This window comes from Schistocerca nitens, chromosome 4 (genome assembly GCF_023898315.1).
Source record: "Schistocerca nitens isolate TAMUIC-IGC-003100 chromosome 4, iqSchNite1.1, whole genome shotgun sequence".
In the NCBI taxonomy this organism is placed as follows: Eukaryota; Metazoa; Arthropoda; class Insecta; order Orthoptera; family Acrididae; genus Schistocerca; species Schistocerca nitens.
This window is the reverse complement of record NC_064617.1, coordinates 43,457,016-43,601,194: the sequence shown is the minus strand read 5'-3', so window position 1 is coordinate 43,601,194 and position 144,179 is coordinate 43,457,016. Positions and strand designations below refer to the sequence as shown.

The following is a 144,179-nucleotide window of genomic DNA, read 5'->3' as shown; positions in this document are numbered from 1 at the left end:
CGTACTGATCTACAATTTGTACTAAGTGCTGATATGATGGATCTGACTGTTTCAAACTCTGTTCTCTAAGCCTGATATTAGTTACATTGTACATGATCGCATCACGCAGCATTTCATCTCAATATAAAGCACGACAACCACATCTGAATTTGCATTTCTTCGTCATACCGTGCAAATCTGTTACCCACTAGTGATAAGATTGTTCTGACCTTTTCTTGCAATTAAAGAATTGGTACCTAGCTGCCACCACTTCATTTAGCGCATCTTCAACCTGATCATAGGAAAGTTCACTCGGAGTGGCGTTAGGGAACAAATTCTGAATGAGACGAAGGACTGCACTTCCTACCGTGGACAAAATGTAATGTAGCTTCACAGTACCTGGTACGTTATGAACTATAGCTACCACTCGAGCCAGTACTCGAATTTTTTGTTAAACTGGTGTAAAGGTGGTGTGACCGTCGGCGTTACAGTTGTTGCCTGTTGCACTGTATTGGTGGCTTGATTGGTGAGCAGCTGCTGTACCATTTTAGCAGCGTGACGATCTGCTGGGTCTGCATTGTATCTATGATGTTGCAGCAGTGGCACCTGAGCAGGGGGTGGGAGGGGTGGATTGTTCATACTGGAACAGACAAATGCAATAAATGAACAATGCAAGCAAGGAAAAGAAGCACACAAGCAAAGAAAATTTCCGCAACGCCCACCTGAAAACACTGATTAGCAAAAACACTAAGATACTCTTAAAACGTGTAAACACACTACTGCAAAGAAAAGACAAGGTAGAATTAAGGCGCCAGCAAAACACAGAAGTCCACAACAAAAGAAAATTCATGGCAGCCAGGCTCTGGGTTCTTCTTAGACCTCGTCGCCAAATGTTAAATCCAGCTTAGTCGTCAAATCGACAGATCACCGATGGTTGGTTGGTTTAAAGAGAGAAGAGATCAAACTACGAGATCATTGGTCCCTTGTTCCTAATGAAATATTGCCACAAGGGTGAGAATAAAACGGAAAGAAAGGAAAAGCCACAAGAACGAAGGGAAGGCGACGAATACTAAAAGGAACTAAAGAGGACAAGAAAACAAGAGAGAGATGATAGAAACGGAAAGGAGTAAAAGATGAAAGCAGATTACAGTGGCTGGCCAACCACGAGAATAAAAAGGGAAATCGAGCCATTCTGCGACACATCAAAACCTCCACCCTAAAAGCACAAGGGTGGAGGACACGGAGGGACAAAGGATATGCGCTAAAACCTACACAGAACTATAAAACCAACTCTTACGGATAAAACGTAAAACTAAAGCTGCTGTGGAGGCATTGTCGCCCAACACCGAAGGCAAGTAAAAAGTCTGCCGCAGAGCGGCTAGAAGTGGGCAGTCCAGCAAGAGGTGGACGACTGTCATTTGGGAGCCACAGTGACACTGAGGTGGGTCCTCGCAACGGAGTGGGTAACCATGCATTAGCCACTTATGGCCAATGCGGAGCCGGCAGAGGACAACTGATTCCCTGCGAGAGGCCTCCTTAATGAGACACAGTTTGTTGAGCGTGCTGTTATGCCATTCCCTCTCCCAAAGGCGGAAAACATTTTGGTGTAAGAAAGAACGCAGGTCAGCATCGGAGATGCCTATCTCCAGAAGCGGTTTCTGCGTCGCCTGTTTGGCCAGCCTGCAAGTTCGTTGCCCGGGATTCCGACGTGTCCTGGGGTCCACACAAACACCGCAGAATGGTGGGACTGCTCCAGGGCATAGATGGACTCATGAATGGACGCTACCAGAGGGTGGCGAGGGTAGCACTGGTCGATAGCTTGTAGGCTGCTCAATGAGTCAGTACACAGGAGAAATTACTCTCCAGGGCATGAGCGGGTGTACTCAAGAACACGAGATATGGCCGCCAGCTCTGCAGTGAAAACACGGCAGCCAACTGGCAAGGAGTGCTGCTCAACATGTCCTCCATGAACATATGCGAAGCCTACGTGACCGTCAGCCATTGAGCCGTCGGTGTAAATCACTTTAGAGCCCCTGAACACGTCAAGAATCGAGAGGAAGTGACAGCAGAGAGTGGCGGGGTCAACGGAGTCCTTAGGGCCATGCATAAGGTCAATACAAAGCTGCGGCAGAGGGGTACTCCATGGAGGCGTACGTGAACGGACCGCAAGTAGAGGTGGTACAGGGAAGGACTCCAGTTCGGAGAGGAGGGTCCGCACATGAACCGCAATCGTTAGCCCCAACCTCGGCCGCCGATGTGGGAGATGGACTGCTGCGGGCAGGAGAAGAAGACGGTAAGTCTGATGCTCAGGGGAACTTTGAATGTGTGCTGCGTAACTGGCGAGCAGTTGCGCACGTCTGATCTGCACTGAAGGGTCACCAGCCTCCACCAGTACGCTGGTTACTGGACTCGTCCTAAAAGCTCCTCTCTCCAATCGAACCCCGCAGTAGTACACAGGGTCGAGTAAATGCAATGATGAAGGCGCTGCCGAATCATAAACCACACTCCCATGGTTAATTCGGGATTGGACCAGGCCTCTGTAGAGCTGCAGCAGCGTACAGCAATTTGAACCCCAATTGGTGTTGCTCAAGCAACGGAGGGCATTGAGGTGCTGCCAGCACTTCGGCTTAAGCTGACGAAGATGAGGGAGCCAACTCAGTTGAGCGTCGAAAACCAGTCCTAGGAATTGATACAGTGAGTGGATCGTCATTAAGATAAAGTGTGGGTTCCGGATGAACAGTACGACACCGACAGAAGTGCATGACACACGACTTTGCGGCTGAAAACTGGAAGCCGTGGGCTAGAGCCAATGGCTGCGCCTTGTGGATGTCTCCCTGGAGGCGCCGCTCAGCAACAACAGTAATCGAGCAACAGTATGAAATGCAGAAGTCGTCTGCATACAGAGAAGGCGAGATGGAGGGCCCTACAGCCGCTTCTAGACCGTTAGTGGCCACTAAAAATAGAGAGACACTCAATATAGAGCCCTGCAGGACTCCATTCTCCTGGATATGGATGTAGCTATGGGAGTCACCAACTTGGACATGGAAAGTATGGAGCGACAAGAAGTTTTGGATAAAAATCGGAAGTGGTCCCCGGAGACCCCGCTCATAGAATGTGGCAAGGATATGACGCAACCAAGTCGTGTTGTATGCTTTACGTAAGTCAAAAAAGACAGCAATAAGGTGTTGCCATCTGGAAAAGGCTGTTCGGATGGCAGACTCGATGGACACAAGATTATCAGTGGTAGAGCGACCCTGGCGGAAGCCGCCCTGACGTGGAGACAGCAAGGCACGTGACTCAAGGACCCAACCCAACAACTGACATACCATACATTCAAGCAACTTACAAAGAACGTTGGTGAGGCTGATGGGCGATAGCTATCCACATCAAGGGGGTTTTACTGGGTTTGAGCACCGGAATGATGGTGATCTCCCGCCATTGGGATGGAAATACGCCATCGCACCAGATCCGGTTGAAGATGACGAGAAAGTGTCGCTTGTAGTCAGATGAGAAATGTTTAATCATCTGGCTCTGGAAGCGATCAGGCCCAGGAGCTGTCGGGGAAATGTGCAAGAGAACTGAGGAGCTCCCACTCTGTAAATGGGGCGTTACAGGATCCATTGTGACGTGTAGTGATTGAGACAGGGACAGCTGCTGGGGCCTGGTATCCGAAAAGACGTTTGATCTTTGCCCAGAATTGGGAATGTGATGTATGGCACCCAATGGTGGAGACGTATCTCTCCCAACACTCCTCCTTCCGTTGTTTGACAAGGTAGCGAACACGGGTACGGAGCCGTCTAACAGCTTTGAGGTACTCACGGGAAGGGTACCGCTTATGCCACTGTAGAGCTTGCAGACACTCCATAATTGCTTCAGCGACTTCCGGCGATCACCAAGGGACTACCATACGCCTCGGTCACCCTAAAGATAGCGTTTTATGTCGCAGAAACAATTGTGATAGTCACCTGCTCAACTATCACATCGATAATACCGTGTGGGGGAAGTTCAGCGGTGACAGCAAAGGTGAAGTTCCCCAGTCCGCCTTGTTCAAAGCCCATCTGGGCAGGCGTCCATGTGCCTGTCGCTGCGGCACTGACAGGAAGATGGGGAAGTGGTCACTGCTACACAGGTCGTCATGTGCTCTCCAGTGGATAGATGAGGGAAGTCCTGGGCTGCAAATTGATAAATTAATGGCCGAGTAACTACCATGAGCCACACTGAAATGTGTGGTGGCCCCAATATTTAAGAGGCAGAGGTCGAATTGCGTTAGTAAAGTTTCGACATCTCTGCCTCGGCCAGTAAACATGGTACCACCCCACAAGGGGTTATGGGCATTACAATCTCCCAGAAGTAGGAAAGGTTTAGGGCGTTGATCAGTCAGTGCAGCTAAAACATTCAGTGGTACTGCACCACCTGGAGGAAGATATACATTGCAGACAGTGATTTCCTGCATCGACCTTATTCTGATAGCCACAGCTTCAAGAGGGGTTTGAAAGGGCACATGCTCACTACAGACCGAGTTTAGGACATAAACGCAAACTCCACCTGACACTCGATTCTAGTCTCTGTGGTTCCTGTAATATCCCTTATATCTGTGGAGGGCAGGGGTCCGCATTGCTGGGAACCAGGTTTCCTGGAGGGCAATGCAGATAGCAGGTGTAAAGCTTAACAGTTGCCATAGCTCAGCCAGGCGGTGGAAAAAACTGCCGCAATTCCACTGGAGGATGACATCGTGACACTGGGAAGGCATGGAACATTCAATGAAGCGGTTTACGCCTCAGAGTCACCTGTTGCCACCGATTTATTGCCTGAGCAGTCTATATCCACTGTGTCTGAGGTTCTGGAGAGATCTAGGTCCTCAGCAGATGCCAAAATCTCCACCCCATCCTCAGCCGCAGAACTTGTAGGTAGCGGTGGTGTGGGTGCCACCGCAATTTCCTTGGTCTTAGGGGTTTTCTTCTTGGATTTCTCTCGCTGCTCCTTGGGTTTCCCTGGTTGGGAGGACTTCACTGGCTCAGTCTCCAGGACTGAGCATCAGTGTGAAGCCCTACGACCAGCTGCTTTTGGACTCTTCAGCCACTGGCGTGTGTCGTCTTTCCCACTAGAAGAAACCTGGGAAGGGAGCGACCCAAGGGACTCCTTCCTAGCGAGAGAAGCCAAAGAAGACTTACTCTTCTCTGGCTTATAAGTGGACGTCCCCAATGGTTGGGGGGGGGGGGGGTGCTGCTCCCGAAATAGTAACAGGGAGGGAATTCCCCCCCCCCCCCCGCCATCAAGGGGGCAGGTGTACTCTTCCAGCTCTGAGAGGTGACCTGGGTTGGCGCAGCTGATGGTGCCAGAACGTTGCAGCGGTGGCGTAAGATGATCTCATACAGACAGGATGCAGGCGTTCAAATTTCCTCTTAGCCTCAGTGTAGGTCAGTCTCTCCAGGGTCTTGTACTCCATGATTTTCCTTTCTTTCTAGAGAATCCTGCTGTCAGGCGACTAAGGTGAATGGTGCTCTAAACAGTTTACACAGATGGGAATCAAGACACATGGAGTATTGGGATGTGATGGGCGTCCACAATCTTGGCATGTGACATTGGAAGTACAGTGGGAAGACATATGGCCGAACTTCCAACACTTAAAGCACCGCATCGTTGGAGGGATATACAGTTTTACATCACACCAGTACAACATCACCTTGACCTTCTTGGGCACTGTATCACCCTCAAAGGCCAAGATGAAGGCACCGGTGGCAGCCTGATTACCTTTCAGACCCCAGTGGACACGCCGGACGACATGTACACCTCGCCACTCTAAATTGACATGCAGCCCATCGTCGGACTTCAAAAGAAGGTCTCTGTGAAACACAATACCCTGGACTATATTTAAACTCTTTCACCACCAGCAAGAGATGATGGACTATGCTTCATTGCGTGTCATCTGCCCTGATGCCACCCATTCTGACCAGGGGCCCTCCCCACAGGCGCCACCCAGCCACAGCAAAGGCCACCTGGCAGGACGGCCATTGCCGAGAGTCCTGATGACCCAAGGGGATGGGCATCTATCCCTTGGCATACACGGGGATTTAATGGCGTAGGCAACAGGGTTCATGGTGGCGCCACCACAATGGACTGGCCACCGTGCTGGATATCAGGTGCAAAGAAGTCCATGGTCATCGTCGATACAGAAATCGGCACTGCATTGTGCATGGTGGAAAACGCACACAGGAAGGTGTCCTCGCCCAAGAGATGGAGAATGGGCAGGACTGCAATTCGACGACGAGAAAGTGGGCTAAAGATCTCAATGAACGATGGACGCAATGCACCTTGTAAGGTGCCCTTCCCCAATTGGCTTTCTCTTCGGGAAAATTTTGAAGAATGGAGGTCAGACCCTACAGGGGACCGTCACATAAAGGCTGAAACGTGTGAAACTCCTTTTAGTCGCCTCGTACGGCAGGCAGGAGTACCTCTGGCCTAGTCTAACCACTGGACCCGCAGGGGGGGACAGATCACCGAAGTTAAGAGCTGTCAGGTTGGGCTAACTCTTGGATGGTTGACAGAGCGAGTGGGATGCACTCAGCCCTTGTGAGGCAAACTGAGGAGCAGTACTTGATTGAGACGTACCTGCTCTGGTCTCGTCAACTGACATACGGCCGGGAGGAAGGTGTACTGACCACATGCCCCTCCATATCTGCATCCAGCGGCGCCTGTGGGCTGAGGGTGACACGGGGCCCGGTCGATAACGTTGGGCCTTCGTGGCCTGTTTGGGCTGAGTTTAGCTCTTTTTAGTCGTCAAATATGGTGTGTCTAGGAAACCTGCTTTCTCGGATCTCCAGATAATTTCAAACAAATCATATTAATCAGTTTTATTACAAAAAGAAAAGATTACCATACAAACTTTGTCAATTGCACAGATGTGTCGCAAGCGGATGGCGACGTGCAAAATAAGAAATGTTCTTCAGTATAAACAATTCCCAAGTCCGTGTTATATTGGTCGTACAAACAAAGTAACTAGTGTTGATGCAGCAATAGAACTCGCTAATCTCGAAGCTACTCTTCAACTGGGCCGCGACCTGTCGCATTGTCGTCCTGTACAGGGGTCGGTCAGCGTGCAATTAGCTGACCTCTTCTCACAGCTATCTCTTCTCTGTCGTTCCAGACTGGCTTGCCGGCGCTTAACTTTACGCCGTAACAGAAGAGATCTCCTCCGACTCGTACTCATACTGATTTATGGATAGCCCTACAGGATTCATTGTACCAGTTTCCTCTGGTAATACTCCAGACATTAGTCGAGTCCATGCCACGTCGTGTTGCGGCATTTCTGCGAGCCCGTTGGGGCCCTACACGATATTAGGCAGCTGAATAAGTTTCTTTGGCTCATGTTTTTCTTGTACCAATTTGACAAACACTATATCACCATGAGACGGCACTTGCATAGATAAATTTCTTATCCTAATATTAGTGGCATGGCTTTCAACTCCTAACCATTAATAGAATTCTTAATTATGTTCATACGTTTCGTAACGTTACCTTGCCGTGCCTTAAGTGGCGCGAGCGACTACAGAATAAGTGTCTCAGTACATCAAGTTGGAGATCTCCGTTGCCATTTTACACATTGCGGTAGTCATCGAGGCATGGAATCGCTTGTGTGCAACAGCGTCCCCCGAGAAACGATTCACGTGACCTGAATACCTGTGAGGTCTTACAACAGTTGCTCACTGTCTATGCAATGTTAGCTTTGCTTCTGTCCAGCGTTCCTTGTATGCATTTAACCGTGATCTTCCTTTGTGGTCACTATCCCCCAGTGCAACAGTATTCAGTTATGGGTTTTCTCTCTGGGATAGCTTTTGTAACAAAAAATACACGAATATAGCTGTGGATAACCACACTTCCATCGTCGCACCCGTAGGTACTACATCAACACCTGCATCTACATATACTCCGTAACCCAACATACAGAGCGTGGCGGGAGATATCTTGTACCACTACTACTCATTTCCTTTCCTGTTCTACTAGCAGACAGAGCGAGCGAAAAATGATAGTCTACATGTCTCTGTACGATCAGTCATTTCTCTTACCTTCGTGGTCCTTAAGCAAAATGTATGTTGCCGGCAGAAGAATCGTTCTAGAGTCAGCTTCAAATGTCGCTTCCCTAAACTTTCTCGATACTGTTCCTTGAAAGAAAAGAACGCCATCTTCCCTCCAGCGATTCCCATTTGAGTCCACAAATCATTCTCGTAATACACTATGTGATCTAAAGTAACCGGACACATGGCTGAAAATGACTTACAAGTTCGTGGTGCCCTCCATTGGTCATGCTGGAATTCAATATGGTGTTGGCCCACTCTTAGCCTTGATGTGAGCTTCCACTCTCGCTGGCATACGTTCAATTAGGTGCTGGAAGGTTTCTTGGGGAATGGCAGCCCATTTTTGACGGAGTGCTGCACTGAGGAGAGGTATCAATCTTGGTCGGTGAGGCACGGCACAAAGTAGGCGTTCCAAAACATCCCAAAGGGGTTCTCTAGGATTCAGGTCAGGACTCTGTGCAGGCCAGTCCATTATGGGGATGGTTCAAATGGCTCTGAGCACTATGGGACTTAATATCTGAGGTCATTAGTCCCCCTAGAACTTAGAACTACTTAAACCTAACTAACCTAAGGGCATCACACACATCCATACCCCAGGCAGGATTCGAATCTGCAACCGTAGCGGTCGAGCGGTTCCACATTGTGGCGCCTACAACCGTTCGGCCACAGCAGCTGGCTACAGGGATGTTACTGTCGTGTAACCACTCCGCCACATGCCGTGCATAATGAATAGGTGCTCCATCGTTTTGAAAGATGCAATCCCAATACCCGAATTGCTCTTCAACAGTGGGAAGCAAGAAGGTGCAAAAGGTCTATATCTCACGAAATAAGCGACAAACGAAAAAACTACAAAGAACGGAACTTTTCTAACTTGAAGGGGGGAACCAGATGGCGCTATGGTTGGCCCCCTAGATGGCGCTGCCATAGGTCAAACGGATAGGAACTGCGTTTTTTTTTAAAAATAGGAACCCCATTATTATTATTACGTATTCGTGTAGTACGTAAAGAAATATGAATGTTTTAGTTGGACCACTTTTTTCCCTTTGTGATAGATGGCGCTGTAATAGTCACAAACATATAGCTCACAATTATAGATAAACAGTTGGTAACAGGTAGGTTGTTTAAATTAAAATACAGAACGTAGGTACGTTTGAACATTTTATTTCTGTTGATCCAATGTGATACACGTACCTTTGTGAACCTATGAATTCTGAGAACGCATGTTGTTACAGCGTGATTACCTGTAAACACCACATTAATGCAATAAATGCTCAAAATTATGTCCGTGAACCTCAATGCATTTGGCAATACGTGTAACGACATTCCTCTCGACAGCGAGTACTTCGCCTTCCGTAATGTTCGCACATGCATTGACAATGCGCTGACGCATGTTGTCAGGCGTTGTCGGTGGATCACGATAGCAAATATCCTTCAACTTTCCCCACAGAAAGAAATCCGGGGATGTCAGATCCCGTGAACGTGTTGCTTCGACGACCAATTCACCTGTCAGGAAATATGCTATTCAATACCGTTTCAATCGCAGGCGGGCTATGTGCCGGACGTCCATCATGTTGGAAGTACATCGGCATTCTGTCATGCAGTGAAACATCTTGTACTAACATCGGTAGAACATTACGTAGGAAATCAGTATACATTTGCACCATTTAGAATGCCATCGATATAGTGTTAGCCAATTATCCTTCCTCCCATAATGCCGCACCGTACATTAACATGCCAAGGTCGCTGATGTTCCACTTGTCGTAGCTATCGTAGATTTTCCGTTGCCCAATAGTGCATATTATGCCGGTTTACGTTACCGCTGTTGGTGAATGACGCTTCGTCGCTAAATAGTACGCGTGCTAAAAATCTGTCTTCGTCCCGTAATTTCTCTTGTGCCTAGTGACAGAGCTGAACACGACGTTCAAAGTCGTCGCCATGCAATTCCTGGTGCACAGTAATATGGTACGGGTGCAACTGATGTTGATGTAGCATTTTTAAAACCGACGTTTTTGAGATTCCCGATTCTCGCGCAGTTTGTCTGCTACTGATGTGCAGATTAGCCGCGACAACAGCTAAAACACCTATTTGGGCATCAACATTTGTTGCAGGTCGTGGTTGACGTTTCACATGTGGCTGAACACATATTTCCTTAAATAACGTAACTATCCGGCGAATGGTCCGGACACTTGGATGATGTCGTCCAGGATACCGAGCAGTATACATAGCACACGCCCGTTGGGCATTTTGATCACAATAGCCATACATCAACCCGATATAGACCTTTTCCGCAATTGGTGAACGGTCCATTTTAACACGGGTAACGTATCACGAAGCAAATACCGTCCGCACTGGCTGAATATTACGTGATACCACGCACTTACACGTTTGTGGCTATTACAGTGCCATGTATCACAAAGCGAAAAAGTGGTCCAACTAAAACATTCATATTTCTTTTCGTATTACACGAATATGTAATAAAAATGGGGGTTCCTATTTTAAAAAGCGCAGTTGATATCCGTTTGACCTATGGCAGCGCTATCTAGCGGGCCAACCATAGCGCCATCTGTTTTTCTCCTTCAAGCTAGACTAGTTTCGTTCTTCTTAGTTTTTTTCGTTTGACGCTTATTTCGTGAAATATTTGGCCCAGTCACGATCAATGGACACCCTCTATTTGCAGTCGTCACAACGTAGATGCTTCTCTTTGACTATGTGTATAGAAAGTTACTATTGGTAAACTAAAGGTTTGTTTTCGGATGCAGATGCAAGTTCCGGTCACCTAATTGGTAATTGGAATTCATATGATAAACTTTTAAGTCCGTTTTCTACTTTGCAGCACTTCTTGGTAGCTCGTCACACAGTTAAAAAACTTTGTTGCTTTAATTTGTGTGACATGCTTACTAAATATTTGACGGTATATATATAGTGTATTGCATTATTCTTAAAGTGTGACAGACGTTTAATGGCATAAAGTGGGAGCTGAGATACTGTATGTCTACTCGTATATCGACCAGCGATGTAATTAGGAAGGCGACTGTGCGTCAGACTACGTATTCAACGCGACAACAAATGTCTGGCAATCTTTTGGGCTGTTGATGATAGGTGGAGTTTTCATTGCAGGAATTATATTAAGAAGTGAATGACAATATCAGTTACAAATACGGTATTCAGTCGTAGATTATTAGTACGAGGAAGAAAAGACGAATCGAGTACAGCGAAGAAAGCTGCACAGCGGTACAATTTTTTATTTTTACCACAGAACACTATTGTTACTAACACATTGCGCAGACAAAACGATTTATTTCAACTTCAGCAAAAATGTGAAGTCGAACAACGGCATAGACCATTTAAATTCTAAGTGTACTACGAGAGGTGACAAGATGCCAATAACATTCTGTCACTGGTCAAAACTGCGTATTTAGTAGTATCGCAAATTGCTCTTTATCCTTTTCAAGTTGCCACATTGCCATTAGCCGTTTTCCCTGGTCGATGACATACGAATAATCCCTGTGACCATTCTTGCATCGCGATACTGCCGTTTTCTGACATCTGTGAAGTGGTAGCCATTCCAGCAGTTACACGACTGTGGCGTTACAATAAGGCTCTGCTTTCGGTAACAGATGCAGCTCACGTTGTAGACTTCATTGCGTACCAGCTAAAACTATTCGGTCACTTCCAAATAACATGGAGTCTATAGATGTGTAATAGATTTTAAAGTGTGTTGACAAGAAATACGTGCAGTTTCTTCGTGCCACATAAATTAAACGTGGTTGCTGGTATGGAGTATCGTCATCTAAATCTCTGTATTATTTCAATTTCCATCAACCCCGAATAATTTTGATACAATCGTGTTGTGTCGTGCATTGCATAACTCTTACGAATCTCTCTGAAAGATCTTTACCCAGTAACACTTGGAGTGATTTCTTTTGGGTTTCCTTGGAAGATGCTGTTCCATTGCCAATTAAGTCAATTTTAATGTTATTCTTTAGCTTATCACGCATACTTTTTCGTATATCACCGTATCCTGATGCTTTTTTTTCTTAATGTTGATCAGGTTCAATGAGTTCATATGTTGTTATGAGCTCTATTTTATCCACTCCGAAGGATTGTCGTAGTTATTTACATCAGGCATTAGCGCAGAATATTACTACCCAAACACAACGATAACGTGTTTGTACAGAGGACAACTAGGAAAGGCAGTCTTCACAGATTTATATTGTGTAACTATTGTTCTGCCTGTGACCCAGAAATTGAGATTTGAAAGGACAATCGCTTGTTGCAGTATGTAGACGCCTTGTATATAAATGCAGAATTTCATTCTTAGAATTCGGTATGCAATGATGAAATCTCTAATGAGCAGGATAAAACAATGAGTCAGGCTGAATGAAACCTTACTATCATGAAATAAATCACTGATGCTCACCTAGTAAAAATGCTCACCTAAAAAAGTCACGTGGGCGTGATTACCACCATATCAAGGGATCTATTACACAACAGCTGGTGAAAGTAAATTTACTATTAATTTACTCCTGTGCAACTGCGTTCTGAAATTAGTATTAGCTGGTGACTGCAACTTATCTCGGAGATTGAAATGATTAATGAGTGTAGTAGGGATAGGAAATGTTGTAAAATTGTTCTACATGCCTTATCCGCGAGGAAAAACCGGACCGCTTTATCTTTCCGTGGGAGCTGTTCAAGAGGGGAATGACCGAGAGTAAATGTGAACGTGGTTCAATGAACCCTCTGCCAGGCACTTAAGTGTGACTTGCAGAGTAGCCATGCAGATGAAGTGATCACACTGCCTGTATCTGCTTCTTCGCATGGAACATAATTTGACATCAGAAGTGGCTCTGAGTTTCTTTCCACGAATTACATTCCACCATCGACATACTTGCCCTTCATTTTAATTAACTAATTAATGAAATTGATGCCCGCCCCGTTGGCCTTGCGGTATAACGCACGGCTTTCCGGGCGGGAAGGAGCGCCTGGTCCCCGGTACCAATCCGCCCGGCGGATTTGTGTCGAGGTCCGGTGAACCGGCCAGTCCGTGGATGGTTTTTAGGCGGTTTTCCATCTGCCTCGGCGAATGCGGGCTGGTCCCCCTTATTCCGCCTCAGCTGCACTATGTCGGCGATTGCTGTGCAATCAAGTTCTCCACGTACGCGTACACCACCATTACTCTACCACGCAAACATAGGGGTTACACTCGTCTGGTGTGAGACGTTCCCTGGGGCGTCCACGGGGGACCGAACCGCACAATAACCCTGGGTTCGGTGTGGGGCGGCGGAGGGGTGAAGTGGACTGCCGTAGTCGTCGTGGGGTTGTGGACCACTGCGGCTGCGGCGGGGACGGAGCCTCTCCGTCGTTTCTAGGTCCCCGGTTAACATACAGTACAATTAAATTGATTGAAAAATTGGCGATAAATAATTCAGTTGAGTCGCCGACCGTGGTGGCCGTGCGGTTCGAGGCGCTGCAGTCTGGAACCGCGGGACTGTTACGGTCGCAGGTTCGAATCCTGCCTCGGGCATGGATGTGTGTGATGTCCTTAGGTTAGTTAGGTTTAAGTAGTTCTAAGTTCTAGGGGACTGATAACCTAAGATGTTAAGTCCCATAGTGCTCAGAGCCATTTGAACCATTCAGTTGAGTCACTTTCGGTATTCACAAACTGCTTCAGGTTATTCAAATAGCTTCCCATACCACTGAACCAATTTGATTGACTAATTAATTACTTAAATCGATATCCTTCAATTTTCCTTGCCTCCGTCCTCCTCCTGTAAATATTGATGGATCTATTGCAATGTATGAAATATTGTGTAAGCAATTTAGACAGCATGTGGAATATTGTTTATTTAAAGAAATTTACGGGGTACAAGGTGGTGTATGAGTACAGTTTGTCAGGAAATCGATTGCAGTGTGTGTAGAATATTTAAACTCACGCCGGAGGTTCGAGGCCTCCCTCGGGCATGTGTGTGCTTGTGTTGTTCTTCGCGTAAGTTAGTTTGATCAGTGTGTAAGTCTAGGGGCCGATGTCCTGAGCAGTTCGGTCCCTTAGGAATTCACACACATTTGAACATTTTAATATTTAAATAATTCCGTCGCTTTTTGCATTCCGATCGCGTAAGGGAACGCGTAATTACACCGTCACAGATCGCTGAAACACATCTGAAGAAGTTTCTCGCAACTCGCGACCTCCGCACACTGCCCCAGCAGCTCACCCCGGGGCCCGCGTCGCGTCGGCTGCCTGGCCGCTCAACACTGGCGACAGCCTGAGAAGCGGCGGCGGCGGCGGCGTGCAGTGGTTCTGAGCGCACCTCCTGTCGGCGTCCACAGCCACCTCACGTGGTCTGCACGCGTGAAGCAGTCTGCCAGTACCTGCGCACGCCCTTCCAGGGCGAATGACAGGGAATCTATACAGAAATCTGCTCAAGTTAATAAACAATCAAAGCTCGATCACATGATCGTGATGCAGGGGATACAAGGCAGATGCGGTATCTGCTATCACACACACAAATTGACGATCTCACAAAGCTAGTAGCAGGCTGACTCGAAATAGAGTTTAAAAAAATATCGGTGCACACAAAGAGAGAGACAGAGTTTCAGTTTTTCTTTGCAGATGACATAGGAACTAGGATGTGATATTTCATTCCTCTGTGGGATCTAAGCTGCCTCGGCCTTCCTGGCGCATTTTCACGAACTGTTTCAGGAGTTATTAAATCTAGTGCAGAATATCTCATGTTGAACATGTCACAAATGTTGCTTCAGAAGACGTGCCACAGGAAATGTTAATTAAATTGTTAGTATAGGTGTTTGAACAGTTTGCTCCACACAGTTTAAAACAACTTGAAATAAAAAAAAATCGACAAAGCTCAGTAGTTTGCGTGCATAAACATCTGTGTTGTGTTTTTGACGGGAAATTTCGTTAAATATTCCATACCTATTATTATTTGACGTCACAATTGGAAGCGGTGATGTATGAAATGATAGTTGGAATGTCAAATTTCGACGTGAATTTATACCGTCACGGTTATGAAGTTTCGGAAATTGACAGCGAATACATAAAATTAGAGACAAATTCCGTGAAAAGAATACTGTGGAAAATCAATAAGAATGCGTGTTCTGTAGGAGGAGATCAAATTGATGCTACATATACACATCTTAATAGTGAAGAGAGGCGGCATTCTAGAGACGTGACGTCAAGGCCATCTAGAGACGTGACGTCAAGGCCAAACGGCAATATTACCCCGCAAATGAGCAATACAACCTAACATCTGACCATGAAGTCTGTGTGCAAGAGGAAGCTTACCAGTGGCGGTGGTAACTGTGGTAAGGCACTTACATCTCCTCTGACTACGGACGCTAGTGTTTATTACCTCGTAGGTTGCCGCTGTCTGTCGGCTGTGGAGGATCATTTTTCGAACCGTAACCGAACGTAAACTTCGTAAACAGTACGTGTCATACACCTCTCGACACATGTGTAGGGTTTGTGTTACAAAGAATCGGTGTTTTCTTTGGTGTGCAAGGTAGTCGTTTTATCCCTTTACAGATTGTTGCCATAGTTTATTGTAGAGAAAACTGCATGGAGAATGTATCCCATGCACTGGGGATATACTTCTTACATTGCAATATTAAGAGCGTTGCATTCTGCTCGACTAATAGGTCGGAAGCTGTACCGCCCTAGCGTTGTAGCGTGTTTTAAGTGCAGAACCGTGTAGCCTTAGGGATGCATGTGTTTATGTTCCACAATAATTTCCCTCTTACCAGTCTCGTCTTGGTACTGAGCTCAGACACTAGAAGAATATTTCTGAATGTATAGCGCAGTTGATTTACGTGTAATGCTTCAAAGTACGTTCGTCTGGAGTCCGATCTTGCATAAACCTCACGTTTCTTATTGATAACCATCTGTTATATCACCACAACACCCTCACATCTACTGTTCACCGGTAGGGAGCGGTAATCTACTAGAAATGCGATGATCTGGAGTGATCTTGTGCACATGAATGGGTGCCACGAGCAAATTTTATTCGGAATAGTGTTCGCTGAACATCATTATGGACTCTGTTCCTTCACGAGACGTGAAACGTAGCGGTCTACTTCTGGTCAGCTGGAAATTAAAACAGCGGCAGTGTTGCAGCGAGACTTGCTCAAAGACAATACGAGGGGGTCTTTCAATCTCTAACTTCTTCCTAGGAATTCAAGAGTGCTCTGTACTCCCATCTGCCTGGGGAAAGAGGGGCAATCGTAATCGTGAGTTATGCCCTATGCTCGAAGTGCTAGAAATATGTAAATGGCTGAATGGCATACTTTAGTGTGTACATTAGAGAATTAACAGTTAATGGACGTACTGCACAGTCATCTATCTACATTCGCAGTGCTAAGCACAAAGTAGTGGAGGGGCGGTTTAGCGATGATACAGAAACTGGAAAGCATGCTGCTGTGTCGTTGGTCGGCGTTAAAATTACGGAAAAAAAACTAGTAAAATGGAATAAACTGATCACACTTTCAACTGTGACGCTTATTACAGTACATCGACGGTGTCTTTTGCATCCCATCCGTCCACTGGTACACTGTCGATTACCACATAATGATTGACTGACAACACTTGTTTGAGATGAGGAAAGAGTCTCGGTGAAGGGGCAACACCTCCCGGGGAAGGCCAGCACAGAAGTAGTGGTTGTGTACATGAGCACAATATGAGTAAGCAGTCGAAATGGAGCACTGAGTCATCTGCTACCCCGTCACTGTGAAACATGAGTTTAAATGCAGAGGTCATCATTCACATTCAGGCTGGTGTTTGGAAACGCTCCACAGTGCCACAAAACTCTTCCAGTTTCCTAATGTTGTGACTGCCTTTCATTTCAGTCATCCAGTGTGTGCGTTGTTTTTTTTTTTTTTTTTTGTGGTTTTAGGGCGCACAACGTCAACGGTCATTAGCGCCCAGACTACTTTAGGAATGCACCGCGAGTCACAAGTTTAAAACAGCAACGAAACGGAAAACACGATGAAAGACATACTGACAGGCATAGGATTAAAAAAGAAAACAGCATAATCAAATGTCCTTTGAGAGGGTTGTCAAATTGATAAAATGAAGAACGCGAGCAGCTGCTCGTGGGTCATCCGCTAAAATGGCTTCTACAGTACATGGCAGGCCAATATCGAGACGTAGGGTGTTAAAATTCGGACACGACGTTAAAATGTGGCGGACCGTCAGCAATTGCCCACATGGGCAGAACGGCACCGGCGCAGCCGTCAGCAGATGGCGATGGCTGAACCGGCAGTGGCCAATTCGCAACCGGGTCAAAACTACCTCCTCCCGCCGAGAATTTTTTTTTTTTTTTGTGGTTTTCGGGCGCACAACTTCAATGGTCATTAGCGCCCTGACTACTCTAAGAATGCACCGCGAGGCACAAGTTGACAACAACAACTAAAAGGGAAAACACAATAAAAGACAGACTGACAGGCATAGGATTAAAAAACATCATCAAATGTCCTTAGCGAGGTTTGTCAAATCGATAAAACAAAGAACACGAGCAGCTGCTCGTGGGTCATCCGCTAAAATGGCATCTAAAGTAGTAGGCAGGTTAAGATCGAGGCGCAGTGTTTTAAGATCGGGACAGGACATTAAAATGTGACGAACTGTCAGCAAGTGCCCACATGGGCAGAACGGCGCCGGCGCAGCCGTCAGCAGATGGCGATGGCTGAACCGGCAGTGTCCAATTCTTAACCTTGCTAAAATGACCTCCTCCCGCCGAGAAGGGCGTGAGGAGGACGTCCAAGCCACGGGAAGAGGTTTTAAGGCCCGAAGCTTGTTGTCGGTAAGTGCAGCCCAATCGGCATGCCACAGCGACACAACGCGCCGACAAATGACCCTGCTAAAATCGGACGAAGGGACACAACAAGAAGCTGTCCGAGGCTGGAGGACCGCAGCCTTGGCCGCGGCATCTGCAGCTTCGTTCCCAGGGATACCGACATGGCCAGGAACCCACATAAAGCTAACCGGCGTACCGACGTCCACCAGCTGCTGAAGAGAGCGTTGGATCCGGTGTACGAAAGGGTGAACCGGGTACGGATCACTGAGGCTCTGGATGGCGCTCAGGGAATCTGAGCAGATGACATAAGCAGAATGTCGGTGGCGGCAGATGTACAGAACAGCCTGGTAGAGGGCAAAGAGCTCAGCTGTGAAGACCGAACAATGGCCATGGAGCCGGTATTGGAAACTTTGTGCCCCGACAATAAAGGAACACCCGACCCCGTCATTGGTCTTAGAGCCATCTGTATAAATGAAAGTCATGTTGTTGAACTTCGAACGAAGTTCCAAAAAACGGGAGTGGTAGACCGAACCGGGGGTGACCTCTTTTGGGAGCGAGCTGAGGTCGAGGTGAACGCGGACCTGAGCCTGGAGCCAAGGTGGCGTGCGGCTCTCGCCCACTCGAAAGGTTGCAGGGAGTGAAAAATGAAGGTGTTGAAGGAGGCGACGAAAGCGAACTCCAGGGGGTAGCAAGGCAGAGACATACAACCCGTATTGAAGGTCAAGAGAGTCGTCAAAAAAGGAACGATAAGAAGGATGGTCGGGCATTGACAGTAGCCGACAGGCATACCGACAAAGCAGTATATCGCGCCGGTAGGTGAGTGGCAATTCGCCAGCGTCAGCATGAAGACACTCTACGGGACTGGTATAAAATGCTCCGATCGCAAGTCGTAAACCCCGATGTTGTATGGAGTTGAGGCGGCGTAAGATGGATGGCCGTGCAGAGGAGTATACGAAGCTCCCATAATCCAGCTTGGAGCGGACGATCGACCGATATAGACGAAGTAGGACGGTTCGATCCGCTCCCCACGACATACCACTGAGAACACGGAGGACATTTAAAGAACGGGTACAACGGGCGGCCAAATATGACACATGTGGAGACCAGCTAAGTTTCCTGTCAAAGGTAAGGCCTAAAAATTTGATTGTCTCCACGAGTGGGAGAGCAACGGGACCGAGTCGTAAGGACGGTGGGAGAAACTCTTTGTAGCGCCAGAAGTTAATACAGACCGTCTTCTCGGCAGAAAAACGGAAGCCATTGGCGACACTCCAGGAGTAAAGACGGTCAAGAGAACGCTGAAGACAGCGCTCCAAGACACGTGGACACTGCGCGCTGCAATAGATGGTAAAATCGTCCACGAAAAGGGAGCCTGATACATCAGCTGGGAGGCAATCCATTATTGGATTGATCGCTATGGCGAAGAGAGCGACGCTCAAAACTGAGCCCTGTGGCACCCCATTCTCCTGGCGAAAGGTGTCTGACAGGACAGAACCCACACGTACCCTGAACTGTCGATCCATTAAAAAGGAACGAATAAAAAGAGGGAGGCGACCGCGAAGGCCCCATGTATGCATGGTGCGGAGAATGCCCGCCCTCCAACAGGTGTCGTAAGCCTTCTCCAAATCAAAGAACACAGCCGCGGTCGGGCGCTTCCGCAAGAAGTTATTCATAATGAAGGTCGACAAGGTAACCAGATGGTCAACAGCATACCGGCGCCTACGAAATCCACATTGTACATTGGTAAGGAGGCGTCGAGACTCGAGCAGCCAAACCAATCGAGAGTTAACCATTCGCTCCATCACTTTACAGACACAGCTGGTAAGCGAGATGGGTCGATAACTGGAAGGCAAGTGCTTGTCCTTCCCCGGCTTAGGAATCGGGACAACAATAGACTCGCGCCAGCATGCGGGAACATGTCCCTCAATCCAGATGCGATTGTAAGTACGAAGAAGAAAACCTTTACCCGCAGGAGAAAGGTTCTTCAGCATCTGAATATGAATAGAATCAGGCCCTGGAGCGGAGGACCGTGATCGGCCAAGTGCGTTTTCGAGTTCCCGCATGGTGAATGGGGCATTATAACTTTCACGATTCGAGGAGCGGAAGTTAGGTGGCCTAGCCTCCTCTGCCTGTTTGCGGGGGAGGAAGGCAGGGTGGTAATGAGTGGAGCTCGAAACCTCGGCGAAAAAGCGGCCGAAAGCATTGGAGACAGCCTCAGGGGCCACAAGGACTTCATTCGCGACCTTCAAGCCAGAAATTGGGGAGTGGACCTTAGTGCCAGATAGCCGGCGCAGGCTACCCCAGACAACAGAAGAAGGAGTAAAACTGTTGAAGATGCTTGTGAAAGCAGCCCAGCTGGCTTTCTTGCTTTCTTTAATAATACGACGACACTGTGCACGTAGTTGTTTATAATTGATACAATTCGCCACTGTAGGGTGGCGTTTAAAGGCGCGTAAAGCACGTCGACGAGCATGTAAAGCGTCTCTACATGCTGCGGTCCACCGGGGGACCGGTACGCGACGTGGAGAAGAAGTAGGGTGAGGGATGGAATATTCAGCAGCAGAGAGAATGACTTCCGTGAGGTGTGCGACCTGACTATCGCAGCTTGGGAATATTTGATCCTGAAAGGTCGCCCTGGAAGAGAAGAGCCCCCAGTCTGCTTTGGAGATGTTCCAACTAGATGAGCACGGAGAGGGGGTATGCTGCAGGAGATGGATAACACACGGGAAGTGGTCGCTCGAATATGTATCAGAAAGTGCTTACCACTCGAACCGGCGTGCAAGTTGGGGAGTACATATAGAGAGATCTAAATGGGAATAGGTGTGAGATGTGTCCGAAAGAAAAGTAGGGGCGCCAGTATTGAGGCAGACGAGATTGAGCTGGTTGAAAAGGTCTGCTAACAGGGAGCCCCTCGGGCAGGATGCTGGAGAGCCCCAAAGGGGATGGTGGGCATTGAAGTCTCCAGTTAACAAAAATGGTGCAGGTAGCTGAGCAATAAGTTGCATCATGTCTGCCCTGGTAACGGCAGACGACGATGGAGTGTAAACGGTACAAATGGAAAATGTAAAAGTGGGGAGAGTAATGCGGATGGCAACTGCCTGCAGGCCGGTGTGCAACGTGATGGGATCGTAGTAAATATCATCCCGGACCAGCAACATAACCCCTCCATGAGCTGGGATACCTACCACAGGGGGTAGGTCAAAACGCACAGAGGTGTAGTGTGCCAAGGCAATTTGATCGCATGGGCGTAGCTTCGTTTCCTGGAGGGCTACGACGAGCGGACGGTGCAAGCGGAGCAGCAACTTCAAGTCCTCTCGGTTGGAGCGAATGCTGCGAATATTCCAGTGAATAAGTGCCATCGTAAGAAAAAAAGGAAGATGAAAGAAGGGGTCACCTCGAAGGCCGCTGAGGGCCTGGCTTCGAGCGAGCACTGCCGCCGCTATCAGTAGGCGGACAGTCATCGTCCATTGGGTCTATAGGTTCATCGGCCATCTTGGGAAGATGGCCGGGAGGGGGAGCTTCCTCCGCCGGTGAACGGCCAGATGTTCGGCTACCAGTGGTGCGGCCAGGCGAAAGGGATGACGGCCTGGGGCGGCAACCGCTGGGTGGCGCAGGAGAAGAAATGCGCCGTGGCGGAGAAGGAGAACTGTGCTTCCTATTAGCCTTCTTGGAAGGTCGTTTGGTGGAAGTACCGGACGAAGGCTGGGAGGTCGAGGTACGTAGGAAGTCTGCACGGGACGGTTCCTTCTTGAAGGCCCGTGCATCTGACTTCTGGGTCTTCGTCTTAGCAGAAGCTGATGAAGGGGCTGGTGTCTGTGGGGTGATGGGACGAAGAGGAGACGTCGACCGCGCGATCTTAGCACTGGCCGAACGGACGACCGTGGTGCTGAAGGTCAGATCGCAGGTCTGGGTTGCCACCTCCCTGGTAGTCCGAGGAGAGGCGAGGACAGTACTGTATTTCCCCGCTGGGAGCAGCGTGGGCTTCCTACTAGCCAATAGCTTGCGAGCAGCCGAGGTGGACACTTTCTCTTTGACCCGAATTTCTTGGATACAGCGTTCTTCCTTATAGACAGGACAGTCGCGGGGGGATGCGGCATGGTCACCCTGACAGTTCACACAACGAGGAGACGGAGGTGGACAGTCACCCTCATGGGCATCCCTGCCACAAGTGACACATTTAGCCGCATTGGAACAAGATTGGCGAGTGTGACTGAAACGCTGACACTGGTAGCAGCGCGTAGGTGTCGGGACATAGGGGCGAACAGAAATAACCTCGTAGCCCGCTTTGATGCGCGATGGCAGCTGAACACTATCGAAGGTCAAGAAAGGTGTCCGGGTCGGTACAAGGTCATTGTTGACCTTTTTCATGACCCTATGGACAGCCGTCACGCCCTGCTCAGCGAGGAAAGATTGAATCTCCTCGTCAGTCAAACCGTCGAGGGATCTAGTATAGACCACACCACAAGACGAATTCAAAGTTCGGTGAGCCTCCACCCGGACAGGGAATGTGTACAGGAGTGTGGCCCGAAGCAGTTTTTGTGCCTGAAAGGCGCTCTCAGTTTCGAGTAATAAGGTACCGTTACGCAACCTGGTACAGGATTTGACAGATCCGGCTATGGCATCGACGCCCTTCTGGATAACGAAAGGGTTGACAGAGGAAAAATCCTTTCCACCCTCAGATCGAGAAACGACGAGGAACTGTGGGGCAGGCGGTAGTACTTTTGTCACTGGTAGCTGGTCACGTTTCCGTTTTTGGGCAGAAGTCGAGAGAGATGGAGTGAAATCCATTGCGGAGGAATCCTCCATGATTGCCAGCGTCTCCGATGGCGCGCTCCTTCCTTGTGGGGACCCTCTCAGAGGGCACTCCCGCCTTAGGTGAATGTTTACACCTCAGGTCACACCTCCCGAGAAACAGACGGAGGGACCAATCGGCATGGTCAGAAGGTATCAGCTCAGGCAATCACCCCTCCCCGGGCCTGGCCTTTACCAGGGGGTTTGCGCGTGCCTTACATGTCTACCCAGGGCGGGGAATTACGCGTTACCCCGTCACCGGCTACGCGTGCGAACGCGTGGGTCGGCCTTCAGGCGCGCACAGGGAGGAAGGAAGAAGAGGAAAAAGGAGAGAGAGAGAGAGAGAGAGAGAGAGAGGACAGTGTCTCAAACGCTGAGGCGGAGACCAGAGAAGGCAAGAAGAAGAAGGCAATGAGAAGGCAAGGAGAAGAAGGCAATGAGAAGGCAAGGAGAAGAAGGCAAGGTGAAGAAGGCAATGAGAAGGCAAGGAGATTATGCAGGGGAAAGAGTAAGGAAGTCAGTGAGGTGGAGAAGAGCAAAGAAAGGAACCAACCAAAGAAAGTAAGAAACGAGAAGTGAAAAAGCAAAATGACCGCAAATAGAGGTCGTGGAACCGTCCGTCTCCGGACGCAGGCGCTAACTACCCCCTTGAGGGGGAGGGACTCCTTGTAGTCGCCTCTTACGACAGGCAGGAATACCTCGGGCCTATTCTTACCCCGGACCCGCAGGGGGGGTGTGTGTGTGAGCGTTGTGGACGCAGCAGCACGTGATTTACACCGTATGCTGCCCAGTTTTCTGTGAGAGCCACTGGATCGAAACACGTTAATGTCAGTTTAGAACCTGACACACACCTCAGAGTAATGGTGGAAAAAACAAAATGTATGGCGGTGTACAAAGCTGTAGTTGGAACCTGGTAGTCAGGGGAAGGGCCGGCCGCGGTGGTCTCGCGGTTCTAGGCACGCAGTCCGGAACCGTGCGACTGCTACGGTCGCAGGTTCGAATCCTGCCTCGGGCATGGATGTGTGTGATGTCCTTAGGTTAGTTAGGTTTAAGTAGTTCTAAGTTCTAGGGGACTGATAACCACAGCAGTTGAGTCCCATAGTGCTCAGAGCCATTTGAACCATTTTTTTGGGGGAGGCAGGATTCGGTCACGATTGTGGACGGAGTCGTGATCAGTCACTACTGGTTGCCTTTCAAAGTTATACACAATTTATTTTAAACCGGTAATTCCAGACTCAACAATAAATAATAATACCACACGTTACTAATGAACGAATAAACAACTATGTAAATAATACTGTTTTCAGTCAGTTACAATTTAGCAAATCACCATCAAATACAGATACAGCAAGTAATGTTTTAAAAGCAAGCCACTATGATCTGGGCAGAAAGCCTTACACGCCAGAAATGGCAATAATTTGAGAATTGTTTAAAACTCGCTGCAACTTATGAATTACAGGTATTGAAATATTAAAGGAAAGTCGTCACAAACACAGACGCCAGGAATGGCAGTGAATATGGTTTTAAAGGCTTATTGCGTAAATACAAATTACCAAATTAGAATTTTAACGCAAGTGATCACAATCACGGCTGAAGGCCTTACACGCCAGGAACGGCAATAATATAAAAAATTTAAAAACCTGTTGTAAAACAGCAAAAAAAAAAAATGGCTCAGAGCACTATGGGACTTAACATCTGTGGTCATCAGTCCCCTAGAACTTAGAACTACTTAAACCTAACTAACGTAAGGACAACACACACATCCATGCCCGAGGCAGGATTCGAACCTGCGACCGTAGCAGTCGCGCGGTTCTGGACTAAGCGCCTACAACCGCTAGACCACCGCGGCCGGCGTAAAACAGCAAACACAATAGCAAAGGTTAATTAAAAAAAACAAGTAACTAATCACCAAATGGGTGAAATAAGATGATGGTAAACTTTGTAACACAACCCTTAACATCCACTGAACACTACACTGCTAGATTTATTCCAGAAGGCGATCGAAACTATTGGACACATAAAACCTTTAATGTAGGCATTACCAGGTATTGTAATAAATAATACAATAATAAAACACAAGGACCACTACATAAGTTCCTTAAAGAGCCTGAGGCAGATTATACCTGCAGAAGGCGTGGACTGAAGGAGCGTTACACTGAACTACTGGTCATCAGACATATTGTTTTTTGCACTACGACTTCAGAGTCTGTGTCACGTTCCAAACCTACATTATCAGTTTCTGATCCATTGCCTCTCACAGAAAACTAGATATCACACGGTGTAAACACACTCCTAAGGCATCATGGTTCTGCACATAAAACAGGCTATAATGTTTGGTTGCTGCAGTTTCCGACTTATTAGTCGCATGGAAGGTAACGCTGTTAATATTCCAATGCAAGAAATCTATTTCCTGCCCATGACATACATGCTTCGTAAGACACTGCAAAATGAAAAACCTACTTCCTTAAAATATCGATTCAGTGTGATACATGCACAACGTAGCTTTCCAGAGATGTATAGCGTCCATTGTTCACATCCGATCCCAGTTCAGAAATTATACTGTGCTCGTATCAGTCCTTTACGAAATGATGGTTAGTAACGGAGAATAGCTCTTACAAGGAAACATAAACGCATAACAGCGGCGTCTGACATTTTAAATTACACGTCATGCTGACACTAACTCTGGAAACAGCACATCCGTCAAGCACATGTATACGGAAAGATTGCAGAACCTCACGAATACCTGTCTCTAACTTAGTGTCACTACAGTTACTAAGCCGAAGTCTCGATTTTATACCCACGATGCGACAGGGGAATGGAGTACGTCAGGTAAAATCGTCGTTTGTGTAGAGGAATGTGTCGAAACGGGATGATCACGTTTCATCCCACATGAGATGGAAGTGCTGTGATGACCGAGAGGTTTGCTGTTAACGATTGCAAGTAGACAGTGCTGTAAGTCACACACAGAACACGTGGTTGCATATGAGTCGAACGCACGCTGAATCACACGACTGATGCATCCTGTTAGAAAAACGAAAAAATGGTCACATGACCTGCGGCACCATCTACCTCCATCTCTAGAATGCATCATCAGTCGGCCATTAAATCGTACCTCGTTACAGCTCCATCTCTTCCGATCACTCCATCCAGTCTCTCTCATCTTTTAATGCAGATGCATGTAAGTTCAGAGACAGATGGTTCTCTGTTTTCCTGAAAAGCTTGAAATATAGTAGTCAACTCGCATGTATCACTGTTACCTATTTAGACATACAGTCGAATGCTGACTCGACGGAAAAAGTGACTATTTCCCTGGTTCCTTGCGCTTCCATGTCAACGTTTTCTCGGTTTGCTCTTGCTGTTGCATACTCGTTCCCACATACAAGAACTGTTCTGCGCCAACCGGAATACACGAAAGTTCTTCCTCAATTTCCCCGCATTTCGGTGTATTTCCCCTCAATTTATACGTATTTTCCGTCTTTTACGTAATTCTATCGATTTTATGTCACTTCTACCCATGCTATCACGACTCATTTCCAGTTCCGTGTTCTAAAATTGATTGTATATGTAATACAGCTGCCTACACTTAGCACAAATGCACTATTTTCGTGATAAGGTGGAATAGTATAGCATTGTAGTCGATTGCGTCCGGTCACCTCCATCCACAATTTCTGCAGTTCGTTTCCTCTGTTATCTGTATGCCTGTGTATGTGCACGTGTTCTATGTGTGACTTAGAGCACTGTCTACTTGCAATCGTTAACAGCAAACCTCTCGGTCATCACAGCACTTCCATCTCATGTGGGATGAAACGTGATCATCCCGTTTCGACACATTCCTCTACACAAACGACGATTTTACCTGACCTACTCCATTCCCCTGACGCATCGTGGGTATAAAATCGAGACTTCGGCTTCGTAATTACTGTGACACTAAGTTAGAGACAGGTATTTGTGAGGTTCTGCAACCTTTGTGTATACATCTGCTTGACAGATATCCTGTTTCCGGAGTTAGTGGCTGCATGATGTGTAATTTTAAATGTCAGACGCCGCTGCTATGCGTTTATGTTTCCTTGTAAGAGGAATTCTCCGTTACTAACGATCATTTCATAAATGAATGATACGAGCATAGTATACTTTCTGAACTGGGATCGGATGTGAACAATGGACGCTATACATCTCTGGAAAGCTACATTGTGCATGTATCACACGGAATCGCTATTTTAAGGAAGTTGGTTTTTTATTTTACAGTTTCTTACGATAGTTATCGTAGATTAACCTGCAAGAAGCATGTATGTCATGGGCTGGAAATAGGTTTCTTTCATTGGAATATTAACAGCGTTACATTCCATGCGACTAATAGGTCGGAAACTGCAGCAACCAAACATTATAGCCTGTTTTAAGTGCAGAACCGTGATGCCTTAGGAGTGCGTTTGTTCGTGTTCTCTCTTACCAGTACCTTCCCGGTATTGATTCGAGACATTAGAACAATAGAATTGATAACGTAATTGAGTTATATAAAAACTCTTTGAACTACATCCGTCTGGAGATCCTTCGTGCATACAAGCCACCTTCTTCTCGTTCTTCTTAACAGTCTGCTATTACATCAGAACACTTTCAAATCTACTACTCTACACCGACAAGGAGTGCTAACGTCCGCGACATGCAAGCATCTGCAGAAATCTTGTGCACTTGGACGAGTGCGGAACACCAGTTACGGACCCGGCAAGCTCCACACATTCACAAGACGCAGAACGCAACAGCCTACTTCTGCTCAGCTGCAGATTAAATCGGTGACGGTGCTGCAGGGCGGGTTGGTCAAAGACGGTGCGAGGCGGTTTTTCAGTCTCTATCCCAAGAATGCGAGAATATCCTGTGACTCCCATAAGCACAGAAAAATATCGTAACTTACGCACTATTCTCGAGGTGCTAGAAACATGTAAACCACTGTCTGCTGTACTTTGATTATATATATATTCAAGAATTGACAATGACTGGAAGTACTGCACAGTCACCTACAGGGTGATAAAAAAGTCAGTATAAATTTGAAAACTGAATAAATCATGGAATAATGTAGATAGAGAGGTACTGATTGGCGCACATGCTTGGAATGACATGGGTTTTATTAGAACCAAAAAAATACAAAAATCAAAAAATGTCCGACTGATGGCAATTCATCTGATCAGAATAGCAATAATTAGCACAACAAAGTAAGACAAAGCAATGATGATGTTCTTTACAGGAAATGCTCAATATGCCACCATCATTCCTCAACAATAGCTGTAGTCGAGGAATAATGTTGTGAACAGCACTGTAAAGCATGTCCCGAGTTATGGTGAGGCATTGGCGTCGGATGTTGTCTTTCAGCATCCCTAGAGATGTCGGTCGATCACGATACACTAGCGACTTCATTTAACCCTAAAGCCAATAATCGCACGGACTGAGGTCTGGGGACCTGGGAGGCCAAGCATGACGTAGGTGGCGGCTGAGTACACGATCACCACCAAACAATGCGCGCCAGAGATCTTTCACGTAACTAGCAATATGTGGTGATTCTAATAAAACCCCATGTCATTCCAAGCATGTGTGTCAATTTTTACTTATCTACATTATTCCGTGGTTTATTAAGTTTTCAAATTTATACTGACTTTTTGATCACCCATACTACATTCGCAATGGTACTCGCAAAGTAGATGAGGGGTGCTTTAGCGATGATCGTGAAACTGGGAAGCATGATGTTGCAGCATTGGTCGGTTTTGAATTTACTCGTCAATTGCTAAAATTGTTTGTACTATCAACTGTGGTGCTTACTATTACAGTACATCGGCGGTCTCTCATCCATCCAATCTGTCCACTGGTAAACTGTTGATTACCACATAATGATTGACTAACATCACTTGATTGAGATGGCGAAAGTGTCTTGGTAGAGGGGAACATCTTCTGGGTAAGGCTCAGTGATCGCGCAAATGACTGCAATATGAGGAATCATTCGAAATGGAACTTTGAGCCATCATCTATTCTGTCACTGTGCCAGATGAATTTAAATGTAGAGGCTGTCAATCACGTTTGGAAAAGATCCGCAATGCTGCAAAACTCTTTGTTTCCTTTTGTTGTGACTGTCTTATTCAAAATCATCCAGTGTGTGTGTGTGTGTGTGTGTGTGTGTGTGTGTGTGTGTGTGTGTGTGTGGTGGAACAAGGCAGGCGTCACCCTACTCCCCACCTGTTGCCGATGTATCCAAGATGGCGGCGATGACGTCATCCAATATGGCGGTGATGACGTTATCCAAGGTAGCGGATTTTGGTAGGAACTTTGAAATTTGGTGGGAAGAAGGTCAATTGGGAATTTCGGTGTATATTCGGTCAATTTATGCCTATTCCCTCGTCATTTTTCGCAATTCCATCGATTTTATGTCAGATCTATCCATATGATCATGACCGCGCGGGATTAGTCGAGCGGTCTGAGGCACTGCAGTCATGGACTGTGCGGCTGGTCCTGGCGGAGATTCGAGTGCTCCCTTGGGCATGGGTGTGTGTGTGTGTGTGTGTGTGTGTGTGTGTGTGTGTGTGTGTGTGTGTTTGTCCTTAGGATAATTTAGGTTAAGTAGTGTGTAATCTTAGGGACTGATGACCTTAGCAGTTAAGTCCCATAAGATTTCACACACACATTTGAACATTTCTTTTACAGTGATCTGGAGGCGTAATATAGCACTGTACTCGAATGTATCCAGTCACCTCCACATTCGGAGAGCGTTTGCTCTGTTTTCTGTATGTCTGTGTATATGCATGCCTCGCAAAAGGCTCCCAGGACCCTAAGTAGACCCGAGTTAGTGTTTGAATGTGAATCTGCCACACATTATATCCAGAGCAATGTTGAGATGAGGATCCACAATTTGCGTCGCACCGGATAGGGTTTGAGGGTGGAGTCGCCACGCACAATGTACGAAGTGGTGTCTTGGTGCAGATCCACAATACACCACATCCAAGTTTGCGTTTGGGTGTGGATCTGTCACAGACTATATACATCCACACCTATGTTCGGAGGCGGATCCACCACATATCACATCTGTGATAGAGTTCGCGGGGACCAAACATGTGTTATGTCTGGACACATATTCTATGTTCGAAGTTTGGTCCACAACCTTGGGGGGGAGGGGGGGAGCTGGGTCCTGGGGGTCAGACGCTAAACGTAATCCACGGTGGTGGATAGAGTCGAGACGCCGAAGAATAGACGGCCGAGCAGAGGAGTAGACTATGCTTCCATAGTCCAATTTCGAGCGCACTAAGGCGCGATAAAGGCGGAGAAGGACCACTCGGTCCGCTCCCCAGGAGGTACCATTCAGGACACGGAGGGTGTTAAGGGATTGCAGACAGCGAGCCGAAAGATAGGAAACGTGGGAGGACCAGCACAATTTTCTGTCAAACATAAGACCCAAGAATTTAGTGACGTCTGAAAACGGAAGGTTGACAGGACCTAGATGTAAGGAGGGCGGAAGAAACTCCTTACGTCGCCAAAAATTGACACAAACGGTCTTACTGGGTGAGAAACGGAAGCCGGTTTCGATGCTCCACGAGTGGAGGCGATCGAGACATCCTTGAAGACGTCGTTCAAGAAGGCTGGTCCGTTGAGAGCTGTAGTAGATCGCAAAATCGTCCACAAAGAGGGAGCCCGAGACATCAGGAAGGAGACAATCCATAATTGGATTTATAGCGATGGCAAACAGTACAACACTCAGCACGGAGCCCTGGGGTACCCCGTTTTCTTGGGAGAAAGTACGGGAGAGAGTAGTGTTCACCCGCACCCTAAATGTTCGCTCTGCCATAAATTCGCGAAGAAAAAGGGGCAGCCGGCCTCGAGAGCCCCAAGAGAACAGTGTGCGGAGGATGCCTGTCCTCCAACAGGTATCGTATGCTCTCTCCAGATCAAAAAATATTGCTACCGTTTGGCGTTTCCGGAGAAAATTGTTCATGATATAAGTGGAGAGAGCAACAAGATGGTCAACTGCAGAGCGATGCTTTCGGAATCCGCATTGGGCAGGTGTTAAAAGACTGCGTGATTCCAGCCACCAAGCTAAACGGTAATTCACCATACGCTCCAAAATCTTACAGACACTACTCGTGAGAGAAATGGGGCGATAGCTAGAGGGGAGATGTTTGTCCTTTCCAGGTTTCGGAATGGGAACGACGATAGCTTCCCGCCATCGTCTGGGAAAAGTACTGTCGGTCCAAATTCGATTATAAAGGCGAAGGAGGTAACGCAGACTATGGGTTGATAAATGCAGCAACATTTGGACGTGGATACCATCCGATCCAGGGGCGGAGGAGCGAGAAGAAGAGAGGGCATGTTGGAGTTCCCGCATGGAGAAAACAGTATTGTAGCTTTCGCGATTTTGAGAGGAGAAAGCAAGAGGTCGCACTTCCGCTGCACGTTTCTTCGGGAGAAACGCTGGCGGGTAATTTGAAGAGCTCGAAATCTCAGCAAAGTGCTGACCCAATGAGTTAGAAATCGCGACGGGGTCCACTAAGGTATCATGGGCGACAGTGAGCCCAGAGACCGGGGAGAAACTAGGCGCGCCTGAGAACCGTCGAAGCAGACTCCAAACTTCCGAGGAGGGAGTGAAGGTGTTAAAGGAGCTAATAAAGAATTGCCAGCTTGCCTTCTTGCTATCGCGGATGACGCGACGGCATCGCGCACGGAGTTGCTTATAGCGGATACAGTTTGCCAAAGTAGGATGGTGACGGAAAATGCGAAGAGCACGTCGCCGCTCACGGATTGCGTCACGGCATGCCTCGTTCGACCAAGGAACTGGGGGGCGCCGGGGCATTTCGGAGGTGCGTGGTATTGAACGTTCCGCAGCTGTAAGAATAACGTCGGTAATATGTGTGACCTCATCGTCGACGCTGGGAAAGCGACGGTCATCGAATGTCGCTAGAGGCGAAAAAAGTGTCCAATCGGCTTGGGCAAACCTCCAGCGTCGCGGGCGCATATATGGCAGTTGAGGCTGCAGCCTAAGGACACATGGAAAGTGGTCACTCGAGTGTGTATCATCAAGGGCGAACCATTTGTCGTGGAGGCAGACAAAAACGTGGGGACCCCAGTGTTGAGGCAAACTAGATCCGCTTGGTGGAAGACGTCTAGCAATAGGGAGCCACGTGGACAAGGATGTGGAGATCCCCAAAGCGGGTGGTGGGCATTGAAGTCCCCAACCAGCAAATAGGGGGGTGGAAGCTAACCAAGAAGATGAAGGAGATCAGCTCGTGCCATTGGTGTGGACGATGGAATGTATACAGTACAAAGAGAGAACGTGTATCCAGAAAGGGAAAGACGGACGGCGACAGCTTGGAAGGAACTGTCTAAGGGGATTGGATGATAATGGAGAGTATCATGGAGAAGAATCATGAGTCCTCCGTGGGCTGGAGTGCCTTCCACAGAGGGGAGGTCATATCGGATGGACTGAAAATGAGGGAGAACAAAGCGGTCATTAGGACGCAGCTTTGTTTCCTGAAGACAGAAGACGACCGGCGAGTAGGATCGTAAGAGGATCGACAATTCATCCCGATTGGCTCGAATGCCGCGGATATTCCAGTGGATAATGGACATAGGGTGAACAGAAAATGGAGGAATGTGACCAAGGGTGCTGTCAACTCAACGACTGCTCAGAGCTTGCGACCGACAGCATGGAATGGCATTCAGCCGAAGGCAGAAGATCCTGATCCATAGGTTGGTCAGGAGCAGCTCCTGCCACCAGCGATCGGCCGGTTGACCGGCCACCAGCAGTGCGCCTCGGCGACACAGAAGATGGCCGAGGGCGATTTCTGCCAGGTGGCGCTGTGGATGCGACACGCCTTGGCGGAGAAGGAGAGGAACTGTGTTTCTTTGTAGCCTTCTTGGAAGTATGAGGTTTAGAGGAAGGAGGAACCGATGGTGGTGAAGTTGCGGTACGTAAAAACTCTTCACGAGTATGCTCTTTTTTCGAAGACTTGGTGTCTGACTTTTGGGCTCGAGATTTAGCAGAACCCGACGAAGGGTGAGCCAAAGAGTGGGCAGGCGAAAGTGGTGAAGTTGAACGGGCGATCTTTGCGCTGGCCGATCGGACGACCGTGGCACTAAATGTGAGGTCGCAAGTCTGCGTGGCCGCCTCCTTTGTTGGCCGAGGAGAAGCAGGGACAGTGGTGTATTTGCCTGTCTGAGGCACTGTGGGCTGTCGACTGGCGAATAATTTTCGAGCAGCAAATGTCGACACCTTTTCCTTCACTCGTATTTCCTGGATGAGCTTTTCGTCCTTAAAAACTTGGCAATCTCTAGAGGAAGCAGCGTGATCACCCATACAGTTGATGCAGCGAGGGGATGGAGGTGGACAAGCACCCTCATGGGCATCCCTGCCACACGTAACACATTTGGCCGGATTAGAACAGGACTGGCTGGTGTGATTGAAGCGCTGGCACCGATAGCAACGCGTAGGGTTTGGGACGTAAGGGCGAACGGAAATTATCTCATAGCCTGCTTTGATTTTCGATGGGAGTTGCACTTTGTCAAATGTCAAAAACACAGTGCGGGTTGGAATGATGTTCGTGTCAACCCTTTTCATAACCCTACGAACAGCCGTTACGCCCTGGTCTGACAGGTAGTGCTGAATTTCTTCGTCAGACAGTCCATCGAGGGAGCGTGTATAAACGACTGCACGCGAGGAATTTAAGGTACGGTGCGGTTCCACCCGGACAGGGAAAGTGTGTAGTAGTGAGGTACGCAGCAATTTTTGTGCCTGGAGGGCACTGTGTGTTTCTAACAACAGGGTGCCATTCCGTAATCTGGAACAAGACTTTACAGGACCTGCAATTGCGTCGACACCTTTCTGAATAATGAAAGGGTTGACCGTGGAGAAGTCGTGACCTTCGTCAGACCGAGAAACAACAAGGAACTGTGGCAACGATGGAAGAACTGACTGTGGTTGAGACTCAGTGAACTTACGTTTGTGAGCAGACTTAGTGGAAGGTGAGGAAACCATTGCGGAAGAATCCCCCGTGATTACCGGCGTCTCTGATGGCGCGCTCCTCCCTTGTGGGGGCCCTCTCTGAGGGCACTCCCGCCTTAGGTGATTGTTCACACCTCAGGTCACACCTCCCGACAAACGGACGGAGGGACCAATCGGCACTTTCGGAAGGTATCAGCTCGGGTAATCACCCCTCCCTGGGCCTGGCCATTACCAGGGGGTACGTACGTGTCCTACCTGTCTACCCGGGGCGGGGAATTACGCGTTACCCCGTCACCGGCTACGCATGGAAGTGCATGGGTCGGCCTTCAGACACGCACAGGGAGGAAGAAAGGGAAAGGGAAAGGAAAGAAGAGGTCTCAAACGCCGCAGCGGAGAAAAGGGTAGAGAGAAGAGGTAAGGAAAGGAGAAGGACAAAGGAAGGATGAAGACTTACAAGTAAGGAAGGCGAAGAATGTGGTACATTTACAAGCGTCCGTCTCCGGACGTAGGCACAAACCATTCCCCCAGAGGGGGAGAAAAGGAAGGAAAGAGCCAGAGGAGAGGGGGGGGGCGAAGATGGGGGATGGGGAAGGATGCAGAAAGGGAAGGTATGCAGCCCGGAAAGGAAGGAAGGCCACATCAGCTCGGGGTCCCGTGCTCGCCACGCACGTATCCACAAAAGAGTTGTGGATCCCCTGGGGGGAGGGCAGCTCTGTGGACTCGCTCCGACTGTTCAGTGCGCGCAATCCTCGGTCGTGTCCACATGTCCCGTGACACTTGTGTCGACAACATCATTATTACTGTATGTACGGGGTGTGTACCGCGTGTATTGTCTACTAACTGGGGTCCTAGAAACGACGGAGAGGCTTCTTGCCGCCGCAACCCTCAGTGGTTCACAACCCCACAGCATCACAGCAGTCCACCAACCTTGCCACCGCCCCCACCGAACCCAGAGTTACTGTGCGGTTCGGCCTCCAGTGGACACCCCCCCTCCCTCCACCCCACCCCCAGGAACGTCTCATACCAGACGAGTGCGAGTGGAACCCCAAACGTGTGCTTGGTAGTGTAATGATGGTGTACGCGTGCGTGGAGGCTGTGTTTGCGTAGCAATCGCCGACATAGTGCAACTAGGCGGAATAGGGGAAACCAGCCCGAATTCGCCGAGGTAGATGGAGAACCGCCTTAAAAACCACAGGCTGGCCAGCAAACTGGACGTGACACGAATCAGCCGGACTGATTCGTGCCGGGGACCGGCACGCCCTCCCGCTCGGGAAGCACGGCGTTAGACCGAGCGGCTAGCCGGGTGGGCGTGTGCCTCGTACTCCACACCCGTCCGTATCCGAGTTCCTTAACTGGTGGCCCGCAACGCAACACGCGAGCAACCACGGCAGCCACTGCGACCCGCCCACACCTTCCTCGAAATCAATGTATGTGGTTGTGTGTACATGGACATGTTGGTGAATTATGCCGTACCCCATGTATGGGATATACAAGACACTATCATCTATCAGCGAGATGGCGCTCCCCATAATTGGGCTCGAGAAGCCCGGGGTTTCCTTAATGAAAGCTTCCCCGACAGGTGGATAGCCAGAGACATCCCAGTTCCGTGGCTCCCTAGATCACCTGACATTACCCCCTTAGATTTCTTTCTTTGTCGATATGTCTACAAAACAGCAGTTCCTGATATTGTGACAATGCAACACCGCATCGGAGAAGCCATTAGCACAATCACACCACACGTGTTGCAGAATGTGTGGCAAGAGATTAAATACTGCCTTGATATTTGGCGTGTTACCAGTAGCGCACATGGTGAAGTTATTTCAGTGTAATGTTCGAAAATGAATGAGTAGAGACCTATGTGGTATAACAAATGTTTCATTTGTTGTATTCAATGAACAGTTACATTGTTTTGGTATCAAGGTAAACGTTGACGGATTTATCACAAAATCTCAAAAAAGAAGTGGAATGATTACAACATTTTGCTGTACTTTAGCCCACTAAATAGAATATGTGCTGAATAAGGAATAGAGAGAGAGAGAGAGAGAGAGAGAGAGAGAGAGAGAGAGAGAGAGAGAGAGACAGTTTTAACTATAGCTTGCATGCCAGGGTAAATATTGGGTGGTTATAATTAAAGTGCAATGTCTTCTGGAGGTCCATTGCGGGCTGTAATTATCGTATGGCAACTAAACTTGTAGATATGCTAATGCGTTAATGTGAAGCCGATTTACACGGCAAAAATAGTTTCAGTTTTCTCCTCCAGGTGCAAATCTGGCGCTGTAAACTGTATGACGGTATGACATCCACGCTGTCATCTGACAAGCCGTAACGTGAGTGAACAGTGTGGCTATCGAGACGAGAGACGTGCACTGTGAGTGAAATTGAAATTTGCTGCCGCTCGCATGTTGCACTGAGATAGTATCGCTGACGGTAAGGTCTGGGGACATGCCTGTTGTCAATACATGGTATAATGAAGATGGTAATAAAATTCGAAAACACGGCTGTGTTGAAACTTCCTGGCAGATTAAAACTGTTGTGTCTAGACCATACAGCCTAGACACAATGCTGTAGCCGATAGGGCACGCAATGCTAACGCAGACGGGCGTGAAGTCTGGAACATGAGACTTATAAATGAATAAGAAGAAAAGTACGTAGATGCTTGTTACTTAACTTTTAATTAGTCCTTGGAATACATCTCTCTTGAATATTAGTAAGCTATAGGCACTGATACAAATGGCGCCTTGCTAGGTGGTCGCCAGTTAACTTAGCAGAGGGCTATTCTACTGTCTATCTCTCGGCAAATGAGAGCAAGGCTTAGCACGTCCAATCGCTAGCTATGTTGTCCGTACAACTGGGGCTGAGGTCTCCTCAGTCTCTCGAGACCTGCCTTGTGGTGGCGCTAGGTTTGCGATCACACAGTGGCGACACGCGGGTCCGACATGTACTACAGGACCGCGGCCGATTTAAGTTACCACCTAGTAAGGGTGGTGTCTAGCGGTGACACCACAAAAACTGTGTGTCGGACCGAGACTCGAACTTGGGACCTTTGCCTTTCGCGGCCAAGTACTCTACCAACTGAGCTACCCAAGCACGACTCACGCCCCGTCCACACAACTTTAATTCCGCCAGAACCTCGTCTCCTACCTTCCAAAATTCACAGAAGCTCTCCTGCGAACGGCTGAGCTTGATGTAGCATCTGGAAGGAGAAGGCCTCCTATACAGTGGACGTTACTGGTTACGTTGCTGTTGCTGTAACTGACCACGCAGTATGTGCCCTGGGAAGTGCTAGTGCATTTGCAGTGTCACGAGAATCATCCATCCCATGATCAAAAGTACAGAAAGTTTTACGATATATTTATACCCTCTAATCCCCTCCCATGAACCACACACCTGGCACATGGTGCGGATGCTTACGTGCCTCAGGGAGACAGATAGCCATACCGTATGTGAAGCCACAACGAAAGGGTATCTGTTGAGAGGCCAGACAAACGTGTGGTTCTTCAAGAGGGGTAGCAGCCTTTTCAGTAGTTGAAGGGGCAACAGTCACGATGATTGACTGATCTGGCCTTGTAACATCAAGCAAAACGGCCTTTCTGTGCTGGTACTGCGAACGGCTGCAAAGAAGAGACTACAGCCATAATTTTTCCCGATGGGATGCAGTTTTACTGTATGGTTAAATGATGGCGTCCTCTTGGGTAAAATATTCCAGAAGTCAAACAGTCCCCCATTCGGATCTCTGGGCGGGGACTACTCAGCAGGATGTCGTTATCAGGAGAAACGAAACTGGTATTCTACGAATTGGAGCGTGGAATGTCAGATCCTTTAATCAGGCATGCAAGTGGAAAAATTTAAAAAGGGAAATGGATAGGTTAAAGGTAAATATGTTACAGTGAAAACCCGTTTTTAGTTAGAACGCGTTCTTACTAGTTAAAACTAGTGCATACTGAGCCAGTTCATCAAAACGCGTTTTGCCTAGTTAAAACTAGTTTTTTAAATGACTTTCGCTTTTGACCAGCAGTCAATTCTAGATGTAACTAAGGCTATCAGTATCAACTAGTAAGAACGCTTCTTAACTAAACTAGACAGAACTAGTTTTCACTAAATTTATTTAGGGGCAAATATTAAAAGTTACTACTTGTCCGTTGAAAAAAAAAATTGTATTGTGCAATATTTATTGAGAATATTGATAATACATCTAAGTCGTCAATATTAACTACAGCAATACAAAAATAACCACACACTGAAGGAACATTTTAAGGAAAATTACAGAGCCATTTTAACAGTATTAGTTACGAAAGTGGAAACAAAGTAATCACACAGTGAAAGTATATAAATTACTGATACATTTGACAGAAGTTGCCACAGTCTTAATAAAGGAGAAACGTGCCAAAAAAATTTTACAATTAAATTTTGATTATTTGTTATTGCAACGCAAACTGTCGTGACATTTTTAGTTACAAAGTTTTCCTTTTTCCTACAAAAGCACCTTTTTGAAATATATGCCTTCTTACACACACACACACACACACACACACACACACACACACACACACACACACACACAGAGAGAGAGAGAGAGAGAGAGAGAGAGAGAGAGAGAGAGAGAGAGAGAGAGAGAGAGAGGGGGGAGGGGGAGAGGGAGAGAGAGAGAGAGAGAGAGAGAGAGAGAGAGAGAGAGAGAGAGCGCTAACAAATTCTTGTCCTGATCCTAAGGCAATCTTGGCAGCAGTTCTTAATGATACCTTTGTCTGTGGCACGTCTTCCAGCAGCAAGAATTTCTCTTAGGACACGTCGAATTCGGATCTGGAAGAGAACTTTTAATTAGTTTGTTTGAAAGGCGATTAGGTACTTAATACATATAAAATATATTACAATTTAAGTATTCAATCTTAACATATGAATGAATTACTTGAATAGTTAGCGACGTTTTCAGAGCATTAAATCAATGAAGTAATGAATGTCTGACATTTGTCCTTAATTATTGAAATCAATTCAGAAATACATACCTGCAATACAATTTGTCGAGTATCCCATATTTCTTTCCAATCTTGTGCAAGCCCTGTTCATCTGTCTGAACAATAATATTGGGGAGATCTGATTTTGCTCTGTCGATAACAGGAATCGGTATAGTTATATTGTCACTGATTTCTACAGTGGCGTGTATTCAATCTGAAGCCATCTTCATCCTTCTGGCCTGTTTCGTCAGGTTTTCTCTAGCTGTTCGTATTTGAGATTGTCGTTTCGTAATAGCTTCAGCTTCTGGATCTTCGTGACAAGCTGGAGTTATCTGAGGTTCTGCACTCTTACTAGCTACGGCTTCTGGATCCTCTTGCTTGGCTGCTGCTGTTGTTGGAGACTGTCTACGTGTACTGGGCAAAGCTCCTGCTGCTTCTTCTGGCTGCAGCTGTAATCCATCCATTGCCACTATCCGTAACCGCTATCTCCTCTGAGTCGTGTGAAGGTTCCAGTTCATCAGGTGTCTCATTTACTGCGTCTACCACATTAATTTTATTTAAAGCATCTTTAAGATCTTCTTCATCTTGTATCTCCTTAATAACATCTAGAGGCAACACTAAGTCATAAGCCCTATTCGTTGTTCTGTGCCAAACACAGCTTTGTACGGTGTTTGATACCAGAATGATAAGCCCGATTTTTCATAAACTGTACAAAGCGAAGACCGTTTGACCAGATGGTGGTAATGTTGTCTTTCGTACATGAAGCCAATATTTTTTCAACGTCTTGGTTGGCGCGTTCAACAAAACCTTGCCTTTGGCTGTGCGTCTGTGGTCCGTGAACCAGTTTACACTCAGGCCAAAATACAGCCAGCTCGTTTATGACAGAACTAATATATTCTGTGCCACTGTCAGAGTGTAAAATACAAGGAGCACCAAATGTCAAAAATATCTGCTAAATGATGTGCCATTTCCTCTGCCCTCTTGCTTTGCAGTGCACGTAACAAAATAAATTTTGTCAAGTGGTCCTTGTACACCATTATATACTTAAATCCGCGATCTTCTCGAGTCTCCATGTCGATCAGATCAACTTGGCAACGACTCTTCATTTCTGAATGAAGTTTCGACACGTGCCCCCTTTTCTTAATGCTCCTTTTGCGCTGACAAGTTTCACACATAGATAAATGTGTATCGTGTCCACTGTTATGTTTACGTACTTTCTTGAAGTTTCAACGTTTAATCTGTCTCCACCTCCATGACCGACGGCCTGATGAGCTGCTTCAATAATGTCGAAAATTTCTTCAACACGTAATATAATACTCCACAGGCTCTTTTCTTGTCACTGACTTGCTGGTCCCACAAATATTAATAACCTTGAATCGATTTAATCTTCTGTACTGCTTCTGTGTCTTTTTCTTATCTGATTGTGTTTCTTCAATATCGTTCACTAATTTATCGTAAGATTCTTTTGTCATAAAATTGTGGTGGTTTCCTCTTTTGCCGTGTTCTTGAATTTGTAACATCTCACAAATCCTTCTTTCCATCGACTTTCTTCATTTAGATCTGCCATGATAAATACGCACAAACTGATCTGTACGTCCTTAACTCCTCTATTGTGTTGGTTGTTGTGGCGAAGAGCGCCCAGTGGCGGGCTATTGTCGGTCGCTGCAGCGTTGCTCGGCGGGGGGGTTTTGGCGCCTGGAACTGTTCGTGTCGGCGCCTTCTTGTTTTCACTATATGGAATGTGTTTGGATGTATGATCAAAATTCCAATAAATATTACGTTGCACAATACAAAAAAAGCTATTTTTATTGCAATCAACACGTAGTTGCTCTTAATTTTAATATTTGCCCCTAAATAAATTTACTGAAAACTAGTTCTGTCTAGTTTAGTTAGGAAGCGTTCTTACTAGTTGAAACTAGTTGATACTGATAGCCATAGTTACAACTAAAATTTACTGCTGGTCAAAAGCGATATCCAGTTACAACAAGAATGAGATTTTCACTCTGCAGCGGAATGTGCGCTGATATGAAACTTCCTGGCAGATTAAAACTGTGTGCCGGACCGAGACTCGAACTCGGGACCTTTGCCTTTCGCAGGCAAGTGCTCTACCAACTGAGCCACCCAAGCACGACTCACGCCCCGTCCTCACGTCTCCTACATTCCAAACCTTACAAAGCTCTTCTGCGAATCTTGCACGAGAGCTTTTGTAAAGTTTGGAAGGTAGGAGACGAGGTACTGGCAGAAGTAAAGCTGTGAGGACGGGGCGTGAGTCGTGCTTGGGTAGCTCAGTTGGTAGAGCACTTGGCCGCGAAAGGCAATGGTCTCGAGTTCGAGTCTCGGTGCGGCACAGCTTTAATCTGCCAGGAAGTTTCAGTTAAAACTGGTTTTAACTAGGCAAAACATGTTTTGATGAAGTGGCTCACTAAAAACTAGTTTTAACTAATAAGAACGGGTTCTAACTAAAAACGGGTTTGGACTGGAAAACATATCTTGCGGATTAGTGAAGTTCAGTGGCAGGAGGAACAAGACTTCTGGTCACGTGAATACAGCGTGGTGTTTATTGTGGTCTTCAGTCGTGAGACTGGTTTGATGCAGCTCTCCATGCTACTCTATCCTTTGCAAGCTTCTTCATCTCCCAGTACCTACTTCAACCTACATCCTTCTGAATCTGCTTAGTGTATTCATCTCGGTCTCCCTCTACGATTTTTACCCACCCCGCTGCCCTCCAATACTAAATTGGTGATCCCTCGATGTCTCAGGACATGTCCTACCAACCGATCCCTTCTTCTAGTCAAGTTGTGCCACAAGCTCCTCTTATCCCCAATTCTATTCAATACATCCTCATTAGTTATGTGATCTACCTATCTAATCTTCAGCATTCTTCTGTAGCACCACATGTCGAAAGCTTCTATTCTCTTCTTGTCTAAACTATTTATCGTCCACGTTTCACTTCCATACATGGCTACACTCCATACAAATACTTTCAGAAACGACCTCCTGACATTTAAATCTATACTCGATGTTAACAAATTTCTCTTCTTCAGAAACGCTTTCCTTGCCATTGCCAGTCTACATTTTATATCCTCTCTACTTCGACCAACATCAGTTATTTTGCTCCCCAAATAGCGAAACTCCTTTGCTACTTTAAGTGTCTCATTTCCTAAACTAATTCCCTCAGCATCACCCGAATTAATTCGACTACATTCCATTATCCTCGTTTTGCTTTTGTTGACGTTCATCTTATACCCTGTATTCAAGACACTGTAAATTCCATTCAACTGCTCTTCCAAGTCCTTTGCTGTCTCTGACATAATTACAATGTCATCGGCGAACCTCAAAGTTTTTATTTCTTCTCCATGGATTTTATTACCTACTCCGAACTTTTGCCTCTTGCATTGCTTGCTCAATATACAGACTGAATAACATCGGGGATAGGCTACAACCCTGTCTCACTCCCTTCCCAACCACTGCTTCCCTTTCATACCCCTCGACTCATAACTGCCATCTGCTTTCTGTACAAATTGTAAATAGCCTTTCCCTCCCTGTATTTTACCCTTGCTACCTTCAGAATTTGAAAGAGTATTCCAATCAACATTGTCAAAAGTTTTCTCTAAGTCTACAAAAGCTAGAAACGTAGGTTTGTCTTTCCTTAATCTTTCTTCTAAGTTAAGTCGTAGGGTCAGTATTCCCTCACGTGTTCCAACATTTCTACGGAATCCAAATTGATCTTCCCCGATGTTGGCTTCTATCAGTTTTTCCATTCCTCTGCAAAGAATTCGCGTTAGTATTTTGCAGCTGTGGCTTATTAAACTGATAGTTCGGTAATTTTCACATCTGTCAACACCTGCTTACTTTGGGATTGGAAATATTATATTCTTCTTGAAGTCTGAGGGTATTTCGCCTGTCTCATACATCTTGCTCACCAGTTGGTAGAGTTTTGTCAGGACTGGCTCTCCCAAGGCTGTCAGTAGTTCTAATGGAATGTTGTCTACTCCGGGGGCCTTGTTTCGACTCAGGTCTTTCAGTGCTCTGTCAAACTCTTCACGCAGTATCGTTTCTCCCATTCCATCTTCATCTACATCCTCTTCCATTTCCATGATATTGTCCTCAAGTACATCGCCCTTGTATAGACCCTCTATATACTCCTTCCACCTTTCTGCTTTCTCTTCTTTGCTTAGAACTAGGTTTCCATCTGAGCTCTTGCTATTCATACAAGTGGTTCTCTTCTCTCCAAAGGTCTCTTTAATTTTCCTGTAGGCAGTATCTGTCCTACCCCCTAGTGAGATAAGCCTCTACATCCTTACATTTGTCCTCTAGCCATTCCTGCTTAGCCATTTTGCACTTCCTGTCGATCTCATTTTTGAGACGTTTGTATCCCTTTTTGCCTGCTTCATTTACTGCGTTATTATATTTTCTCCTTTCATCAATTAAATTCAATATTTCTTCTGTTACCCAAGGATTTCTACTAGCCCTCGTCTTTTTACCTACTTGATCCTCTGCTGCCTTCACTACTTCATCCCTCAGAGCTATCCATTCTTCTTCTACTGTATTTCTTTCCCCCCATTCCTATCAATTGTTCTCTTATGCTCTCCCTGAAACTCTCTACAACCTCTGGTTCTTTCAGTTTATCCAAGTCCCATCTCCTTAAATTCCCACCTTTTTGTAGTTTCTTCAGTTTTAATCTACAGTTCATAACCAATAGATTGAGGTCAGAGTCCACATCTGCCCCTGGAAATGTCTTACAATTTAAAACCTCGTTCCTAAATCTCTGTCTTACCATTATATAATCTATCTGATACCTTTTAGTAACTCCAGGGTTCTTCCATGTATACCACCTTCTTTCATGATTCTTGAACCAAGTGTTAGCAATGATTGAGTTATGCTCTGCACAAAATTATACCAGGCGGCTTCCTCTTTCATTTCTCTCCCCCAACCCATATTGACCTATGTTTCCTTCTCTCCCTTTTCCTACTCTCTAATTCCAGTCACCCATGACTATTAAATTTTCGTCTCCTTTCACTACCTGAATAATTTATTTTATCTCATCATACATTTCATCAATTTCTTCATCATCTGCAGAGCTAGTTGGCATATAAACTTGTACTACTGTAGTAGGCGTGGGCTTCGTGTCTATCTTTGCCACAATAATGCGTTCACTATGCTATTTGTAGCAGCTTACCCGTACGCCTATATTTTTATTTATTATTAAACCTACTCCTGCATTACCCCTATTTGATTTTGTATTTATAACCCTGTGTTCACCTTACCAAAAGTCTTATTCCTCCTGCCACCGAACATCACTAATTCCCACTATATCTAACTTTAACCAATCCATTTCCCGTTTTAGATTTTCTTACCTACCTGACCGATTAAGGGATCTGACATTCCACGCTCCGATCCTTTTTTTTTATTTTGGTTTTAGGGCGCAAAACTGCTATGGTCATTAGCGCCCGGTCCGTGACTGAGGAAATAATAAAAACTGAAAATGGAAAACAGCAAAAATGGGAACGAAACTCAAAAAATTGGAGACACTAAAAGCAGAAACAAGGCTTAGAAGTCCACTACAGAGAGGGGTTGATGGTCCCCGATAAAACTTCAAATGACTGACGTCATTTCACTGTCACTAATAAACTGTAGAACCCTGGTCGGCTGAGCGCGTGTCATCTGCTAAAATCGACGATAGATCAGGCGATAGCTGTAGACAGGAGCGTAACGGATAAAATAGGGGCATTCAATTAAAAGGTGTCTTACCGTCCACAGCTGAGAGCAGTGGGGACAGAGTGGGGGAGGATCGCCGCTTAAAAGATGTCGATGGCTAAAAAGACAGTGCCCTATCCGGAGTCTAGCTAAAATTACCTCCTCCCGACGACGCGCTCGGGAGGAAGATATCCAAGCGCAAGGAAGGGCTTTCACTTCCCGCAATTTATTACGGGGAAGTGTTGCCCAATGCGCATGCCATAAATGAGCAACTTTGCGACATAAACCGCTCCGTAGATCGGTGAAGGGAAGCGACTGAATAGCTGGCCGAGAAAGAGAAACTGCAGCCTTGGCTGCTATATCAGCCGCCTCATTCCCACAGATACCAGCGTGTCCCGGGAGCCAGAGGAACGCCACCGAGACGCCCCCCAGGTGGAGCAAGCGCAGACAGTCCTGAATCCGGTGGACCAGAGGGTGCACATGGTAAAGAGCTTGGAGACTGAGGAGAGAGCTGAGAGAATCTGAGCAGATTACGTACTGTATCCGCTGATGGCGGCGGATGTAGTGGACAGCCTGGAGAACACCGAAAAGCTCCGCAGTATAAACCGAACACTGGTCGGGAAGCCGAAAGTGATTTGGGGCGTCGCCAACAATATAGGCACTCCCTACACCCAACGATGTTTTCGAGCCGTCGGTGTAAATAAATGTGGCGTCCGTCATTTGTGCACATAGAGCAGCAACTGCCCGACGATAAACAAGTGAAGGTGTACCATCCTTGGGAAATCGACAAAGGTCTCGCAGCAGGCAAATCCGGGGACGGAGCCAAGGCGGTGATGTGCCCCAAGTTGTCAAGAAGGTTTTAGGAAAGCGGAAGGAAAGAGAATGGAGCAGTTGACGGGAGCGGACTCCCGGGGGTAGTAGGGAGGAGGAGCGGCCTGCATACCCTACATCAAAGGAGGCGTCGAAAAAAAGGGTCATGGGCTGGATTAGCAGGCATGGAAGACAGATGGCTAGCATAACGGCTCAGAAGGACCGCTCGCCGATTGGACAGCGGAGGTTCAGCAGTCTCAGCATAAAGGCTTTCCACAGGGCTAGTGTAAAAAGCTCGAGACGCTAAACGTAATCCACGGTGGTGGATAGAGTCGAGACGCCGAAGAATAGACGGCCGAGCAGAGGAGTAGACTATGCTTCCATAGTACAATTTCGAGCGCACTAAGGCGCGATAGAGGCGGAGAAGGACCACTCGGTCCGCTCCCCAGGAGGTACCATTCAAGACACGGAGGGCGTTGAGCGTTCGCAGACAGCGAGCCGAAAGATAGGAAACGTGGGAGGACCAGCACAGTTTTCTGTCAAACATAAGACCCAAGAATTTAGTGACGTCTGAAAACGGAAGGTTGACAGGACCTAGATGTAAGGAGGGCGGAAGAAACTCCTTACGTCGCCAAAAATTAATACAAACGGTCTTACTGGGAGAAAAACGGAAGCCGGTTTCGAGGCTCCACGAGTGGAGGCGATCGAGACATCCTTGAAGACGTCGTTCAAGAAGGCTGGTCCGTTGAGAGCTGTAGTAGATCGCAAAATCGTCCACAAAGAGGGAGCCCGAGACATCAGGAAGGAGACAATCCATAATTGGATTTATAGCGATGGCAAACAGTACAACACTCAGCACGGAGCCCTGGGGTACCCCGTTTTCTTGAGAGAAAGTACGGGAGAGAGTAGTGTTCACCCGCACCCTAAATGTTCGCTCTGCCATAAATTCGCGAAGAAAAAGGGGCAGCCGGCCTCGAGAGCCCCAAGAGAACAGTGTGCGGAGGATGCCTGTCCTCCAACAGGTATCGTATGCTCTCTCCAGATCAAAAAATATTGCTACCGTTTGGCGTTTCCGGAGAAAATTGTTCATGATATAAGTGGAGAGAGCAACAAGATGGTCAACTGCAGAGCGATGCTTTCGGAATCCGCATTGGGCAGGTGTTAAAAGACTGCGTGATTCCAGCCACCAAGCTAAACGGTAATTCACCATACGCTCCAAAATCTTACAGACACTACTCGTGAGAGAAATGGGGCGATAGCTAGAGGGGAGATGTTTGTCCTTTCCAGGTTTCGGAATGGGAACGACGATAGCTTCCCGCCATCGTCTGGGAAAAGTACTGTCGGTCCAAATTCGATTATAAAGGCGAAGGAGGTAACGCAGACTATGGGTTGATAAATGCAGCAACATTTGGACATGGATACCATCCGATCCTGGGGCGGAGGAGCGAGAAGAAGAAGAGGGCATGTTGCAGTTCCCGCATGGAGAAAACAGTATTGTAGCTTTCGTGATTTTGAGAGGAGAAAGCAAGATGTCGCACTTCCGCTGCACGTTTCTTCGGGAGAAACGCTGGCGGGTAATTTGAAGAGCTCGAAATCTCAGCAAAGTGCTGACCCAATGAGTTAGAAATTGCGACGGGGTCCACTAAGGTATCATGGGCGACAGTGAGCCCAGAGACCGGGGAGAAACTAGGCGCGCCTGAGAACCGTCGAAGCAGACTCCAAACTTCCGAGGAGGGAGTGAAGGTGTTAAAGGAGCTAATAAAGAATTGCCAGCTTGCCTTCTTGCTATCGCGGATGACGCGACGGCATCGCGCACGGAGCTGCTTATAGCGGATACAGTTTGCCAAAGTAGGATGGTGACGGAAAATGCGAAGAGCACGTCGCCGCTCACGTATTGCGTCACGGCATGCCTCGTTCCACCAAGCAACTGGGGGCCGCCGGGGCAATTCGGAGGTGCGTGGTATTGAACGTTCCGCAGCTGTAAGAATAACGTCGGTAATATGTGTGACCTCATCGTCGACGCTGGGAAAGCGACGGTCATTGAATGTCGCTAGAGACGAAAAAAGTGTCCAATCGGCTTGGGCAAACCTCCAGCGTCGCGGGCGCATATATGGCAGTTGAGGCTGCAGCCTAAGGACACATGGAAAGTGGTCACTCGAGTGTGTATCATCAAGGGCGAACCATTCGAAGCGCCGAGCTAGCGGAACAGTACCGATCGCAAGGTCCAAATGAGATAAATTTGTCGTGGAGGCAGACAAAAACGTGGGGACCCCAGTGTTGAGGCAAACTAGATCCGCTTGGTGGAAGACGTCCAGCAATAGGGAGCCACGTGGACAAGGATGTGGAGATCCCCAAAGCGGGTGGTGGGCATTGAAGTCCCCAACCAGCAAATAGGGGGGTGGAAGCTGACCAAGAAGATGAAGGAGATCAGCTCGTGCCATTGGTGTGGACGATGGAATGTATACAGTACAAAGAGAGAACGTGTATCCAGAAAGGGAAAGACGGATGGCGACAGCTTGGAAGGAACTGTCTAAGGGGATTGGATGATAATGGAGAGTATCATGGAGAAGAATCATGAGTCCTCCGTGGGCTGGAGTGCCTTCCACAGAGGGGAGGTCATATCGGACAGACTGAAAATGAGGGAGAACAAAGCGGTCATTAGGACGCAGCTTTGTTTCCTGAAGACAGAAGACGACCGGCGAGTAGGATCGTAAGAGGATCGACAATTCATCCCGATTGGCTCGAATGCCGCGGATATTCCAGTGGATAATGGACATAGGGTGAACAGAAAATGGAGGAATGTGACCAAGGGTGCTGTCAACTCAACGACTGCTCAGAGCTTGCGACCGACAGCATGGAATGGCATTCAGCCGAAGGCAGAAGATCCTGATCCATAGGTTGGTCAGGAGCAGCTCCTGCCACCAGCGATCGGCCGGTTGACCGGCCACCAGCAGTGCGCCTCGGCGACACAGAAGACGGCCGAGGGCGATTTCCGCCAGGTGGTGCTGTAGATGGGACACGCCTTGGCGAAGAAGGAGAGGAACTGTGTTTCTTTGTAGCCTTCTTGGAAGTATGATGTTTAGATGAAGGAGGAACTGATGGTTGTGAAGTTGCGGTACGTAAAAACTCTTCACGAGTATGCTCTTTTTTCGAAGACTTGGCGTCTGACTTTTGGGCTCGAGATTTAGCAGAACCCGACGAAGGGTGAGCCATAGAGTGGGCAGGCGAAAGTGGTGAAGTTGAACGGGCGATCTTTGCGCTGGCCGATCTGACGACCGTGGTACTAAAGGTGAGGTCGCAAGTCTGCGTGGCCGCCTCCTTTGTTGGCCGAGGAGAAGCAGGGACAGTGCTGTATTTTCCTGTCTGAGGCACGGTGGGCTGTCGACTGGCGAATAATTTTCGAGCAGCAAATGTCGACACCTTTTCCTTCACTCGTATTTCCTGGATGAGCTTTTCGTCCTTAAAAACGGGGCAATCTCGAGAGGAAGCAGCGTGGTCACCCATACAGTTGATGCAGCGAGGGGATGGAGGTGGACAAGCACCCTCATGGGCATCCTTGCCACACGTAACACATTTGGCCGGATTGGAACAGGACTGGCTGGTGTGATTGAACCGCTGACAGCGATAGCAACACGTAGGGTTTTGGACGTAAGGGCGAACGGAAATAATCTCATAGCCTGCTTTGATTTTCGATGGGAGTTGAACTGTGTCAAATGTCAAGAAGACAGTGCGGGTTGGAATGATGTTCGTGTCAACCCTTTTCGTAACTCTATGAACAGCCGTTACGCCCTGGTCAGACAGGTAGTGCTGAATTTCTTCGTCATACAATCCATCGAGGGAGCGTGTATAAACGACTCCACGCGAGGAATTTAAGGTACGGTGCGGTTCCACCCGGACAGGGAAGGTGTGGAGCAGAGAAGTACGCAGCAATTTTTGTGCCTTGAGGGCACTGTGTTTCTAACAACAGGGTGCCATTCCGTAATCTGGAACAAGACTTTACAGGACCTGCAATTGCGTCGACACCTTTCTGAATAATGAAAGGGTTGACCGTGGAGAAGTCGTGACCTTCTTCAGACCGAGAAACAACAAGGAACTGTGGCAACGATGGAAGAACCGTCTGTGGCTGAGACTCAGTGAACTTACGTTTGTGAGCTGACATAGTGGAAGGTGAGGAAACCATTGCGGAAGAATCCCCCATGATTACCGGCGTCTCCGATGGCGCGCTCCTCCCTTGTGGGGGCCCTCACTGAGGGCACTCCCGCCTTAGGTGATTGTTCACACCTCAGGTCACACCTCCCGACAAACGGACAGAGGGACCAATCGGCACTTTCGGAAGGTATCAGCTCGGGTAATCACCCCTCCCTGGGCCTGGCCGTTACCAGGGGGTACGTACGTGTCCTACCTGTCTACCCGGGGCGGGGAATTACGCGTTACCCCGTCACCGGCTACGCATGGAAGTGCATGGGTCGGCCTTCAGACACGCACAGGGAGGAAAAAAGAGAAAGGGAAAGGAAAGAAGAGGGGGTCTCAAACGCCGCAGCGGAGAAAAGGGCAAAGAGAAGAGGGAAGGGAAAGAGAAGGACAGAGGAAGGACAAGGACTTGCAAGCGTAGAAACCAAGGAATTTGGAACAGTTTCGAGCGTCCGTCTCCGGACGTAGGCATAAACTATACTCCCCGAGGGGGAGAAAGGGAAGGAAAGAGCCAGGTGAGGGGAGGGGGGGGGGAGAAGATGTGGGATGGGGAAGGATGCGGAAAGGGAAGGTATGCAGCCCAGAAAGGAAGGAAGGCCACAGTAGCTCGGGGTCCCGTGCTCGCTACGCACGTGTCCACAAAAGAGTTGTGGACCCCCTGGGGGGACGCTCCGATCCGTAGAACACCAGTTTTGTTTCTCCGGATAACGACGTCCTCCTGAGTAGTCCCCGCCCGGAGATCCGAATGGGGGACTATTTTACCTCCGGAATATTTTACCCAAGAGGAGGCCATCATTTAATCATACAGAAAAGCTGCATGCCCTCGGGAAAAATTATGGCTGTAGTTTCCCCTAGCTTTCAGCCGTTCGGAGTACCAGAACAGCAAGGCCATTTTGGTTAGTGTTACAAGGCCAGATCAGTCAATCATCCAGACTGTTGCCCCTGCAACTACTGAAAAGGCTACTGCCCCTCTTCAGGAACCACACGTTTATCTGGCCTCTCAACAGATACCCCTGCGCTGTGGTTGCACCTATGGTACGGCTATCTGTATCGTTGAGGCACGCAAGCCTCCCCACCAACGACAAGGTCCATGGTTCATGGGGGGAGGAATACAGGGTTATAAATACAAAATCAAATCGGGGTAATGCAGTAGGTTTAATAATGAATAAAAAAAATAGGAAGGCGGATATGCTACTACGAAGAGCAGAGTGAACCTATTATTGTATCCGAGATGAACATGAAGCCCACACCTACCACAGTACAAGTTTATATGCCAACTACCACTGCAGATTAGGAGCCTGAAGAAATGTATAATGCGATAAAAACAATTATTCAACTAGTCAAGGGAGACGAAAATTTAATAGTCATTTGGGAAAGGAATTAGTTAGTAGGAATAGGAAGGAAAAGCAGTCGGTGAATGTGGATTGGGGGTCAGGAATGAAAGGGGAAGCCGCCTGGCAGAATTTTGCACAAAGAATAACTTGATCATAGCTAACACTTGGTTCAAGAATCATGAAAGAAGGTGGTATACACGGAAGAGGCCTGGAGACACTGGAAGACTACATATAGATTATAAAATGGTACGACAGTGATTCTGGAACCAGGTTTTAAATTTTAAGACAATTCCAGGGGCAGATGTGGTCTATGACCACAATATATTGGTTTTGAACTGTAGATTGAAATTGAAGAAACTGCAAAAAGGTAGGAATTTACGGAGATGGAACCTGCATAAACTGAACGAGACAGGTTATAGAGTGTTTCAGAGAGAGTATTAGTGAGCGATTGACAAGAACAGGGAAAAGAAATACAGTGGAAGAAGAATGAGTAGCTTTGAAAGAAGGAATAGTGAAGGCACCAGGTGATTAAGTAGGTAAAAAGACGAGGGCTAGTAGAAATTCTTGGATAACAAAAGATATTGAATTTAACTGACGATAGGATAAAATACAAAAATGCATTAAATGAAGCAGGCAAAAAGGAATACAAACGTCTCAAAAGTGAGATCGACAGGAAGTGCAAAATGGCTAAGCAAGGATGGCTAGACGACAAATGTAAGAAGCATGTAGAAGCATGCATCACTACGAGTAAGATAGATACTGCCAACTGGAAAATTAAGGAGACTTTTTAGGAAAGAGAACCACCTGTATGATTATCATGATTCCTGAGATGGAAAACCCATCCTAACCAAAGAAGGGAGAACATAAACGAGGAAGGAGTATATAGAAGGTCTTCAAAGGGGCGGTGTACGTGACAGTATTATGGAAACAAAAGAGGACGTAGATGAAGATGAAATGAGAGATATGATCCTGCGTGAAGAATTTGACAGAGCACTAAAAGACCTAAATCGAAACAAGGCCCCTACTGATAGCCTTGGGGAGGACCAGCCATGATAAAAACTCATCTACAAGGGTTGGAACTTTAATAGTGGCAACTATTTATTTACAGCTCGTAGAAAATAGATACATATTTCAAAGTTTTACTGACTTTCAAAGTAGCCACCAGCATTGTGTATAACCCGTTGCCAGCGATGTGGAAATCGTAGGATACTCTTAGCAGTGCCAGTTGTGTTGACAGAGCGGAGCGGTCTATTGCTGGACGAATTCGTAGCAGTTCTGAAGCGAATGCCATGAAGTGTTTCCTTCAATTTAGAAATCGAATTGAACTCACAAGGGCTTAAATCAGGGGAGTGCAGTAGGTGGTATAGCACTTAGCATCCCCATCAGTCAAACAAATCAGTAACATCTTGCACTGTACATGCTTGAGCATTGTCCTGCAGGCAGAAAGTGTCATCGCTTCTGTCACTATGCTGTTCAATTTGGAACACAACCTACAACCAGCTTAGAGACAGAAGCGATGACACTTTCTGCCTGCAGGACAATGCTCAAGCATGTATAGTGCAATATGTTACTGATTTGTTTGACTGATGGGGCTGCTAAGTGCTATACCACCTACTGCACTCCCCCGATTTAAGCCCTTGTGAGTTCAACTCGATTTCTAAATTGAAGGAAACACTTCACGGCATTCGCTTCAGAACTGCTACAAATTTGTTCAGCAACAGACCGCGCCGCTCGAACTGTCAACACAACTGGCACTGCTAAGAGTATCCTAAGACTTCCACATCGCTGGCAACGGGTTATACACAATCCTGGTGACTACTATCAAGGTCAGTTGAACTTTGAAACACGTATCTATTTTGTACGAACTATAAATAACTAGTTGCCACTATTAAAGTTGAGTGTGTGCTTTAGTTTTCTTAGGTCTGTCCACAATCGTTCCTTTTAATGTGTGTCAGGGCACTGATGACCTCGATGTTGAGCGCCCATAAGCCCCAACACACCACCACACCACCACTATTGAAGTTCCAACCCTCGTATTTGGTGAGCAAGATTTAAGAGACAGGCGAAATACCCTCAGACTCCAAGAAGAATGTAATAATTTCAATCACAAAGAAAGCAGGTTTTGACAGGTGTGAAAATTACCAATCTATCAGTTTAATAAGTCACAGTTGCAAAATACTAACACGAATTCTTCACAGACGAATGGAAAAACTGGTAGAGACCGACCTCGGGGTGCATCAGTTTGGATTCTGTAGAAATGTTAGAACACGTGGGGCAATACTGACCCTACGACTGCTCTTAGAACAAAGATTAAAGAAAGGGAAACCTACGTTTCTAGCATTTGTAGACTTAGAGAAAGCTTTTGACAATATTGACTGGAACACTCTTTCAAATTCTGAAGGTGGCACCGGTAAACAACTTTTTACTCGATGACCACTGCAGGAATCGTTGTTGCTCATTAGCGAGAAGCTGGATGGGGAACTTTCAGACTTATTCCAACATGTGCTTACCTCGACTTACTTCGAGGAGAGAGCCCTCCAGACGTCGGATTTGAAACCTACGTGTTTTTGGTGATATGTGGACGACACCTTTGTTATCTGGCCTCACGGCATTGTATCGTTGAAAGTTTTTCTTGAGCATCATAACTCGCTTCATCCCGCATCTAGTTCACGATGGAGATGGAGAAAAACGGCGAACTTCCATTCCTGGACGTGTTGGTACGGAGAAAAGAAGATGGCACATTACGTCACGCAGTGTACCGTAAACCAACGCACACGGACTTATACTTACAGGCCACCAACTGTCACCATCCTTCGCAACGAAGTGGCGTACTGAGGACGTTGGTCCACAGAGCACGAGCCTTACCAGACTCGGACAGCTTATCCAATGAGCTACTCCATCTGCGTACCGGTTTCCAACAAAATGGATACTCCGAACGGGAGATTCGCCATGCCTTACAACCGAAGCGGGTTACCCAACGTGAGGAAGTGGAACAAGGCGAAGAACAAAGGGGAATGGTCTTCTTGCCATACATCGGCGGTCTCTCTTCAAAAATAGGAAGATTATTGAAGAGGCATAACGTTAAATGTGTCTTTCGTCCGCCGGCAAAACTCAGAGCTCTCTTGCGCTCATCTAAGGACAGCCTTGGCCTAAGAAGACCCGGTGTTTACGAGATTCCTTGTAGATGCGGCATGCCGTGCATCGGACAAACTTGTCGCACTGTAGAAGATAGATGTAAACACCGACGCTATATTCGTCTGGAGCAACCAGGAAAGTCTGCAGTGGCCGAGCATTGTCTCAGTACAGGCCATTCTATGAATTATCAACATACAAAAATTCTCGCATCGACGAGTTCGTACTGGGACAGTGTTATTAAGGAAGCAGTGGAAATACGTAGCTCGACGAATCTTGTAAACAGAGACACGGGCTTTCAGCTTAGTACAGCTTGGGATCCAGCAGTGGTTATATTGAAGTCGCTTCGATCAGAGAGGAGTACTATTGGTCATAAGACGAATGACGATTCGCCACCAACATAAATTTTTCTGTTGACAACGGGAGGATAATCAAGGCGCCTACGTGGACGCGCATTTTTGCTTGCGGCATCCGACAGAGGTCGCTGGGGCGGCCGATGGCAGCGCAGAGCAGCGGCGGCAGCCTCCGCGCGTGCGCCGAAGTCTTTGGTTCTTCATCCTGTAGGTGGCGTTGCTGTCCTTCCAGCTATCGGTTGATATCGTCGCTATTGGCCATCGAATTTGGCGCCTCCACGCCTGCGCACTTCCTGCCCAAGACTGGCATAAATAGGGAGCTCTGGTCCTGCCTTAAAAGTGTGTTCGTCGCACCTGAAGATGTCGGCCAGTTGCGCTGACGAAATATTGTGGAGTTTTCACTATGACATCCGACGTCTCACCTGAGAACCATATATACAACATGTTCGTCGGGAAAGTTTGAAGCAACACAGGGTTATACCTATCACCGATGTTATTGAATCTGTATATTCAGCAAGCGTAAAGGAAACAAAAGATAAATTTGAAGTAAGAATTAAAACCCATAGAGAAGAAACAAAAACTCTGAGATTTGCCAACGACATTTTAATTCTGTCAGGGACAGCAAAGGACTTTGAAGAGCAGCTGAACGGAATGGACAGTGCCTCGAAAAAGAGGATATAAGATGAACTTCAACAGAAGTAAAAAGAGGATACTGGAATGTAGTCTAACTAAATAACGTGATGCTGAGAGAATTAGATTAGGAAATGAGACAAAGCAGTAGATGAGTTTTGCTATTTGGGGGGCAAAATAACTGATGATGGTCGAAGTAGAGAGGATGAAAATTTAGACTGGCTTTGGCAAGGAAAGCGTTTCTGAAGAAGGGACATTTGTTAACATCGGGTATAGATTTAAGTGTCAGGAAGTCGTTTCTGAAAGTATCAGTATAGAGTGTAGCCATGTATGCAAGTGAAACATGGACGATAAACAGTTTAGACAAGAAGAGAATAGAACCTTTCGAAATGTGATGCTACAGAAGAATGCTGAAGATTAGATGGGTAGATCACATAACTAATGAGGAAGTATTAAATAGAATTAGGGAGAATAGAAATTTGTGGCACACCTTGACTAGAATAAGGGATTGGTCGGTAGGACACGTTCTGAGGCATCAAGGTATCACCAGTTTAGTAATGGAGGGAAGCGTGGAGCAAAAAATCGTAGAGGGAGACCAAGAGATGAATACGCTTAACAGACTCAGAGGGATGGAGGTTGAAGTTATTCGGAGGTGTGAGGCTTGCGCATGATAGAGAAGCATGGAGAGCTGCATAAAAACAGTCTCTGAACTGAAGACCACAACGACAGCAACCACAGTAACACTCATACAGGATTCAGAAGTTGCAGCATCTGAAACCTCACGATCCACAGCAACGTTCTGAATTAGTTCTTGGGTTTCTGGCACAGATCGAAGTTGATATGACATGTGGCCAGACAATGTTGAGTGGAATGACGAAGCACATTTTACTTTACAGGGAGCAATGAATAAACAGAACTGCTGAATTTGGGGCAATGTTAAAACGTGTGTTGTGTACGTAGAGCCGCTACACTCATCGTATGTGACTGGATGGTGTCGTTTCTTGACCAGTTCTTCTTTTCAAGAGAGTACACCAAGAGGGCCTGTCCGGTGTACTATGGCGTCTGCACGTTATCGAAACCTGCTGGTAGACAGAGCGTGTCATTCCTGCTGTGGAAGAGCGCACCCATGTGGAAACCACTGTTTTCATGCAAGATGGAATAACCTCATGTCGTTCGCCCAGTGAAAGATCTGCTTATTGCAACATTCCACAAACGTGTTATTTTCACAGGTTTTCCAGATACATGGCCTGCAACATTACCTGATCTGAATCCGTATGACTTTCTGCTCTGGGGGTTATCCAAAAGAACGCCCTTACGAGTTGAAAATAGGGTTTCTACATAATAAGGAGGCCATTACACAGGAACACATGGCTTAGATTCCACCAGGACTGCTGCGAGCACCTGATGTTCAAGTTATATTATGGATGTCGCCTCTCTTCGTCCTCTCCAGTGCTCATATTAAACAAATTGTGTAAGCAGCAGTTAATAATAAAATCAACATTATGGCTTCCTCACTTGTTTGACCTCGTCTGCCCACATTCCGTTCCTAATCCGCTACACTTCTATTCGTATTTCTTGCAGATTTGCACCTATGGGTGAAACTGGAATTAATGCCTTTCCGTTGTAAACCGGCTCCGCATTAACGCATTGGAATATCTATCAAATTCCACTGCCGTGTGACAATTACAGCCCGCACTGGACGTCTGTGAGCAGCTGCACTTTAATTATACCCAAACAGTAGCTGACAAGTTTGGTGCATTGATCTCAACAGTTCCTTATGTCCAATCCTTATCTGTCAAGAAAGTGGGGTACCGCGTCAGCCAGCTCCTCGCCACCATGTCGTGAATCGGCTATCAATTCAGCAATACGTTCTACTGCTAACCATAGTTGTTTCATATAGCACCACAGCTTAACTAATCATTGTGCGCAATATGAAGACTGGGGTCAACAATAACAATGTAATATTTAGCTGCAAAAATTACTGTCACTATTTGTTCAACTACTCTTCCCCATGATCCTTATTAAATCCTCTTATGTAGTGAAAGTCAAGTATGGCGTTTTTTCCTTCCCAGAATCTTTCTTTTGTGACAGATGCCTGGCAAGAAATAATCCAAATTCAGCAATACGTTCCACGCCCATTAAGAAGCTGCCCTTCTGAACACTTTCACGTTCATCATCATCACGACGGAAAGGCAGAATTCGAGTACAAAGTTTGTTAACAACAGTAGTAACTCCTTGTAACATACGTTTTTATTTTAACGAATCATTCTCTTTATTTTGTTTTATCCCGTTCATAGCAATGTAGTTCCATATTTTTCAGATTTTTCAACAAAAAAACACAAAAACAAAAAAGAAAAAGAAAAGTATTAGCACCGTGAAACGTTCCTCGACAATGCTGGGCGGTCCATTTTCCTATTACGTATCGTGAAAATGTAGTGTGTTCATCTTTAGTGTGTTTCCTCCTGGTCTTCTCCAATTTCACTTGGAGAGTGCGTTTATTGTCTACCTGAATTCCTTGAGGATTTTATAAAAACGTCGAGAAAATATCTACAATGCTTACTTTCTTTTCCTTTTGCTGGAGATCAATACTGAGCCCCACTTAATCGTTTCTTCAGTGAATACCAAAATATTGTAAAGCAGCACCCATTCACCCTGCCACCCTGGGCAGTTGCCCAGTTTGCACCACCCACCTCATCCCCTAAACACGACCGTGACCATGTGCATTCGCAGGTTGACGGTTGCCAGGTGCATTAGAAGAAAGGAAGAGGGTGGTAACCTGAAAATGCGACATCATTCTGGAGCAGCAGCTCACGACCGGTGGATATTTTCTTTCAGTGATTAGCCCTCCATTCTTCAACGCACGACATATTCAGCAAGTTTTAAGCTTCACTGTTATCAGCAGGACAGTCATTCGTCTTCTAAGGAAAGCAGAACTGAGAGCAAGAAACACTGTTCTCAAAGAGACATTGTCTACTTGCTACAGAGAAGCCTGCCCAGCTTTTGCTCCTGTTAATAGCGACACAACCCTCCACTTTTGGAGACGAGTGGTTTTCACTGGCGAAAACTTTCCTTTATGGCATCGACGGGGAAAGTACTTCTTTACCAGCCAAAAGGTGCTAATTATGATCCAAAATATATACTATAAGACAGAAAAAGACGCATCACGAAGTGGTTATCGGAATAGGACAGAAATCTGCAGATGTGTCGTACAAGTACAGACAAACAAATGAGTACTGTTTCAGAAAACTTGGATAATATAATCAAGAGAAAGAGCTTCACGAACTGAGAAAGTCAGTAATGCGTTGGTCTACGTCTGGCCCTTATGCAAGCAGTTATTCGACTTGCCACTGATTGACAGACTTTCTAGATATCCTGAAAGACATCGTGTCAAATTCTGTCACACTGGCACGTTAGATCGTCAAAATCCCGAGCTGGTTGGAGGGCCCTGCGTGTAATGCTGTGAACGTTCTCAGCTGACGAGACATCTGACGACCTTGCTGGCCAATGTACGGTTCGGAAGGCGCGAAGACAGGCCGTAGAAACTCTCGCCCTATGAGGGCGGGCGTTATCCTGCTGAAATGTAAACCCAGAGTGGCATGCCAGGAAGGGGAACAAAACTGAGCACACAGTGTGGTCGGCGCACCGTTGTGCCTTAAGGGTGTCACGGTTGACAACCGAAGGGGTTCTGCTATGAAGTGAAATGAAATGCCACCCAGACCACCACTTCTGGTAGGTAGGCTGTGTGCGGGCGGCAGTCAAGTTGGTATCCCATCACTGTCCAGGGCGTCGCCGACACGTCTTCGCTGTTCATTCGGGCCTGGAGTCTCATTGACCGGAGTAGAATTGTCTTCAGTGAGGAGTCCCAATTCGAACTAAGTCCCGATGGCCAGCGAGTACACATCTTGAGACACCCTGGAGTGTAGTGGTATATCGACCTGTCTTCCACACCCCGTACAGTCTGACACAGTGATAGCCTGGGATGACATTTAATTTCGTAGCAGGAGCCCTTTCGTTGTCACCTGTGACACCCTTACAGCACAATGGCACGTCGACTATATTCTATGCCCCATTCTTCTGACCTTCGTGGCAAGCTATTCTGTACTTGCATTTCAGGAAAATGACCTGCATGCAGGTAGAGTCTCTGTTACTTGTATCGTGCTTGCCAAACCCTACCTGGGACAGCAAGGTCGCCAGATCTCTCCCAGTGGAGAAAGTTTAGAGTATTATGAGCAGCGCCTTCCTAGCAGCTCGGTATTTTGACGATCTAACGCATAATTGGAAAGAATTTGGCTCGATATTCCTCAGGAGGACTATCGTTCCATGCCACGCTGAATAACTGTTCGGATAACGGCCAGAGGTGTACTAACGCGTTACTGACGCTCAGTTTGCGAAGCTCTTTCTCTCCAATAAATTACGGAATTTTTCTGAATTTGTAATTATTAGCTTGTCTGTAGACGGCGTAACTCTATAGTCATCACGTGACAAAAATGGCAGGGACCCGCTCTCAGCCAATGGGAGCCCCAATCGACCAATGTGGATCAAGCACCTTTCCCCATTATCATCTGTCATAACTAGCTCAACTGCCCATAGCCCTTTTCATTCGAGGTCTGAGCATCACGTGATAGAGGTGCAGATTTGTTATCAGCAATATCAGATTATCAATAGTAATTCTTTCTCTATAGGTACAGCTGAACTGGATGAGCCCAGTCAGTTGTACTCTGTAGGCGGCGTGGACGTAGGGACTACCCACAATAGGATACCATCCACCGCCGACAGCTGATGGTGGATAGAAAAAAAGAACTGAAGGTGCTGCTGGTCGTGGGTGGGGGAACTGCTGGGCCACCCGCGCTGAACATAGGAGCGGACACGGCGCAACAGTGGGTCACGCATGGCCGTGATGGGAAACCCGCGCAGGGTGTCTTAGATCGCTTCATCAACTTGGAACATGAGGACGTCCGAACGCAGGGTCGGGACCAAGAGGAAGGTGTGGAAGAGCATCCACATTGGCGTGCTGGGAGGTGGACTTAAAATGCAAGGTGTAACGGAATTGCGAGAGGAACAGGGCCCATCGTTGAAGCCTCTGAGACGTCTTCGTAGGAAGCCAGGCCTCCGGGGAAAACAGGGAGAGGAGGGGCTTGTGGACAGTGACAATATGAAAGTCCCGTCCATATAAAAAAGGCATGAGTTTGGAACAGGCGAATACGATAGCCAATGCCTCCTTTTCGATCTGAGAGTACTTCAGCTGGGTGGCAGTTAGGGCCTTGGATAGAAAAGTCACTGGACGTTCTGTCCCATCCAGAAGCTTGTGGGAGAGGACAGCCCTGAGCCCGTAATCAGACGTGTCCGTGGCCAGGAGTAATGGCAGAGACGGATCATATGACATCAGGCGGGAGGCTGATTGCAACTGGCGTTTGAGGGTGGAAAAGGCAGTCTCACAAGCAGGGGACCAACTCAAGGGGACATTTTTGCGGCATAAGTGATATAAGGGGGCCGCCACCTGAGCGGTCGATGGAAGGAACTTCCGGTAATACGATATTTTTCCAAGGAAGGATTTCAGCTGATGGATGTCCCGTGGGGGAGGCAGGCGGCGTATGGCGTCCACATAGGAAAATGACGGAGAGATGCCTTTATGTGAAATAACCTAAATACGAAATAGAAGGTTGAAAGAAGGAACACTTCACCTTATTGCATTTTAGCCCAGCCTGGCAGAGGCAAAGAAACTGCTGAAGCAAATTGGTAAAATGGGCTGCAGCAGTAGGGCCCGTAACGACAATGTTGTCGAGGTAATTAATGCAACTGGGAATGTCCTGCAGAAGTTGTTCCAAGAAGCATTGGAAAATGGCCGGGGCGCTAGCCAGGCCAAACGTGAGGCCGGCGGGCATATTCAGAACAGTGAGGGCTTGAGAAGCTTTATCCAAAGGAACCTGGAGGTACGCCTCAGCGAGTCAATTTTGGTAAAGTAACGACCACCAGCCAATCGATGGAAGAGATCATCAGACCGAGGGAGCGGAAAGTCGTCCACCTGGAGCTGGGTGTTGAGGGTCGCCGAAAAGTCCCCACAGAGACGGAGACACCTGCCTGGCTTTTGGACGATGACGAGAGGTGTGGCCCAGGGGCTGAACTGAACAGGCTGTAGCACCCTTTCCTTTTGCAGACGGTCTAATTCGTCGTGCAGTGGCTGCTGTAGAGCGACGGGGACCTGCCTAACCTGGAAGTATCGAGGGCAGGCTGACGGCCAGAGGTGGAGGGTTGCTGCAAACCCCTTGGCGCACCCGATGCCGGGGGAGAAGCTATCCTGGAATTCGCTGCTGAGGGAGTCAACTTCGGGAAACGGCAGCTGTGAAGAAACCAGATGTACATGATCATCGATTCTGAACCCGAACATTTGGAAAGCATCCAACCCAAACAGATCGGTAGCATTGGAACTGTTGACTGCAAGAAAAGAAATCGTATGACTGACAGATTTGTAAGAAACCACCGTCGTGAACTGCCACAAAAAGGCGATTTCCTGTCTGTTGTATGTAAGGAGGCGTCGAGGGGCCGGATGAAGGCTTGGCGCTCCTAAAACGGTCTAGGTAGTGTAATTGAGCAGGGAAACCGCAGCCCCTGTATCGACCTGCAGTCGAACTGGCTTACCCAATATGGTGCCATCAATATACAGTTTGGGGGACGCCAAAGACACAACTTGGTTGATGTCCATGGACGCCTTGGTGTCAGAGTGCCTGGAGATTGGCGCCGTGGCAGAGCGACAGACAGAGGCAAGGTGCCCGTCCAGACTGCAACGGCGACACGTCGCCCAGCGGTCAGGACAATCCTCCCGTTCATGCTGGGAGTAGCATCCTGGACAAGATGGAAGGCACAGGGGTTCCCTGCGGCGGCGTTGCTGGCCCCGTGAGAGCTGCTGGTTGTCTTCCTGAAGCGACAGTCTTTTTTTCTTTTCCGTACGCTGAGAAGATGCCGGGGTGGTGCGCTGGGGAGTGCGGCGTGAAGGTGTGTATATGGCCGCGACGTCCTCCTGGACGTCGGAAGTCTCTTCTCGGATGTTTGCGACGTCGGCCCACGTTTCCAATCTGCGGTCAGCTGCAGTGTAAACTTCAAACTTGAATGCAAGGTCTATGATTTGATCTAGCGACGGGTAATCCAACTTTAAGGCGTCGTGGCAGAAAGCCGCGTCTGGGGCTGCTTGGATCAGGTGATCCCAGACCACGTCATCTGCGTAAGATTCCCGGGATATGCGGGTGACAAAGTTGCACTTCCGAGAGAGACCTTTGAGTTCAGCAGTCCATTGTCGGTACGTCTGATCCGGTTTCTTTCGACTCTGGTAAAATTCCACTCTTGCTGCCATGACGTGATATCTGCGGCGATAATAGGAGGTGAGACTCACATATGGCGGTGAAGGTAAGACTGTCAGGATCACATGGCTTGAGTTTCGTCAGGAGCTCGTACATACGGGAGACATTCCAAGAAAGAAAATAGGCTCTCTGATCATTTTCCTGGGATACCTAATGAATCCGGAAATGTTGACGAATCCTCTTTCCACATGTTTCCCAATCTTCAGCGTCTTCATCGAATGCCGGTAACGCTGGAGGTGTCGGTGGACGGTGAAGACATTGCATTTCGGCAATCAGTTGCTGCTGCAGTATTGCGAAATGTTGAAAAAGTTTATTCAGTACCTGCTGCACTGATAGATTCTGCTGCTGCAGTTGTGGCTGTGCTTGTTGTTGTTGTGGTTCCATCTTCTTTGGGTTGTCGAATCCTTACTCATCGCCACTGTTGTATTCTCCAACAGTTTATTGAACGTAACATCTACAATACAATAGCTGGCTGTACAATAGATGTAGACTTCCGTCGATCTAGCCGGAGATGTGGTTCCTCTCGGTCGACTGGTACTTCGATCGGCAGTACAGTACAGCGGGTTCAGTGATATCTTCTCGGAGACTGCTACAACTTTTTTTTTTTTTTTTGTGGTTTTCGGGCGCACAACTTCAATGGTCATTAGCGCCCTGACTACTCTAAGAATGCACCGCGAGGCACAAGTTGACAACAACAACTAAAAGGGAAAACAATAAAAGACAGACTGACAGGCATAGGATTAAAAAACATCATCAAATGTCCTTAGCGAGGTTTGTCAAATTGATAAAACAAAGAACACGAGCAGCTGCTCGTGGGTCATCCGCTAAAATGGCATCTAAAGTAGTAGGCAGGTTAAGATCAAGGCGCAGTGTTTTAAGATCGGGACAGGACATTAAAATGTGACGAACTGTCAGCAAGTGCCCACATGGGCAGAACGGCGCCGGCGCAGCCGTCAGCAGATGGCGATGGCTGAACCGGCAGTGTCCAATTCTTAACCTTGCTAAAACGACCTCCTCCCGCCGAGAAGGGCGTGAGGAGGACGTCCAAGCCACGGGAAGAGGTTTTAAGGCCCGAAGCTTGTTGTCGGTAAGTGCAGCCCAATCGGCATGCCACAGCGACACAACGCGCCGACAAATGACCCTGCTAAAATCGGACGAAGGGACACAACAAGAAGCTGTCCGAGGCTGGAGGACCGCAGCCTTGGCCGCGGCATCTGCAGCTTCGTTCCCAGGGATACCGACATGGCCAGGAACCCACATAAAGCTAACCGGCGTACCGACGTCCACCAGCTGCTGAAGAGAGCGTTGGATCCGGTGTACGAAAGGGTGAACCGGGTACGGATCACTGAGGCTCTGGATGGCGCTCAGGGAATCTGAGCAGATGACATAAGCAGAATGTCGGTGGCGGCAGATGTACAGAACAGCCTGGTAGAGGGCAAAGAGCTCAGCTGTGAAGACCGAACAATGGCCATGGAGCCGGTATTGGAAACTTTGTGCCCCGACAATAAAGGAACACCCGACCCCGTCATTGGTCTTAGAGCCATCTGTATAAATGAAAGTCATGTTGTTGAACTTCGAACGAAGTTCCAAGAAACGGGAGTGGTAGACCGAACCGGGGGTGACCTCTTTTGGGAGCGAGCGGAGGTCGAGGTGAACGCGGACCTGAGCCTGGAGCCAAGGTGGCGTGCGGCTCTCGCCCACTCGAAAGGTTGCAGGGAGTGAAAAATGAAGGTGTTGAAGGAGGCGACGAAAGCGAACTCCAGGGGGTAGCAAGGCAGAGACATACAACCCGTATTGAAGGTCAAGAGAGTCGTCAAAAAAGGAACGATAAGAAGGATGGTCGGGCATTGACAGTAGCCGACAGGCATACCGACAAAGCAGTATATCGCGCCGGTAGGTGAGTGGCAATTCGCCAGCGTCAGCATGAAGACTCTCTACGGGACTGGTATAAAATGCTCCGATCGCAAGTCGTAAACCCCGATGTTGTATGGAGTTGAGGCGGCGTAAGATGGATGGCCGTGCAGAGGAGTATACGAAGCTCCCATAATCCAGCTTGGAGCGGACGATCGACCGATATAGACGAAGTAGGACGGTTCGATCCGCTCCCCACGACATACCACTGAGAACACGGAGGACATTTAAAGAACGGGTACAACGGGCGGCCAAATATGATACATGTGGAGACCAGCTAAGTTTCCTGTCAAAGGTAAGGCCTAAAAATTTGATTGTCTCCACGAGTGGGAGAGCAACGGGACCGAGTCGTAAGGACGGTGGGAGAAACTCTTTGTAGCGCCAGAAGTTAATACAGACCGTCTTCTCGGCAGAAAAACGGAAGCCATTGGCGACACTCCAGGAGTAAAGACGGTCAAGAGAACGCTGAAGACAGCGCTCCAAGACACGTGGACACTGCGCGCTGCAATAGATGGTAAAATCGTCCACGAAAAGGGAGCCTGATACATCAGCTGGGAGGCAATCCATTATTGGATTGATCGCGATGGCGAAGAGAGCGACGCTCAAAACTGAGCCCTGTGGCACCCCATTCTCCTGGCGAAAGGTGTCGGACAGGACAGAACCCACACGTACCCGAAACTGGCGATCCATTAAAAAGGAACGAATAAAAAGAGGGAGGCGACCGCGAAAGCCCCACGTATGCATGGTGCGGAGAATGCCCGCCCTCCAACAGGTGTCGTAAGCCTTCTCCAAATCGAAGAACACAGCCGCGGTCGGGCGCTTCCGCAAGAAGTTATTCATGATGAAGGTCGACAAGGTAACCAGATGGTCGACAGCAGAGCGGCGCCTTCGAAATCCACATTGTACATTGGTAAGTAGGCGTCGAGACTCGAGCAGCCAAACCAATCGAGAGTTAACCATTCGCTCCATCACTTTACAGACACAGCTGGTAAGCGAGATAGGTCGATAACTGGAAGGCAAGTGCTTGTCCTTCCCCGGCTTAGGAATCGGGACAACAATAGACTCGCGCCAGCATGCGGGAACATGTCCCTCAATCCAGATGCGATTATATGTACGAAGAAGAAAACCTTTACCCGCAGGAGAAAGGTTCTTCAGCATCTGAATATGAATAGAATCAGGCCCTGGAGCGGAGGACCGTGATCGGCCAAGTGCGGTTTCGAGTTCCCGCATGGTGAATGGGGCATTATAACTTTCACAATTCGAGGAGCGGAAGTCACGTGGCCTAGCCTCCTCGGCCTGTTTGCGGGGGAGGAAGGCAGGGTGGTAATGAGTGGAGCTCGAAACCTCGGCGAAAAAGCGGCCGAAAGCATTGGAGACAGCCTCAGGGGCCACAAGGACTTCATTCGCGACCTTCAAGCCAGAAATTGGGGAGTGGACCTTAGTGCCAGATAGCCGGCGCAGGCTACCCCAGACAACAGAAGAAGGAGTAGAACTGTTGAAGGTGCTGGTGAAAGCAGCCCAGCTGGCTTTCTTGCTTTCTTTAATAATACGACGACACTGAGCACGTAATCGTTTATAATTAATACAATTCGCCACTGTAGGGTGGCGTTGAAAGGTGCGTAAAGCACGTCGACGAGCACGTATAGCGTCCCTACATGCTGCAGTCCACCAGGGGACCGGTACGCGACGTGGAGAAGAGGTAGGGTGAGGGATGGAATATTCAGCAGCAGCGAGAATGACTTCCGTGAGGTGTGCGACCTGACGATCGCAGCTTGTGAAGGTTTGATCCTGAAAGGTCGCCCTGGAAGAGAAGAGCCCCCAGTCTGCCTTGGAGATGGTCCAACGAGAGGAGCACGGAGAGGGAGTATGCTGCAGGAGATGGATAATACACGGGAAGTGGTCGCTCGAATATGTATCAGCAAGGGCATACCACTCAAACCGGCGTGCAAGTTGGGGAGTACATATAGAGAGGTCTAAATGGGAATAGGTATGAGATGTGTCCGAAAGAAAAGTAGGGGCGCCAGTATTGAGGCAGACAAGATTGAGCTGGTTGAAAAGGTCTGCTAACAAGGAGCCCCTCGGGCAGGATGCTGGAGAGCCCCAAAGAGGATGGTGGGCATTGAAGTCTCCAGTTAACAAAAATGGTGCAGGTAGCTGAGCAACAAGTTCCGTCATGTCTGCCCTGGTAACGGCAGATGACGATGGAGCGTAAACGGTACAAAAGGAAAACGTAAAAGTGGGGAGAGTAATGCGGATGGCAACTGCCTGCAGGCCGGTGTGCAACGTGATGGGATCGTAGTAAATATCATCCCGGACCAGCAACATAACCCCTCCATGAGCTGGGATACCTACCACAGGGGGTAGGTCAAAACGCACAGAGGTGTAGTGTGCCAAGGCAATTTGATCGCATGGGCGTAGCTTCGTTTCCTGGAGGGCTACGACGAGCGGACGATGCGAGCGGAGCAGCAACTTCAAGTCCTCTCGGTTGGAGCGAACGCTGCGAATATTCCAGTTAATAAGTGCCATCGGAAGAAAAGGAAGATGAGAGAAGGGGTCACCTCGAAGGCCGCTGAGGGCCTGGCTTCGAGCGAGCACTGCCGCCGCTATCAGTAGGCGGACAGTCATCGTCCATTGGTTCTATAGGTTCATCGGCCATCTTGGGAAGATGGCCGGGAGGGGGAGCTTCCTCCGCCGGTGAACGGCCAGATGTTCGGCTACCAGCGGTGCGGCCAGGCGAAAGGGATGACGGCCTGGGGCGGCAACCGCTGGGTGGCGCAGGAGAAGAAATGCGCCGTGGCGGAGAAGGAGAACTGTGCTTCCTATTAGCCTTCTTGGATGGTCGTTTGGTGGAAGTACCGGACGAAGGCTGGGAGGTCGAGGTACGTAGGAAGTCTGCACGGGACGGTTCCTTCTTGAAGGCCCGTGCATCTGACTTCTGGGTCTTCGTCTTAGCAGAAGCTGATGAAGGGGCTGGTGTCTGTGGGGTGATGGGACGAAGAGGAGACGTCGACCGCGCGATCTTAGCACTGGCCGAACGGACGACCGTGGTGCTGAAGGTCAGATCGCATGTCTGGGTTGCTACCTCCCGGGTAGTCCGAGGAGAGGCGAGGACAGTGCTGTATTTCCCCGCTGGGAGCAGCGTGGGCTTCCTACTAGCCAATAGCTTGCGAGCAGCCGAGGTGGACACTTTCTCTTTGACTCGAATTTCCTGGATACAGCGTTCTTCCTTATAGACAGGACAGTCGCGGGAGGATGCGGCATGGTCACCCTGACAGTTCACACAACGAGGAGAAGGAGGTGGACAGTCACCCTCATGGGCATCCCTGCCACAAGTGACACATTTAGCCGCATTGGAACAAGACTGTCGAGTGTGATTGAAACGCTGACACTGGTAGCAGCGCGTAGGTGTCGGGACATAGGGGCGAACAGAAATAACCTCGTAGCCCGCCTTGATGCGCGATGGCAGCTTAACACTATCGAAGGTTAAGAAAAGTGTCCGGGTCGGTACAAGGTCATTGTTGACCTTTTTCATGACCCGATGGACAGCCGTCACGCCCTGCTCAGCGAGGAAAGATTGAAGCTCCTCGTCAGTCAATCCGTCGAGAGAGCTACTATAGACTACACCACGAGACGAATTCAAAGTGCGGTGGGCCTCCACCCGGACAGGGAACGTGTACAAGAGTGTGGCCCGAAGCAGTTTTTGTGCCTGAAAGGCACTCTCAGTTTCTAGTAATAAGGTACCGTTACGCAACCTGGTACAAGATTTGACAGATCCGGCTATGGCATCTACGCCCTTCTGGATAACGAAAGGGTTGACAGAGGAAAAATCCTTTCCGTCCTCAGATCGAGAAACTACGAGGAACTGTGGGGCAGGCGGTAGTATTTTTGTCACTGTTGGCTGGTCACGTTTCCGTTTGTGGGTCGAAGTCGAAAGCGATGGAGTAGAATCCATTGCGGAAGAATCCCCCATGATTGCCAGCGTCTCCGATGGCGCGCTCCTTCCTTGTGGGGACCCTCTCAGAGGGCACTCCGGCCTTAGGTGAATGTTTACACCTCAGGTCACACCTCCCGAGAAACAGACGGAGGGACCAATCGGCATGGTCAGAAGGTATCAGCTCAGGCAATCACCCCTCCCCGGGCCTGGCCTTTACCAGGGGGTACGCGCGTGCCTTACATGTCTACCCAGGGCGGGGACTTACGCGTTACCCCGTCACCGGCTACGCGTGCGAACGCGTGGGTCGGCCTTCAGACACGCACAGGGAGGAAGGAAGAAGAGGAAAAAGAAGAGAGAGGGAGAAAGAGGACAGACTGTCTCAAACGCCGAGGCGGAGACCAGAGAAGGCAAGGAGAAGAAGGCAATGAGAAAGCAAGGAGAAGGAGGCAAGGAGAAGGCAAGGAGAAGAAGGCAATGAGAAGGCAAGGAGAAAAAGGCAATGAGAAGGCAAGGAGGAGTCAAGGGAAAGAGTAAGGAAGACAGTGAAGTGGAGAAGAGCAAAGAAAGGAACCAACAAAAGGAAGGAAGAAACGAGAAGTGAAAAAACAAAAAGACCACGATTATAGGTCGTGAAACCGTCCGTCTCCGGACGCAGGCGCTAACTACCCCCGTGAGGGGGATGGACTCCTTTTAGTCGCCTCTTACGACAGGCAGGAATACCTCGGGCCTATTCTAATCCCCGGACCAGCAGGGGGGGACTGCTACAACGGTTGCCATCACCAGCGGACGAAGACTGGTCTGCCTTTGACCGGTCGGGCCTATATAGTGAGCTGGAGCCAATAGAAACGCGGCGTAGGAATCCGTGGCCGGATATGTCGCGGTGACCTCTGCAAGGAAAGGTTCCTATTAATCAACAGGAATCTTCGGCGTGTTTACCTGATGTCTTCAGCTGTTGGTTTGTTTCCCTCATAGCGTGGCTGTTATGCGGTGCTGCCTGCCGTTTAGGGGAACCCAATGGCAGACAGTACATGAGTGTCCTCCAGTTGTGAGCAGGACCAGTGCAGCTGACTTATTACCCCACTACACGTCAACCATACCGGGAATATCGGGAGAAAATTTAGCGACAAAATATAGTCCTGGAGTCACGTTGACGGTGGGCTGTATCTTCCCGTGTTCCCAGACAGAATGTAAAAACATGTAACTTTCACATAATTACATCGCTATGTCGCAGTAAGACTCATGAACAGATGCGGAACTACTCCGAAGTAAACGCGTCCTCACCACACACAAACGAAACTGAGTAAAGACCACAGTGTAGGAAAAAGAAACTTTACGTACGCGAAGTCATATACTCACAGAGTCACAGTACAATAAATCGCGAGCTTAGAGAGTTGCAGAGATTGAGGACCGTTTGTTGATAACACTATTCTCCAAAGACTGTGTGGATTCAAACAGCGCACAACACACGCACAATGAGCTCTGTAGAAACAGGCTGCACATACCCCATAACACTGCAATCGGCACCATATTTGTGATGAAATGTTTTTCCTCTCTGCAGGTGCTACTGCTGCAGCAGTGAACCATGAGGTTTCACGTCGCCATTGCGAGCCTGTGGTCAGCCGTGGGAATACTGAAGGCGGCAGCCATTCGTCACATCTCCGAATGTGTTGCCGCTAGCTCTAAGCTGGTTGAGAGAAAGTGTTGGAAGCGGCCTACGGAAAGCTGGAAAATTGGGGGGACTCAGCGACCTGTGTACGTCATTAGGAGTAACGGACAAGAAATTTCTTTCATCTCCACCTGTGTGTCAGAAGACTATGGCTCCAAGGCGGCCGTTAAGGAGCCATATCTGAACACCACCCACACACACACTAGCGACGCGCTCCAATCGCAGGAGGATGTTTCGATAAGGCTAACAGCGTGGCACCTGCCGAAAGTACAGATAATTCTTTATCAATAAAAACGCACTGAAATTAATGATGCCTTAAAACTACACCCTTTTACAACATCTACACATCCATCTCAAAGTATCAGATGCATTCCAGTCTTATGAATCATAACAATAAAAAGACGTCACGGTCAACAACATCTAATCGAGTATTACTGCCCCAGTAGACAAAGTGCAAGACGATCTTTGGGCTACATGTCTTTATATGAAAGCTTTAATGGGAAATGGCCTAAGTCTCCTCGACAAACAATTCCAACGTAACCTATCAGGAAGGTATAATTTGGTCTATATCGTAACCAGTAATGCAGCCACGAATTATCGTTGCGGTATCAGAATTATTTTCTAAATCTTTTTGCCATATTCATCTACATCTACAGGATTACTCTGCTATTCAAAATGAAGGGCCTGGCAGAGGGTTCAATGAACCTCCTTCAAGCTGTCTCTTTACCGGTCCACTTTCGAACGGCGAGCGGGAAAAACGAGCACAATTTTTTCTGTGCGAGCCCTGATTTCTCTTATTATATCGTGATGATCATGTCTCCCTATGTAGGTGGGTGGGTGCCAACAGAATCTTTTCGCAATTGGAGGAGAAAACTGTGGTGTCACCGCTAGACACCACACTTGCTAGGTGGTAGCCTTTAAATCGGCCGCAGTCCGTTAGTATACGTCGGACCCGCGTGTCGCCACTATCAGTGATTGCAGACCGAGCGCCGCCACACGGCAGACTTCCTAGCACTCGCCCCAGTTGTACAACCGACTTTGCTAGCGATGGTTCACTGACAAAATACGCTCTCATTTGCCGAAACGATAGTTAGCATAGGCTTCAGCCACGTCATTTGCTACGACCTAGCAAGGCGCCATTACCAGTTACTATTGATACTGAATCATGTACAGTCAAGAGCGACGCTCCTCATTAATGGATTAAAGTTAAGTATTCCACCAGCAACGTCCGTTTTTCTAAAGTCTAATTTCCTTGTCCTGTTCCAGACCTCACGCCAGCCTGCGTGAGCTAAAACGCGTGCCTTTCGGCTTCCACTAATAATACGGTGTTGGCTCTCCTGCCAACCCACAACAAAAACTTGTGATTAAAATTTCATGAGAAGATCTCGCGCAACGAAAACCGCCTATGTTTTAATGATTGCCACTCCAATGTCTGTGGTACTATCTTCTCTATTTCGCGATAATACAAAATGAGCTGCCCTTCTTTGAACTTTTTCGATGTCATCCGTCGGTCCCACCTGATGCGGATACCACACCGCATAGCAGTACTCCAGGATAGGGCGGAGAAGTGTGGTGTAAGCAGTCGCTTTAGTAGACCTGCTACACCTTCTAAGTGTTCTGCCAATAAATCGCAGCCGGCCGGAGTGGCCGAGCGGTTCTTGGCGCTACAGTCTGGAACCGGGCGACCGCTACGGTCGCTGGTTCGAATCCTGCCTCGGGCATGGATGTGTGTGATGTCCTTCAGGTAGTTAGGTTTAATTAGTTCTAAGTACTAGGGGACTGATAACATCGGAAGTTAAGCCCCACAGTGCTCAGAACCATTTCAGCCAATAAATCGCAGGGGGTAAGTGACTGCTCCCCCAGCCAAACGATCAGCGAGCTCATTACCCGGGATACCCACATGGCCAGGGACCCAAAGGAAGTCTATGGAACAAGCAGCAAGGTGAATATCAGCGAGATGGTCATGGATGGCAGAGACCAAGGGATGGCGCGAAAAACACCGGTCAATAGCAAGAAGGCCACTCATCGAGTCCGTACATAACAAAACGCGGTTGTGTTGGGACTGTTTAATAAAGGTAAGGACTTTGGAAATTGCCATCAATTCCGCAGTAAACTCCCCACATGTAGGTGGCAGCAGATTTTCCGTTCCAACAGAGGACGTGAAGGCATACCCAACATGATCAGCAGATTTAGAGCCATCAGTGTAAAAAACAACAGCATCCCGAAACTCCCATAAAATTTGGCGGAAAAAGGAACGGAACACCACCAGGGGGATGGAATCTTTCGGACCGCGGCGGAGATCCGTCCGAAGTCGAGGCCGAGGAACTAACCAAGGAGGGGTGGAAGGGAGGGAGCGAGGAAGACAGGAAAAAGAAGGAAGCTGAAAATCACGGCAAAGAGACGCAAGGCGGAGCCCAACCGGTAAACCCGCCCAAGGGCGGGAGTCGGGTGGGTGACGTCCATGGTCTGGGAACAGGATAGAATAGGAAGGATGAGTGGAGAGGAACGGATAGTGAGTTCATAAGACACGAAAAGTTGGGACCGCCGAACAGAAAGGTGGGGGGGGATCCCAGCTTCAACCAGCAGACTATCAACAGGGCTAGTAGGGAAGGCACCGGTGGCCAAACGGACACCACCATGGTGGACTGGATTCAGCACGTGCAGTGTGGAAGGAGCAGCTGAACCATAAACTTGACAACCACAGTCCAAGCGAGACAGAACTAGAGCATGATAAAGACGGAGAAGGAGGGAACGGTCCGCACCCCAAGAGGAGCGGGCAAGGAAGCGAAGGACATTGCGTTTACGGGAACATCCTACCTTCAGGAGTCTGATATGGGGCAGCCAAGTGAGCTTGTTGTCGAAAGGAAGACCCAGGAAACGAAACTGTGGGACCACAGGCAATCGCTGTGCAGCGAGATAGAGCTCTGGATCAGGGTGGATCGTAGTACGGCGAGAGAAGTGGACCACCCACGATTTTAGAGGAGAGAATTGAAACCCATGTGAGAGGGTCCATGCAGAGGTACGCCATATAGCTACCTGGAGCTGCCGTTCTGCAGATGCCATCGAGGAGGAACTAACCCAAAACGCAGAAATCATCCACATACAGGGCAGGGGCGACCAAGGGACCGACAGAGGCCACAAGTCCATCATAGCAATGAGGAAAAGAAGGACACTCAAGACAGAACCCTGTGGGATGCCCGTCTCCTGGGTATGTGGAGAACTAAAAGCAGTACCAACCCGAACTCTGAATGACCAATGGATCATTTTTTTTTGGTTGGGTTTAAGGGCGCTCAACTGCTGAGGTCATTAGCGCCCAGTCACTGTTGTTAGAGCACATGGAATCCGGTAAAACTCAAGGGGAGGCGGAGGGACACCAGAAGGACCTGACAAAGATGCAGATAAAATAAGTAAAAAGGTTAAATGTCTTTGGACAAGCCAGTTAAAGTTATAAAACGCAGAATACGAGCAACTGCTCGAGCGTCATCAGCTAAAACATCTGGTAAGGTAGATGACAGGGACAGGACAACACGAAATTGACTAAAACGGGGACACAACAATAAAACGTGGCGCACTGTTAATGCCTGACCACAAGGGCACTGCGGGGCTGGGGCACCGGAGAGCAGGTAGTGGTGGCTAAACCGGCAATGCCCAATCCGCAACCTGGTCAGGAGGACCTCCTCGCGCCGAGATGGTCGGGAGCACGTCGTCCAAGCAGTTGGGAGCGGTTTTACTGCCCGGAGCTTGTTTCCTTGGAGGGATGACCAAGCATCCCACCACAACGACACAAGCCTCTTACATACATCCCCACGAACGTCAGATGACGGGACACAATGGGAGGCTGGCCGAGGCAGGAGGACTGCAGCCTTGGCTGCAGCATCCGCAGCCTCATTCCCAGGCACTCCGACATGTCCGGGAACCCACAGAAAGCTGACAGAACCACCATTATCAGCGAAATAATGGAGGGACTGCTGTATCCGTTGAATCAAGGGATGGACCGGAGAGGGAGCTCCAAGGCTCTGAAGAGCACTGAGTGAGTCAGAGCAGAGTACATGCGATGAATGGCGGTGGCGGCGGGCATACTGAACGGCCTGATGGAGAGCAAAAAGCTCGGCCGTAAAGCTCGAACATTGGTCGAGGAGCCGGTATTTAAAGGTGGCGGCCCCAACGACAAAGGCACAGCCGACACCATCGTCAGTTTTGGAGCCATCGGTGTAAATAAAGGTGTGACCGGCAAGTCGAGCGCGAAGTTCGGCAAACCGTGAGCAATACACTGCAGCCGGAGTACCCTCCTTCCGGAGTGAGCTGAGGTCGAGATAAATATGAACCGGAGCCTGGAGCCAAGGTGGTGTCGGGCTCTCACCCTCTCTGAAGGTGGTAGGGAGGGTAAAATCCAATTGTCGAAGCAGGCGACGGAAGCGGACACCGGGGGGCAGCAGGGCAGACACATACAACCCCTACTGACGGTCGAGAGAATCGGCGAAGAAGGACTTGTAAGAGGGGTGGTCGGGCATAGACAACAGCCGGCAGGCATACCGACACAGTAGTACGTCGCGCCGGTAGGTCAATGGTAACTCGGCAGCTTCAGCATAAAGACTCTCGACAGGACTAGTGTAGAAGGCTCCGGTCGCAAGACGTATCCCCCGATGGTGGATGGAGCCGGCGTAAGAGGGATGGCCGAGCGGACGAGTAGACGAAGCTCCCATAATCCAGCTTCGATCGGACTATGGACCGATACAAGCGAAGCAGGACAGTGCGATCCGCTCCCCAAGATGAACCACTAAGAACTCTGAGGACATTAAGGGAACATGTACAACGAGCCACCAAATATGAGACATGCGGAGACCAACACAGTTTCCTGTCCAACGTGAGCCCTAGAAACTTAGTTGTGTCCACGAATGGGAGAACAACGGGACCGAGATGTAAGGATGGCGGAAGGAACGCTTTATATCGCCAAAAGTTGATACAAACCGTCTTCTCTTCAGAGAACCGGAAGCCATTTGCCACGCTCCATGAGTAGAGGCTGTCTAGACAACGCTGAAGACAGCGCTCCAGGAGGCATGTTCTCTGGGCACTGCAGTAGATCGCGAAGTCATCGACAAAGAGAGAGCCGGAGACATGAGGTGGAATGCAATCCATAATTGGATTGATCGCGATGGCAAAAAGGGCTACGCTCAAGACGGAGCCCTGAGGCACTCCGTTCTCCTGGAGGAAGACGTCGGACAATACGGAACCCACACGTACCCTAAACTTGCGATCCGTTAAAAAGGAATCAATAAAAAGGGGCAGGCGACCGCGTAGGCCCCACCTGTGCATAGTGCGGAGGATACCTCCCCTCCAACAGGTATCATAAGCCTTCTCCAAGTCGAAGAACACGGCTACCGTTTGGCGCCTTCGCAAAAAGTTGTTCATGATGAATGTCGACAAGGTCACAAGGTGGTCAACAGCGGAGCGGCGGCGACGAAAGCCGCATTGGACATTGGATTCTTGAATCTCGACGTCTACTTACCAAACTAACAAAGCATGAACCATGCGCTCCATCACCTTACAGACACAGCTTGTAAGAGAAATGGGGCGGTAACTAGAAGGAAGGTGTCTATCCTTCCCGGGTTTGGGTATAGGAACAACCACGGCGTCACGCCAACGCATGGGGACTTTACCTTCGGTCCAGACGCGATTGTAGGTACGAAGAAGGAAGCTTTTGCCCGCCGGAGAAAGGTGTGCCAGCATCTGAACGTGAATGGCATCTGGCCCCGGAGCAGAGGACCGGGACAGTGCAAGCGCACGTTCGAGTTCCCGCATAGTAAAGGGGGCATTATAAGTTTCCAGATTCGGCGAGTGGAAGGAAGGTCGCCGAGCCTCTTCTGCCTCTTTCCTGGGAAGGAAGGCAGGATGGTAATGGGCGGAGCTTGAAACCTCCGCGAAAAAGCGGCCAAAGGCGTTGGAGACAGCCACAGGATCAACAAGGACCTCATTACCTGAGGTCAGGCCAGGTACCGAGGAGTGGGCCTTAATGCCAGACAGCCGGCGCAGTCTACCCCAAACGACGGAAGAGGGAGTAAAACTGTTAAAAGAGCTGGTGAAGGAGGCCCAACAAGCTTTTTTGCTGTCCTTGATGACTCTACGGCATTGCGCTCGGAGTCGTTTGTATTCAATACAATTCGCCAACGTAGGATGGCGGCGAAAGGTGCGTAAAGCACGTCGTCGAGCACGGATAGCGTCCGTACAAGCCTCGTTCCACCAGGGGACGGAAACGCGACGTGAAGAAGTAGTACGAGGAATGGAACGCTCGGCAGCATTGATAACAGCCGTGAGGTATTCGACCTGACTGTCACAACTGGGAAAATCGTGGTCCGGAAAGGTCGCCAGGGAGAAGTAAAGTCCCCAGTCAGCTTTCGGTATGTTCCAGCTCGAAGGACGTGGGGATGGGGTGTGGTGCAGGAGACGAACGACACAGGGGAAGTGGTCGCTCGAATAGGTGTCAGAAAGGACATACCACTCGAACCGACGGGCAAGAGTGGTTGAACAGATCGAGAGGTCCAAGTGGGAGTAGGTATGAGTAGAGTCCGAAAGGAGAGTCGGGACGGCGGTATTGAGGCAGACAAGATTGAGATGGTTGAAGACATCCGCCAAGAGTGAGCCTCTTTGACAGGATGCAGGAGAGCCCCAAAGGGGATGATGGGCATTGAAGTCGCCAAACAATAAAAACGGCGGGGGAAGCTGAACGATCAGGTGCATCATGTCAGCCCGACTAACAGCAGATGACGGTGCAGTGTAGATGGTACAAACTGAAAAAGTAAAAGCAGAAAGAGTAATGCGGACAGCTATTGCTTGGAGTGGGGTGGTCAATGGGATGGGATGGTAATAGACATCGTCCCGAACGAGCAACATGACCCCACCATGAGCTGGGATACCGTCCACAGGGGTGAGGTCATGCCGCTCCGAGGTATAGTGGGTAAAGGCAATACGGTCAGTCGGGCGCAACTTGGTTTCCTGGAGACCAAGGACGAGCGGACAGTGCAGGCGGAGGAGCAGTTGTAAGTCCTCCTGATTAGATCGAATACCTCTTATGCTCCAATGAAACAACACCATCGCTAGTCAAAAGGTTGGGGGAACGAGACGGGGAAAGAGCTGGTCACCTCGACGGCCGCGGAGGGCCAGGTTGCGAGGGAACATTGCTACAACCGACGGGAGGCGGATTCGGTTCCATCGACTCGTCGCCAGCTGCGGCCGCCGTCCCTGGTTGTGTAGGAGGGGCAGCATCATTTGCCAACGAAAGGCCAGCTGAGCGCCCGGCAGCAGAGCGTCCCGGCGAAACTGAGGACGGCCGGGAGGAGCGACTCACGGATGGAGCGTCAGGCGAAACGCGCCGGGGTGGAGAGGGGGATAGAGATTTCTTCTTGGAGGCCTTCTTGGAAGACCGAGGAGGCACAGGGATGGTGGGCTGGACCCGAAGAAGGTCCTCACGCGCGGGGTTCGTTTTGGAACGCCGGACCTCGGAAGCTGGGGTCCGGAACGTTTCCCCGAAGGACGCCTGAGAAGAGGATCGCTTCTCAGGTGGCGTGGGGGGGGGGGAGGAGGAGGAGGAAGGGTGGCCCCTGGGGCAGAGGGGGTGGGGACCACGGGGGAGGAGGATTTGGGAGGGATTTGGGAGGCGGAGGCAGAGCCCCCTGATGGGCGGAGGAGGCGGAGGGGGGGCAGGATAGGGTAGAGGATACCGCGGAAGGGGTGGACACAACTGTGGCAAACAAAGTGGTCAATGGCACGGGATGGAGGCGGTCGTACTTCTTCCTGGCCTCAGAATAAGCGAGCCGATCCAAAGTTTTGATTTCTTGTATCTTCTTCTCCTTCTGATATGCGGGGTAGTCTGAGGATCTAGGCGAGTGGATGCCAGGACAAATAACGCACCGAGGTGGTGGGGTGCATGTATGTTCCTCACGAAGAGGACGTCCACAATCGCCACAAAGGGGCTCAGCCTCACACCGTGACGACATGTGCCCAAAGCGCAAACACCGAAAACAGCGCATAGGTTGCACATCGCACCGGTAGCACATCACCTTTACCATCTCTGGGAGAACGTCCCCCTCGAAGGTGAGGATGAAGGCCCCGGTGTCAATGCGACGGTCTTTGGGGCCGCGCTGGACACCCCGGACGAAATGCACGCCTCGGCGCTCCAGGTTGGCCCTGAGCTCCTCATCAGATTGTAGCAGGAGGTCACGGTGAAAAATAACCCCCTGCGTCCTATTTAGTGCCACATGTGGGACAATGGATACTGGGATGTTCCCTAGGCGGTCGCACGCCTGGAGCGCCGCCGACTGTGTGGCGGAGGTGGTCTTGATAAGAACGGACCCTGAACGCATCTTGCTGAGAGCCTCGATTTCCCCGAAGATGTCCTGGATGTGCCGAACAAAGAACATGGGCTTGGAGGTGGCGAATGTCCCCCCATCGGTTCGAGAACAGACCAAATAGCGGGGGAAGTACTTCGCCCCAAGCCGGCGGGCCTGTCCCTCCTCCCATGGAGTGGCCAAGGGGAAAGGGCAGGAGAACCAGAACTAGAAACGGTACCTTTTCTTTTGTAAGACTCAGCCGCAGAGCGACCTGATATGTGTTGACGTTTCATCTGCGAAACGTCCGCCCCGATACCACCCACTCCGACCAGGGGCTCTCCCCACGGGCGCCACCCAGCCGCAGCAAGGGCCACCTGGCAGGATGACCATTGCCGGGAGTCCTGATGCCCCAAGGAGACAGGCATCTACTCCTTGGCCGACGTGGGGAGGGTGCAGCTCAGGTATCGGCAGTACGATCCCTGTGTTGTCAGGGGGCTACAACCTAGAGGGTAAATGACGACCCCACCACAACGGGCTGGCTACCGTGCTGGATTTCTGGTGCCATTGAAAGTCCGTCATGATCACTGGTGCAGATGGAGATGCACTATGGGCGTAACTTGGGCAACCCATCAGGCGTTGAGGCCCAATTTGAGGAATAGTGGGTATGGTTAAAACGCTGGTGCAATGCTCAGTGCCAAGGTCTTAGTGCACTTAGGACCAGTGGTACACCACGCAAGGTGTCCTTCCCCAAAAGGCTCGTACTTCTGTAGAATTTGGAAAAATGGAGGTCAAACCCCAAGGGGGACCATCACATGGAAGGCCGAAACGGTTGAAACTCCTTTTAGTCGCCTCGTACGACAGGCAGGAATACCTCGGGCCTTTTCTTACCCCGGACCCGCAGGGGGTACCAATGGATCAGGAACTGGCGGATAAAAATCTGGAGTGGGCCCTGAAGACCCCACTGATGAAGGGAAGTAAGATGTGATGGCGCCAAGCCGTGTCATAGGCCTTGCGGAGGTCAAAAAACACTGCAACCAAATGGCGGCGCTTGGAAAAAGCCTGCCGAACTGTGGATTCCAAGCGAAGTAAATGATGGATTGGAGACCGTCCCTCTCTAAAGCCTCACTGATAAGGAGACAATAGATCCCGAGATTCGAGGACGCAATTGTGCCGACGGGCTACCATCCGTTCAAGTAACTTACAAAGAACATTGGTCAAACTAATTGGCCGATAGCTGTCAACAGATATGGGGTTCTTACCAGGCTTAAGGACAGGAACCACAATGCTATCCCTCCACTGAGAAGGAAGTCACCCTGGAGCCAGATACGGTTAAACACCCGAAGAAGATGTTGCCGTTTTGGAGCACTGAGATGTTGAAGCAGTTGGTTATGAATGGAATCTGGGCCAGGGGCCGTATCATGAGAAGAAGATAGAGCAAAAAGAAATTCCCATTCAGTAAAAGGTTCGTTGTAAGATTCTGACTCAAGGGGTGAAACATAAGGTGGAAGCTTCAGTCCGCTGTTTTTGGTGAAGGAAAGCAGCTGGATAGGAGGCTGACGCTGATGCCACTGCAAAATGGGTCGCAAGATGTTCTGCAAGATCTAATGGGTCCGTACAAATGCCATCTGGGAGTTGAAGGCCTGGGAGGGTGGACTGCCGATGGCAACCTTTGAGAGAGCGAAGTGTAGCCCATACCCATGACAGAGGAACAGTAGAACCAAGGGAAGAAACGAATCGTTCCCAACATATCCGCTTGCTCTGTTTGATTAAGTAACGGGCTTTAGCGCGGAGGCGTTTAAAGTTAGTAAGGCTGGCTGCAGATGGGTGCCTCGTAAGGTGTTGCAAAGCTCGACGGCTATCACGGATGGCAATGGCAATGGCCGTACTCCACCATGGGACTTGCCGGCGACGAAATGGTCCAGATGAGCGCGGGACAGCAAGGCTAGCAGCGCGAACAATCGCGTCAGGCACGTCACGTAGGACGTCATCAATACGACCCGAAAGAGAGGGAGAAAACACAGCCTGTGCAGTGTATAGAGGCCAATCGGCGCGTCGGAAAGACCAACGAGGTAACCTGTCCATCGGGAAGCGGGAAGGGATAATCAACGGGAAATGGTCACTATCACAAAGGTCGTCGTGTGGCGACCAGTGTAATGAAGGGAGGAGAGAGGGAGAAGAAAGAGAAAGATCAATGGCAGAAAAGGTACCATGACCGGCACTGAAATGAGTAGGGCAGCCATCATTAAGAAGGCACAGGTCGTGGTCTGCAATAAATTGGTCTATAACAAAACCTCGTCTAGATGGAAAGGCACTGCCCCACAAGGGATAATGAGCATTAAAATCCCCAAGGAGGAGGAAGGGAGGAGGAAGTTGCTGAAGAAGGGCAGTTAAGGCAGCAGGTGTAAGAGTCCTGTCAGGAGGGAGATCAAGATTGCAAACTGTGACCGCAGAGTCTAAGTGGACCCTAACAGCAACCGCTTCCAATGTAGTTTGAAGAGGAATCCACATGCCAGCAATGTCTGTACGGACCAACGTACAAACGCCACCAGAAGCCCGCAGGGGTCCGACCCGATTTCGACAGAAAACACGGAACCCACGGAGGGTCGGTGAGTGAGCATCAGTAAAATGAGATTCCTGGAGAACCACACAAGCTGCAGAGTAGGACGAAAAAAGGGATTTCAATTCCGGAAGGTGACTATAGTATCCATTACAATTCCATTGGAGAACCACAGAACGATGGTTTAAATGGGGGCTGAACATGCTAAATACAGTCATACCGCCGGGTCCCCACCCGTCACCGACAAGGAGGGGGCGACATCCATGAACGACAGTCCAGAATCCGGTTGTGAAGTCGGGGAAGGGACCTCCGGTGACACCAGAGGCTCTTTGTCCCGGGACTTATGTTTCTTCTTCTTTTCAGGCTGCGATCGAGGAGGGCTGTGTGGCATAAAGGAGCCAGCTGCAGCAAGATCAGGAACAGAAAGAGACCGGGCGACCTGGGGGCCGACAGACCGCGGCTCTCGCGGTCGTCGCGCGGCAGCAGTCCTTTGGCCTGGAAGGTGCCGGGAAGGGGCATCCCGGGAGAGGTGCCCTTGACCGGCAGACGCCGAACGAGTGGGACACTTCTCCGGCTGGGGAGGGGGAGCAGCGCCCAGAGGAGAAGGTGTGGGAGCTGCAGGGGAGGGGGGAGGAGAGGGGACCACGATGGGGGTAAGGAAGGGGGAGGAAGGGTTCTAGATGTAACCAAGGCGTAACTAGATGTCATGGACACAGGGTGAAGTCGTGTATATTTCTTACAGGCCTCTGAGTAGGTTAAACGATCGAGGTACTTATACTCCTGTATCTTGTTTTTCGTTCTTATATACTGGGCAATCCGGTGAACGTGGAGAATGACTATGACAATTTACACACACAGGAGGGGGAACACAGGGACTCACCTCATGGAGTGGACGTCCACAGTCACCACAGAGAGGGGCCTGTGAACAGCGGGAAGACATGTGTCCAAAAAGCAAGCACTTAAAACACCTCATAGGAGGTGGGATGTACAGCTTCACATCACAGCGATAGACCATAATCTTAACTTTCTCAGGGAGGGTATCCCCTTCGAAAGCTAGGATAAAGGCACCAGTATCAATACGATTGTCCTTAGGACCCTTCTGAACACGCCAAACAAAGTGAACACCCCGCCGTCCGAGATTGTCCCGAAGTTCATCAGTTTGAAGGATGAGGTCCCTGTGAAAAAACACACCTTGTACCATATTTAGAGACTGGTGGGGGGTAATGGACACAGGAATTGTGCCAAGATGGGTACAGGCACGAAGGGCCGCAGATTCGGCAGCTGAAGCAGTTTTTATCAGCAACGAACCCGACCGCATCTTGCTCAGGGAGTCCACTTCGCCAAACTTGTCTTCAATGTGTTCCACAAAGAATAAAGGTTTGGTATTGGTGAAAGTATCTCCATCAGTCCTGGTGCAAACTAGATAACGGGGGAAAGGTTTTGCCCCTAGCCGACGGGCCTGACCCTCTTCCCAGGGGGTAGCCATGGAAGGGAAGGCCGAAGGGGCAAGAGAAGCAGCACTTGAAGAATCAGTACCACGCAGAGAGACAGCCGCAAAAGAACGGCCAGAGTTCTGGACCCGTATGCGTTTCATTTGCATAGCGTCCGCCCACTCTGATCAGGGGCTCTCCTCACGGGCGGCACCCAGCCACAGCAAGGGCCGTCTGGCACGCCGGCCATTCATTGCCGGGAGTTCCGATGCTCCAGGATGACGAGCAACCACTCCAAGGCATGCATGAGGTGGTCACAGCTCAGGTATCAGAAGTATGATCCCTGTGTGTTCAGGGGGCTCAACCAAAAGGGTACATAGCGACCCCACCACACGGGCTGGCTACCGTGCTGGCTATGCACCCTAGTATCAGACAACAACGTGAAAGAAAAGGTGGAATGTACTAGGAGGGCGCATGTCGGAGACACTAGGTAAGGTGCTCTTCCCAAATGGCTCACACTATGGAGGAGAAATTTTGTAATGGAGGTCAAACCCCAGAGGGAGACCAAGGAATGCCAAAAGGAGGAGATGATTATGCAATAAAGCCGAATTGGAAAACCAACAGAACCAGGAGGATAGCGGGGGCCAACATAAGCAAGGACACCAAGAGAGGGAGAGGAGAGGGCGAGGGGAAGGGGAAGGGAGCAAGGAGGGGAAAGGAGGGGAAGGGAGAGAAAATGCAGCCCTGGAGAGAAAGAAGGCTGCAATGGCTCGGGGCCCCGTGCTCGCCACGCACGTATCCACAAAAGATTTGTGGACCCCCTGGGGGGTAACAAATAAGAAAATAGGAATGCGGGTACACTACTTTGAAAAGCATAGCAATGCATTGCCATTGATAAGGTACATTGAGGTAAAAAAAAAGTCATGGATAACAATACCAACATATAGAGGTGGATGTAGTATCGCGTACATGAAGTATAAAAGGACAGTGCATCGATGGAGCTGTCACTTGTAGCCAGGTGATTCATGTGAAAATGTTTCCGATTTCATAATGGTCACACGACGGGAATTAACTGACACTGAAGCGTAATTTGAGCTAGGCGCTTGGGAAATCCATTCCGGAAAGCGTTAAGAAATTCAATATTCCGCGATCCACGGTGTCAAGAGTGTGCCAAGAACACCACATTTCAGGCATTAACTCCCATCACGCACAATGCGATGGCGACAGCCTTCACATAACGACAGAGAGCAGCACTATTTGCGTACAGTTGTCAGTGCTAACAGACAACCAACATTGCGTGAAATAAGCGCAGAAATCAATGTGGGACGAACGACGAATGTATCCGCTAGACACAGAGCGGAGAAATTTCGAGTTAATGGTTTACAGCAGCAGACGACCGATGCGGGTGCCTTTTCTGACAGCACAACATTGCCTGCAGCGCCTCTCCTGGACTCGTGACCAGTTGAGTTGGATTCTAGATGACTGGACAACTGTGTCGTGGTCGGATGAGTTGGTTGATTTAAGGATGAAAGGGACCAAACTGCAGAGGTCATCGGTCCCTTTTTCCAAAATACTAAAAATACCCACAGAGAATAAAAAATGTTCAACAGAATAGGAGACAGACAACACAGAACAAAAGAAACAGACAAGGACCAGACAAAACGAAATAAAATCACACGGAGTGTGACAGTGGTTGGCCGACCATAGGAACAAAAAAAAAAAGGGAAAAGCCAACCACCGAAAACACATTAAAAACTTAGTTTAAAACCGTAGGCCAAAGGCCAGAATCAACACAAAACAATAAAATAAAACAGAAACACTCAGATTAAAGAATAAAAACTCCCTGCCCTAATAAAACGTAAAACTAAGGCAGCCATAACAGGGTCATCAGATAAAAGGGCAGGGAGTGTATCAGGCAGCGCAAATGTGTGCCTGACCACAGCTAAAAGGCGGCAGGCCAACAAAATGTGGGCCACTGTCAAAGCTGCCCCGCGCCGACATACAGGAGGGTCCTCCCGGCGCAGTAAATAACTGTGTGTTAGCCGGGAGTGGCCAATGCGAAGCCGACAAAGGACGACTGAGTACCTGCGGTTGGCTCGCATGGATGACCGCCACACAGTCGTCGTCTCCTTAATGGCACGGAGTTTATTGGGCGTGATCCGATCGCGCCATTCAGCGTCCCAAAGCGCAAAAACTTTTCGACAGAGGACTACCCGCAAATCAGTCTCTGGGAGGCCAACATCCAGAAACGGTTGTCTCGTGGCCTCTTTCGCCAGGCTGTCAACATGTTCATTGCCCGGGATACCAACATGACCGGGGGTCCACACAAAGACCACAGAGCGGCCGCAACGCACAAGAGTATGCAGGGACTCATGGATAGCCATCACCAGACGAGAACGAGGATAACACTGGTCGAGAGCTCGTAAACCGCTCAGGGAATCGCTACAGATAACGAAGGACTCACCTGAGCAGGAGCGGATATACTCTAGGGCTCGAAAGATGGCGACCAGCTCAGCAGTGTAAACGCTGCAGCCAGCCGCCAAGGACCGTTGTTCGGAATGGTCCCCTAGAGTTAGCGCATACCCGACACGACCAGCAAACATCGAACCGTCGGTGTAAACAATTCCAGAGCCCTGATACGTGGCCAGGATGGAATAAAAGCGGCGGCGGAAGGCCTCTGGAGGGACCGAGTCCTTCGAGCCCTGGGCCAAGTCGAGCTGAAGGCATGGGCGAGGAACACACTACGGGGGTGTACACAGAGGCGCCCGGAAAGGAGGTGGAACAGGGAAAAACCCAAGCCCGCAGAGAAGCTCCTTGACGCGTACGGCGATCGGACAACCCGACCGGGGCCGACGGTCTGGCAGATGGACGGTTGACTGCGGGAACAGGACACGGTAATTTGGATGCCCGGGCAAGCTAAAAACATGGGCAGCATAAGCAGCCGGTAATTGTTGGCGTCGTAACCGCAGTGGAGGGACACCTGTCCCATCAAGGATGCTGTCCACAGGGCTGGTGCGGAACGCACCAGTGGCAAGTCGGATCCCGCTGTGTAGTATTGGGTCCAGCACCCACAACGCAGAGGGGGATGCTGAGCCATAAGCCAGGCTCCCGTCATCCAGACTGGACTGGATTAACGCCTGGTAGAGCCGTAACAGGGTAGATCGGTCGGCGCCCCAGCGGGTGTGGCTCAAGCATCTCAGAGCGTTTAGATGCCACCAACACGCCTGTTTAAGCTGCCGGATATGAGGCAGCCAAGTCAACCGGGCATCGAAAACCACCCCCAAAAACCTGTGTGATTCCACCACTGAAAGAAGTTCGCCGGCCAGATAAAGCCGCGGCTCCGGGTGGACAGTGCGTCGCCGGCAGAAATGCATTACGCAGGTCTTGGTTGCCGAAAACTGGAATCCATGAGCTACAGCCCAAGACTGAGCCTTATGGATTGCGCCCTGTAGCTGACGTTCAGCAGCTGCAATGCCAATAGAGCTGTAGTAAAGGCAGAAGTCGTCAGCATACAGGGAAACAGAGACAGAATTTCCCACGGCCGCAGCGAGCCCGTTAATGGCTATTAAAAACAGGCAGACACTTAAAACAGAACCCTGTGGCACACCGTTCTCCTGGACGGGGGTGGAACTAGATGAGGCTGCGACTTGCACGCAGAAGGTACGATACGACAGAAAATTTCTGATAAAGATCGGCAGAGCGCCCCGAAGACCTCATCCATGAAGCGTAGAAAGGATGTGATGACGCCATGTCGTATCGTACGCCTTCCACATGTCTAAAAAGACAGCGACCAGGTGCTGACGGCGGGCAAAGGCAGTATGGATGGCCGACTCCAGGCTCACCAGATTGTCGGTGGCGGAGCGGCCTTTACGAAACCCACCCTGAGATGGAGCCAGAAGGCCCCGAGACTCCAGTACCCAAGTCAAGCGCCGGCTCACCATCCGTTCGAGAAGCTTGCAAAGAACGTTGGTGAGGCTAATGGGGCGGTAGCTGTCCACCTCCAAAGGGTTCTTGCCTGGTTTCAGAATGGGGATAACGATACTTGCCCGCCACTGCGACGGAAAGTCACCCTCGACCCAAATACGGTTGTAAAGGTCGAGGAGCCGTCGCTGGCAGTCCACTGAGAGGTGTTTCAGCATCTGGCAGTGGATGCTATCTGGTCCAGGAGGGGTATCAGGACAAGCGGCAAGGGCACTGTGGAATTCCCACTCACTGAATGGAACATTGTACGATTCTGGATGGTGGGTGCGAAACGAAAGGCTCCGACGTTCCATCCGCTCTTTAATGGAGAGGAAGGTCTGAGGGTACTTCGCAGAAGCTGAACTCATAGCAAAATGCTCTGCTAAGTGGTTTGCAATGACGTCGGAGTCAGTACAAACTGCTCCATTCAGTGAGAGCGCAGTGACGCTGACAGGTGGCCGATAGCCGTAGATGCGTCGAATCTTGGCCCAGACCTGCGATGGAGTGACATGGAGGCCAATGGTGGACACGTACCGCTCCCAGCACTCCTGCTTGCTTTGGCGGATAAGGTGGCGGGCCCGCGCACGCAGCCGTTTGAAGGTGATCAGGTGTTCAATGCAGGGATGTCGCTTGTGACGCTGTAGCGCCCGCCGGCGATCTGTAATCGCTGCAGCGATCTCAGGCGACCACCAAGGCACAGTCCGCCGCCGAGGGGACCCAGAGGAGCGAGGAATGGCAGATTCGGCGGCAGTAACGATGCCGGTGGTGACCGATTGAACCACCGCATCAATGTCGTCATTAGAGAGAGGCTCAAGAGCGGCAGTGGAGGAGAACAAGGCCCAGTCAGACTTATTCATAGCCCATCTGCTAGGGCGCCCAGAAGAGTGACGCTGTGGTAGTGACAGAAAGACCGGAAAGTGGCCACTACCACACAGGTCGTCATGCACACTCCATTGGACAGACGGTAAGAGGCTAGGGCTACAGATTGAAGGGTCAATGGCGGAGTATGTGCCATGCGCCACACTGAAGTGTGTGAAGGCACCATCATTTAACAGCGAGAGATCGAGCTGCGACAATAAATGCTCAACGATGGCGCCTCGACCTGTTGCCACTGACCCACCCCACAGAGGATTATGGGCGTTGAAGTCGCCCAATAGCAAGAAAGGTGGCGGCAATTGGGCGACCAGTGCAGCCAGGACATGCTGCGAGACATCACCATCCGGTGGAAGGTAAAGACTGCAGACGGTAAGAGCCTGTGGCGTCCACACCCAAACAGCGACAGCCTCTAAAGGTGTTTGGAGAGAGACAGACTCGCTGTGCAGAGTGTGAAGGACATAGAGGCAGACGCCACCAGACACCCTTTCATATGCTGCCCTGTTCTTATAATAACCCCGATAGCCACGGAGGGCGGGTTTTCGCATTGCTGGAAACCAAGTTTCCTGGAGAGCAATGCAGAAGAAAGGGTGAAGGCTGATAAGTTGGCGGAGCTCAGCTAGATGGTGGAAGAAACCGCTGCAGTTCCACTGGAGGATGGTATTGGCCATGGCTGGGAAAGGCGTGACGGGACTGGGAAGGCAGATTACGCCACTTGTTCACTCACTGCCACCGATTCAGTACCCGTACGAGAGGCATCCATGGCGTCTGAGGGACCAGCGAGATCAAGGTCCTCAGCGGACGCTAGATTCTCGACTTCATCCGCAGACGCAGAGCGCGACAGGTGCGGTGGAGTTGGTGCCACCGCAAGTTCTTTGGCCTTAGAGGTCTTTCTCTTGGACTTCTCTCGCTGAACCTTGGGTTTCACCGGCTGGGAAGGCTCCATCGATTCAGTCTCCGGGACAGAGGAGGATCGTGAAGCCCTACGCCCGGCCGCTGGTGAGGACTTATGCCACTGTCGGCCGTCATCTTTCCCGCTGGTGGAACCCTGGGAAGGGAGGGTCCCAAGGGAACTCTTACGGGCGAGAGTAGCCGAAGAAGTTAGACGCTTCTCCGGCTGAGAAGCGGGGACGGACGTCCCCGATGGGTGGGAGGAGGTTGCTCCTGAGGTAGGTGGTGCAGGAGCAACCGGTTGGGTAGAGCCCCCCACGGGCAAGGGGGCAGGAGGAGTCTTACTGCTTACCGAGCTGGCTGGAAGTCTCGAAACTGATGGGGCTAGCACAGTAGTTGTAGCAGCTGCGTAAAAAGATGTCATTCTCACAGGATGGAGTCTGTCATATTTCCTTTTGGCCTCAGTATAGGTCAGCCGCTCCAGGGTCTTATATTCCATGATTTTGCGCTCTTTCTGAAAGACTTTGCAGTCAGGCGAGCAAGGGGAATGATGCTCTCTGCAGTTGACACAGATGGGAGGCGGGGCACATGGAGTATCAGGATGAGATGGGCGCCCACAATCTCGACATGTGAGGATAGAAGTACAGTGAGAGGACATATGCTCGAACTTCCAGCACTTGAAGCACCGCATCGGGGGAGGGATATAGGGTTTGACGTCACATCGGTAGACCATCACCTTGACCTTCTCTGGTAATGTATCACCTTCGAAGGCCAAGATGAAGGCACTGGTAGCTACCTGATTGTCCCTCGGACCCTGATGAACGCGCCGGACGAAATGAACACCTCGACGCTCTAGGTTGGCGCGCAGCTCGTCGTCAGACTGCAAAAGTAGGTCCCTATGGAAACTAACTCCCTGGACCATATTTAAACTCTTATGTGGTGTAATGGTAACGTGAACGTCCCCCAACTTGTCACAAGCAAGTAACCTGCGTGACTGGGCGGAGGATGCCGTTTGTATCAGTACTGACCCAGAGCGCATTTTGGACAAGCCCTCCACCTCCCCAAACTTGTCCTCTAAATGCTCGACGAAGAACTGAGGCTTTGTGGATAGAAAAGACTCCCCATCAGCTCTCGTGCAGACTAAGAATCGGGGCGAATAACTATTACCTCCATCCTGAGACTTACACTCCTCCCACGGCGTGGCCAGAGAGGGGAACGTTTTCGGATCGTACGTTTGAGCATTAAAGTGAGCCCGAGAACGCTTAGAGACTGCTGGCGGCTGGCCGCCAGCGAGAGATGATGTACCACGATTCATTGCGGGTCATCCGCCCTGATGCCTCCTACTCCGACCAAGGGCCCTCCCCACGGGCGCCACCCAGCCGCAGCAATAGCCACCTGGCAGGATGTCCATTGCCGGGAGTCCTGATGCCCCAGGGAGATGGGCATCTACTCCTTGGCATACGTGGGGAGTTAACGGCGCAGGCATCAGTAGAGCGATCCCTGTGTTGTCAGGGGGCTACAACCAAGAGGGTACATGGCGGCCCCACCACAACGGACTGGCTACCGCGCTGGATCTTAGGTGCAAAAATGTCCAAAGTTGTCATCGCAGTTAAAAGCAACACTGCAGAGTGCAGCGTGGTAATCGCACGCAGTGACGTATCCCCGCCCAAGAGACGGAAAACGAGCGTGACACCATTGCAACAACGAAAATTTGGCTAAAGGTCTTAATGCACGACGTATACAGTGCACCATGTAAGGCGCCCTTCCCCAATTGGCTCGCTCTGCGGAATAATTTAGAAAGATGGAGGTCAAACCCTAATGGGGACCATCACATGAGGCCGAAACATGAGACTCCTTTTAGTCGCCTCTTACGACAGGCAGGAATACCGTGGGCCTATTCTTACCCCCGAACCCGCAGGGGGTGGTCGGATGAGTCCCAATTTCAGTTGATAAGAGCTGATAGTAGTATTCGACTATGGCACAGGCCCCACAGACCAAAGTTGTCAACAAGGCGTTGTGCAAGCTGGTGTAACGGTGCAGACTGTGTTTACATGGGACGGACAGGGTCCTCAGCACCAATTGAACCTATCAGTGACTGGAAATGGACATGTTTGGCTACTTGCACATCATCATCAGCAGCCACTGACGGACTTCGAGGTCCCAAATAACGGTCAAATTTCTATGGATTACAATGCGCCACGTTATTGGGCCACAACTATTCGTGACTCGTTTTAAGAACATTCTGGACAATTCGATCGAATGATTCGATTGCCCAGATCGCCTGACACGAATCCCATTTAGGGGACATATAGACAGATCAGTTCGTGCGTAAAATCCTGCACTGGCAACACTCCCGCAATTATGGGCGTCTATAGAGGCAGCATGGCTAATTATTTCTGCAGGGGACTTCGAACATCGTGTTCAGTCCATGTCACATCCAATAGCTGCATTTCGTCAGGCGGAAGGAGATCCGACACAATTTTAGGAGGTATCCCATGACTTTTGCGACCTCCGAGTAGTGACGAAGCCCACACCTCTCTCTCTGAATTTTTAGTCAATGAGAATATCCTGGGAGAAAACTGGTAAGCATAGTTTTCCCAGTATGTCACGGTAAGAAACTTATTGGCTGTTGTACCCGTCCACGTCGGGCGCGAGGAAACCATAGACGACAAACGTAAGCAAAAAATATGAGAAAATGAAATTAATTATACTACTGGCCATTAAAATTGCTACACCACAAAAATGACGTGCTACAGACGCGCAATTTAACCGACAGATGCTTTGATATGCAAATGATTAGCTTTACAGAGCAGTCACACAAAGCTGGCGCCGGTGGCGACACCTACAACGTGCAGACATGAGGAAAGTTTCCAACCGATTTCTCATACACAAACAACAGTCAACTAGCGTTGCCTGGTGAGACGTCGTTGTGATGCCTCGTCTCAGGAGGAGAAATGCGTACCATCACATTTCAGACTTTGATAAAGGTCAGACTGTAGCCTGTAGCGATTGCGGTCTATCGTATCGCGACATTGCTGCTCGCGTTGGTCGAGTTTCAATGGCTATTAGCAGAATATGGAATCGGTGGGTTCTGGAGGGTAATACAGAACGCCGTGCTGGATCCCAACGAACTCTTATCACTAGCAGTCGATATGACTGGCAGCTTACCCGCATGACTGTAACGGATGGTGCAGCCACGTCTCGATCCCTCAGTCAATAGATGGGGACGTTTGCAAGACAACAACCATCTGCACGAACAGTTCGACGACGTTTGCAGCAGCATGGACTATCAGCTCGGAGACCATGGCTGCGGTTATCCCTGACGCTGCATCACAGACAGGAGCGCCTGCGATGGTGTGCTCAACGACGAACCTGGGTGCACGAATGGCAAAAAGTCATTTTTTCGGGTGGATCCAGGTTCTGTTCACAGCATCATGATGGCCGCATCCGTGTTTGGCGACATCGCAGTGAACGCACATTGGAAGCGTGTATTCGTCGTCGCCATACTGGCGTATCACCCGGCATGATGCTATGGGGTGCCATTGGTTACACGCCTCTGTCACCTATTGTTCGCATTGACGGCACTTTGAACAGTGGACGTTACATTTCAGATGTGTTACCACCCGTGGCTCTACCCTTCATTCGATCCCTACGAAACCCTACATTTCAGCATTATAATGCACGACAGCTTGTTGCAGGTCCTGTATGGGCGTTTCTAGGTACAGAAAATGTTCGACTGCTGCCTGGCCAGAACATTCTCCAGATCTCTCACCAATTGAAAACGTCTGGTCAATGGTGGCCGAGCAACTGGCTCGCCACAATACGCCAGTCACTGCTCTTGATGAACTGTGGTATCGTGTTGAAGCTACATGGGCAGCTGTACCTGTACACGCCATCCAAGCTCTGTTTGACTCAATGCCCAGGCGTATCAAGGCCGTTGTTACGGCCAGAGGTGGTTGTTCTGGGTACTGATTTCTCAGGATCTATGCACCCAAATTGCGTGAAAACGTAATCACATGTCAGATCTAGTATAATATATTTGTCCAATGAACACCCGTTTATCATCTGCATTTCTTCTTGGTGTAGCAGTTTTAATGGCCAGTAGTGTATCTCTGATAACCGATGCAAATTAAGCATCTGTTTACATCACCGTCCAATAACATCGTGAAGCAGAACACCACCAGTCCACTGAAACGTGTCATTGTTCCACGTTAACGGACCGATCAATTAATACTATTCTTATGTAAAGATACACGCAACAAATGAAAAGAAATGATCGGCAATTTGATCTCTGGTTCGACCTGGAGATATTCAAGTAAGTAACGAAAGACACGTAATATATCCGGTGGTTCTACCCTCGAACAATTCTTCAGTTATATTTTATTTACTGGCTGTGAACAGTGACAGAAATATTCGTACATAGTCCTAGTTATCACAGAACTCAAGAGGTGTGCTTTTTCTAAATAAACGCGATTCACACATTTCCCTTAATATCGTATGTTTAACTAAATACAAAGGACCACAGGAGCAGATGCTTACCCTCTGTAGTATCCGACAGAGAAAACGGCACGATCAGGCGAGGATAGATGAAGTACATAACGATCGCTTATTTCTTCACCGTCACTATGTATTTTGCATTTGCCGCTTCGCTCACTTAGCAAGTGTCTATCCAAACGATTTTAATTACAAAACATTTCTTTGTATATAAAAAAACAGAAAACATTTTTCGGTACTATAAATTACAGTATTAATAGACTTCTATAAATACGTTTTTGAAATCACTTTGGGGGCAAGGCATAATCGTCTTTCACAGATAATGAGGATATACAGGGTGATTCAAAAAGAATTCCACAACTTTAGGAATTTAAAACTCTGCAAAGACAAAAGGCAGAGCTAAGCACTATCCGTCGGCGAATTAAGGGAGCTATAAAGTTTCATTTAGTTGTACATTTGTTCGCTTGAGGTGCTGTTGACTAGGCGTCAGCGTCAGTTGATGCTAAGATGGCGACCGCTCAACAGAAAGCTTTTTGTGTTATTGAGTACGGCAGAAGTGAATCGACAGTTGTTCAGCGTGCATTTCGAACGAAGTATGGTGTTAAACCTCCTGATAGGTGGTGTATTAAACGTTGGTATAAACAGTTTACAGAGAATGGGTGTTTGTGCAAAGGGAAAAGTTCTGGACGGCCGAGAACGAGTGATGAAAATGTAGCCCGCATCCAGCAAGCATTTGTTCGCGGCCCAGGAAAATCGACTCGCAGAGCTAGCAGAGAGCTGCAAATTTCACAATCAACTGTATGGAGAGTCCTACGAAAAAGGTTAGTTACGAAACCTTATCGTCAACTACCCGAGGCGATGGATCGGCCGCCAGGCAGCCCGAGACAGAGCACTTCATCACTGGCCTCCAAGAAGCCCTGATCTTACCCCCTGCGATTTTTTCTTATGGGGGTATGTTAAGGATATGGTGTTTCGGCCACCTCTCCCAGCCACAATTGATGATTTGAAACGAGAAATAACAGCAGCTATCCAAACTGTTACGCCTGATTTGCTACAGAGAGTGTGGAGCGAGTTGGAGTATCGGGTTGATATTGCTTGTGTGTCTGGAGGGGGCCATATTGAACATCTCTGAACTTGTTGAGTGAAAAAAAACCTTTTTAAATACTCTTTGTAATGATGTATAACAGTAGGTTACATTATGTTTCTTTCATTAAATACACATTTTTAAAGTTGTGGTATTCTTTTTGAATCACCCTGTATAATGTGTTGTAAGCCCAATGAATGAATTAAGTTATATGATGAACAGAACATACTTTATGCATTCAATCAGTTACCAGCTAGTACTTAATTGTTCGTTTAAATATTTTTCAAAAGAATCTTTTTTTAATGTATTGGTTATGTATGATTTTCTGATGGCAAATTATTTTCAGAAATATTCTCATTTGCTTTAGTTGTATAATAAACAAATAAAGTTTACTTGCGCACTGATCAATAAACTGTCATTATTGTAAGGCTTAGTTTTCAGGATTGCATGAGAACTTTTTTTTCAATATTTACATTTGACTGAGGCAAAAGTGAATAGTTGTGTTTACGTGGCATTATATTTTGTTTCCATTCCTCCCAACGGGAAAAAACTCAGCGAGGGATAAAATTTCCATCCAGTTTTGTTTAACATAAAGTTTGCTTCATATTTACAACCGCTACGTAATAGAATTACACACAAAATTGTTTTGCTTTATGTTATCAATATTATTGTACTGATTGCTTTCAAGTCCGAGCTATTTTTGGCTCAACAGTTTACAAACTGTAGTAAAGTTCTTAAACTTTACGTTAGCGTGAAACACGTCAGCGTTGAAGTCTTAATTGTAATTTTCATTTGATACGACTCTTTATGCAATTGATACGGAGCTCACATCACACGGTCGGCGGCTCCTATCATCTGTTCTGTTGCGGCTCTGCCGCCACACCAACTGCTTCATAGGAACAAATGCCTGCTGCTGGTACCAAGGTTAGCACGATATGTCGCGGGCTGCGCTTCTGCTTTTCACCTCAGCATCGTTTATACGAAACAAATTAAGTGCAGCATCACAGAGACAAAACATTTGTTATCCACTACACGGCACTGAAAAGAGTTTTGCTTAGCATATTTGTCTGGTCAGTTGTTTAATGTACGAGGGTTGCCCAGTAAATAATGCCCCATTTTTTTTCTCCGAAATAAAAAATATTAGAAATGTGACACTTTAGGTGCGAGTTATTTGAAGTTTCCCGCGTGTGTACGCAAAGTTTCAATTTCCTCCGACAGAGAGCGGTGGTGTAGGAATGTTCTAAAATGGCGTCTGCAAGTGACATCCGTCAGAAACAACGTGCAGTGATTGAATTTCTCGTAGCAGAGGAAGAAACCGTGGGCAATATTCATAAACGCTTGTGCAACGTCTACGGAACATCTGCAGTCGATAGGAGTACTGTTGGTCGCTGGGCACAGAGGGTGAAAGCATCAGAGGGCGGTGCTGCGGAGCTCCGAGATTTGCCGCGGTCGGGAAGGCCTCCCACGGCTGTCACGCCTGACGTGTTGCAGCGGGCTGATGTTCTCATTCGACGGGATCGACGCATTACGACTCGACAATTGGCACTGGAGTTGTCAGTAAGCAAAGGAAGTGTGGATGTGATTATCAATCAGCTTGGATACTCAAAAGTGTGTGCAAGATGGGTTCCTCGGTGTCTTACTGTCGATCACAAATCCCAAAGAAAAGACATTTCTTTCGATTTGTTGCGACGCTTTCACGTTGACGGGGAGGCCTTTTTGTCACGGATTGTGACAGGTGATGAAACTTGGGTGCATCATTTTGAGCCCGAAACAAAAAGACAATCGATGGAATGGCGTCATGCTTATTCTCCACAGAAGAAAACATTCAAAACAGGTCCTTCAGCCGGAAAAGTCATGATGACTGTGTTTTGGGATTGCGAGGGCGTAATTCTCATTGATGTGATGCCAAAAGGCAGTACCATTAATTCAGAGGCTTATGTCAAAACATTAGACAAACTTAAGCAGCGCTTCCGGCGCCTTGGGCGTCATGTTAACCCACAGGATGTTTTGATTCAGCATGATAACGCTCGTCCTCACACAAGTTTGAGGACTTGTGAACACATCGCGAAACTGGGTTGGATAGTGTTACCCCATCCACCCTACAGCCCCGATTTGGCTCCTTCAGACTTTCACTTGTTTGGGCCAATGAAGAATTTCATTCGTGGAAGACGTTTTGCCGATGAAGAAGTGATTCACGAAGTGACAACCAGGCTCCGTAGGCAGAGTAAAGATTTTTACCGGCAGGGAATACACGCTCTTGTGTCTCGCTGGAAAAAGGCCGTCGAACTTGAAGGAGATTATGTGGAAAAATAAAGCAAGTAGACAAAACATCAGTCTTTCACATATGTAAATTTGATTGTTGTGGAATAAATACTTCTGGAGAAAAAAAATATGGGGCATTATTTACTGGGCAACCCTCTTAGTTTATACGCAGTTACTACTGTTCGTTCATTTCAAAGTGAGAACACGTTTCCTTGTTTTACGTTGGCAACACTGTCACCGGTCAGAGCACCGCATGACATCCACTACAGAATTACTGTTAGCCTGTTGCACGTAGTTCAGCTCTTAGCGAATCATATTATAAAACTGTCTACGACAAACGGTAGTTTAGCGTTCTTGTAGGGCACAGGTTATTTATTCAGTCTTGAAAGTTTTTGTACTTTAAACGCGCGCAACCATACGTGACAATAGTGGACTTGTTAAGCACTGTTACTGAATACCACAACGGCAGACATCAGTTCGCTTTGTTAGTACCACGTTTATCAGACGCGTTTATTTGTGGTTCGGTGCGAGAACACTTATGAAGATACACTTGGTTAAAAGCGTTTGTGCATACTTCATCCGATTACCTCCATAATCCGACGCAGCAGAGGTGAGTACAGATTCACGTACTACCATGGGCTTTCACATGTTTTATTTGCTTATGCTTGCGTAGCCTTTCAGTATCACTTAAGTGTGCTGAGTTCCGCAGTGGGTTTTAAACTGCACTATATACAGAATCATTGTGTCTCTGTTCTCAGGAGCTTCTGTGTACGTTGACAATCAAATAGTTGCTGTGCAAGTATTTTGTTCTCATGCAAAGTGAAGCTTAATACAACACTAGAATTATTTGTATATTAATATCTCTCTTTTGTGATTTTAGCAGTGGAGCTATGTAACAAGATTTATATATTCTCATAGTATTCGGTCATGTACTTAGTTACTTGGTTTAGTGGCCTGATGTTTACATGTGAAATATATTTCATAAAAGAAAAACTTTCTTTTCGTACAGGGCATCGCTATACGACCTTTACTTCCATAGAAATTACGGTGTCTACGAAATAAGCGAAAATTACCAGAGGAAAAAAAATGGGTAAATAAACCGTCCGCCGCGTGCGCGAATCAAACATGGGCATCAAGACACACACAAAGAGAAATTTTGTGTAACTACGAGATTGACAAGATTCAATAAGCAACTCATTTCCTAGATTTTTCTATTAGTACTATGGGCTTACTTTATTTATGTAGAAAAATTCACAAGAAAAATAATTACTGGCTCCTGCCAAAACTTAGCTACTACGTTTGTAAAAATAAGCTAAACATAAGCCATACACAATTACAAGTTTGTGCCTTGCTTGCATAGATAAAGATTTTTATTTCTCTTGCTTGCTGGTATATCCTACCCATACTGGCTGTGCTTACAGTAAAAGTGTGATTTTATGGTGTACATTTTAATATTCATTCCCGTACCATGTATGTGTCATAAATTAGTACTTTCCCAAATTATTTTGAATTGACTATTGTACTGTTCAGAACATATTTAAAATTCCTAGCTTTACACGCCACTGTGGTTAGTCCATGAAACAAAGCGTACTTCTACTGCTTCAAAGCTTGTGTCCAAATCTTGATCAGTTGTTATACAAATATATTTGCATATATACATTAGTCCATGAGATTAGTACAGCCGATCATCTGTCTGAGACTGTCATGAATTAAACAGAAATATTTACTATCTGTAATTACAAGAAGTTCACTTAACTTTGAAGGATCATGCTTTAAAATTAGAAAAGTTTTCTTTTCATTTTTAGAAGAGAAATTCGCCGGACTGACTACAAAATGCCATCCTAACTATTAATACTATATATGAAGCTAAATTCAATAGAAATTGCACCGCCTCTCCTTAGGCCTAGGGAAAGCAATACGTCACATGACAGTACTGTATGTGCAGACGAAGTTGGTAGTCGGCGCATGACTGGTGTGAATGACCTGAAGGCATTTCGCATTTACAGTTGCCACTGCGCGCGGTGTCAACTTAGTTTGCGCCTATGATACATCTGATAAGGGACTACCTGCGCATGATATTCGTACCCCTTGATACCAGGCTTATGTGGTAAGACATTTGAATATTTATTCAGCAAATCAGCTAGTTCAGCCTTTTGTTGTTCTGTTAAATGCTCTGATTCGTCTATTTCCGTTTGAATGTGGGATAAAATATCCATGGCATCTCGTGTATTCTGACATTCTAGTGCATTATGAGCACAGTACCGCCCACCACTAGTGGACAGAGCCTTAGTTTTTATCAGTTTGAGACTTTGGCCTTCACTTTTTCGCAATACCTACCATGACATGATGTTTTCCTTAAGAAACTTACAACTTGTTCCGTTCAGAAGGTGGAACTTTGCGTCCCCTCCTCGTAGAAATCCCATGCCTACCAGACAGGAAACAGACAAATTCTTGACAGTGAGAAACGTTGAGCCCGGGCCGAATAACGCTGCGCGAACGGCTGGGCACGTTTGGGGACAGTGGTGGTGGTGGGGGTTACGGGCACGCCCTGTAGAGGAACTTTAGACCGCTGGAGGTGTAGTGCGTTCTAAACTGAAGCGTACGCTCAAAATTTTCGTTTAGTATTAAGTGGAGCCCTCACTTGTATGGTGAGCATTCGAAAAGCTCTGCCACCTCTGCTTTCGTTAATATCAAAAAAGAATTCCGCTGAATTGGTTTTCGCCTTGTTTATTAACCATTTGTAATTTTCAGAGAAGCATCATGAGTGCCGAATTTTAATAATACTTGTACTTTTAACTTGTTGCCCTGTTAAAACTTGCTTCTTTTGCCAGAGCACAGCAGAGTTTACAGTTTCACCTCACAAACATGTTGTGCAGAGACAGTTCCGAAACAGTGGCTCATGAAGTTTAACAAAGGGAGGCCGCCAATTGTGAAATTCAGATTCGATTCATACTGCGCATAATAAAAGCTCATGGCCAGAGGTGTAATGTGGCAAAGCACCAAGATGCACTTCTCAGCCGTTGTCGAGAAAATCGACAGTAAAAAGAAACCGTTGCGTGAAATACTCTCTACGATTAATAATTTTCTACAGCGTCGTGGCGCAGCGGTAAGCGCTCGGGTTCGTAATTATTATTAGTTTTTTGTAATTATATATATATATATAAACTATTAATGATTGCTTATGCATGTTGGTGAAGGCGGATCGCTCTCCAATTGTACCGCCTCCATTTTTCCGTTTGTCTAACAGGGTGTACCAAAGCTCTCACGTCCGCACTGATTTTCGACGATGTTATCAGTTGCGCTAGGGACCGCATCTACCTTCTTTCGAAGTTAGCAGGCAACTACGCTGTTATGCGGCGGCTCGTTTCGGCCCATTCAACATCTGTCCTGCAAGTGTAACGAGCGAGTAACGGAGTTTATATTTCATACCTGCCACAGCAAATGTGTGTTCGTGGGGTTTCTATACTAATTCGAACGTTTGACTTACATTAAACGTATTCGTTTCGGAATATCGTTTCTACGTCTTCCGTTAACTATACGTGGTTAACATTATGAAGACAATAACATTTGTGAAATACAACTTTGTTTGCGGAAAACATAATGATGTTCGAAGACGCCAGTTTTTCCACGACAAACGACTTGCAACAACTTATTATATGCATAATTGTTGCAACTGATTGCCGGGAGATTATATGTGTGTGTGTGTGTGTGTGTGTGTGTGTGTGTGTGTGTGTGTGTGTGTGTGTGTGTGTGTGTGTGTGTATACACACATTTCAATTGCAAAAAACAAATACTAAAAGAGTTGCATGGCGCGAGATTCGATCCGGCGACCTTCGGATTACGAACTAGAGCGCTTACCGCTGCGCCACGACGCTGTAGAAAATTTTCAATCGTAGAGTATTTCACCTCAACGGTTTCTTTTAACTGTCGATTTTCTCGACAACGGCTGAGAAGTGCATCTTGGTGCTTTGCCACATTACGCCTCTGGCCATGAGCTTTTATTATGCGCAGTATGAATTGAATCTGAATTTCACAATTGGCGGCCTCCCCTTGTAAGTAAGGAACTGAGGAAAAATAAGATCGGTAGCTTATGAAAAAGCACACCTGCGGTATAAATATAAACGTGTACTGTCTAATATTGTTCCGAAACCTATAGCATGTGCTTTCTTCGAGAAAGTCTGTAGTTCGTGGAATAACACGGTAAATGAAGTTCTGCATAATAAACATAAGGAAAAATAGTCTCTTTGCGTTTTATCATTTGCCAAAATCTCATTTCGATATCTCAAACGGTTGAGGAAATATAAGAGATGATGTAGATACTACACTGTGGCTTCATTGATACGTCAGAGCAGTTTTTTCGAGATCGATGACAGACACCAAGTCCCAAGTCTAAACAAAAATTCAGTATGTTAGCTAAATTTAATACACCGCTATAATATAATTTAGTATGCACCGAACGTTATCATAGCGACTCTTGTTTTTCAATGCAAACTTTTTTAAATTCGTGCAGCGCCTTACTTCCATGCAAATATTCAACTATGACTATTAAGGAAATTATGTGCACACATTATCATGTAGACGATACTACTGTTCGGACCTCACATTCCACCGTCACCTAACTAATTGTCCCTTGGCGCCAGTAGCACCGGAGACTACACAGTTTTGGAATGGCATTATCGGTACACTAGTTTTACTAGTTACACTTTTGAAAATTTCACGTCACGGACGTTAATACCTGCTCCTCTGTCCAGTATAACTGTCGTGGGTATGCTCTCCACTACAGCATTCACGGCTGCCTGAACTAGTTGTTCTTTAAGTTACATGCACGATTTAAAATCTCCTCACAGTTCTTCTCGAATATCTGTATCCTCTTTATATCGTAGCATACGAATCTTTTCATCAGGTTTCCTCGTAGGTATATGTTCTGGGTGTTCACAAATTTTTAAAGTCAGGTAAATACGCAAGTGTGAAATTAATAGCATCTACTGTAAAACAGTTATGCTTATCAAGATATTTGTACAACTTCCGCCGCTGTCTATAATAATAATAATAATAATAATTTTCAACTTGTCTGAAAAAAGTTATGTATGTGGAATTTTGTTATTTTGTATATTATTTAGTGCAGTTGATGGCAAGAATGAAACAATGTTTAGGCTTTCACTACTCTCCATTTCATATATTTGTGTAAGTGGCAGTTTTCGCGCCTTTTTTAGTTTTTCGGAAAAATGTACAAAATCATGTATGTACAATTCATGTATTAGTTAATGAATTGATTTCCAGGCCGATAATCGGGAATTATTACGATGCACGCACACAGCTTGCGCGTATTATACACTCCTTTGTTGAATGTTCGCTTCTAGTCACGCTTATTTGATTTCCTCACTTTCTCAAACAACGAATGTCGTCTGAGAGGCCCTGCTTCCTTTCCCTGGTGATTCTGTTATCTGTTAGCGTTTAATACAGGTTCAAGGGGCCCAGGTTGGATTCCCAGCTGGAGCAGAAGATTTTTCTCCATTTGGGGACTGGGTTTTGTGTTACCATCATTTAGCCCAATGTGGCGTCGAATGCAGTAAGTACTTGCCCTCGGCTGCCGAACTTCCCCAAATGGGGGACTCCCGGCTCACAATGCTGTACGCTCATTACGACAGGTTCAACAGAACTGATGTTGACACTGCACAAGAAAGCCGATTCCTGCGCAGTAAACAGCCAACTCCAAACACACACTGCCTTTCATGGCAATTATTAAATTCAACAAGTGCTATCTACCAACGAGGTCACTTTACCAGAACACGAATAAGGCGCTGAGAGCCACGAGGGCCAAAAGCACACTGTCCTTGACCCCCATGTTTAAGTGAATATCAGAGAAACCAGTGAGACAGCTTTTCTTGAATGTTCAGATATACATGTAATGTGGGCCTACAGTGCCGATAAACCTGACCCACCGAAAGGTCAACAGATTTCAGAAGCATTGAATAAATGCTCCACAGTCACAATTGACAATGACGTGACTTATGGTTCTGAGTGCCTCAAATTGATTACTGTAGGATAAAATCCAGAACTTAATGTACTGTATCTCATTCAGAATCTCACAAAATAGGTGTTTTTTGCCAGTATATCTATAAAATACACCAATGTCCGATCTAATGTTACCATATAGCGGGTGAATTGGCGTATCTGTGCAGTGTGTCGACTGCCTAGTGGGATTTATGCCAAGCAAACGACTGCTGCAGTGCGCTGTCACCTGGTGGCATTGATGTAAACTTGTAGATGAGTGCTGTGAACCGTGCACATTGCTTATCAAATCCGTATGTATTTGGCCCGTGAATGTGCGCCCGTTATCGTGATCCAAAGTTTCAGTTTCACTGAGTCAGGGGAACAATGTAGCGCAGCGCGGTAGGTGTCATTTATTTCGGGTTACCCCATCTACATTATGTTTAAAGCGTTCAAAGAAAAATAACCAATAAATCAGCAAGGTGTCAAATGGTACGGTATTCATGTGATCTTGTGCTCTTACCCAACAGCTGCCACTGCTCTTCATGCCGTCTATCACTTCCACTCGCCCCCCTTTCTGACGGTCGTAGCGAGTACGATGGGGGCGGTTTTAGTATGACCCACCAGCGTTGCTTGAGGACCATTCCTGGGACACCTCTAAAGTGCTCACGGTATGATTTTGCGGGGGTGGCGTCCAGTTAAGCGCAGGCCCCGTGTTTTGTCCCGATATACTGCGTCCATTATTTCTGTCATTGTTATTCAGCGACAGTTTCCTAGAATGTGATTGCAACCTATGAATTGTGTTCCGAGAGCAGTTATACCCTGGAGTAAATCAATGTCCAATATTTTGGTTACGATGTCCGCTGTCTGCATGCGACGGTTAGTGCATATGTTATCTGTTGTGGCGTTCATTCGCGTGATACGGCACGGCGCCGTTGCCACACACCCTAACAAACAGTATTTACAATTAGTCCAGTAGAATTAGCATTCCAGTCGGAAATAATTGCTACAAAAATTTTATTGTTTTAATGGATTCGTTTGTGTACCAGTATGACTATCCTAGGTTTTCCCCCACAGCCGAGTTGTGGAAAGTGAGGGGGGGGGGGCAAAAATGTACCCGAGAAAGTGGCATTTTTCGGTTTCGAGATTATATCTCGTAAATGACTCACAAATCGAAAACATAGTGCAATTAAAAATTGTAGGGCATGAAATTCTGCATTGAACGAGAGCATCCGTATATTTCTTGGACCACCCGTTTCCATACTAGTGTTCTTCAAAATTGGACCAATTTCACATGTTCATAAAAAATTTTCGTTTTAACCTCTTTTTTGGTATTATTGTAGAAACTAACCCACCTATCAATAATGTCGTTCAGAAAAAAGATATGGAGAGAGAAATTTGGCATTCGATGAAACCAAAAGTGAATTTATTGAACCACCCATTTGTGTACTGCTCCACATTAAATTTGGACCATTTCTCATCAATTTCAAATGTAGTTCTTCAGTAATTCGTATGTACAGTTACTAAAATTTTGTAACATTTGAAAAATATTAAAGTTTTTCATATGTCGAGGGTTAAGAACTGAGACCTCGTATCTGACAGATGTCAGAGAAAGTTCTGACCCAAAAAACTTGCAAGTGGAAAAAATACATGTTATAACAAAATGATACAAAAAATACAATGCACAACCTGTGAGTAATAAGTGATTATCTCTAAATAAAAAATCAAAACAATGAAAATTTTTATTAAAGGTTATTTTTTTAGCTCCCCTGTGAAATTTGTCTTGTCAGGTACGTGGTATCCGTTCATAACCCTCAATATAATATAGTGATACCCATTCAACTGATATGAACGACGCAGGAAGAGACACTCCTTGAAATTAAGTAGTGATTATTATATTTCGTAATTACAGAATTTTACGTGACTGTATGAGATGAAAAGGTAAAAGTAGGTATGTACACAAATTTCACATACGTCAACGTTTGACTGTCTTGTTGAGAGAAGAGACTGTGGAGCTGGTTCTTTGGAGATGGTTCTTTGGAGGTAGGAATGAGGCCATGACAAACTCTGAAGCCTGCCATCCCCAGAGGAGCGGATCCATCTGGTGTCCTATCCAAATTTGTACTTGTAAGTAGGTCCACAAGCAATGCTGGCGATCTGCTTCCGACGTTGGTGCTAGGGATGCTAGGGTGAATCTGAATTTCATAATCGCTTTGGAAAACAGGTCGAATCGCAAGTTGTCTGAAGTATCTCCTGCCATACCTCCGTAAATCGGAGGTCAGCATCGACAATAGCTTCAGCTTGAGTGTCACGCTCTAAGAAAGGTTTGATATCTTCCAGAAGACATTTATTTTTTACCAGTAGATTGACCACCTTCTTGCCCTGACCAAAGGGTGCTGAAGTTGTGTCACATCCACTTATGGGGTAAAGAAATATGAATGACCTGATCTTTGCCAGTTTAAAACTGTTAGAATCAAATACTTTTGATGAGGACTTTCCTCTTCCAGGTTTCAAGAAATATATACACTCCTGGAAATTGAAATAAGAACACCGTGAATTCATTGTCCCAGGAAGGGGAAACTTTATTGACACATTCCTGGGGTCAGATACATCACATGATCACACTGACAGAACCACAGGCACATAGACACAGGCAACAGAGCATGCATAATGTCGGCACTAGTATAGTGTATATCCACCTTTCGCAGCAATGCAGGCTGCTATTCTCCCATGGAGACGATCGTAGAGATGCTGGATGTAGTCCTGTGGAACGGCTTGCCATGCCATTTCCACCTGGCGCCTCAGTTGGACCAGCGTTCGTGCTGGACGTGCAGACCGCGTGAGACGACGCTTCATCCAGACCCAAACATGCTCAATGGGGGACAGATCCGGAGATCTTGCTGGCCAGGGTAGTTGACTTACACCTTCTAGAGCACGTTGGGTGGCACGGGATACATGCGGACGTGCATTGTCCTGTTGGAACAGCAAGTTCCCTTGCCGGTCTAGGAATGGTAGAACGATGGGTTCGATGACGGTTTGGATGTACCGTGCACTATTCAGTGTCCCCTCGACGATCACCAGTGGTGTACGGCCAGTGTAGGAGATCGCTCCCCACACCATGATGCCGGGTGTTGGCCCTGTGTGCCTCGGTCGTATGCAGTCCTGATTGTGGCGCTCACCTGCACGGCGCCAAACACGCATACGACCATCATTGGCACCAAGGCAGAAGCGACTCTCATCGCTGAAGACGACACGTCTCCATTCGTCCCTCCATTCACGCCTGTCGCGACACCACTGGAGGCGGGCTGCACGATGTTGGGGCGTGAGCGGAAGACGGCCTAACGGTGTGCGGGACCGTAGCCCAGCTTCATGGAGACGGTTGCGAATGGTCCTCGCCGATACCCCAGGAGCAACAGTGTCCCTAATTTGCTGGGAAATGGCGGTGCGGTCCCCTACGGCACTGCGTAGGATCCTACGGTCTTGGCGTGCATCCGTACGTCGCTGCGGTCCGGTCCCAGGTCGACGGGCACGTGCACCTTCCGCCGACCACTGGCGACAACATCGATGTACTGTGGAGACCTCACGCCCCACGTGTTGAGCAATTCGGCGGTACGTCCACCCGGCCTCCCACATGCCCACTATACGCCCTCGCTCAAAGTCCGTCAACTGCACATACGGTTCACGTCCACGCTGTCGCGGCATGCTACCAGTGTTAAAGACTGCGATGGAGCTCCGTATGCCACGGCAAACTGGCTGACACTGACGGCGGCGGTGCACAAATGCTGCGCAGCTAGCGCCATTCGACGGCCAACACCGCAGTTCCTGGTGTGTCCGCTGTGCTGCGAAAGGTGGATATACACTGTACTAGTGCCGACATTATGCATGCTCTGTTGCCTGTGTCTATGTGCCTGTGGTTCTGTCAGTGTGATCATGTGATGTATCTGACCCCAGGAATGTGTCAAAGTTTCCCCTTCCTGGGACAATGAATTCACGATGTTCTTATTTCAATTTTTTAGGAGTGTATTTTCGAAATACTGTACTTCTATTGCACCATTTGAAAAAGAATGAACTTATTGTTTTCCATGCTGATCATAATTTTATGGCTCGAGTAAATATATATATTTATAATATTACATTTCTCTTTGTCTTTTTCATCTCTCTAGACAAAAATGTCACAATTGTTAATGCACGTTAGTACACCTTTATGTACGTTAATGTATGTGACAGACTTCCCTTTAAATACACCATGTGGAATTCATTCTGTCGTGTACCCGTTTCAGTTCAGTTGGTAAGGTGATTGCACTATAGTGGCCACACACACACACACGTACCCGTTTCAGTTCAGTTGGTAAGGTGATTGCACTATAGTGGCCACAGACACACACACACACACACACACACACACACACACACACACACACACACACACAGACACAGACACAGACACAGACACAGACACAGACACAGACACAGACACAGACACAGACACAGACACAGACACAGACACAGACACACACACACACACACACACACACACACACACAGACACACACACACACACACACACACACACACAGACAGACAGACAGACAGACAGACAGACACACACACACACACTATCATATAAAAGCCTATTGCACGCCAGTACATAGCACAATAGGTATCATGGCAGGCTGGGTGATGCACATTTGCTGCAAGGACTTTGTTGTTGGTGACTGGTCCTGTGATGATCAAGACCAAGTAGTACTAGTAGTAGTAATAGTAGTAGTAGTAGTAGAAGAAGAATGGAGCACTCCTTCGCAACAGCATACGAGCTATAATTGTAGGTCCTTCCAACTGTGGTTAGACAAATGTCTTGATGGCTCTGTTAACACACAGACTGAGTCCGCTTCAAGCACATTTTCGTCTACTCTGAAACACTGCTTAAACCCAAGTACCAGTTACTGCAGAAAATATTAGATGGGGTAGACTTTTTTTGTGGTTTTAGGGCGCACAACTTAAATGGTCATTAGTGCCCAGACTACGTTAGAAATGCACCGCGAGGCACAAGTTTAAAACAGCAACTAAAATGGAAAACATGATAAAAGACAAGTTGATAAAACGAAGAACGCGAGCAGCTGCTCCTGTGTCATCCGCTAAAATGGCATTTAGACTACATGGCAGGCCAAGATCAAGATGCACTGTATTAAAATCCGGACAGGACGTTAAAATGTGGCGGACCGTCAGCAATTGCCCACATGGGCAGAACGGCGCCGGCGCAGCCGTCAGCAGATGGCGATGGCTGAACCGGCAGTGTCCAATTCGTAACCGGGCCAAAACTACCTCCTCCCACCGAGAAGGGCGTGAGGAGGACGTCCACGCCGCGGGAAGAGGTTTCAAGGCCCAAAGCTTGTTGTCCGTAAGTGCAGCCCAATCGGCATGCCACAGCGATAAAATGCGCCGACAAATGACCCTGCTACAACCTGATGAAGGGACACTACAAGAAGCTGTCCGAGGCTGGAGGACCGCACTCTTGGCCGCGGCATCTGCAGCTTCGTTTCTAGGGATACAGACATGGCCAGGAACCCACATAAAGCTAACTGGAGAACCGTCGTCCACCAGCTGCTGAAGAGAGCGTTGGAACCGGTGCACGAAAGGGTGAACCGGATACGGATCACTGAGGCTCTGGATGGCGCTCAGGGGAATCAGAGCAGATGACATAAGCAGAATGTCGGTGGCGGCAGATGTAAAGAACAGCCTGGTCGAGGGCAAAGAGCTCAGCTGTGAAGACCGAACAATGGCCATGGAGCCGGTATTTGAAACTTTGTGCCCCGACAATAAAAGAACACCCAACCCCGTCATTGGTCTTAGAGCCATCTGTATAAATGAAGGTCATATTAATGAACTTCGAACGAAGTTCGACAAAATGGGAGTGGTATACCGAACCGGGGGTAACCACCTCTAGGAGCGAGCTGCGGTCAAGGTGAACGCGAACCTGAGCCTGGAGCCAAGGTGCTGTGTGGCTCTCGCCCACTCTGAAGGTTGCAGGGAGTGAACAATCAAGGTGTTGGAGGCGACGAAAGCAAACTACAGTGGGTAGCACGGCAGAGACATACAACCCGTATTGACGGTCGAGAGAGTCGTCAAAAAAGGAACGATAAGACGGGTGGTTGGGCATTGACAGTAGCCGACAGGCATACTGACAAAGCAGTATATCGCGCCGGTAGGTGAGTGGCAATTCACCGGCTTCAGCATGAAGACTCTCGACGGGACTAGTATAAAACGCTCCGATCTCAAGACGTAAACCCAGATGTTGTATGGAGTTGAGGCGGTGTGAGATGGACGCCTGTGCAGAGGAGTATACGAAGCTCCCATAATCCAGCTTGGAGCGGACAATCGACCGATATAGGCGAAGTAGGACGGTTCGATCCGCTCCCCACGACATACCACACATTTAGAGAACGGGTACAACGGGCAGCCAAATAAGACATGTGGACACCAGCTAAGTTTCCTGTCAAATGTAACACCTAAAAATTTTGTTGTCTCCACGAATGGGACAGCAACGGGACCGAGACGTAAGGACGGTGGCAGAAACTAGCGCCAGAAGTTAATACAGACCGTCTTCTTGGCAGAAAAACGGAAGCCATTGGCGACACTCCAGGAGTAAAGATGGTCAAGAGAACGCTGAAGACAGCGCTCCAGGAAACATGTACACTGCGCGCTGCAATAGATGGTAAAATCGTCCACGAAAAGAGAGCCTGATACATCAGCTGGGAGGCAATCCATTATTGGATTGATCGCTATGGCGAACAGAGCGACGCTCAAAACTGAGCCCTGTGGCATCCCATTCTCGTGGCGAAAGGTGTCGGACAGGACAGAACCCACACGTACCCTGAACTGTCGACCCATTAAAAAGGAACAAATAAAAAGAGGGAGGCGACCGCAAAGGCCCCATGTATGCATGGTGCGGAGAATACCCGCCCTCCAACAGGTGTCGTAAGCCTTCTCCAAATCAAAGAACACAGCCGCGGTTGGGCGCTTCCGCAAGAAGTTATTCATAATGAAAGTCGACAAGGTAACCAGATGGTCAAAAGCAGACCAGCGCCTACGAAATCCACATTGTACATTGGTAAGAAGGCGTCGAGATTCAAGCAGCCAAACCAAACGAGAGTTAACCTTACAGAGACAGCTGGCAAGCGAGATCGGTCGATAACTGGAAGGCAAGTGCTTGTCCTTCTCCAGCTTAGGAATTGGTACAACAATAGACTCGCGCCAGCATGCGGGAACATGTCCCTCTATCCAGATGCGATTATAAGTACGAAGAAGGAAACCCTTACCCGCAGGAGAAAGGTTCTTCAGCATCTGAATATGAATAGAATCAGGCCCTGGAGCGAAGGACCGTGACCGGGCAAGTGCATTTTCGAGTTCCCGCATGGTGAAATGGGCATTAGAACTTTCATGATTCGAGGAGCGGCAGTTAGGTGGCCTAGCCTCCTCTGCCTGTTTTCGGGGGAGTAAGGCAGGGTGGTAATGAGAGGAGCTCGAAACCTCTGCGAAAAAGCAGCCGAAGGCATTGGAGACATCCTCAGGGGCCGCAAGGACGTCATTCGCGACTGTCAAGCCAGAAACTGGTGAGTGGACCTTAGTGCCAGATAGCCGGCGCAGGCTACCCCGGACAACAGAAGAAGGAGTAAAACTGTTGAAGGTGCTTGTGAAAGCAGCTCAGCTGGCTTTCTTGCTTTCTTTAATAATACGACGACACTGTGCACGTAATCGTTTATAATTGATACAATTCGCCACTGTAGGGTGGCGTTTAAAGGTGCATAAAGCACGTCGACGAGCACGTAAAGTATCTCTACATGCTGCGGTCCACCAGGGGACCGGTACGTGACGTGGAGAAGAAGTAGTGTGAGGGATGGAATATTCAGCAGCAGTGAGAATGACTTCCGTGAGGTGTGCGACCTGACTATTGCAGCTTGTGAAGGTCTGATCCTGAAAGGTCGTCCTGGAAGAGAGGAGCCCCCAGTCTGCTTTGGAGATGTTCCAACTAGTTGAGCACGGAGAGGGGGTATGATGCAGGAGATGGATAATACACGGGAAGTGGTCACTCGAGTATGTATCAGAAAGTGCATACCACTCAAACCGGCGAGCAAGTTGGGTAGTACATATAGAGAGGTCTAAATGGGAATAGGTGTGAGATGTGTCCGGAAGAAAAGTAGGGGCGCCAGTATTGAGGCAGACAAGATTGAGCTGGTTGAAAAGGTCTGCTAACAGGGAGCCCCTTGGGCAGGATGCTGGTGAGCCCCAAAGGGGATGGTGGGCATTGAAGTCTCCAGTCAACAAAAATGGTGCAGGTAGCTGAGCAATAAGTTGCATCATGTCTGCCCTGGTAACGGCAGACGACGATGGAGTGTAAACGGTACAAATGGAAAATGTAAAAGTGGGGAGAGTAATGCGGATGGCAACTGCCTGCAGGCCGGTGTGCACCGTGATGGGATCGTAGTAAATATCATCCCAGACCAGCAACATAACCCCTCCATGAGCCGGAATACCTACCACAGGGGGTAGGTCAAAACGGACAACGGTGTAGTGTGCCAAGGCAATTTAATCGCATGGGTGTAGCTTCGTTTCTTGGAGGGCTGTGACGAGCGGACGGTGCAAGCGGAGCAGCAACTTCAAGTCGTCTCGGTTGGAGCGAATGCTGCGAATATTCCAGTGAATAAGTGCCATCGTGAGAAGAAAAGGAAGATGAAAGAAGAGATCACATCGAAGGCCGCTGAGGGCCTGGCTTCGGGCGAGCACTGCCGCCGCTATCAGTAGGCGGACAGTGATCGTCCATTGGTTCATCGGCCATCTTGTTAAGATGGCCGGGAGGGGGAGCTTCCTCTGCAGGTGAACGGCCAGATATTCGGCTACCAGTGGTGCGGCCAGGCGAAATGGATTACGGCCTGGGGCGGCAAACGCTGGGTGGCGCAGGAGAAGAAATGTGCCGTGGTGGAGAAGGAGAACTGTGCTTCCTATGAGCCTTCTTGGAAGGTCGTTTAGTGGAAGTACTGGTCGACGGCTGGGAGTTCAAGGTACGTAGGAAGTCTGCACGAGACGGTTCCTTCTTGAAGGCCTGTGCATCTGACTTCTGGGTCTTCGTCTTGGCAGAAGCTGATGAAGGTGCTTGTGTCTGAGGGGTGACGGGAGGAAGAGGAGACGTCGACCGAGCGATCTTAGCACTTGCCGAACGGACGACCGTGGTGCTGAAGGTCAGATCGCATGTCTGCGTCGCCGCCTCCCTGGTAGTCCGAGGAGAGGCGAGGGCAGTACTGTATTTTCACGCTGGGAGCAGCGTGGGCTTCCTACTAGCAAATAGCTTGCGAGCAGCCGAGGTGGACACTTTCTCTTTGACCCAAATGTCTTGGATAAGGCGTTCTTCCTTGTAGATGGGACAGTCGCGGGAGGACGCTGCATGGTCACCCTGACAGTTCACACAACGAGGAGACGGAGGTGGACAGTCACCCTCATGGGCATCCCTGCCATAAGTGACATTTAGCCACATTGGAACAAGACTGGCGGGTGTGATTAAAATACTGACACTGGTAGTAGCGCGTAGGTGTCGGGACATAGGGGCCAACAGAAATAACCTCGTAGCCCGCTTTGATACGCGACCGCTGCTGAACACTATCAAAGGCCAAGGAAAGTGTCTGGGTCGGTACAAGGTCATTGTTGACCTTTTTCATGACCCTATCGACAGCTGTCATGCCCTGCTCAGTGAGGAAAGACAGTCTCCTCGTCAGTCAATCCGTCGAGTGATCGAGTATATACCACACCACGAGACGAATTCGAAGTGCGGTGAGCCTCCACCCGGACAGGGAACGTGTACAGGAGTGTGGCCTGAAGCAATTTTTTGTGCCTGAAAGGCGCTCTCAGTTTCTAGTAACAAGGTACCATTATGCAACCTGGTACACGACTTGACAGATCCAGCTATGGCATCTACGCCCTTCTGGATAACGAAAGGGTTGACAGAGGAAAAATCCTTTCAGTCCTCAGATCGAGAAACTACGAGGAACTGTGGGGCAGGCGGTAGTACTTTTGTTACTGGTGGCTGGTCAAGTTTCCGTTTATGGGCAGAAGGCGAGAGAGAACAAGAAGTGAAATCCATTGCGGAGGAATCCCCCATGATTGCCAGCATCTCCAATGGCGCCCACCTTAGGTGAATGTTTACACCTCTGGTCACACCTCCCGAGAAACAGACGGAAGGACCAATCGGCATGGTCAGAAGGTATCATCTCTGGCAATCACCCCTCCCTGGGCCTGACCTTTACCAGGGCGTACGTGCATGCCTTAGTTGTCTACCCAGGGCAGGGAATTACGCGTTACCCCGTCACCGGCTACGCGAGCGAACGCGTGGGTCGGTCTTCAGGCGCGCACAGGGAGGAAGGAGGAAGAGGAAGAAAGAAGAGAGAGAGAGAGGGAGGGAGAGAGAGGGAGAGGGAGGGAGAGGGGGGGAGCGAGAGAGGGAGAGAGGGAGAGAGGGAGAGAGAGAGAGAGGGGGAGAGAGAGAGAGGGGAGGGAGAGGGAGAGAGAGAGAGGGGGGGAGAGAGAGAGGGGGGAGGGAGAGAGAGAGAGGGGGGAGGGAGAGAGAGAGAGGGGGGAGGGAGAGAGAGAGAGAGGGGGGAGGGAGAGAGAGAGAGAGGGGGGAGGGAGAGAGAGAGAGGGGGGGGAGGGAGAGAGAGGGGGGAGGGAGAGAGAGAGAGGGGGGGGAGGGAGAGAGAGGGGGGAGGGAGAGAGAGAGGGGGAGGGAGAGAGAGAGGGGGAGGGAGAGAGAGAGGGGGAGGGAGAGAGAGAGGGGGAGGGGGAGAGAGGGGGGAGAGAGGGGGGAGGGGGAGAGAGGGGCGAGAGAGGGGGAGGGAGAGGGAGGGGGAGGGAGAGAGAGGGGGAGGGAGAGAGAGGGGGAGGGAGAGAGAGGGGGAGGGAGAGAGAGGGGGAGGGAGAGAGAGGGGGAGGGAGAGAGAGGGGGAGGGAGAGAGAGGGGGAGGGAGAGAGAGGGGGAGGGAGAGAGGGGGGAGGGAGAGAGAGGGGGAGGGAGAGAGAGGGGGAGGGAGAGAGAGGGGGAGGGAGAGAGAGGGGGAGGGAGAGAAGGGGAGGGAGAGAGAGAAGGGGAGGGAGAGAGAGAAGGGGAGGGAGAGAGAGAAGGGGAGGGAGAGAGAGAAGGGGAGGGAGAGAGAGAAGGGGAGGGAGAGAGAGAAGGGGAGGGAGAGAGAGAAGGGGAGGGAGAGAGAGAAGGGGAGGGAGAGAGAGGGGGTAGGGAGAGAGAGAAGGGGAGGGAGAGAGAGGGGGTAGGGAGAGAGAGTGGGTAGGGAGAGAGAGTGGGTAGGGAGAGAGAGTGGGTAGGGAGAGAGAGTGGTAGGGAGAGAGAGTGGTAGGGAGAGAGAGGGGGGAGGGAGAGAGAGGGGGGAGGGAGAGTGAGAGGGGGGAGGGAGAGAGAGGGGGGAGGGAGAGAGTGGGGGGAGGGAGAGAGAGGGGGGAGGGAGAGAGAGGGGGGAGGGAGAGAGAGGGGGGAGGGAGAGAGAGGGGGGGAGGGAGAGAGAGAGGGGGAGGGAGAGAGAGAGGGGGAGGGAGAGAGAGAGGGGGAGGGGGAGAGAGAGGGGGAGGGAGAGTGAGGGGGAGAGGGAGAGAGAGAGGGGGAGGGAGAGAGAGAGGGGGAGGGAGAGAGAGAGGGGGAGGGAGAGAGAGGGGGAGGGAGAGAGAGGGGGGGAGGGAGAGAGAGGGGGGAGGGAGAGAGAGGGGGGAGGGAGAGAGAGGGGGAGGGAGAGAGAGGGGGGAGGGAGAGAGAGGGGGGAGGGAGAGAGAGGGGGGAGGGAGAGAGAGAGGGGGGAGGGAGAGAGAGGGGGAGGGAGAGAGAGAGGGGGGAGGGAGAGAGAGGGGGGAGGGAGAGAGAGGGGGGGAGGGAGGGGGGGAGGGAGGGGGAGAGGGAGAGAGAGGGAGGGGGGAGAGGGAGTGGGAGAGGGAGAGAGAGGGAGGGGGAGGGGGAAGAGGGAGGGGGGAGAGGGAGAGAGAGGGAGAGAGGGGAGAGGGAGAGAGAGGACAGACAGTCTCAAACGCAGAGGCGGAGACCAGAGAAGCCAAGGAGGCGAGAGCCAAGGAGGCGAGAGCCAAGGAGGCGAGAGCCAAGGAGGCGAGAGCCAAGGAGGCGAGAGCCAAGGAGGCGAGAGCCAAGGAGGCGAGAGCCAAGGAGGCGAGAGCCAAGGAGGCGAGAGCCAAGGAGGCGAGAGCCAAGGAGGCGAGAGCCAAGGAGGCGAGAGCCAAGGAGGCGAGAGCCAAGGAGGCGAGAGCCAAGGAGGCGAGAGCCAAGGAGGCGAGAGCCAAGGAGGCGAGAGCCAAGGAGGCGAGAGCCAAGGAGGCGAGAGCCAAGGAGGCGAGAGCCAAGGAGGCGAGAGCCAAGGAGGCGAGAGCCAAGGAGGCGAGAGCCAAGGAGGCGAGAGCCAAGGAGGCGAGAGCCAAGGAGGCGAGAGCCAAGGAGGCGAGAGCCAAGGAGGCGAGAGCCAAGGAGGCGAGAGCCAAGGAGGCGAGAGCCAAGGAGGCGAGAGCCAAGGAGGCGAGAGCCAAGGAGGCGAGAGCCAAGGAGGCGAGAGCCAAGGAGGCGAGAGCCAAGGAGGCGAGAGCCAAGGAGGCGAGAGCCAAGGAGGCGAGAGCCAAGGAGGCGAGAGCCAAGGAGGCGAGAGCCAAGGAGGCGAGAGCCAAGGAGGCGAGAGCCAAGGAGGCGAGAGCCAAGGAGGCGAGAGCCAAGGAGGCGAGAGCCAAGGAGGCGAGAGCCAAGGAGGCGAGAGCCAAGGAGGCGAGAGCCAAGGAGGCGAGAGCCAAGGAGGCGAGAGCCAAGGAGGCGAGAGCCAAGGAGGCGAGAGCCAAGGAGGCGAGAGCCAAGGAGGCGAGAGCCAAGGAGGCGAGAGCCAAGGAGGCGAGAGCCAAGGAGGCGAGAGCCAAGGAGGCGAGAGCCAAGGAGGCGAGAGCCAAGGAGGCGAGAGCCAAGGAGGCGAGAGCCAAGGAGGCGAGAGCCAAGGAGGCGAGAGCCAAGGAGGCGAGAGCCAAGGAGGCGAGAGCCAAGGAGGCGAGAGCCAAGGAGGCGAGAGCCAAGGAGGCGAGAGCCAAGGAGGCGAGAGCCAAGGAGGCGAGAGCCAAGGAGGCGAGAGCCAAGGAGGCGAGAGCCAAGGAGGCGAGAGCCAAGGAGGCGAGAGCCAAGGAGGCGAGAGCCAAGGAGGCGAGAGCCAAGGAGGCGAGAGCCAAGGCGAAGCCAAGGAGGCGAAGCCAAGGAGGCGAAGCCAAGGGAAAGAGTAAGGAAGACAGTGAGATGGAGAAGAACAAAGAAAGGAACCAACCAATGTTAGGAAGAAACGAGAAGTGAAAAACCAAAATGACCGAAAATATAGGTCGTGGAACCGTCCGTCTCCGGACGCAGGCGCTAACTACCCCTTGAGGGGGAGGGACTCCTTTTAGTCGCCTCTTTCGACAGGCAGGAATACCTCAGTCCTATTCTAATCCCCGAACATACATGGGGAGGGGGGGGGGGTAGATGGTGTAATAGAGCATTCAGTGAAAGCGACGACATCCCCCCCCCCCCCTTACCTGAAAAGGTAAAGTCTAACACTGTCTTCATATTTGACTATGTGGCTGTCGAAAAGCGGGATCAAATTCGTAGATATTTCTGCTTTGGTCGTCATATGGGTGTTGACGTATTTTATCTCAGACGTATTCCAGGATCCCAGAACAGTTGGTGAGGGATAATGCCAACCTCATTATAGCCTTCAAACAAGACAATCTCAATTTAACTTACATTTACCAGGCTCATGTAGGAACTGACATGTCATACAATGAATTTGTAAAGATGTGTGCTGATTGTTGGAATCACTCACAATCCGCTTTTCTCGTTGTTGATAAAAGGCGGAAACTGAATGATGGTAGTTATAGCCGGAACTTCCAGCAGTTTCTCCATATATAAATGTATAAAATAGCTGAGTGCGTCAGTAGACACTACACCATGGACAAATTCACACGCTTGGCGGATGCTCAATCTGAGAGGTTAGGTGTGCATATAATGTTCACGTGTATACTGATATGAAATTTAAGATTCTTGAGGCAAGACTCGGTAAGCTTGTAAGGGAATTAAAGGACACTCAAACTTCTTGCACTTAACAAAAATTGGCTAGAGAATAGATTTAGCGCAATTGGAGAGAAGATAGAAGCTGAGGTGGTTGTTATTGAAGGAGGTGGTGTAGGGAAGAAGAAGAATGACAAAGCATATATAAAACCACGTGATATGCACAGCTCTGATTAGTATGCTCCGAGATGTCGACAAAGCATAAAGTCATTCAGCCACGCAAAGCAGTTCCAGAGAAATTACGTTTGCTGAGGATGGGGCATATGGGTTGCGAGCAAACATTAAGAGAAACTTTTAAACCTGTTACCGAATCTATCAGTAAGATGGCTTCGCGTGATAATGATTCAATCGCAGAATTCACCAACCAGTATTGGGCGGGTAAGATAGAACATTTGGTGTCAGTGGGGAGAGACCGTACATGCTAGGCTCAAACTGTAAGTTTATACGATAGCACGACACGCATCGGGGATACAGAGTTTAAAAGAACACCTGGCTTAATGAACCTTATCTTCCTAAGGCCCTCAAAAAACTTAAAATACTCTACTAATAATCGCAAAGTGTGTGGTGAAATACTGCAATTGACTGAGCTGTATAAAATTCCTGACAGAACACTGAGAAACCTGCAAAACTCTAAATACAGAGCCATTATACAACCTTTACTGAATGAGCATCCTAAAAGCATTGGTGAGGGTGTAGACTTTCAGCATAAAGGCGTGAGCAATCAACTCCCACAGTATATATATTACGATGAGCCGGATGAACTAATAGACTTCGACTGTTGATGGATTCGGCTGCTGCAGGCAGTACAGCTCATTCGAATGAGGTTGTTTCGATAATCTCTGAGCTTTGAGAGAGAGGTATCATTTAATAAGTATGGAGACGGTAGTTCGAGAATTGCACAAGCCACCACGCGAAACATATCCTCGGAGGCATGTTATGATTAAGCGGCTGGATGACTTGTGGCAGGCCAATCTTTTAGAATAATGGATTCATATACATTTTAATGGTTATTGATACATACTCTAAATTCGCATGGGCATTACCTGTCAAAACTAAAACCGGTAGAGATGTTGCTGTAGTGTTTGAGCGTTTGCTGCAGACAGGATCGAATCGATGCCCAGACAATCTTGAAACCGATCATGGTGGTGAGTTTTACAATGAAAATTTCAAGACTGATGGAGCGGTACGGGATACACGACTACTCGACGTTTACCCACCTGAAAGCTAGCTTCGTGGACAGTTTGAACAGAATGGTTAAAGCTCAAATGTGAATACGTTTTAATCTTCGCGGTTCTTACAAGTGGCTAGATATCATCCCACAAATAATTGCGCGGTATAATAGAACCAAACATAGTACAATAAAAATGAGACCGACCGATGTTCGCTATAATTCACTCATAGACATAGTATATTTCCACATTAAATGCTGGACCCGCGCAAAAAGAGGTTCAATGTAGGCGACTTAGTACATATTTCAAAATACAAGACAGCGTTCGAGAAATCGTACTTACCAAACTGGTGAGCGGAGATATTCACAGTATCCAAAGTGCACAGAACGAACCCTAGGACATATATCTTAAAGGATGGCAAGGGTGAAGAAATGGCTGGATGCTTTTACACAGAAGAATTGCAGAAGAGTTCTGAAGCAAATGTATTTCTCATCGAACGCGTGATAAGACGTCGCGGGAATAGAGCGCTAGTTAAATGGTTAGGATTTCCATCATCAGAAAACAGTTCGATTGACGCTGACGAGTTACTGTATAACAGGGAGCGTAGACCTCTGTCTCCTCGGTAGTGTACCATACATGATAGGCAGCACACCATAATAAGAGGTGGAGGTGGTATTTTTGAAAAATTGCCTTTTGAATTGCACATTCCGGGAAACAACTTCTGTGGGCCTGAGACAAAGCTTCAGAAACGCCTGGCACGCGGTGGTAGCGGTGTTAACCTACTAGACGAAGTCTGCCTTGAACACGACCTCGCATTCGCTGCAAATAAAGATCTCCCAGCACGCCACGTTGCCGACCGAATATTAGCCGATAGAGCTAAGCAAATAAGGCGAAGGAAGGATCTCGGAATAGGTCACCACGTTGATGCATTCGTAGTTGATAAAACTATGCATGGAAAAATTAAGTTGGACATGCAGGTGATGATTTGCAAACGAAATATGAATGCAGCGCGAACAGCTTTTGGGGCGAAGAAGAAGGAACCAGGCACTTTGAAAAACTGCCTTCTCACTTCGATGTGTGCAGCTAAACGTGTGTTGAAAGGGGGGGGGCGAGGGGAAGGGGAAAGCGAAGAGGAGGAGGAGGAGGAGGAGGAGGAGGAGGAGGAGGAGGAGGAGGAGGAGGAAGAAGAAGACGACTGCAATTAAACCACCTAGAGTCCTACCACTACCAAACACATCAGGTGGAATTCTTCCGTTCCTCGTTCCAGACCTTTGCAGCTCTGGCGGCTGTAGGTTCACTTACAGGTGGAGCTGCAGCTGTGGCCAAAACGTCAAAAACGCACAGAATGCACAGGCGCATCTAGAGGAAGCCAGAAGACATAATCGGGCCACGGAAGCAGCAGCTACCGGAAAGGGTCTACTTGAAACCATACAGAAAATGACTAGGGATCTTCATAAATAAAAAAAGTTCGTTAGTTATCCTACCTGATCGAGCGCTCACGAATAAAGGTATCATTAATATTGTTAAAGAGAAACTTCACATTCCTGGATTCCGTTGCGTCTTTATGCGGGATACATTACCGAAGACTATGTGGCGGACTAATGAGTCCCCCCCTGGGGGTCCAGGGATCCATTGGGAGGCGAATGTTAAGAAAAGTGCAAATACAGTACAATATTTCGATTCATTTGGGGGTTTACAACCGCCTGAAGATTCACAACGCTACTTCACCAGCAAAAGTCGTGTTTTCCACAATTTACGGCGATGTCAGGACTTTAAAACATACCTGTGCGGGCATCTCCGCATTATGTTCATCACAGCCATGGCAAATTAGCCTTCGCCTGCATCAGCGAACTTCTGGAATGCGCGCTATATTTTGACCGAGCGGTGAGAAGTCGAATGCGCGCTTTCTCCTCTCCTTGTCAGAGCCGGTGTGCGAACATCCACACATATGAAAGAGCCATAACTGAACGCACGCCCATCATTTGAGGTTTAGATGCAATGTCATACACTGACTTTAAAAGAGCGAGTATCAGCATTACGTGCAAATTACTTTCCGCCTATTTAAGTGCAGGGGGCTGGAGTATAGCTGATTGGTCTGGAGGCGTATAACAGCATTCCAAATATCATGAAGAGCATCTGGAAATTGACGGTCGGAAGGAGATTCTACAAATACAACTTGGTGCCTACGATATTGATGATTTAAACGAAGTCTTAAAACAGTAAGGAAAAGGTATTGACTGCGGGCAAACATTAATATCCTTAAATCAAATACGGGCAGAGAGTGCTACGATCGACTTTAGACCGAGATTCAATAGCTCCACTGATAGGTTTTGCAAATGATCGTGTTATGGTGAGGGACGCCAGGAAATTTTATGCATCAGATGAAGCTGTAGATATACTACCAGTCAGCACAATCCACGTTGAGTGCAATATTGCCACAAACTCATACCTCAACGATAAGTTTATTCATCCCTACAGTCGGTACTGGGTATAAAATAGTTCAAGGCCCCACAAACTATATATCTCCGAGTAACAGTTCACACATTGTATCACCTAGAACTGCGTATTGTTGACTAGAGTAATCAGCTTGTTAGCTTTCGAGGAGAAGAGATCATTGTACGCTTGCACAGTTATTGAAAGTATCACAACACATGGTGCAGAGTTGTGGGAACTAACTCAGAGGCAGAAAGATCGCCTGATGGCTGTCGAGATGGATTTCTGGAGACGAAGTTGTGGATACTCCAGACTTGACCATATTATAAATGATACGATCAGAGAGGTTATGAATGTCAAAAGCACAATCCTAGGCTACATAGAAAGGAAGCGCCTACTCTGGTATGGTCACTTACAGCGTATTCCAGACACAAGATGGCCAAAATGGGTATGATAATGGACTCCACATCAAAGAAGAAGGCACGGTAGACCTGCGAGATGTTGGAGAGACGACGTCAACGAAGCAATGGCGGCGAGAAGTCTTAATGAAGGAGACTTGATAGACCGTGAACGATGGAGATTGGGATACGAGTGTGGGCGGCAGCCGTAGAAACATCGCTCACACAAACAAACAAACACACACACACAAACCAACACACAAACCAACACACACACACAAACAAACACACACACACACACAAACAAACACACACACACACACAAACAAAAACACACACACACACACAAACAAAAACACACACACACACACACAAAAACACACACAAACACACACACAAACACACACACAAACACACACACAAACACACACACAAACACACACACAAACACACACACAAACACACACACAAACACACACACAAACACACACACAAACACACACACAAACACACACACAAACACACACACAAACACACACACAAACACACACACAAACACACACACAAACACACACACAAACACACACACAAACACACACACAAACACACACACAAACACACACACAAACACACACACAAACACACACACAAACACACACACAAACACACACACAAACACACACACAAACACACACACAAACACACACACAAACACACACACAAACACACACACAAACACACACACAAACACACACACAAACACACACACAAACACACACACAAACACACACACAAACACACACACAAACACACACACAAACACACACACAAACACACACACAAACACACACACAAACACACACACAAACACACACACAAACACACACACAAACACACACACAAACACACACACAAACACACACACAAACACACACACAAACACACACACAAACACACACACAAACACACACACAAACACACACACAAACACACACACAAACACACACACAAACACACACACAAACACACACACAAACACACACACAAACACACACACAAACACACACACAAACACACACACAAACACACACACAAACACACACACAAACACACACACAAACACACACACAAACACACACACAAACACACACACAAACACACACACAAACACACACACAAACACACACACAAACACACACACAAACACACACACAAACACACACACAAACACACACACAAACACACACACAAACACACACACAAACACACACACAAACACACACACAAACACACACACAAACACACACACAAACACACACACAAACACACACACAAACACACACACAAACACACACACAAACACACACACAAACACACACACAAACACACACACAAACACACACACAAACACACACACAAACACACACAAACACACACACAAACACACACAAACACACACAAACACACACAAACACACACAAACACACACAAACACACACAAACACACACAAACACACACAAACACACACAAACACACACAAACACACACAAACACACACAAACACACACAAACACACACAAACACACACAAACACACACAAACACACACAAACACACACAAACACACACAAACACACACAAACACACACAAACACACACAAACACACACAAACACACACAAACACACACAAACACACACAAACACACACAAACACACACAAACACACACAAACACACACAAACACACACAAACACACACAAACACACACAAACACACACAAACACACACAAACACACACAAACACACACAAACACACACAAACACACAAACACACAAACACACAAACACACAAACACACAAACACACAAACACACAAACACACAAACACACAAACACACAAACACACAAACACACAAACACACAAACACACAAACACACAAACACACAAACACACAAACACACAAACACACAAACACACAAACACACAAACACACAAACACACAAACACACAAACACACAAACACACAAACACACAAACACACAAACACACAAACACACAAACACACAAACACACAAACACACAAACACACAAACACACAAACACACAAACACACAAACACACAAACACACAAACACACAAACACACAAACACACAAACACACAAACACACAAACACACAAACACACAAACACACAAACACACAAACACACAAACACACAAACACACAAACACACAAACACACAAACACACAAACACACAAACACACAAACACACAAACACACAAACACACAAACACACAAACACACAAACACACAAACACACAAACACACTTGAGGGAGGTTTCTAACCTCCGCCGTGACCAGCCGCACAGTCCGTGACTGCAGCGCCCATAGACCGCTCGGCTACTCCCGAGCAGCGACGATTCCAATTTTATATAAAAATTTCGTACAACTACTTTCGATCTCATGCTTGGGAAGCTGGAGCGTATTTATGAAATGTGAAACTACTTCCGAACATAAAGCTTTTTGCTTGTAGTAAGCCTGATAAGCATTTGATATTGGTACTTCGTGAATTATATTTTCTCGTGATATAAAAATGACCATTTGTGCCAAAACTGTCTCGTTTATTTGGTGTTTGTTACAATAGCTACAATATTAGACAGGCCTATTTTGTTTTATCTAGCAGGTAGTGACAAAAACGCGTAATCAGATTGAGAAATCACACAAGTCTTGGGTACTGTTTGTATTAACAGCTTTTTCAGTATTAGACAAAGAATTTCTTTTTTCATGTAGCAAAACATTTGACGATCTTTGAAGTAAGATTCTTTCCCAGAAAGGAAACAAAGTTAGAGAGAACAAATGCTACGTTTAAGGACTGAAGAAATGTGTACTGTCTTGCTTGTCTCTTCTACTGGTTCCATGTATCCTATTTTTAATTTTATCTCACAAAAAAAGCGAGTTATTAGCTATAGGCAATAAAGAATGCAAATCTTCTGAAGAGTTCTTGTTCTCCCGGTTACAAATTATCCCATCCAATATTGATTGGAATTTTTTTTCTGATGCACATAGTCACAGTTATAGTGGGAAAGATGATAATCTTCATATGACCGACGTTTACGTTCATTGATTTTGCTGTTTTCTCTTCGTTTATTGCTCTCACGTCAAGTGAAAACAAAATGGATTTCTGTGGTTGGGAGCTATCAAGTGAATTAAAATACATTGACATGAGTACGGAAGGCTAAAATGTTATTAGTTTCAGATTTTATTTTATTTCCACCTTTCTGACAGTCAAGCATCAATAGCCTTACAGAACAATGAAGTTATTTTTGTCGTTTTGCTAAGGAGATTTGGCTTTTATTAATCTTTTCTGCTGAGGCAGTCAATTTATTTGAAACGAACTGTTTAATTCCACACTACTGGCTGGTTTCAACTGTTTGCTGCATTTCAAAAGTGCATGTTTTCACCTTCTAGCACGTATGAAATTATGTTATAATGAAGAACCAAAGATGAAATAATACATTACTTTTACTCCAAGAATATTTACATTCGAATCTGGACATACGAATGTGCACTTCAAGCCGAATTACGCGTTTTAGTGTGGTTCACGAAATTCCGATGCTCTTTGCGTATCCTCTGATGTCTTCTTTCTTTTATGACAATGTAAGATCTTTTAATGTCTTACACCTACGAACATACGAGCTTCCAGAATCCTAGTGGCTGGGCAAGCACGGTGACGCCTGTTATCTGGCTCTCTCTGTCAACTACTGAGACTAACCTATTTGTAACAAGTCGCGAGAAAATATTGCGAATGGTTGTTTGAAAAGCATTACTTTCAAAGTAAATTTTCTTTTATGTAAGATGAACTACGTGCGAGAATTTACAAGCAATTCCTTAAATCACAGAGTGTTTGACTCATTTAAAAATCAAGTCTGGTACGAACATTTAGAAAAATTTCGAGCTCAGAAGATCAATCATGTCCTTGTTAAAAATATTACTGGCACATTTGAGGGATGTGTCTAAGTGTAACGTGTGCAAAAAAGATCAACACGATATGTGAAAGCTTAGCTTCTCTTGCAGCTTATTAATCTTAGAGACCAAGATTATATGTGAAAACTCTGCTTTTCTTGTAGTAACAATATGTATATTAATTTAAACCATTAACGTTTCCTATCTGTGTGCACGCGCTACTGAAATGTGGTATTGCTATCACGTGTCCTATGCTCGAATATTCGATGTCATCGGCTGGCGAGATCATGTGACATGAGCTATGACTGGCTACAAAAGCGCATTGCAATCTTGATTTCAATGCTTCGGAAAGTGACATGCGGCGTTTGGTGGAATTTAAATTTACACTTTCGTAATACGAAAATATGCAGCGTACACATTTCCAATTTTTTTTTTTACTCAATGTGGTTTTCTAAAGGGCCGAGAAGTACTACACTGATGTATAAAACCATAACCATTCAAAGGTTTGATAAATTTTACAGTTTCGAGGAAAAGTACCCTGTCACTTAACAAGGAGAAAGTGTATTTTCACCCAGGAAAAAGCGTAATTTTAACCGAGAAATCCGGGAATTATTTTTCTTGTCCTCTTATACACCCTGTACTTACTCCTGTCAGCTTAATGTCCGGGAATTCGGTTATAAATAGAACGTTATTCACAAGAGACCAATCTGTGCTTATGTAATGTGCTGTGTCAAATAATGCACCTTTTATACAAGGGCCGGCCAAATGCTGCACAGTGTGCAGACTTGCAGAAGTGCTGCACATGTGCGCACGTGTGCGACAGCGACATCTGTTATTAGACATGTGTCCTAAATGAACGGAGGGGGCTCCACTTCCCTGTTTATGTGGTACAAGCAAGAGCGCAACATACCCAGTCTCGTTTACCCCTGGTAACCTTAACCTTAACAGAAGTACTGAGAAATGGCAAATACTGTGAAAAATCAAATGACGGGAGATCTATGTCCTCAGTCGTTTAAAAATGACTGGGAACTGCAATTCTTTTTTGTAGCCGTTGGTAAAAACTCAGTGTATGCTGTGCTGCCGAATAATAAGCGGCTAGTGTGAGTTTTCAATTGAAAGACACTACAATACATATCACAAAGACGAGTGTAGTGTACTCAACAGTGAAGAACGGCAAGCAAAATTAAATGTGCTTAAGAAAATGGATGAGACATCAACTCTGTTATTTCTCATGACCAGTGATAAACGTGTTAGGATTTATTCCTTTCATAATTAAAAATTGTTTACTAACTGTGCATCATTGCCTCATTCTGCTCCATGTTACATTATTATCAGAAAAGTTGGTCATTAAAGTGATTGTTCCAATGTATACTTACATTTAGCTTTTTTTTTAATGTGTGAAGGGCTACGCTCAGCTGAAGTCGATAAAACATAACATTCATCTAATTGTCGGTTATTATGCAGATTTCAGACGTAACTGATGAAAGATATAGCAATAATGGTATTGAAATAACAGGTGATCATCGAGAGGTCTGCGGTTATCATTCTGTTCAGAGGTCAGTGAAACAAATTATGTGGGTGTAGCTGAGGGCACCGAGAATTAGTTATAGGTAACCTTACATTAGTTTAATGTTATTTTAAATCATGAATAAGGTTCTTTGGAAGTCTCTAAGTACTCTCTTTCTTAAATACTAGATCAAAACCATTACGCGTATTTACGTGCCGTCAGTCAAGCTGCCTTACTTGTCTTACTGAGTTAAAATGTTAACATAAAAGTAGACGTCTCAATGAGTAGATTGTGACAGTATTTTAAATGTTTAATACGCGAAATACCTTCCCATGGTTGGCCTGCTAGCTGTGGAATGAGCACTAGAATGCGCCGGTACAGAGTATCCCAGCAAGTGGATAAAGCGACATCTGTGCGTAGAAACATGCACTACATGAACGCTGACGGCTGCGGCGCGCACGCTGTGACCCTAAAGTTGCACATGTGCAGCAGCACCGCACGCATGCAGAATTTATGGCCGGCCCTGTTTTATACCAATCAGTCCACGCATATCAACTGTCGTAGACAATTTTTTATTAATAACTTAATAACAGAAGATCTTATACGGTTTCACACTGCAATAAGCCTCTTCTTTGACATGCACACGTGCCGTCAGTCAAGCTGCCTTACTTGTCTTACTGAGTTAAAATGTTAACATTGACCGACCGACAAATTTCGTAACAGTCTACACAACGCACGTCCCGACCGACTTCATGATTTCAGCGCCGCCCTGCTCCTGCTTGACGTAACATCTTAAACGCTGAGTTCTCGATAATTTGCAACTAGATGAATTAATTCTTAGCCTATTTCTTTGGAACTGTCATCAGAAACACCTCTCACCTCTAAAACGTGTCACCTCTTTAGCACACATTGCAACAAACTTCGTTGTTTTATTACAACCTACATTGCTGAAGGAGATGTCAGTGTGGAATTTCATACAACTGTATTTCTTTAAATGAGTTGTTCGCGACTGGAAAAACAAACGTTGGTCAGCTTACGCGTGACACATATGCTGTAGAATTTCTTTAGTTTACAACAAATATTTATTCCTTACTTCTCTTTTTGGACTCTCCCGTTTCCTCTACGTTTACGCATTGGTTTCAGTTTTACTTGTTACTGCAAATACTTCCTCACTCTGCATGATTACAAATACACCACGAATGAGAAGCCTGTGGTGGATGTAGTTGCGCAGGGATGAAGGTACGTTTAACGTTTTTGGAGTAACATTACATATGACTTGTCCATGGCCTCTACGCTCGGCCACTGTTGACTGGTTCGGGCAGGCTGTGCTCGATTACTCCGTCATGCAAAACTAGCCAGCCCGAAAATCAACTGCTCTACTACACACAGTTTATTGACCGACCGACAAATTTCGTAACAGTCTACACAACGCACGTCCCGACCGACTTCATGATTTCAGCGCCGCCCTGCTCCTAGAGCTGGTTATGACGTTCTGTTCTACGCGATACCGCTTACAAGGGAACCTCCCCATCGCACCCCCCTCAGATTTAGTTATAAGTTGGCACAGTGGATAGGCCTTGAAACACTGAACACAGATCACAGATCACAGATCACTCGAGAAACAGGAAGAAGTTGTATGGAACTATGAAAAAAATAAGCAAAATATTGCTGCGGCACAAAAGGTTCTTGGCTCAAGTCTTCCCTCGAGGGAAAATTTTACTTTATTTTCGCAAAGTTATGATCTGTCCGTTCGTTCATTGACGTTTCTGTTCACTGCAATAAGTTTAGTGTGCCCCTCCAATGGGAACCGTAAACATTTGATCGCAAGGTCATAGGTCAACCGATTCCTCCACAGGAAAACACGTCTGATGTATTCTATACGACACTGGTGACGGCATGTGCGTCACATGACAGGAATATGTTGTCGACCCACCTAACTGTACACTTGGCGAATGGGTAAAAAGATTCTTCTACCTTGCCCGATTTAGGGTTTCTTGTGGATGTGATAATCACTCCCAAAAAAAGTGATGAAAACAGAGTTTGTCACAAACTGCAACAAATGAATGCAACAGTTTCACAGTCGCTCAATTTTCCCTGTGCTCTGTCAAAACATATGTTTTCAACGTTTTCAAATTTTTCCGTGTGTAGACAGTCAAATCCTGCATATGTCCAAGCAAATCTGAACATGTCCTGGAATTTTGTAGATCGAAGTTGATTTTGTGTGAGTGCCTGAACTGAAAATAAAAAATTAAAATTTTCACTCTAGGCAAGTCTTCAACCAAGGCCGTGTCGTTTCGCAGCTGCTCACGCTAACCACGAGACCACGGCGCTCCTGAGCTCACACTATCCGTGATGCTGCCTATGTTACACATGGACTAAGTTTATATATTATGCCTATTTTTTTCCTAGTTCCACACAACTTCTTCCTGTTTTCTCCATTGATCTGTGTTCAGTTTTTCAAGGTCTATCCACTGAGCCAACTTATAACTAAATCTGAGGGGGGGTGCGATGAGGAGGTTCCCTTGTTAGTATTCCACAGGAAAAGAATTGGGATTTGGCTTGGCTGTTCGAACTAACAAGGCCAGAAAAAGCCGTGATAAAGCTGTAGGTAAAGAAATGGCTAATGCAATGGACCAAATGAACCTACGCTTTGTTACTTACGGAGCAGAGACCCGAAGATTTCCGGAATTATTTAAGAATGGATGAAAAATGCTTTTCGGAGCTCCTGAACGTCGTCAAACGATAGCCACATACGATTTCTAGCCACTGGCAGAATTTACGAGGACCTCATATTCAGCGCAGTTAATCCCCAAAATTATAATCTAAAATGATTCTTGATATCTGCAGGGTGATTCTTAGTTGCTTGAGGAAATATTCGTGGTAAAGCAGAAGCGAAACTAAAATTATATTTATGTAAACTTATGTTCGTATGTAGTAATAATATCCCCTGTAATTTCAATAAACTCCTTTCAGATTCGGACGACTGCAAATGGCGGCGGCGCATATTATGTAATAAATTCAGCAACATATTCATAAGAAGTGAAGCACTTAACAGTTGTTAGAAAAGAAAAGTCGTTCACTTTTCTCTTCATAGCAGAACAGGCGACGATAGGTTGGATTTTTGTAACACTTCTAATAATAAACCAAGTGGATTTCATGAATAAAAGTCTGTGTACTGTCTATAATTCGGTTTTTAGTTCTTACTATAGATACGTATTTCAAACGAAATAAAAATCCAATCTGTCTCTATTTAACGTTATCTGACTTCATTTCCGGTGAGTATTGGAAATAAAACCGAGAAACAGTCAGACGACTAACCAATATTCACAAAAGTGTGTATGTTTTATTTTCTCTGTTTGCCACATGAAACTAATACAGATTCGTTAAAAATGAAAGAAGCACTTCATTTCTTACCCCTCTATTGCTATACTGCTCGCACGGCACGTCCCACAGACATCTGAAGACTCTAAAACTTTCCAGAAACTCTGTCATAAAAATTTCGTCTGCCTCGCACACTGCCATGTTAGCCACATTCGGAGTACACTGAACTCCGCGCTTAGTGACTGAAGAGGAACTGTTGTCGGGCGGCTTGCACGACAGACTACACAATGTAACGGCGAATGGGGTCGCGGGGAGGCGGGTGTGGCTGTCTGCTAGTCTTACCTAACCTACCCACCGCAAAGAAAAATCGCTCTTTAGACCAACAAGCCTACAGACGTACAGTTAGTCGGTCGGTCGGTCAACAAGCTACACACGCACAATTTATCTGTCGGTCGGTAAACTGGCGCATGTGTAGGGTAGGGTCCTTTACTGACAGTGAAACACTGATAGTAACTGAATGAGAGAAAGAGCTCGAAAATCTAGATTTCGCAGTAGCAGATTCCGATGTCTCATAACAGGCTTCTGACTTCAGTGTTGAAGGATTTCAGTACTATATCTTGCCAGGTATGTAGTATACCGAAGCAACATTACGACAGATCACTGGCGACACACGCTGCGGAGTTACTGGCAACGCTTGAGGAAAGTTCGGTTGGGTGGCTGACCACGATTTCTCTCGGAGGTCTGCTTGTAACCTCAGAATCGTTCCTTCAAACTACTATGAAATTATCGAGTGAGGTAACGCAGTGGTTAGCACACTGGACTCGCATTCGGGAGGTTTACAGTGCAAACCTGCGTCCGGCCATTTAGGTATGGGATTTCCGTGATTTCCCTAAATTGCGTACTGAAAATGTCGGGATGGTTCCTGTGAAAGGGCACGGTCGACTTCGTAGTCCACCCTTCCATAGTCCGAACTTGTGCTCCTTCTCTAATGGCCTCGCTGTCGACAGCACGTTAAACTCTAACCTCCACCCCCCAGCTACGAAATTGGAATTAACTTTTGTCCAGATCTATGGAGCCACAATTTGTACACGGAAATTGGTGTTACTAAGACCCTGTGCGCCATATTTTGGGAACGATTCTTTGCTTTTCATCCGGAAGTAATTAAAATTAGCGCCAGAACGAAAACATTTATCCAGCTGCGCTGGCTATCGAAGACCAGGCAAAGCAAACAGAGGCAGCTCAGCGTCGGGAAGCAGGACATACGGATTTGTCATCGGTTTAGGATCTAAATGAACAATATTAGCGTATAAAAGGCTCCTACACACACACACCAATTTATCGGATGACAGAATGACCAAATTGGTCGCAGCCTACACACGTCCGAACCGACTATAACTCGGCGATTATAGTGTCGCCCTGTTGTTTGTTTTATCTTCAGTTAATTGCGTTTTTCTTCTACGAGATCCCACCTGGTTTTTCACATAAATAATAACGGGGTTTGCATTGGCTGTTGTAAAGGTAAGAAGGGAAAAAAAGCAGAGAGAAACCTGTGGGCAAAGAAGTGGCTAATGCAAGGGAAGAAATTCACCCATGTTCAGGCTGGGAGCTTATAATTTTCCTGATTTAAGAAGGCGTGAATCATACATTTCGGAGCTGCTGGACATCACAGAAACATTCTTAAAGGAAAAATAATGCAGTCCTGAGAGAGGTGCTAAACTCCGAGGAGAGACTGTTAGCTGTATTACGATTTCTCGCCACTGGCGGCAGACCTAAGATTCATACTGTCATACCGCTACAATTATTAACTTAAATTATTCCTGAAACGTGCAACATGATCTATAGTTGACAGAGGTAATAATTTCATGATAAATTAAAATAAATAAAGCAAAATACATTCATGAACATGTTATTAATTTACTTACGGATGTAGTACAAAAGATGACCTGGAAATTACAGATACTCATTTCATATTTGAATAAGAAAGACTACACATGACGGTTTCGCGCATCATCTATTAAATACGATACGTAAGAAATGAAACATTTAGCAACTGTTAGAATTGTTGGGTTGGGTTGTTTGGGGGGGAAGAGACCAAACAGCGAGGTCATCGGTCTCATCGGATTAGCGAAGGACGGGGAAGGAAGTCGGCCGTCCCCCTTTCAAAGGAACCATCCCGGAATTTGCCTGGAGCGATTTAGGGAAATCACGGAAAACCTAAAAAAGGATGGCCGGACGCGGGATTGAACAGTCGTCCTCCAGAATGCGAGTCCAGTGTGCTACCACTGCGTGAACTCGCTCGGCGTTAGAATTATAATAAATAAATATAATTAAAGATCGCACACTTTGGTCTACAGGGAAATTAAAATCTAAAAACAGAAATAAGGAAGATCGACAGACTTAATGTCGAGTTGCACATAGAGAAACCATTATGTATTCGTTAAAAAAGGAAATAAATGCCTCTTTTCTTGCATCTCTGTTTTTATACTCCTCGCACGACGTGTCGCGAAACCATCTACAGTCTTTGCATTTCTCTAAGAACTCTGTCCATAAGGTTTCGTCCGCCTCGGACGTCGAAATGTATATTACAACAGTATTTAATTCCGAGAGCTGTCACAGAACAGGAGTTTTACTCATGCGGTTGGCACGATCGCGCTACACACGACACAATTTCTTGGGTCGGTTGTCGACTTGTACGCGCCCGACAAGCCGACAATAAAAGTACGTCGGTCGGTCAGTCAAAACACCGACACACAGCCTATTTCTCAGACGATCGTTTGGTTGGGTGCCACAAGAGGCGCTGCTATCGAGTCACGTGATCGGCCTACGACTGCAACGGATGATACGAACAGCTGAGGGTTATTCGTCTTACTTGATTCGCATTGACAATTACGAAGTGTTCCCGCATTGTGTTGTTGTTGCACAGAGTTGGCGATAGGAGTTGTGTTGTTGTTTGGGAGAGGAGAGTTGTGTTTTTGCTTTTTGGGGAGATTTGTGTTGCTTTTTTGAGAGGAGATTTGTTTTGCGTTTTCGAGAGGAGATTTGTGTTGTTGCATTTTCGAGAGGAGATTTGTGTTGTTGCATTTTCGAGAGGAGATTTGTGTTGTTGCATTTTTGAGAGGAGATTTGTGTTGTTGCATTTTTGAGAGGAGATTTGTGTTGTTGCATTTTTGAGAGAGATTTCTGCAGTGGCATTTTTGAGAGGAGGTTTGTGTAGTTGCATTTTTGAGAGGAGGTTTGTGTAGTTGCATTTTTGAGAGGAGGTTTGTGTAGTTGCATTTTTGAGAGGAGGTTTGTGTAGTTGCATTTTTGAGAGGAGGTTTGTGTAGTTGCATTTTTGAGAGGAGGTTTGTGTAGTTGCATTTTTGAGAGGAGGTTTGTGTAGTTGCATTTTTGAGAGGAGGTTTGTTTTGCGTTTTCGAGAGGAGATTTGTGTTGTTGCATTTTCGAGAGGAGATTTGTGTTGTTGCATTTTCGAGAGGAGATTTGTGTTGTTGCATTTTTGAGAGGAGATTTGTGTTGTTGCATTTTTGAGAGGAGATTTGTGTTGTTGCATTTTTGAGAGGAGATTTGTGTTGTTGCATTTTTGAGAGGAGATTTGTGTTGTTGCATTTTTGAGAGGAGATTTGTGTTGTTGCATTTTTGAGAGGAGATTTGTGTTGTTGCATTTTTGAGAGGAGATTTGTGTTGTTGCATTTTTGAGAGGAGATTTGTGTTGTTGCATTTTTGAGAGGAGATTTGTGTTGTTGCATTTTTGAGAGGAGATTTGTGTTGTTGCATTTTTGAGAGGAGGTTTGTGTTGTTGCATTTTTGAGAGGAGGTTTGTGTGGTTGCATTTTTGAGAGGAGGTTTGTGTGGTTGCATTTTTGAGAGGAGGTTTGTGTGGTTGCATTTTTGAGAGGAGGTTTGTGTGGTTGCATTTTTGAGAGGAGGTTTGTGTGGTTGCATTTTTGAGAGGAGGTTTGTGTGGTTGCATTTTTGAGAGGAGGTTTGTGTGGTTGCATTTTTGAGAGGAGGTTTGTGTGGTTGCATTTTTGAGAGGAGGTTTGTGTAGTTGCATTTTTGAGAGGAGGTTTGTGTAGTTGCATTTTTGAGAGGAGGTTTGTGTAGTTGCATTTTTGAGAGGAGGTTTGTGTAGTTGCATTTTTGAGAGGAGGTTTGTGTAGTTGCATTTTTGAGAGGAGGTTTGTGTAGTTGCATTTTTGAGAGGGGGTTTGTGTAATTGCATTTTTGAGAGGGGGTTTGTGTAATTGCATTTTTGAGAGGGGGTTTGTGTAATTGCATTTTTGAGAGGGGGTTTGTGTAATTGCGTTTTTGAGAGGGGGTCTGTGTAGTGGTATTTATGAGAGGAGGTTTGTGTAGTATTGCATTTTCGAGAGGACGTTTGTGTAGTATTGCATTTTCGAGAGGACGTTTGTGTAGTATTGCATTTTCGAGAGGACGTTTGTGTAGTATTGCATTTTCGAGAGGACGTTTGTGTAGTATTGCATTTTCGAGAGGACGTTTGTGTAGTATTGCATTTTCGAGAGGACGTTTGTGTAGTATTGCATTTTCGAGAGGACGTTTGTGTAGTATTGCATTTTCGAGAGGACGTTTGTGTAGTATTGCATTTTCGAGAGGACGTTTGTGTAGTATTGCATTTTCGAGAGGACGTTTGTGTAGTATTGCATTTTCGAGAGGACGTTTGTGTAGTATTGCATTTTTGAGAGGAGATTTGTGTAGTATTGCATTTTTGAGAGGAGGTTTGTGTAGTATTGCATTTTTGAGAGGAGGTTTGTGTAGTATTGCATTTTTGAGAGGAGGTTTGTGTAGTATTAGATTTTTGAGAGGAGGTTTGTGTAGTATTAGATTTTTGAGAGGAGGTTTGTGTAGTATTGCATTTTTGAGAGGAGATTTGTGTAGTATTGCATTTTTGAGAGGAGGTTTGTGTAGTATTAGATTTTTGAGAGGAGGTTTGTGTAGTATTGCATTTTTGAGAGGAGGTTTGTGTAGTATTGCATTTTTGAGAGGAGGTTTGTGTAGTATTGCATTTTCGAGAGGAGGTTTGTGTAGTATTGCATTTTCGAGAGGAGGTTTGTGTAGTATTGCATTTTCGAGAGGAGGTTTGTGTAGTATTGCATATTCGAGAGGAGCGACGCGTGATTGGTTTTTGGAGTTTTCCATCAAGTTAACAGCCATGGTAAGTGAACTCTGATATTTCTTGTAAATTTTATTTTGCTTTGATGTTAAGTTTTAAGAAAATGACAGTGTTCATTTTTTAGTTGATGTTCTTGTAAACATGTTATGCATGTGAAATGAAAATGGCCTATATTTAGATATCTCTCATTTACTAAAACGTCCCTCTGATACAACTTGTATAATAGCATGCTCATTGCGAATATTTTTCTTACAGTAAACATCTAAAACAGTCATTTTTCATTATTGTTTTACCTGTTTCGACTCGATAGATGGTTGATTTTTTTGATAATTTGTGGCTGCGCATTAGAGGCTTCCCTTCTGTCCTCTGACTTAAGATTTCGTATCCATCCAACTCGGAAAGCCCTGGGTGAATGGTGGGAGAACATAAGTTTCGAAACCCACCAAACGTCGCATAATACGTTTTCAAAATTTTCAGGAATGCATATAAAACTTACGAGCATGTCATTGCTTCCTGCAGTGGGAGAAGTTGTCTGTGATATGTTTCCAGCAACTATTTGGACAAATAACGGATGATTCTTTCCATTAGTTTAAGGAGTTTTCTTGTTAGTATTTGGCAGTTGTTAGTGGTTGATAGGTGTCGTCGACATCGGTTTACCATTGTTGGTGGGTCATCTTTTTTTGTACTATGTCTGGATAGTTTTCGTTTGTTTTACTTTGGACTTCGTGTTAGATATGATAAGTGAAGGTTTACGTAACGGGTTTTTACGATTTCAGTGTGTTTGCTTTTGTCACTATGGGCTTTCTCTTTCTGCCATAATGGCCAAGTGAAATATGCGGTATCGGTTTTCGTTGATGTGGGTATCTGGTATCGATGGTTTCGTTCAAGCAATACAGGTCAGGCGAAGTTACAATGCCACTGGTTTTGGTTTTGCGTATTTGAATTGTGCTTACTGTGCAGAATTTCGTGTGCTTCATTTTTGGGTTAATATTGGTCTGGAAAGGTGTTCTTATTCTTACAGTCTTTTGTCCCCACCGAGAATTTCTACTTCTCGTGATTGGCCCGTTCATTTGAGTTTTTAGTAGTCATTATTGCGCATGTTAAGTTTGTTCGCGGATGCAATGAGTGGCACTGAGGGGACATATAATTTATGCTTGAAACCCAGATTGCCGGTATTTTCATAACATCATGAGTCAAAGCAGACATGTGGGATCCCAACCTTTCGGTAATCCCGTAAACAGTGCTATGCATTTTGTCATCTACTGAACTCACTCTGTGTTGTAACTCGATGAATTGCATCCATTATGATTCCGTTGTAATGAACAGTAAAACTATACTGGTACATGACAGAACATGCTGACATCCAGTTACTCTAAGCCCAAGGTTTGCGATTGTAGTTCAGGGGTTATACGTTCTCGTGTTCTATAACTTGCAAGTAATAGGTTGGAGTGAATGTAACGGTTGCTGCTCTACTAGATCAAAGATACGTTCAAGAAAACGGAGGGGGGGGGGATGGAAGCGACTGCCGATTTACTTCGATACACAGCTCTCAAGGGACTTGTTGGATGAGTTCATAATGAGCAGAAAGATAGTGCAAATCAAATTTTTTTTCCTTTCATTGGAACTTTTAAGAAAGAGTCTTAGGAAAAACGTGAACCTAAAAGGGAAAACTAAACACCTCACGGTACACCAAATATAATTCTTAGAACCTTAGGAATGTGCTAGAATGCCTCACATGAAGTGAAAGAAGCCCAGTACTTTGTTCTAATGTTTGAAGAGTCAAAAGGGTTTTCGAAAACACAGAGAATATAGTAATTCCTTGCTATTTATGTGGTAACGTATACGAAACGTTCCTAGTCTTCGAACCTGTAAAAATTTGGTCGCTTATTCTTCGTCGGCCCACATAAAGAAAAAACTACCAACCGTAATTTATCTGTTGCACAATCACATGATGGAGCTGCACCTACCAGTGATTTTTATGCACGTATTCAAGCTGTTTTAAGCAAAGAAATCGCACAAGCCATCTACACACACTATCATCATCCTTTAAAGGATGAGACTGTTGCCTGTTACGACCTTTCAAACTGATACCCATCTTTTTCCAAGCCTTCCAACGTCTCCCATTCTGCTTGTAGTTCACAATCGTATGAGGAATTCTGTGACCTGGAATTCTCATGAGGTGTTTGCTCCCAATCTTCACGATATTTCTTTAACTTTTCCATTCATGCTGGAAATATTTCTCTCCTAATTCTTAGTTTTTAATCATATCTTCTTGTGCAGCACTTTGTTTTTCTTAGGAACCCCATCTCTGCTGTTTGAATTTTATTTTTGTGGTGTCACCGCCAGACACCGCACTTGCTAGGTGGTAGCCTTTTAAATCGGCTGCGGTCCGTTAGTATACGTCGGACTCGCCACTATCAGTGATTGTAGACCGAGCGCCGCCACACGGCAGGTCTAGAGAGACTTCCTAGCACTTGACGCAGTTGTACATCCGACTTTGCTAGCGATGGTTCACTGACAAAATACGCTCTCATTTGCCGAGACGACAGTTTAGCATAGCCTTCAGCTACGTCATTTGCTACGACCTAGCAAGGCGCCATTACCAGTTACTGTTGATACTGTGAATAATGTATCGTCAAGAGCGACGTTCACCATTAATGGATTAAAGTTAAGTATTCCACCAGCTACGTCCGTATTTTCTAAATTCTGATTTCCCTGTCCTGTTCCAGACCTCACGCCAGCCTGCGTGAGTTAAAACGAGTGCCTTTCGGCCTCTAGTATCCCGGTGTTGGCTCTTCTGCCAACCCACAACAATTTTCATGTTGTTGTTGTGGTAAACAAACTTTCGATTGTGTAGGATAACATCGGAACCGCCGTTACTTTATAGAATATCACGACTGTTTCTCTTTGTGCTTTATAGGCCAGTGTTGCGCTAGCGGTGCCACAGAGAGCTTGAAATTTCTGTATTTTATTTTCAATATCAGGGTCCAAATCAATACTTACACCGCAGCCTAAATAAGAGTTGAGACACTTGTTGTAAAACTGAATTATCTGATACAATTTTTGACCTGACTGGAGATTTGCCTCAGAATGCCATTATTTTTGTTTTGTTACTAGAAATTCTAAAGATGTATTTCCGTTCAGCTGATACATTGATCTTTCTTTGTTAGCTGGTACACTGATCTTTGGAGGTCAGTCTGGAATACATTGAGACATTGCTCATTCGTTATGTTAATTCCTTTATTTACTTTACATTTGCATTTTGCGATAATGTCATTGTAGTATTAAAAAGGATAGGTGACAGTCCACATCCTTATCTAACGCCTAGGTTCATAATTATTTCATCTAATCGATTCCTACCTGTGTTTACTGCATTGCATGTGCTATTGTAAAGACTTTTCACTACCTGTGTTAGGTAGTACGTATATCAATGTTTGGACATAATCTTCCATAGGATATCACGGCTCACACGTCCAAAGGCCTTCTGAAGATCGATAAGGCCATATGGGTTTCTACATTAAATTCTGTGTGTTTTTCCTATGATGTCTTTAATTACAACCACAATGACTGTGCATAAACGACCTAAAACCATTATGTTCTTCAGAAATAAGTTTCTGTAACATTCTACGTGCGGTTATTGATCTATCTGTATAGTTTGTAGCCAGTGTTTCCCTTTCCTGAAAAGAGATCACTTCTGATATATACCAATGGTATGGGGATCTTGCATTTAGACCAACATTCATTTATTAATTGTAAAGTCTTATTTAGTGGTAACCCTCCATATTTAATTAGCTCTGCATGTATTCCATCGATTCCTTATTTCGTGTATTTCATGCCTTTCAAAGCGTATTGTGGTTCGTCCGTAGTAATTGCATCTACTGATTCATTGTACATATTTTCTCGAGTGTCATTTTCAGCATTCAGTGTACACCACAGATCTGTATCCATTGCTTATTGAGTACAATGTTCAGTGAGGCAGCGTCTTTTTCTCCCTTGTTGAGGGCTTTCATGACCTCGTATGCACATTGCTGTCTGCCATGTACACTCTTTGACATAAAACTTGACCGGCGGCCGGCCGCTTCAGAGGCTAAGTCCGCGCCGATCGCGACATGGGACAAAAAAACTGGCTAACTCGCTAATTCTCTAAGTCCGGTTATCTGCACAATCTGGCAACACTGTAGACTGCGGCACTTCCTGGAGGAAAACTTGTCTCATGATAGAGAAACTCTAGGCTCATTACGCCTGTGGTCTAGCGGTAGCGTGCGTTGTTTCTGTTCATAATGTCAGTGGATCGAGAGCAGCTGGCATAAAATATTTTTATAGCCTCTTCTGTCTGAATGCTGAAGACGTGAATGTAATGGTAGCGCAGATTCAATCTATTTCGCTTTGTGACACACCGATATCAAAATTTTATCCAGTAACGATTTTGCGGCAGATTTCCTGCAGACTGTCCTCCTCTGGACGCCGTATGCGGCAAAGCTCCGGGATCCATTTGCTGGCTACTGGCAGCGGCCGTGGCGACAGCAGCGGCGCTGCACTCCCCCGTTCTTTATCGAAAGCGCCTGCTACCGCTCATCGCTTTTGATGATTCAAAACGCTTTATTATTAAATGTTGCTCCACAGAAAATTTCTACAATTTCCATTCACGCTCAAAAGCAACGGAGACAGACGCCCTGATTAGTAGGCGGGTAATCGGCAAGAGCTGAGTATGGCCCGAAATTAATTTTATAGACTGGGACGAAATTAAACCACCTCACTACATTCGATGAATTTATAAATGCTTCATACCTCGTTTCTTTTCCTTTGAAACTCAATTATTTGTGCAACTTTTGGTCAATGTTTGGATGTTTTCGTCAAGCCAGAGTGAGCGTCTGTGGTGTAAAGTGTATTACAGTTCTTGTTTCATTCCTTATGGTAAGTCTATGCGATAAACTGTGTGAATACCTTGCAATGCATGCTCTGTAGCAGTGCAGGAACACTGCACATTTGGAGTTCCATGAATGGGTTCATGAAGTATTTCTTGTTGATCGGAAGTGATAGTTAAGGTCATCAGATTTACACCAGAAAAATTTGTCGTTTTGAAGGTTTCAGAGAACGGAAAGGAATTGCTAACGCCGGTGTTAGAAAACGTCTACAGTTAAATGCTATTCCAAAAATTTAGAAGAAGGGAACTATATTAATGAACATGTGCACTTCATAAACAACCTTCTGTCATGTTAGACCTATATGACGAACAAAGCTCAAATTGATATCGTTGACAGTCGGTTTGAATCTTTTCAGGACCTATTTTACAGGGAAGCACCTTGGAATTTGCAAAGCAGAAATCCATGATATTAACTTAATTTACTAAGTCGAAATCGGACGAAGATTGATGTTTAAAGACATTCTTCAGATTTCGCATAAGAACTTTTTACTAGCAGTTTGCAACTCCAGTAATTAAAATGGAAAATAAAAGGTTGTAGTCAGCGGCTTCTACCGTGATTCGAACTGCTATGTCTTATAGTACAAGCACTGCAACGCACAAGGGAACCTCTGAGCTAACGACACACTGGCGGCCAGAGGCGGACTATAGTCACTGCGATGTTGCCTGAGCCTCAAAACGCAACCTTAAACACACAAACAGAGGAGGTGGAGATTACTGTTTTAACGTCCCGTCGACAACGATGTCATTAGAGACGGAGCACAAGCTCGGATTAGGGAAGGATGGGGAAGGAAATCGGCCGTGCCCTTCCTAAGGAACCATCCCGGCATTTGCCTGAAGCGATTTAGGGAAATCATTGAAAACCTAAATCAGGATGGCCGGGCGCGGGATTGCACCGTCGTCCTCCCGAATGCACACACAAACAGGTGTTACTTATGTGAAGAACGCCGTTCTTGGAGTCCAGAAATTAAATATACTTTCTAATTGTGTCATCTTGCAGTGGATTATATCGTACGAGTCTTCGATGTGGAAAACGAATGTCAAGTGAATTTAGCGAGGTAACGCCGACCTACACCCGGAAGTAAATGCACTATCAGAGTGTTGACAAATACTTGCTACGACGCTGCCATTTCTAGGCTCTCTGACGAGGCAGCTCTTCAGCGAAATGCTTGCCGTGATTCTCCGATACGGTTCTTCAGAGTGGAGACGCGCGCGCACGTTTGGTTTTTATGCGGCGTTCTCCCCTGATGGTTTCTGACGTCGCCTTGTGGGCTATGTATACATATGAGACATTCAATTATCATTAATCCAGAATAATACAAGTTTCAGCTTCCGGCGTGGAAGAAGGCTGTTGACGCCGACATTATATCATTTCAACGTAGGGAAAGCAAAACGGATCATTCAATGTTTCTCATTCAACATAAAGCATGTGAGATAATTTTCCGTAACGTTCATAACCATCTAAAAATACAAACGAAGTAAAAATACACCGGAAGCTTATTCGAATTGAATATAACGCTTTGCACCTCGATGTCGAATTTGTCCACGTGCAATCTTTTGCAGCATACACATAGAATGTCATGATTACCACGAGAATGAAGAAATATGTTGGTAAGGATGGAAGCAAGAAGAGACGCAGTCAACAAATATTCTATTCCTCATGGCATTCATTTCATTTGACACGTAAGAAGAGGTAAAGCGGGAATTTACTTTCGTTAACACGAAAGATATGCCGCACATATTGATAACGAGGAAGTCTGCGTCTTCATACGTTTCCTCCTTGAAATCTGTATGCTCTATTATATACTAAGTAGCCCGATCATTGTTTCAGTAATGTTACCTTCTTGTTTGACCCCGTAACGATGAACAGATTCCAAATGCATGTCTCCCTTCCTGGGTTGTTTTTTGTGTTTTATTGCTTGGAATCCCTGAAGCAGACCACTGTGCCTTCCCCCCTCGTGGGTTAGGTCTCAAAACTAAACCGCTTTGCATCCAATGGCATAATTTATTCAGACAGCATCAGCATAAGGCTATCAAACAAAGCCTTCCATTTACAGTTGCAGCACTCTAACCAGCACTGACCAAAGTGTAATCCACGGTCATGGTCCTAAATTACCAGCTGTCTGCTACTGTGGCAAAGTCCGTACTACACTTTCGATTCCGCAGCACCATTTTATCTGGTAACACTGTATAGTTGCACAGTTGTGCTACCAGGTCTGTCCTCACACTATCAACTTTATGTATCTCACTTCTCCTGTAGCGTAAAAAACGAGGAGCCGAAGTAAATGAGTGTATTCTGCATGACGTAACATTCAGTATTCTCTTCTTTCATAGCCACTCTTCATGTGCATCGATACCAAATAGGAATGCGAAAACTCTTGCGAGTGAGAGAATGACAATAACAATCGTAACAAGAACAAGCAAATAATGAATGATGTTTATTCCAACGCAGAACGAGAATGGCTTTAAATATAAAAATCTGTATCTATATCTATATCCATATCTATTGATCTTTGAGTTGGCACAATGCAAATATTCTTAGCATTTAGTTACTGAATTTAGTTCTGGATGTTTGCAGAGAAAAGGAAAAGTCGGTACTTCTCGCTAGTGTAATATAATGTGAACCAGCAACTACCCTTTCCTTAGAACACGACTCAAGCAGGTCCTCAAGTAGGTAGCAAGGCACTGCTGCATTCTGTTCCCAGACATTGCTCTGATGACGGTTAATGCAGATAGTTCCGATTATGAAATACAAAACGTATTGCAGGTTAGTTCCTAGGATAGTAACATGAAATTTGCGTTGTAGACGGCACATGAACGTGACGACTATCCATATTACTCATCAATATAAAAAGACAATATTTTGGGAATTTAGCAGGATTACTCAAAATGAATTCTGAAATTGGGTGACTGACTGCACAGGTGCTAAACGTCGTCAAGAGTATACGATGTCCTAATCGCATTAGGAATATGAAGATCGTCTTCGACAGCTCGCAACTTTCACATTGCTATCTCCACCCTACTCCAGACAGCCCTCGGTGGAGTTGCACTACGTTGCCGATGTTATGGAAGGCCTTCAAACCGACAACAGACCACATATTGAAAAATACAAGCGAATTCTCTTGCAGCGTAAGCTTATTGTAACTAATCTAAAAATTATTGGAGAGGAACATTGTCCTATTCAAAAAAAGTAAAATGTTACACACTGTTGACGTCAAACGGACATTATCTATGTCCTGTCTTGTGTCCTACTCATCTATAATATCAAGTGCACTATGAAAATGATTATATATAATGGATGATAGGGTAATGCATTGATACCAGATGGTGGGGGCCGGCCGGTGTGGCCGTGCGGTTCTAGGCGCTTGTCTGGAACCGCGTGACCGCTACGGTCGCAGGTTCGAATCCTGCCTCGGGCATGGATGTGAGTGATGTCCTTAGGTTAGTTAGGTTTAAGTAGTTCTACGTTCTAGGGGACTGATGACCTTAGAAGTTAAGTCCCATAGTGCTCAGAGCCATTTGAACTATTTAACACAAAATGACATTAAAAATTAAAGTTATTCACGAGCAGCTAGTTGAGAATATGTATGAACATTAAATGACACGACGAACTGAAATAATATGACGAAGAGTTCAGCGCTCACTGGGAATAGAGCCCCACACATATCGTTGTTGACTACACACAAAGAGACGTCAGCTACCGAATTTTTCTCCACCAGCTGCTCAGAATAGCATCTTGAACTTACAGTCATCTCGCAAATAGTTCTGTCTCTCACTGGGAGTTAAAAACGTCAGATATCGTTAGTGTTGACAACGAATGAAAATACATTAAAAATCAAAATTATTATCCACCAGCAGATAGGTGTTTTCATGATAGAGCTTGATAATACATAATTAAATCTTTAGTGCCGGGCCAGGATTCGATCCCATTCACGCGTAATATGTGAAGGTGTTGAGGAATCTGCAGTTTTGAACAAACAACAAATTGTAGCCGAGCTGTATTGCCACGAAGGGATCAAATTCCGCGTTAAGGGCGGTCTGAGTTGCACTCCCAGTTTAGAACCAATTTTATCGACATACAGAAGCGCAAATAAAAGATGGAATAAGTGTCCTGTGACCATACATAGCGTTTGTGTCGTCACTTGAAATAAATAACTAGTATAAGAAAGGTTACTGGTGAATGAGTTTCTACATGTCGCCACTCCAGACTTTATTGTGGTTCAACCTACCGTCTACTTGGTAAAGAAGGAATATCATCTTTAATGTGAATTTTCGAACCACGCAGCCATTATATCTCCTTCACTTAGTGTAGCCAGGAGAGAATGGAATCTGTCTCTCCCTATCTAAAATCATTGACGGAAGTGGGAATCGAACCCAGACCATAGGTATAACAACCTACCATCCGTCCAACAGACCACGAAATCCTCTTCTCTGCGAGTCATTTTTCTATCGTAACGCAGTTGCGCCACACTGGATGAGAATTCTGACACACAGGCTCCCTGTAGTAATTTGCAGCATGTTCAGTAAATTCATTTACTTGGTTGACCGAATCACCATGAACTAGCTGCCTCGGCTAGCCAGTGCATACATTCGACTATTTTGTAATCACAGAAATAAAATCACGTAACTGCCACCTACACACAACTGCCAACAGTGTAGGATGCAGAAGTTTAAATAGGAAGTGTTCCTTTCCACTTGAGCTATTCTATTGCGCTATCTGTTACTAGAAAACGTCGTTCAGTCCAAAAGAAAAGCTGTAACTGTTTGTCTCTCAGAAGTCAAGACCTGGCCATATGCATAATCTCACAGTGCTGTGGAATCCAAAAGTTCTGGAGGAATAGTTGCCGAGCTCTGGAGCTGCTGTAGCTACGTGTCAGCTTGTAGCATAGATAAGATGTCGCGAGTTCGAATACATTCAGTGCTACATTTTTTAAAACGCAATTCTGCTCTCTGCTGAAGGTATCAATCTAATGGAGCTTTGAACATAATTCCCTTCACTTCTCAACCCAAAGTAGTCGCATGTGGAAAAAGGGCTAACTACTGTGACATTTTGTTCTATTCAGGTTTAATAGACAGCAGGCAGCAGATGCATTTCGAAGATGTGCAGGGAGAGCGCATCGTGCCATAATATGTCAGAAAAGTATTTTCTACATTAGCCGTCGTGTGGTAGTGATATTTTATTCTTCTTCAAACTTTGTTTGACAGCTTTAACTCAGAACAAGTTTTCTACATGCATGTAATCAATAAACTGCATGTGCATTGTCAGACTGTCATAGGTAACATCAGAGAATTCGCATATATCGTTGATGATTAATTTCTCTCTCATGTTTACTATTGTTTTAAGAACACTAAAGGAAACCTTACGAAAATTGTGCACTGTATTATAAGAAATGAAATAAAACTAACCATGATAACCTTACGACGAAAGTATCTGTACACAAGCATGCCTCTATCGACACGAATTAGTAAAATACTACTCACTTAGGTTTTGATTGGGTCTGTGTTTAATTGGTATGCTGTGTCATACTCAAGAGGTATGCAAATGTGGCATTTCATAAATATAGTTACGTATTCCTAGAAACCCAAAATTCGCTTGGCAGCAGCGGAAAGAGGCGTTACCTGTTGTGCAGCATTGTAAGTTTTTCAACATTGCACTATGAGCTGAAAGCATTTTCTTGCGATTTCCTTATTGATGTTTGATCTGACTGCTTGTAGCTCTTTCACAGAAGGGATAAAAACGTTACAGTCAGTGAGACTGGAACTGCGAACCGT

The 144,179-nt window shown here is 47.2% G+C and overlaps 1 protein-coding gene across 1 annotated transcript; it reads left to right on the top strand.

Moving 5' to 3' along the window:
* Positions 1-59,486: 59,486 nt before the first annotated feature.
* LOC126251456 (uncharacterized protein CG45076-like) lies at positions 59,487-134,543 on the top strand. Its single transcript, XM_049951886.1, has 3 exons — positions 59,487-59,673; positions 113,511-114,676; positions 134,508-134,543. The coding sequence occupies exons 1-3, from the start codon at positions 59,487-59,489 to the stop codon at positions 134,541-134,543; spliced, it is 1,389 nt and encodes a 462-aa protein (XP_049807843.1).
* The last annotated feature ends 9,636 nt before the right edge of the window (positions 134,544-144,179 follow it).

Bases quoted from the DNA above. Each gene is read 5' to 3' on its own strand.
- LOC126251456 (XM_049951886.1), top strand. From the start codon at position 59,487: ATGGTGGATAGAAAAAAAGAACTGAAGGTGCTGCTGGTCGTGGGTGGG. The intron at 59,674-113,510 runs GTCGGGACCAAG...TCTCAAACGCAG, and splicing joins TGAGGACGTCCGAACGCAGG to AGGCGGAGACCAGAGAAGCC. The intron at 114,677-134,507 runs GCGAGAGCCAAG...TTATTCTTACAG, and splicing joins AGGAGGCGAGAGCCAAGGAG to TCTTTTGTCCCCACCGAGAA.